This window comes from Anas platyrhynchos, chromosome 16 (assembly GCF_047663525.1).
Source record: "Anas platyrhynchos isolate ZD024472 breed Pekin duck chromosome 16, IASCAAS_PekinDuck_T2T, whole genome shotgun sequence".
NCBI lineage: Eukaryota > Metazoa > Chordata > Aves > Anseriformes > Anatidae > Anas > Anas platyrhynchos.
The window spans coordinates 9,769,801-9,913,979 of record NC_092602.1 but is presented as its reverse complement, the minus strand read 5'-3'; the positions used below and the strand labels follow the sequence as shown (position 1 = coordinate 9,913,979).

Here is a 144,179-nt window from a genome sequence, read left to right as displayed (position 1 = left end):
TCTGCAGACCTCAGCACCTGAGCCTACCAGTCAAACGTTGAATTTGCAAACAATGTTTTTTAGGAATTCCTTTAAAATTCCTTCAGCCTCCTTCCAGTCTCGTTCTCATTCCCGTCTCTTCGCACAGCCACACATCCCTTGCACACTTCCCAGGCCTCATAGGAAAGCTTCTCCCATCACTTCCTTCCAAACAGCTTCTGGAGGCACAGCAGAAGGGAGCACATGTGCAGAGGTGGGGAGAAGAACTGGAGACAGGTTGTACTTGTGGGAAGAGCAAGGAGTCTGAAGAAGGGAACCCAGACTGTGCTGGCTTTGCCATAAAGCAGAGCATAAACCGAAGTCTGTGAAAGCTCTCAGAGGAGAATTTAACACAGAATGGCCAGAAAAGGCCAGGAATGTTTCAGACACCCTCTGGCCTGCCATCAGCAGGTGTTAAATGCCAGGGCATGTGTGACACCTATGGCCATGAGACTGCAGAGTTCCCTTCCCTATTTAAATCAAACCTGCAGTGACCCCTCAGAATCTGCCTTCCACAGAAAATGAGGCTTCTACAGTCTTGTCTGCCTGTTCCTTGTCCCAGTAATGTTTGCAATGGACAACAAGTTTCAAGGAGAGCTATTTCAAAGATAGTAAGTTCCTATATTTCATGAAAGTGAGTGTCTGGACAGAATACATGTATGAAAGTTTTTGCCATAACAAGTTCCTGTGCCTCATAACAAAGATCTGGAGGAAGAAGTGAGGTTGTCCATCCTGCTCTGAGTTTCATTTAAATTTATCTCATTTTCCTCTGTGAAGAGTTTTTGAGTCTGAATCTGTTCTTGAAAACCTCTAGCAAGGGGATGCCTCAGCATCCGCTGGCAAACCCAGAGCTGCCACCCAAGGCTTTGCCTTCCTCCACACACTGCTGCCTCACCAGCTTGCTATGAAAGACAGGTTTAGAAAAAGTGAAATGAAGAAGCTTAAAAGGACATAGAAAAAGGAAAATACTCCTGAGAAACAACATCAGATATCAGCTCTGTATCCTGAGACAACTGCTGCAGACCACAGCAGCAGCCTATAGAGGCAGTCCCTTCCAAAATTTAACAGAATATTTGGAGAAACCAGTCCCAATAGTCCCGTAAGCACAGGCCAAAACACAGCAGTGCCAGATGTTGCCAATTTGTTGCAGACAATGTTTTGTATCACAACTCTCACTTAGGAGCAGGGGATGGTAAATGCAGCCCTACTGCTTCTCTCCGGTAGCCTCCGCTCCTTGTGCCATTTCATTTTTGCTCCAGGACTACTCTACATACCATATGCTCTTGTGAGAGGCAGGGACCTGGAGCTAAATGTATATAAATACCACCAAGACACATCCCTCAGCCTTGAATCCGAGCGAGGATATTACTCCATTTTGAAGTGCAGTGAGATAAGAGCACGCAGCCAAATGCCAGCTCCATTAACAGCTCCGCAGAAAGCACACGGGTGCGCGCAGCACAAAGGCACTCAGCCTGCCATGCAGCCACCTCCCGCACACACAGCACACAAGACCCCAGCCCTGCAGAAGCTCTGCGTGTTGCTGACCCATACATTTGCCTCGAGTCCCAGGCCGGCCCCAGCTCCGTTTGGGAACCCAGCAGAGGGCAGTCCTAAACAAGAGCCAGGAGATGTCTTGGGCGGCTGCGGCAAACCTGCGTTGGGATCCTGCTCTTGTGATGCGAGGACCAGCCAGCTTGCTTTCCATTCATGCAGGGGCATTCAGCAAGGGAGGAAATCCTGACAGAAAACGAGCTTTCTGGGAAAAAAAGCAGAGACATTCGTTGGCACGTTGCTCCTCTGCTGTGTGTTTGGTTTGCCAGGGGAAAAAGTGACAGCTTTCCGTGTCCTCCAGCTCACGGCCGTGGCTCCAGCCGCAGTATTTCTGCCAGGTTTGCTGGCAGTGCCTGAGAGATGGGGATTATATTTCAGTATTTATTAGAAATAAAGCCAGGATATAGGGAAGGATAAAAAATCTTGTTTTAATGGGGAGAGTGCAAATGAGGCGTCAGCAGTTTTTGCTTTCCTTCACACCTTTGTGCTATCTTGTTGTTGCTGGTCCATCTTCCCTTCTCTCTGCCATCCTGCCAGACCAGCTCCCGTTGCCCTTTCACCCCTGCCACAGCGCAAAGGGGGGTTACAAATCCATCACTGCTCACGGGAAGCATTCAGCAGGGCTGCTCGGTCACCCTCTGCTTGGGTTGCTCTGTCTCTCAGCAATAGCTCGTGCATTTTGATTGCAAGCTCCGTGGGCCATAGCCGCCCATAAATAATTAGGAAATACTGAGGGATTTAGCTCTGGCTTTCCCATTTTCAGAGCTGCCCTTTTCTCTGCTTTCAGTATCATATTTAATTTACTCTATGCTGAATATTCTGTCCCTGGACCTTCCACGTTTCCAGGAAAGTTACTTCAGGGTTTTGCCAAACATGCTGGGGTCTGACAGACAGGGCAGGGAGGCAGCCGGCCATTCACACCTTCTTCCCAGCACCTCTCACGGCTCCGGAGTGTGCCAGCTCACAGTAAATCTTCCTGCTGCTTTCTGGGGAGCTAACTGCTTCTCCGCATGCAGAATTTCAACGAAGATGTAAGGAAGACTTAGTCAAATGTTTTGTGAAATAGGCCACTATTTAGAAGGTAATCGCAAAGAATCAGGGAGGGCAGGAGCTGGCAGATGGCTGTGGGACAGGGCCTGGGAGCACGCAATGACTTCTGAACCGCTTCTGAGCAACGCCACAGCCCGGCCCTGTGCAGGTTGTGCCGCAGGATGGCGAACGCGGGCACAATCTCTCTTCTGCCCTCCCGATTTAATGCCTGCAAGAAGAGATGAAAAACTTCTCTTGCCCTCACTCACAGGAGGGAAGTGATGGGTATGACACAAACCCCTGACTTTGGGAAATAAAGGCACTAAAATCAGCTCTACACGGGCTCCTTTGCTTCAGGTTTCAGCCAAACCCACCTCTGTCTCTCAACAGGCTCAGTTCTCCTGTAAGTGACAGAAATGTCTGTTGGACCAGGAGCTCGGGTCACGGCTCAGCCTCCAACACAAAAGCTTGTCCATCTATTGCTGGGTGTTTAAGTTTTTAGGTTTTGAATTCTTGTGGGCGACTCAAGGAAATAAATCTGATTTAGTGGCATTTAAAAAAATTATTGCTTGTAAGAGACACAGACAGATTGCAAACAAAGGGCTGGTTCCTGCTCCTGGTGCAGGCATGGAGCTGAGGCACCAGAGTTCACTCCTGACTGCTGCAGGACAAAGAACGAAGTAAGAGCCAGCTGGAAGGCCAAAAGCTTGCACCGACTTGCTGTCAGACCCTCGTGATTACCTCTGAGGGGAGAAACACAGCTTGTAAAAAAAATTATAAGAGGATAACTGCACCTTCTCCTTCATGAAAATGAGCGAATTCCAGAGTGTTTCTTCCTCTGCCTGCTATGCGATTTGCTTCAGCTTCATTTCACGTGCTGTCTCACACAATAGCCTCCGGGGATTCTCAGGGAAAAAAAAATTTAGCTGCCTCACCTTCTATGCCCAACTCCTGCCTTCCTGCAAGAAAATTATTTGCTGCTTTCCTAACAAACCAGCTTCGGTTGTCACTGTAGTTAAGGTTATGTCAACACTTCTATTATAAACTCCTCTTGTCAGGAATTTACAAGTCGGCTGTAAAAATTCCCTTTGCACTTAATTCTGGCATAGATGAAAAAGCCCCAGGAGCACATTAAAAAAAAAAATCAACATTTATGTATTAGATTTTAACACTTTCCAAGAAATGAAAATTTCCATGTTAGTGCAGACACCGTATCAGCAGACAAAGATGTACACCAATGGCTCCAGTCAGCGTGTGAATCCTCTGCTGAATTAAGTCACCTTGGAACGCTGCACGCCAGGGTTGCAAATGCAGAAACATCACTTTGAGAGGTACCGCTGGAACAAGAAGACAAGTCCCCCCCCAAAAAAGTCACCTAATTAGACTGCAGTAACTGAAATGCAAGCCGTTCCCTTTGCTGAGGGATACATCCTGTCTCTTGTACTGAGAAGCCGAGTTTAATGTATGAGGGTTTCACAGGAGTTGAGGAAGGCTTATTTTCACCTGTCTAAAATATTTATCTCACCTTCATCCTCATCTGAGTTGCTCATAATCACCAGCACATTTAGTTTTCTGGCGCATTACTGCCGTTTATTTTCATTTCAGAGACTGAACAGCGATACGGAGCGAGGTTAAATGATGTGCCCAAGGTCTCAGAGGACAAGCCTCTGGATTGGGAAAGGAACTTGTACCTGCGACTGGGATCCACCCTGGTAGATTCTCCATCCTCTCGTGGCTTGCAAAGAAGTAACAGCAATTTGTCGTCCTTAATACAGCTCTGAGCCTGCAGGTTCTTCCGTCTTCCCTAGCTACTGCTTGGCGGGGTTTAATAGCAGCTAGCTTCTCCCTCTCCCTCCGCTTCCCCCCTTGCTTTTTAGGGTTTAAAGAAAAGCCTTGAAGAGATCTGGATTTGGCTATAGGGAAGTCTAGAGCTCATGCATGGGCTCTGCAAATCCTTTGTCTATCGGAAGTTTTGCTGTTTACAGGCTGAAAAGGAGACAGGCCAGGATTTGCTGTGTTCACAGAGGTATGTACTTTGGGGTTTTATCCAGCCCCATACAGAAACAGCAGATTACATGGCGCTAAACAAAACTCCGTATGTCCTGAGGAAAAAAACAGGGGAAGGCAAGGAGAAGGAATAAGAAGATATATGTTTTGCCAGGGCAGTCTTTAGTCTATTTTCAAATGTTAGAGGAAATCAACAACCAAAAGGGATCATAAACAATCCAGTCAGAACTAGTACATCTTCAGTAAGACCACATTTTAAAAGTATGATTCCAGCTCTGTAAACTATTTTACATATTTAATTTATGCAAATACCTACACCCATGAATATGATTTACCTTTGCAAAGTTATGCTCACGTTTGCAGCATTGCAAGCCACATTTTAAACAAAGGTTCAGATCTCTATCTTTTACCTTCTTTTAACAGCACTGACACATACAGGGAACACTGCTTACTACAGCGACAACTAAGAAGGACAAGAAGTAACCCTGTGATGATTTAAGTCCAGTTTTGAGCTTGTGATGGTGTAAGTCTGGAGGGAAAATCACTGAATTTTGTGCAACAGAATCAGTCCCAAGAAGCGCAAAAAGCATTTACAAAGCAAGATTTTCTGTAATATGGTCCATTGGCTTTTGATAATAAAAAACACATTGTAAATGGCCAAGAAATTAATCTTTAAAAGGCAGCTGTAGCCCATGTGTATTAACTATTTTTTCAAAGACATTTCCTCTGGATTTTTGTTACCTTCTTTAATACGTGTTTCCAGCCAGCAGAGATGTTATGCTCTGTGGGCGAAATATAATATGCATTTTTAAAACATTTATAAATATGTATACACCCTATGGACTCACATGGCACTGTAGGAGCTGTGTTCTGGTCTGCCTTGAAATGAAGGCAGTCTTTAAAAAATAATTACAAGTATAGTAAGGTGTACGTTCAACACAATGCATGGGGATTTAGCCAAATAAATTTCATTAGCACTAATGAGAGGTGTGCAGCTAAAGCCCTGCATATCAAGACATAATGCATAAAGAAAAGCCTGTCTAATGATGTAGTTACTTATTAAACCAGAACAGCTCTGAAGGGCATGCATGTTTATCTATTTTTATTTATTCCTTTTTGAAAGAAATGAAATGCACACACACACATACACACACACAAGTGCATCAATTTTCTATGCAACAGAGTATTTCTAAATTTTGATATATTATTATACTGAGAAATCATTTAAGTGATTCTTCAGCCATTATTATTTTCTGCAACAGTCATGATTAAAATGTCCCTTGAGGACATAAACTAGAAACATGCAAATAATTTGACTATGTGCTATGGCACTTTTGTACTAGAATAAATAGGTGTGATAATAAAGGCGTTGGTGGGATATTTTAGTTGAGTTGAGACTGTGACATGTACTACTCAAAGCTGGGAAATTCTCAGTTCACCTACCTTGTTTTCTCAGCTATCACTTTTGTCTTTATAAAACTTCTTTCCTTTTCTCAACAGCAGGGCATGCAGAGGGCACACAGTCTGTGTTATGGGAAAGCCGTGTATTTAGTGCATGCATGGAGGTCAGTAACTGTATTTTTCATCAGAGTTTTGTTAATTTCTGGACATGAAAGGATGCATTTTTATTTTGGTTGTGCTATCTGAAGTAATTGTTTATTTTCTTCTGTGGATGGCAGGTAGGTTCCTTTGCTGAATAGATACAACGTGCATTTGCTGCCAAGTTCAGGGTCCGAAGATGCTGCTCCGATGTATCATTTCAACACTTCGATGCCATCTACTAGATCATTGTGTTATGGGGCCAAGTTAGGGCCAGCAGGGTAAAGGCAATTTATAACCCACATAGTGACATCAATCTAACCTAGCAACCTCCCTAGCAACACTGCCAAAGCATCACAATGTGGCCCCTATAGCTCAGATGATATGAAGATAGTAGCATTGTTAGGGTGGGAGGTTGCCACTTTGGCCTAGCAACAAATAACAGCCTGACCTTGGGATCTATTGAAAGCTGAGAAGCCAAGCAGAACAGAGGGAGAACCACCAAATGAAAACCCACGGGTTCCTGCCTGTTTCTTTTATGTAACCTAAACAAATTCTTCAGAGAAAAATATGGCTATGCTTCCAGACATGGTGCATGCATATATATTCAACTTTGCTTTTCCACATGGCTGCTTACGAGCTGTACAGCTTTTATGCTGTGGTTTGGAAATCATAAAATCTGGGTGCAGGCAAATGACAAGTATAGAAATCACTACAGCCAGCTCAGAGTGGTGGCAAATGGGTTGCATGTTGCTGTTAAAGTGCACTGATGTGTGAGGGCTCGATGCACACAGGTATGGCACATGGTAATCCATGGGCTACACGCACGCCAGGCCTTAGGTTCACTCAAGAAACCTAGCTGGAGCCAGCTTATATGCAGTGTTTTGTCACTGAAAATAATGAAATGGATATAAATCACATCCCCCCCCTTCTCTTTCTTCTTGTTACTCATTCAAATGAGCCCCCTATACATGTCATTGTGCCAGTTCACCACAAGCAGCTGCTGAAGCAAGGTAACGTTTCTCTCCCTTATATACATCAAGTGCAGAGCATCCTCTAAACACACTCTGGAGCTATAAGGAGTTGCACCTGACCTTCTTGATATTTCCAGTTCCTAACCATAATCCTGTACTTCTGGTGTTTGTAACTGAATACCACTTACAGCATCTTGACAGTTACAGCGATTCAGAGGCAACTGAGAGAAACAAATGGAAAGTGTGGAAAAAGTAAGTGATGTGTTTGTTTCTGTGCAGGTGGCACTGAATGAGTATATGGTGATGGAGGTTACCTCGTGCTGAGCCTCCAGCCACTGTTTGGTCTTGCTTAAAAAAATCTATAACAATATTAGCCTACCAGTTCCTGTGAATCATAAACCATGTCATTTCAAAGCTATCCTGTACAGTGACCGCTTCTACGACCAACCAGTGGGGATAATTCACCTCCCCCTCCCGGTTTGCTGGCTTTAAGCTACCAGCTGGCCAGTGCAGAGAAGCTCAAATTGCAGCTGCCTTCACCCTGTTTAGCATTCAAGATAAACAGATGACTTTGGTTTTCAGCAACAAAATATTGCAATGGAACTATTTTATTTTCAGAAAAGCTATTTCTTTTGTTAAATTAAATATTTGCACAAATGCATGCATCTGTGTGCATCTGTGTGTGCATTAGACATGCATGTATTTATATATAATTATATATATTTAAATGGGGATTTTTTTAGGTTTTTAATATCTTCTATTTTGTGACTTGTTTCCCCATTGTATAACACTTGGTATCACTTTCAGTTTATAACTTCACTTGAGAGAGTAGCCACAAGCCACAAATAGTCAATTGTACACTAGCAGCAGACTTTAACAAAGGGACTGATAGAGCTGAACTGGAAACGGTATGTCTATAGTGCAGTCACTGCTACAGTAACCACAACCATCATTTTGGTAACACAAAATTGGGTAATTTATCTTACAAAAATGTAGTGTAAGTTTCATAATACAATATAGCATCTATTAAATCCTTTTTGTTTTCTATTGAGACCATGACAAATTCAGACATTGTGCAAAGTGCATGGAAGTTTCTCCTTTTGCACATTTCTTAAACTGAAAGGTCTATATGCATTGAAAAATAGTGGGCACTGGGAGAAACCTCTCATGTTTTAGTGCCACTTTATCCATTCCATACTTCTTCAGACTGAAACTGGCCAGCTGGATTTTTCAAATACCTTGAATTTCCCTTAACAGCCCGTGTTGCAGATGTGTGTACCCAAACGGTAAAGCAGAAAGGGTGCAGTGGTAAACAAAGCAGTGTGCCTACCTCCCTGTGGTGCAGTGCTGCTGGGATTCCCACAGACACAGAGCAACATGAAATTTCAGCTCCCTGAAGGGCTTCCCTGCCCGTCTGCTCTGCCTCCTCCTGCTGCTGTCCCTGTGGCACGGTCTCCTCAGAGGGCAACTTCCAGGCTGTGAGAGAATGGGAGGAGAATGGGAACATGGATGAATTCTTACAGACCGACCATATGACTTTCCCCATGTGTTTCCCACTAAGCTTCTCGGTAAACAGTGGTAATCTCTCCCTAGCCCTAATGCTGGCTTTCCCCATGGGTCTAGAGGCAGCTCCCCAGCAGTAAATGAGCCTTCCCCCCGCCCTTTTCCATCTCATTTCCTTCCCCTCTTTGAACCACACTTCCTGAGGCAGGGCAGGGTCGTGTGTGGAAGTTTCTCCTCCATGCAGGGCTGCCAGAGAAGGAACAGTCGCTCCTGGCTGCGTGTCTTTTCCTTGGCACGGTGTTTTGCCACTTTGTGGATCACCGTGTGAAGTCGACTTGCACAAAATAGCAGAAAAGCAGCTCATTTCCTCCTCCTGCACCCGCTTTAAACCCCCTGCCATGGCAGCCTGACCTCTCGCCAGTCCCAGCCACTGCATTCGAAAGCTCCAGCTCCAAGCATCCTCTGCTCTGCTGTGGCGACTTCAGCCAGAGCAAGAGCCCGGTGTAATGAGGAACCAGGAGGAGATTCAACAGGACCCAATGCCAGGAAAACAGCTTGATCTCTGCTTAAAAAATTCATAGTGATTCATTTTTTTTCCAGTTCTGAAACTGAGTAATTGAGGCGAGTCCAGAGTCAGTCCCAGGTACTTAGAGGATGAGACAAAAGACTCTTCATGAATGTTTCAAGAACAGGCAATGCTTCCACATGACAGAGGTTAGGACTGCCTTGCATGGCTTTGTGGATGCGTGTACACTTAACATTCTTAATAGGCTTGTTATTTAAAAATAAAAGTAATCTTTAAAAATAAATACACCTGACTAAATACTTGCAATTCTTGTCCTTTCTCCTACAATTCATTCATAACTAGCATTGAAGCTGGGCCATTGCAACTGGGAGAAGTGAATGATTCTTCAGACAAGATACAAGCACACTCTGCTAAAAGCAGACAGATCTGAGCATTAATGAGCACGTGGGGGAGATGACAGCAAACTAGGGTTTGGATCTGGGATTTATTCCACCTGTGAAAGGGAAGATGATGGATGCAGAATCTGGGACCCAGTATACATAGAGTTATCTGTGTCTGATGCAAATATAGGGTCCTCTTTGGTGTAAATCACGGTAAACCTCATACACAAGCACTTGGGAAAGCGCAGGCTCACTCAAACCCATTCATTCTTGCACAGGAGGGAAAAAGAAGTGGCCCTGCATTTGTGAGAGGAATGTAGCTATATATAAGGATCTCCAGTGCCTGCGGTTAATGCCAAGGTCAGCTCCAGCTGACACCCGTGCCTCAGGCTGTGGGGGAAGGGGCTGCTGTACTCTGCAGTGGAGCCACAAGATGTCAGGAGACTGCTGCTGTGCTGCTGCTGTGCTGAGCTGAGCTGAGCTGCTGCTGCTTTGCTGCTGCTGCTGTGCTGAGCTGCTGCTCTGCTGCTGCACTACTCTGCTGCTGCTGCTCTGCTGCACCGCTGCTGCGCTGGCACTAGGGTCTGGGAGCTGCCTGGAAGCTCCTACTGTCATTTTTGGGGGCCAGCTTGCCCCTCCAGTGGGCTATCCGGCCTCCTTCCTGCACCAAGGAAATGAAGAACCCCCTACCTTTTGACAGCTTTTCCCAAGTCCCTATTTTACAGCTTGCTAACTCCTTCACTGTGTATCTACATGCAGCTTCCTCTGTTCTATCTGACTTTATCTGGTTGAGTGTGTTCATGTTCTCCACAGGGCTACTGGTGGTTACAGCATGCTATGAGATCACTGATTCACCTCCTTGTTTTCAGAACCCGCCCTACAGCCCCCCAAAGTAAAACTGAAAACCGGTCATATGTGAGAAAAGAGCAGTTTGCAAGTATGCTCGCAATAAAAAGGGTAAACAAGATCTTACTTGGGACTGTGCCTGGGCTTGCATCCAAACACGTTGTGCTCTACCTTTAATATAGAAGGATGCTTATAAAATGCATTTCATACTCACTGCATGCACTCCTCCAGTGAACACCCTGATAACCAGACAGTAAGCTGGGTGCTATGTGCAAATCCTGCAGGAAACTGCTGGAGGAATAAATCCTTTTCCTGCACTTAAAGCACACCCCCGTGCTAGTTCCTGCATGTCAGACAGCCAGACCACAGCTGTGCACGCTTCTAAAGCAGCAATGCTCGTTCCACATGGTTTAGTTCAAGCAGGTGGTATTTAGGGTGTATATGACTGCTGCGAAATTGCACCTACATGTAATTCCTTTAAACATTCCTTCAGATCCAGCCTCGTGCAGAGCCAGCATCTATCTGATGGACTGACAGAGTGCTGTCCAAAGGGGAGCAAGTGATCCCCATTTTGTTGCTTCTGCCAGACCAAAACCGAAATGGTGGCCCAAGGAGAGGAGCAGCATCCCTCTCCCCCTCACAGGCACACTGCCACTTACCTGCCTATACTTGCAGAATTGAAATTCTTTTACGGAGAAGCAATTTTTTTTTCCAAGTGTAAAACTGTTTTAAGTAGAAGATATGTGTCACCAAGATCTGCACAGTGCACAAACTGGACTGGGAATTTCAGGGGCCAGTGCTGTATGTGGTTGTTATTCTCATCCCCTTGCTCTGGCTGTAAGCCATTGCTCGTCTGAATCAGGAACTGTCTGTGAGCGTAACAGAAACACAAGCCACTTACCTGCAGGGAAGAGTCAGTCCCCTCTTCCACGCTAGGAACTTTATCTCCCTGTATGGTAAGTGCTGCAAAAGCTCAATTGCTTTGGACAATCTCCACTGTTAAGATACTTTCTGGTATGTGTTACATCCGATTACCCAAATGACTACAGCAGTATACCTCCAGAGACTCCAAGGAGACCTGAAAGCCTTTGTTATATGGTGGCACTGCTGGTGCCAGGAAAGGATGAAGCAGTGCCAGTGAGGTACCCCATCCTGTTCATGATCTGATCTTGACTGTATCTGAGTCCCGCAGCTTCTGGATACTGGACAGACACAGTGAAGTCTCTCTTTTGACACTAAGCAGCATCTGCTAAGATCTAAGAAAATCAGAAGACGCTAGAGAAAAATGAAGAGTACGAATTTTGTTAGGGTGATAGCACATTTGCCAGAGCAACTTGAAGAAATACAACACAAAGACCAGCTTGTCTTGCTCCACACTGGAGTCATTACCAGGGATGTCGAGGCGGGATGCAGAAATGGATGTTAGATAACTCAAAAGTAAAGCACAGGCACTGGCCTACAAGATATTTTCATGCACTGAACACTGCAACATTCAGCTCGGTTGAGACTGGAAATTTTCATTTCACAGCTTTTGACTTGCTATGTGAAATGACATGAAAAACACCGAGTTTATGTTCACATCAAAAAAAAAAAAAAGAAAGAAAGAAAAAAAAAAGCACCAAAAAACAAGCACAGATGGCACCGTGCCTTTCTGGCAGCGTCAGCAGGTTGTATAAGGATTAAGCAGGTAAGAAGGGTGAAATGCAGGCCCCATGCCTGCCACTCATACAGCTCTGCTGCTAGAACTGATTTCGGCAGCATTGCTATTCTCTCCGTCCTGTCCTGTCTCCCACACGCTCATGCTCTCTGTCAGGCCTGAAGCTCATTAGTGGAGCAGCGCAGGATGCTCGCTTTGTCACTCTGCATTTGGTGCCTTGTAACTAGAAAATTTGTTTTCAGCTCTGTTAAGCAAGCGACTGACTAGCAAGTCAACTAGGAACATGAGTTATTTGGGAAACAGAGAAGTTACAAGCTCCTCCTCCGCTTTCAGCCCCACTGAATGCATCTGGTGCAAGGATGAGAGAAGGCAGGGAGTTAATGAGTGATGAGTGCTGAAGTTAAGTGGGGAAGGAGGATGTTTACAGGTCTGATCCTACTACCCGGCAGGTCAAGTTTTATGTCAACTTACTGCTGTAACTGTGAATTCTGAATTGAGCACTGATGTGTGAGAATGTACAAGTTGTGCAGGACAAGGCTGTAAAATTCACAGTATTTACCAAATTCTGCATTTGTTATCGTAATTGAATACCTGTATTTTATGAGGAAGTAGGGCATGCAGACTAATTCTTACTGCTGCCAATTACCAAAACATCAGGGAAGCAAGCATTACAGCCCTCTGCCTCTTTTAGGGATGGGGAACACTTGTTTCATGTAGAGCTCGACTGTTCTGTCATAGACATTTCTTTTGTGTGATTGCAATGTAGACCAAGCTCTGTTAACAAAAATTGTATGGCATTAGTTTTGTCGCTGTGACACCAGACTGGTGACGAAAATACTAATGTATTTGGCATTTTGAGTTGGCAAGCATTGGGAAATTATGGCACTTTCATTTTATCTTAACAGCTTATTTCCCAGAACGGTAGGGAGAAAGCTGCTAGATATCAAAACTGCTGGTTACTGACACTCTTGTACTTTAAAAGCAATTCTTAAAGAAAGCAAAGATAATACTATCAAGAGCTGGTAGATAAAATTCAGCAGCATAATCTAATGGGATGTTTTTGCTGTTGTTATAAATAAAGTTTTTGATTCTGTAGATCCTGACTCCCTATTCATTAAGTGTACAGTTTATGTTCTGTGATACATGTTAGTTTCTTATAAGAGAAACTGCTTGGAGTTTTGTAAACTTACAGTTTGTTACCAAGTCAAGTAAGAAAGGTTGAACCTTAATAACCCTGACAACTAACTAACTTCCTCTATTTCAAGTAAGACCTTCCTTCCACTGCGCCGAGCCCTCACCTTACCGAGCACATCCCAGGTGTTGCAGTACCTCCTTATCAAGACTGCCTTTTCCATGCAAATGTCTTACAAACCGACTTCCAGCTTGAAGCAAAATTTCTTGTGACTACATGGTGGTGGTATCCTGTCTGAACTGAAAACTGTGGGCTGACTACTTGCACGGTTGTGAGCAGAGAAAAAAATGTATTAGTTTCAGTGAAGCTTGTTTCCATGTTCAGAGTAAGACAAGCAGAAGATGCAACAGATTAGGGCAGCTGAATGAAACTTCCCTATAAATATTTGCAATTATTTTCAGTAAAAATATTCTTATTACCCAGCAATATCTTGCTTCATATATGATACCAAGCATTTTAATAAGTGAACTCTCACACTGGTTAGAATGAGTTAGCACATTTTTACTTTCTGGGAAAGTTTTTTTTTTGCAAAACCACCCGACTCAGGCTGAGCATTAGCATGATGGATCTTTTTAGAAATAAATATTAAAAGAACCTGTGTTCCACGAGCCCAGCCCTTTCGCATGGAAACAAGGACAGCAATGTATTAGGACCGCTGCATGGTGTAGTGTGGTTTTGCACCTCACGTTGGTGGAAAAAACAAGTCAACAGCAGCCCAATTTGTAAACCAATTGCTGCTTCTGGAACTGATGGTCTCACGCTGCTAACTGGGGGTCTAGCAGGATCAGGTGTTTGACTGCAGCCATGACCAGACAAGGACAAATTAAGTGCTATCCTGAGCTGCAAGGGAAACATTGCATTTCTTGCTCTACGTTAGCAACACCAAAGTTTTCATTTAGACTTCAAAGGCTTACACAGAAGTCAGAGCAGCATGTTGCTCTGCGGTGAGTTTACATCAAAAAGCAACAATGCTGGATTGAAAAGAAAACAAAAAGCCACTGAATTTGCTCTTGCATCGAAAAGACCACAAACTCTGTGAGCGTTTGGCAGCAGTCATGTGACGGCCTTCCCCTGCCTCTGTTTGGTGGATTATCGGCAAAACTATTCGGACACGCACACATGACCTCACAAAAATGTGCAGTAGCAAAAATTTACTTTTTCTCAAGCCAGAAAGGGAACTTTTTTTTTTTTTTTTCATAAGAGAGACCTTGCTTTTGCACTAGTGATTGGATTAGGTAATGACTAATTAGATGAAGTCATCACTTTCTATGTCACATATATCCAGTATTTATGGAGAATTTGCTCTTTCTAATTAACAAAGTAGGAATAGTTTCTCGACAAACTTCATTTTCCTGAAACTAAGAGCCTTGAATTTGTTCCACTTTTGATCTTTCTTCGGTGGCTATGTTTGCTTTACATTAAAATAACTTCTAACATTCCCATTAAGGATAATCCCTCCAGCAGCCACAGTATGACATTTCTATATTAATCTTTTAAGCATTTTAGAAAAGCAAGGTTTCATGTTTTAATAATCACAGTGTTTTTCTCCAAGGAGTTGTAAAAATTTATGGGGCCTTTCTATCCTATTTGACTTCTACATCTTTAGAGTTTGGTGCTAATGGCCCATTCAGCCTGCTTACTCTTTGACTCCTTTTTTATTTCTTTTTCATCTTCTTACAAAAGAAAAATTGCTTCCGTGCCTTACGCTGTTGCAGATGCTATTCAAGTGGTAAGTAATTTCAACCAACTAGCTGAAGAAAACCCACAGTTTACCCTCATCTTGGAATCACTTGGGGGTCTCCACTGTAGACATGTGCATTTAAGCACTTCAATTCTTAATTAAGAACAAAATATAGCCATTTGTTTAGAGCAGCAAAAGCGGAAACAGCAATATACATACATACATGTTAGCATGTTACTGAGCCATTAAAAAAGTTATTTTTCTGCTTTAAGATTTTATCCTATTCTTGCTTTTTTTAGCAGAAAAATAAAAGAGGTGAAGTACTTACGCTTATTATAATTTTAAGATGGCCATAAAAGTGGTTATGCAGTGCCCCTAGAAGCACTCTTGTCCCAAACCAGTCACGCTTCGTTCTACGCAGCGCCAGGAAAGCCACTGAGACTACTAAAAATCCAGCCACACAATCACAGTAACAAAACCAGCAAATTCCTTGCTGTGTCACCTACACCTCTCTTACTGCTCACCGTCACATGTTCTGAGAACCAAGTCTCAGCCCTTTAGGACAAAGCAATTTCCAAAGCAGAGAGTAAACAATATGCCCTCTTTAGGTTATGTTTGCCTCTGTTGATTTCTGCTGCTGAAATCCCTGCAGAAGAGATGCAGCGTCTCAGCTCGGCAAGTCTCACTGCACTTGTGGTTACGAAGGACAAAGCCAATACGCTCTGTTCCAATGCAGGTGGAAGGCATTCAGCAGGATCAGTTTCCTGTGAGATGTTTCGTGCAAGAAACAGGTTGATGTGCTTCGCACAAACGGCATCATCATCAGAAGAGTCCCAAACTTGGTTTTAGCACTTATTGAAGCCACAATGAGTCAGTTCTCACCTGCCTACCCCGCAGAGAACCAAGGGGAGCAGGAAGCTTTGCAGCACTTTATGTAGCAACAGTTACCTGTTTCTTGGTGCGGTCCCACTGTGACCAGCAAAGATATTGGGACAGAGCGGATAAGGAACAGAGCAGTCAGCAGCACTTTGGAGTGAGTTTGCTAATGAAGGAGACAGAAGTTTCATGGGCTGGGAACACTCACCGGGTAAGCTGCAGTAACTCTAGAGGACTGGGAAAATGTAGTTTCAGTTGCATATTCAGGACTGTAATCAAAGAGATAAGTGCCAAGAAAATCTGCAGCATCCAGAAACTGTCAGGGTTGTCTTGCCACAGCTTCCTCGGTGATCTTATCCTAAGACAAGTGTTTCATAACAGATTGAACGATAGCTAGACTGCGTGTGTAAGAATATACCAGGAGGATGCAAGTCTTTTTTGCACCAGAAAGCTCCGTGCCATCCTCAAAAAAAGATCCTGTCAATCACCCCTGCCAGAGTCAGCAGTGCCCCAGTGCCCCGCAGCCCAGCAGGCAGAGGGGGCTCCCTGCACCACAGCCTCTGTGCCTTGCTGTGTGCACACAAAGCCAGTCGCAGGAGTGCCTCTGGATGATCCGCAGAGGCGTGGGTTGCTCAGCTAAGCAGGGGAGTGGGATGCAGAAATGCCTGTGCTCCAACCAGTTTCTGACACGGCCTCCTGTGGCCCAAGGCACGTCATGTTGCTTCTCAGCCTCTGGGCAAGTTCCCAATTCCTAAAGCAAACCCGAGCACTTTCAGACGTGCTGTTAGAGGCTCCAGGAGAAGGGGGGGAGCTGGCAGAAGTGCCCAGCTGTTCCGCTCCAGCTCCCCTTCCTTCTGCGTGCCCCTCATCCAGCCCCGGGGGGAGCGCCGAGTCACTTGGTATGCAGCAAGGTGTGAGGATTTCCTTCAGGAGCCATCCTTTGTCTCCTGCCTCTGGGAGAGCCAGTGCAGTGGATCTGTTCTGCTGGATGGAAAGGGCAGCGGCGTTGCTCATGTGTTTCACACCCACAGACTTTTTCTGGTCCTTTGCTACTGCAGAATTTTCTTTGGGCTCATGTTTGCCCAAGCACTTGGAACGAAGATTTGCCACTTCGTTTCTCTAATTGTACAGCTCTGACTGTTAAATTTCCTGCTCCGTATCCTTCTCTAGTGTTTGTAAAGCCATTGAAAAATATAATGTCCGAAATGCTACATTTCCACTGACAATCTAAAGGTATCTTTCGGCAAATAGTGTTGATGATAGATATTGTTTTGCTCTCCACATAAAATTCAATCTTTGGCGGACTTTTGGGATAAGTAGGCTATTACCAGGCAACGTGTTGCACGGTTTGCAAACTTTACATCAAGGAATGGAGCCAGCAGCACAACTTAGAAGCTCAGAATTCGTCACCAGAAGTTAAGCAAAAGATGAAAATATTTTGCTGTTATTCAGCCCAGAGTTCTGCTGGGGATCTCCCTGGCATGTTAATGCTGCATGGGTGGGACTGGGTGGCCACTGCAGTGTCTTTGGTTTTCCCAGTCCATGATATTTATAGTTCCCTGTCCCTGCACCATCCTGTCACCCATCACTGGTTAGGGCAGGCTAAAAGCTGCTGTAAATGACAGGCTGGCCCAGAGGCAATAAAATAGCACCTGCAACTCCCATTTTTATCTGGGTTTCTCGTACGTTGCTTTGTACATGCATTGTCCTTAAGCTCAAATGGTGTGAGAACATTGCCAGAGATAACGTGCCTTCACAGAAACTAAAGGAAAAAACAGTACAAATAGTAAAAAGAGGAGTGAGAAGCACAGTTTGCATTCCCATATATAATCCCTAAACTGGTATTATATCTAGAAATCCACAAGAAACCTCACTCAGCCATGGTGCTGATACAGAAAAGAATGAAACTAAATTGCCCCAAACATTCATAACCACTTTTCTGTCTGCTCTTGAAAAAAAAAAAAAAAAAGAAAGGAAAAACAAAACCCACCACCAATCTCTTGTTCTTTGTCCTCTGAACTGTAGTCACCTTGCATTACACGGCATGAAATGACTAGCCAGGCTCCCCATTGTCGTCGGTGTTAATCAGAGAAGATGAATATGAACTGACCAACAGTGTTTTTAACCTTGTTTAACAATGTCAGGCACTGGGCTGGATTCTTCTCTTCTTTTCTCCTGTATCATTCCAGCGGCTCTAGTGTAGTTATTCCTGATTTACACCAGCACCAGTGAAGTCCAAATCTAACAGAAAGGCATTTTCAAGAAGGAAAAATCCAACAACATGTATGAAATAAAAAAAAAGAATGAGAAATAATACCAAAACACAGTGAATTTCTTATTTTTTTTTCCACTGGGGTGCACACAAAAGCCACTTTCCATGAAAACAACATAGCACATGCTAGAGTAAGACAGGCTGGCCTCTGAAGCAGATCCCCTGCCAGCATAAAGCAAAATATATTTCGCCCATGTCTTTTCAGTAGCATTCATAAACATTTATGCAAAATCATAGCAAATACTGTCCACATTGGTACCGAATGAGAAAATGTTTCTCTGGTGGCAGAGGAACTTTTATCTTCGATCACCAGTGCCCTGCTGGCACTGGAGCATATTTATTTTTTTAGCATTCAGTGACCTTTGGAACCAGTAAGTACAGAGGGCTGCCAAGCTGCCCATGGGCTCTCCCATGCCAGTCTTTATCTGTTTGACAAGAGGTAAATAGGGCAGGTAGCAGCACCCTGCAGGGACCATGCCCCGAGTGCACATGTGCGTGTGTGTAGCATGTGAGTGTGCCTGGGGACACACACACTGATTCTGGGGCCACCGATACTCAGTTTATGCACACCCATGCGTGTGCATGCAATCAAGGGGACTGCACCAACCTATAATGGGCAGGCAGAAGTAACACTTCGTCTCTCATATATAATTGCTGCTGTATAATATAAAAGGAGGTATTTGCATGTCCATTGGCTTTAAGGAACAGTCTTCACCTGGGTACAACATGTCCTAATATTCTGGTCTCCACTTTACATGGAAATGAGCCTTTTTGTTGTCCCTGTCTCTTGTCATTATCTTCTTCACCACATTAATTACAAACACTGCTGTGAACTGACCAAACGTGGAGTTCTTCCTGGCTTTACATTTTACACCAGGGCAGTGCTACTTTTGGGGAGTTTGCATTGCCTGACTGCTCCAAAGCAATTCCATGTTTTCCTGCTAAAATCCCAGCTGGAGAGGCACGTGTTGTCCTGAGCTTGCTACTCCCATGTGAAGTCCCAGCAGTGACAGTTCACCTAGATGTGACTCTGAAAAAATGCCAAGTTGGGGAGGGAGGAAGAGGTGACTTTTGGTTAGACCTCCCCCAACTCAATCAAGCTAAAACTGCCTATGCCCTTTGCTTAAGCACCACTGCTTGAGAAACAATCTCACTACGTGTGGCAAACATGTAACCTCAAAGGCATTCAGCTCAAACCAATCCTTCTGCTGTCCCCTGGTCACCGACTGGCAACAAAGCTCCACTTCGACACCAATCTGGCAACCTGTAGAGTTTGCCCTCTATTACATTTTGCTTCTATAAGCACTGCTATTATTGGAACTGCTTACTTGACCATATTGTGTGCTTTACCTCCATCTGACAATAAGTCATTCTTCCAGCCTGCAGCATTAATTACTTATGCACACTGTACACACTGCCATTCAAAGCACACACACAAAGAAAGCAAAAAGATTTTTTGTACAGACAAGTTTGCTGTTATGTTGTGGGCTTTTTTTTTCTTCTGATTTGTATCAAATGTGAGGACAAGAACAGATTTTATGCTACCTGTAGCTTGAAAATCAATACCACGAATACTTAGAAATACCATTTAACAAACACTGGCTGGCTCTGTGGGTCATTACCAACCATACAAGATACAGTGTAGTATCTCTTTGCTACCCAAAAGAAAGACCATCAAAACATCACTTAAATAGGTAATTATGAATGTGTGTGTACATGTCTATGTACACACTCACATATACACTTATATGTAAACTCAAAAAAATTAAAGTGGGACCAAAATTAGTCAAAATACACACGTACTTTTGGTGATAAACACTCTCCTATCTATTCCTATTCCTATTCCTATTCCTATTCCTATTCCTATTCCTATTCCTATTCCTATTCCTATTCCTATTCCTATTCCTATTCCTATTCCTATTCCCATTCCCATTCCCATTCCCATTCCCATTCCTATTCCCATTCCCATTCCCATTCCCATTCCTATCCCTATCCCTATCCCTATCCTTATCCCTATTCCTATTCCCACACTAGCTTTAGAAAGCTAGCATCTCTTATCATTACTCTGGGCATCCTGATAAATGAATATCTGTCTTAATCCCTGTGATGAGATCCTACACAGCAACAGACACAAAGGTCCAGCAGCGCTTTGTATAATGGCAGTGGTGCCTTTCTATTGCTACTGGAAGAGTTTCATCTGGGATCATCACATTTATCACTTCTGTTACTGCCTCACGTACCCATGGTTCACAGTCATCCACTGACAAACTAATGCATTCAGCTCCTTCTTTTTTTTTTTTTTTCCTTTTCTTTTTCTGTAGTCAGTTTTTTCCTTGAAGAGAATTTATTTTCTTCATCCTTCTGTATAGGATCCTTTAGAGCTAATAGAGAGACTGACACATCCACAAAACAGTTCCTCTTTTCCTAAATTAGGAACCCAGAAGATGTGGGACAGACCTCCATCCCTGAGGTATCTTACTCTCTTTGTTGAGTACAGAAGCCCTGATGACCAGCTTGGTCATGACTAACTTTTGATGGCTAATGGTGAAGCACATCCCAAATGTATGCTTGTTTTTGCATGGAATTGTATCCAATTTTCACTGCTCGTTGCTTTCAGTGTCTTCCAGCTCACTGTCCGTGACATTATGACCCTTTTAATGTCAGTGCCTCTTGATTTCATAGCATCAGATTTTTTTTTAGCACACTCCAGCTTAAATTACAATAGATCATTATAGTAAATATTAAACAAGTTCTGTCTTGAATCACCAGTAATCTCTCTATCCCAATAGTAATCTATTGGCACCTCTCCCTCAGACAATTCCTTATGCATTTTACTGTTCTTGTACTAATCCCCATCTTCACCATCTTAATTAATAACTTCCCATGTGGCATCATATCAAATACTTGACTAAAATCCATACAGATTAGATCTACTACATTTCCTCTTGCTTAGAATATCAGTTATCTCAGCAAAGAAATGGTTCAGGATACTCCAGCAAAATCAGCTTTGTGGTTACATTTTATCCTATTTATCATCTCTTTCGCTCTTCTGTTGTTGGGTTATTTTGTGTGTGTGTGTGTTTTGTTTTGTCTTTGGTTAATTGTATTTTCCTTCAAAACTCTTCTGAAAGCTTGAAATGGTCTCAAAGTCAAGCTAACGAGCTCAGTGGCTACTTAGGTAATTTTTTATTACTTTTAAAAATAAAAGCATTCTATATATGTACTATTTTTAAAACATGCAAGAACCACCTCCATCTCAAAAGTGTATTTTAGAACTTTGCTATCAATCTGTTGTTTCTCTGGAATTCTGGGATGGAAATGACCTGATCTCCCTCCCTTGAATATGTGGAGCTCTTTTATGTTTACTTTCACATTTAGTGGGATAATTTCTATTTTTATTCTCTCATTCCAATTAATCACAGTGGTTTTGCTCCCTTCTTGAAATCCATTCTTTCTCTTAAAAGCTATGGCCAAGCTTTCATTTAGATTGTGTGTGCAAAAGTTATCTTTGCTCCTTTCCTTGTCCACACACTTCATAGTAGCACCTGTTCTTTTATTGTTCCCTGTTTATTTACATGGTTCAGAAATGTTTCCTTTTTCTTTTAATTTCCTTTAGACATCTACGTCAGTGTCATTTTCAACAAATCTCCCTTTATTCTTAAGACCTATAAGTTATTTTATTTTATTTTATTTTCCTTATTTTTTAATGCTCTACCATAGCCTAGTGAAATTGTGCCATTGCACAGACTGCATTAACTAACAGGGCAGACACAGTTAAATACAGATGTTTTGTAGATAGGTACAAAGTGAGCATTCAGCAATGAAATTCATGGGCCAACAGAAATCAAAGATCTTGGTATAATGGAAGCAATGTTTTTATCTGATTAGAGTAGCAAAAAACCTTGCATCAGCCCCGCGTATGCCAGAATGCCTAGTAAAAAGCTTCAGCTTCTAGCAATAAAAATATTGTATGTTCCTTCTCTTCCAAGGAAATTAAAACTTTCTATCACTAAGAACACAACAGAAGCAGAAGGGTACAAAATGGTACTTTGTACAAGCACTAGATGACCCTCATTGTTTTTCAGGATGTTACCTTCAGGGTTTTGTTGGTTTTGTTTTGTTTTGTTTTGTTTTGTTTTGTTTTAGATGGGTTTCTAACCCTATGACTTTTAAAAGAAACCTTAAAATGCAAGCCAGTGCAGAGCTGAGTGAATCTGTGATTAGTTGCAGTATAAAACTAGCTCAGAACTGCGGATCTTTGTAATTATTTTTGATACTACGATTTCAGATTACATTTAGAGATTTCAATTTGCCTTGATTATCTGTAAGTTTCCTAAACGACTGTAGTTTGCTTTTCAGCTGCGTTAGAATAAACCTGTGAAAAAAAATCATCGTCAAATTTGGGTACTAACAAGTTTTAGTTAGTAACAACAGGAACAGATATGAGAAATTAAGGTATCACTATAGAAAGGTCAGAATGAAATATTCTTTGTGTCCATCCACCCGCTGCGGTCAAAAGATCAAAGAAAGCAGTGGGGGAACCAACTCATCCAGTGAACTATATAGGGGCTTTACTGCAGACAGTATATTCATACATAGACGCATCTGCAGCTAAGAAATGAAAGATTTTCACAACACATCTTAGCATAAAAAAATAGTCTCCCCCACGGACACTTCGAAGTCTGTTGGAAAAGACCTTCCAGACCCGTGTGTCATACTGCAGAGAGATATTTCCATTGAGGAGACAGGAAAACACCTTCATTTCATGAGCTATCACCGTCTGTTCTGTTGCCATTCAAGCAGAACTCAAAAACTTCTCCCAGGTCACTGAAATGCCTCCAAGGATGCCTGCTTTTGGTTCCTATCTGACATTCTGGTCCCCAGCATTTTTAGGCATTGCCAGGACTACCCCTCTGCAGAGGCAGTAACTGCAAACCACTGCTCAGAAGCGTTTTTGTTCCTGGAGCTAAATCCTTTTTCATTCTTGAGGAGCAGGCTGGCCAGCCCTCGCCTTCGCTTTGCTCTCAGCCACACCGCTGGGTTGCCATTCTCTGCCCCGTGTGCTTTCCCGAGTTCCTTGAATCGCCGTTTTCTTCCTTTTCACTTCAACTTTTCCACTCAGCCACCGGTTTACTACTGTAAACAACTGTTTTGCCTGCTAGATGGCACTGGCCATCCACTAGCGTCGGGACTGAAGGCAGGTGGCACTGAAGAGCTGTGAGGGCACATGGCCACAGTTCGGTTGCTCCTCTATTGACTTTCTGCAGTGGCATTTTCTTTGCTCAGATTTCTTCATTCCCCATCCACAGCACTGACTCGCCACTGTATCAATTCTACCCACGTCCTCTTCCTGTTTTATGATGAGTATAAACTTGCCATTAGCACCGCTACAAAGGACGGGAGGTGCTCCTGAATCCATCAGTTGGTCGAAAACGATTAAAAACAAACCGAAGCCCTGAATTTCCTCTGGGTTTCTGCCACCACCTTGATTTGAATCCAAGTATTTTGCCAGCAAGAACTTGGGGGTAAGCAATATTAATTACACTTTTATGCCTGAAAGCAGCATTACAAAGCTATTTGTGAATAGATACTGAGGGCTAACACCCAAGGATGGCATGACATTTCCCTGTGCTTTGAATTCTGGTCTGAATTCATTTTATGCTGTTAGGACAAAAATCTCTTCTTCGTAACTACCATAGGCACATAGTATTCAACGCATTCATCAACACATTGGACTGGGAAGTTGAAGCTTTTATTTGTAGCTGCAGAGCACCCAGCACAATCCACTACCGAGTCCTTACTGTGCGCTTTTTAAAATAAATATTAAAAAAAAAAAAATACAGTCAAGCCAATTTTTGGAAACAAAGTTAAGCACAAGTATCTGGCTGGAACCAAAGTGCCTCCTTCTTCAAAGTATCCATGAGCTCAAAACATCCTTCCCGATACACTCATTGTGCCACCACACCTGCAAACAGAAGGCCACCGTTGCCTTTCTATTCTGGTCTTTCACCAGTGAATGCCATTCTCCGTGCCGCAGTAGGCATTTGCTTTTCACGTACATGGGCACGGGTTTCACCCAGTGCTAGGCATGCCCACAGTGGGTGTGATTTCCTGGAACTTGAGGGTGTACCCTCTGTTTGGATGGCAAGTTCCCTGGCTGAGGTTGCTTGGAGACACCGTAGGTATCATGGTATCTCCCTTGCATGCCTGTAGATGTTTTCCAGGTAGGTGTGGTCATACTTCTACTTGGCTCATCAGATTCTCCGCAGATGTCCATGGTTCTAGTGACAGCGCCAGGTCTAGCTTTCTCATTAATTCTTTTTCAACCTTATAATTATCATGTATATATGAAGCTGAATGCAGTGCTGCATCCTACCATATCATTTCCAGGTGCCAGACACCTAATTTCTCTCTCTTTTTTTTTTTTTTTGTCTTCACTGAGACATTTCCTCCATTTCCTTAGGGATGCTCATGAATTGATCGTTCCCAAACCTTGAAAGGATTCAAATAAAATTTTTGCACACCAGCTCCAGCAAATCTTATGATGGGATTTTAGGATGTTTCTCCTCTTCTTCCCAACCTTCTTCGCTCTGTTCACACTCAGAGGTTATCATCTGCATAGCAAAGTTGGCACACAGACTGAAATGCTTATGCCTCAAGCCATTCCTGTGCAAAACCTGGCACCTTTGTTCAGATGTTTGATGAAAGTGGGTTTGAACTAAGACGTGGGTCTGTGAACTGGCAGGGACACACAGACTGTTCTGCTGACTCTGTTTCTGGGGCGGTAAGCTTCTGGGGAAGGAAGGAAGGCTGAGGGCAGGCAGTGGCATTGTTGAGGTCTTGAAATGACACACAGATTCACAAAAGTGAGTCTTTCTAAACCCAACTGCCTAAACCAGCCTGAAATAACTCCAGGATGCATTTTGTTTCCCTGTTTAGGTAACATGGTGCAAGGACTTCTGTTTATTTGCCTACCAATTCCTCTTGCACAGCATGAAGCAAATGGCTACCTACACCTCCCTGGCTATTTGCAAGGCCGCTTAGCTTTAAAATACAGCTAGGAGCAGCACCACCAATCTTAAATTAACTTTCCCGGTGGGGGAAGAGTCTTGAATTGATCCTTATCTACTTCACTGGGTCTTGTGCTGACAGTCAGGTTTGCTGTTCTCACTGCGGTTAAAGTGTTCTGCTCTTTATGGGGTGTACTGTGAACAAACCACCAGTCCAGACCTTTCTGATACGGCTGTTGTGATCTGTCTTATCTTTATTTGCTCCTCGAGCCACTTTGGTAGGGCTGAAGAAACCATCTCCTGCAAAAACACTTTGAACTCTGGATGAGCAACTAAAAAATATCTTTATTATTGGAGAAGGAGAGCTTAGGCTGCAGCTGCGATACAGCTGAGGTGTACGCGAGCTGCAGAGATCTGCACAGGAAGTGGCCGAGAGCCGCTGGTGTTGGAGCTGTTAGGGAATTCTTAGAGCTGTGCTAAATGGTAGGCTCGGCTTCACTAATGAATCACCTTGCTCAGGCTGCAGGGAGTTTTGGTTATGGGTGGCAGGGATGGCACAGAAGGACAAAGAATGTCATTTCACACTTGCAGCTAATACAGTGATTCTCACGTGGGATGGCGGAAGAGCTCTTGTGCATAATTACTATAAAAATGTTTATATGCATTGCTCCTGTATTACAGATTAACTAGCTACTGTCTTTATAACACTGATGGGGAGAAGAGGAACAAAGGTACAATTCAGAATTCTGCACAGTTGTACTTCGTGGCAATGGTCAGTAAGATTAAAATATCAGTTCACTTAACATTTTACAAAATAGCATTTTGAGCTGGCAAGCTGTGCACATGCTTGGTGTAAGCATCTGAGTAGCCTCTGCTTGCTCAGAGTGATTACTGATGTGCTTAAAGTTAAGCTTGCATGAAAGTCTTTGCAGGACCAGGGATGCAAAATACAAATAACTTTTTCCCTCAATATACTTCCAATAAGTAAACTAACCAAAAACGTAAAACTTCAGATTTCTACTGATTCTATAGGTGCAAAGGCCACATCTTCATCTGTGTCACGGATGGTACGAAACGCTCTGTCAGTCCTTAACAAATAGACAGGAGTGATAAAAAGCTAATATGCAAATTGTGTTAACATGAGCATGCTTTCTTAATTTGTGTATAAAGCTCATTTAGGATTCCGATACATGTGCAAGTTATAATCTCTATAATTTCCCTTAAAACACACTTGAGACCTCATCGGTGATGGGGGAAATAATCTTAATAAATGCCCTTTTTTGCTGCTCAAAATCTGGGTGGGAGCTGCAGTATTTGGGCTGCCGGGAGCCAGTGGTTGGGCTCGGGGCTGGGTGTCGGGGTGTGGGTGGCAGGGAAGGGGGGCGGCTCGGGGTGGGGGAAGCCCTGGTCCCTCAGTGGGAATTACCCAGCTCCCGTCCCTCTCCCAGCCCTGCCGCTGCAACATTTATTGCAAAAGCAGGAAATTGCTTATTACTAAACTAGCTGGCAAGGGAGCGGGAGCCGATGCTGTTCCACACTGGCACAGCACTTGCTTAGCTGCTGCTTCCCCTGCCTCTCCTTGTTCCGCTCTTTCTTCTTCTTCTTCCCCCTCTTTCTCTCTCCTCTCTCTCTCTCTCCTCTTCTTTTTTTCATTTTGGCTTCTATTCAAATGTGGGTCAGGGGTGAGCGGCTCCCAACGTCACAAGCTTGCAAGATGGCGCTGGGAGGAAGGCTGTGAGATGAGGAACAGGCTGGTATAAACCGAGAGGACAGGAGAGGGAGAGGAGGAGGAGAGGGGCAGGGGAAGCCAAGCTGCTGCTCCAGATGCAATAAGAAGGTAACGCGGAGCGGGGCGCGGGCGCGGCCGGGGGCGCGGGGCCGCGCGTCCCGTTGGGGCCGGGGGCTGCCGGGCTCCGCGGTGCAGCCCAGCCCCGCTCCCCCGCTCTTTATCCGCCACCCTCTTTCTGTGCCCGGCTGCACCGGGGCCACCCGGCAGAGCCGCCGGGGGGGTGGCCCCTCGGTCCCTTTGCCCTGCGCTAGCCGGGCGGCAGTGCCCCGAAAGCAAAAAGAGGATTTTCCGTGCTCGGTGCCGTGCCCCCTCCCTTCCCTCCCGGTCCCCCCCGGCTCTCCCAACGCGCTGCCCCCGGAGCTTTGGGGTCGGGGCGTGCAGACGGTGCGGTGGCCGCGGCGCCTGGCTGGGGATCGCCGCTGTTGGCTATTTGGTTGGAGCGGCTGGAAACTTTCCCCCTCCTCCCGTGCCATTTGTGTGTGTGTGTGTGTGTGTGTGTGTATGGGTGTGTGTGTGTGTGCACGGGGGTGCGCTGCCCCTTCCCCGGCGGCGGGGGGCTCGGGGCGGGGGGGCCGCAGCTGCCGCCTGCCCGCCGGGGGTGCCCGGCAGCCCCGGAGCTGCCTTTTCCCCATCCCCACTCGTGCCTTGCAAGTGAGCCGGAATTTTTGTGTCTTTATTTATTTATTTTTAACCCCCCCGAAGGGAAGGAACGGAGCCTCGGGGTGCAGGGGTGGGGGGGTGGGGGGTGGGGGGGCGTGTTTGTGTTGGGAATCTGGCCGTATTGTGGAGGAGAGGGCAGGGAAGGGGCTCCCGGGACTCGCATCGCCTCCTTCCCCCTCCCCTGTCCCTCGGCGGGGCTGCAAGGCGACGGAGCCAGGCCGGCATCCCCCAGCCAAACCCCCTGCCCCTGCCCCACCGGGCACCCCCTGGCCCCGCAGGCACCGCGGTGAACTTTTGCCCCGGCTCCCCCCTTTCCCCGCCGCCCCCCTGGGCCGCTCGGGATGGCGGAGGGAAGGAGCCTCCGGCCCCGCTCTCGCTGCCCGGCGCTGCGGGTCTCTGGCTTTTGTTACGGCACCGGCTGGGATGCAATGGACGGAGCGCAGGAGCGCGCACCCTGCCCGCCCGGCTTTGTGCCCCGGAGGAAATGCACGCCCCCCGCCCCGCCAGCCAGGGCGCAGCGCTGCTCCAAAAAAATAAATTACAAAAAAATATTATTGAAAAAATAAATAAAAACGGTCCGTCCGGGCTGGCAGCGCTGTGGCCGGGGCTCGCTCCGCGGTGCCGCCGGAGCCGCGCTGCCCGGTCCCGTGTGAACGCGGCGCGGAGCGGGGCGCAGCCCGGCCGGGTTCCGCATCCCGGGCGTGCCGGTGGCGGGGCGAGCCGGGCTTTTTGGTGGTGGTGGTGGTGTTGGAGGTCTGCTGTTTAAGAGAAAAGCAAAGCCTTGGGCGGGGAGACGGGGGGGTGGGGGGGGGGGGGTGGTGGGCGAGACCGGGGGGTGCGCGGCCCCCTGCGCGGTGCGCGGCCCGGCTGCGAGCCCCGCGGTGCCCGCGGCGCCCTGCTCCCTCCCGGCCCCTTTTGTATGGGGCGAGAGCCGGCGGCGAGAAGTCAATAATTGACCCGGGCTTGGCCGCGGCCCAGGTGGCAGTGGGCACAGCGGCGAGGGGGCGGCTCTCGGCGCGCCCCCCGCGCCCCCCGTTATCGCGGCCGCCAGCTGCGCTCCGCCCGGCCCCGCTGCGCCATCGGGCGCTGGGCTCTGGGTGCCCTGCAAACTTTTCCGCCGCCCAAGCCGCAGCTTTTGGAGAACTCGGCTCGCCCCGGCGGGCCGCCAGGCTTGTAACTTCACGCTCGGTATCCGCGAGTCGGGAGGGTGGACGTCGCTCGGCATCAAATTAATGAATTGGCTGAGGAAGCGAGGGGTTTAGCGGTGGGTGCTGCGACCGCCCTGGATGGTGCTTTGCTGTTAGAGTGGCTCCGAGGGAGCAGCCAGAAGGCAGAGGGAAGAGCATCAAAATTGCATTCTGCTAATAAACTGTCCTTTGACCAAAACTGGTTTAAATTTATTGCGGAATGCTGTTTATATTTGAATGGCTTCCATGTTTTTCCACAAATTAAAGGGGAAAACAATATGCAATAGTCACTTTCGTTGGAAAATGTCAGAACTGCGAGCAGATGTTTGCTATGCTTGATAAATACAGTGTATAAACAACTAGTATTTCAGGATGACTTATTACTATTTTTTATGACTCAGAACTATTGTATATGCTACAGCAGCTCTGGAGAGAACGCTGTAAATGGCTCCTTAGGATTTCACAGCAAATCTACATGGAGAAAATGACATATGGAAAGAAAATTGACTTATTTCCACAACTGCAAGTGGCCTCCTTTTTGCGCCTTTTCATTAGCAATCTAATCCTAAAAGCATTAGGAGCAATTATTTGCAGTGGTGCCTGACATTCTAGGTCTAATTATTTAAATCAGTTTAACTTTTGATGGTTGACCCATCAGGTCAAATCTGTGTGCCCTTTGTTATATTTATTAAAAAAAAAAAAAAGGAGGGGAGGGGGGTCTTCAAACTTGCCACCTGCCACTGACATATCATTTTAGCTCCGGAGGAGATCAGCATTAAGAATAAGCAACCTCTTACATTTGTTACTTTCCATTCTAACACGGGTAAGGAAACCCTACATGAGCGCCGTGCTCTTTTGCATCTAAAATGCATTGCTTAATCACGGCAGACTTGTGTGGCTGGAGGGGTGCAAGCAGGAGGAATGGGAGAATCTGAGGATACAGCAGGTTTTTCTTATGTCACGCTTCCTAATCTATGTGAAATGCAGATGAGGCACAGATACATAAAAGGGATGATTTTTCAGTGTTTGGGGAAAATGCTTCTGCCAAGGAGCTGGGTGAGCTCTAAATCTTTAATGCATAAAGACATAGCTCATGTTAGTATTCACATACGTTGCTGGGCAGAATGACTTATGGATGTATAGATAGTAATAAGTATGGCAAGATGCTTCAAGCACTTGCTATCACGTGGTGCGTCCTAGTGTCAGTGCTGAATTGTTTGGCAGAAGCCAATGTGTGACAAGGGGTGGGGGAGAGAGAAAGAGAAAAAGGAGGTTGGAGGCCTTATTCCGGAAGGGTACGTGCTCAGTGCACTTTGGTTAGCTGTTTAGAATGACTGGAACAGAACCTAATGTCAGTCGGTTTGGCTGTGTTAGTCGGCTTGGCTGTGAATGACTGAAACTCCCTAACACGGCTACTGTAGCCCCAAATTGGTGGTCGCAGTACAAAATTTGAAGTTGTAACCAGCAGATCATGCAACAAGAGTTCTTATTTTCTAGCACCTTTACAGCTCACAGTAACTAAGAACTGTCAAACATAAACTGCATGTTGTGCATTCCTTTGACCTTGTCTAGAAAATAGTGCATGGCTACATGGCTATTTTTTGAGCTCTTGCTACCTTCTTTGATGATAGATGTAGAGAAACAGGAAAATGTTTGAGAGCTGAAGTACATTTCCATTTGTATCAGAACTCCTGTATGTGCTAACTGCAGTGTTTAACCCTCATATCCAGTCTGATGAACACACCGTAGCTTGAAAGACAGAAGGTACTGGCATTAGGAGGTTTTTGTGTTTCTTCCACAGAAAACCAACCTTCCAGCCCCCTAACCAAATCATCCTGATCAGGTGTAAGAACAGAGCTGCCCTCCCTGGCAGTATCAGTGGAAGAATGTTGCCACGAAGTGGCATTGCAGTGTAGCAGCAAATGTGGTCTTGGAATGGAATAAAATAGAAGACATTTGTGACATAGCCACTGTATTGGCTATATGGTGATGGGCAAAGCTCAGTGGGAAGGAGAACCATTTCAGCATCAGTGGACATGCCTACCCTGCTGGGCTTGGAGAAAAATTAACAGGGCTCAGCTGTGGAATTATAACAGAGTCCTGACCCAACCGTAATATCTTTTAAAAATAAAGATGATTTCTCCTTTGGTTTGGTGTGGATTGAACCACTAAGGCTGCTTAAATTGGTTTTAATCTTGCTGTAGTATCAGGGACAAGGACAATGTAATGTAATAGTGATTTCAGTTTGCTGCGCTGCAGCTCACTGGCAAAGCAACTGTATTGGTTTGTTTAGTGTTTTTTTTTTTTTTTTTTTAATCAGCTGTTACAGTGTGCTTACTCCTCTCAAAACCAGTAGAAACAATGTAAAAAAACGTTCCTGAGAGTTGTATTTTCTTGTTCAGTTAGCATCTCCAGCTTCCAACAGAATGCCAATTTTATGCTGGGTTTCTTTCCTTGAAGTGTGTGAGTATTACGCGCTAGCTGTCCAAACATGTAAGTTACTCACACTTCTTGTTTGTAATTCCTGGAAAGAAAATTCACCCTCCAGTGCTGGCTCCCACAAAACAAGGAAGAAATGAAACGGTGAGGTCAATCCTGAATTTTAAGCTGATATAAAAGGGATTGTTACAGTAGCTGTACGAAGGCGGCTACAACACCGCAATAGCTGTACCTGCTGTAAGTGACAGGTGGGAGAAGTTTTGTTCTTTTTCATCTATGCCTGGATGACGGCCCAGTGCTGGCCACAAACTGCAATCCAGGATTAATCCTCACATAGTGTTTTCTTTCTATATATCAGATTTCTCATTTTGTTAATAAGCACAGCCTAGCATGCACTTCAAGTCAGCTGTTCTGGAGTGGAAGCAACAGGGTTGTGCATTATTGAAATGACGGCTCGCAGGCTTTCCTAGAGACCGTTTTGTCTGACCAGGGCAGGGCGGAGGGTGATCCTTGTAATCACAAATCCTAAACAGCGATTCTAGTTACTGATTTTACTTAATGGAAAGGGGTGGGGAATCTAGTTTATCCAGGATTACATACGTACTCTTTCACATTTTCTTATTTGGAGAGGCTAAAGAGTGATCTTTTACACTGAAAACCTCAAGTGGATGTTCAGAAATGGACCTATTGTGGGAAATGGTTGTCAGCAATAGGCTTCCTTCAGTGTGGGCTTATTGCTAATGTAGAGAGGACAAAACTGCTTGGTTCTGCTCCAGAAGACACACTGCAACATGTGCAGACAGCTAAGCTGGGAAATGAAGGGTCCCAGCCTTCAGCAGACAATTAGAAGACTTTATAAAGTGTAGGGAGCTTCCTGCTCAAAACAGTCATCAAGGGCTGCTTTCCTAATAAAAATGGCCCTGAAAATAGGATATACTTGCTCCTTTTGTAAAACTTTCTGAGACTTCTATGTGGGAACTAGGAACAATTTCCTCCTGTCCTTGCAGTTTTAGATACTGGATAGAAAAACTTGCCGGTGGTGTCCTCAGTCAGGTTCTGGATGGGAGGTAGAGAGCATTTTACTTCAGTATGCTGGCCTGAGGCATTAGCTGTCCTTCTGTCTCTTGGGTAAAGGAAGAGGGGATAGCTTTCAATAATATATGTTTGCCCTATCCACTCCCTTCCCCTGCTGAACCAAACAATATGCAAGATAAAATTGTCTTCAGATCAGCCTTGTGCCATGGGTTTAAATGAGACACAACAGACTAACTGGGGAAGAAACCTCAGATGGCAAACAACCTCGCTATGTTCTTTATACTGGGCTAGTCCCATTTATACGTGGGCTGGTTTAAGATGACAGAGGTGTACAGCAGATTTTTTCTGATAAATGTGTGATCATTCCCTATTGTATAAGAAAGGATTCAGTGTGTGGATTCAGTTTTCTGGGCGTCACATAAAGACACTGCCATGTAAGACTCCACTCACAGTGTTTCCATCTGCTGTCAAGATGCCAGCAGTCAGTTTGACAGTTTGGAGGTCTTCTCTTGTCCGATAAAGAACAGAATAGAGTGATTTGCATGGCCAATTTTAACTGTGAATTGACACCAGCCAACAAGAAACCTTATTTTAAAGCTCTCTTGCTTGCCTATATAGTAGATACTCTCCAGTGGAAAGACTGGATCTCACTGGTTTGTATCTATTAAAACATGTGGACATGCAACCAAACATACCATTAAATTTGGCATTGTTTTCTGTTAAGCAGGAAGACAGGGCTTAACACATTCAAGTTATGATTTAACATGCAAATCAGGAGCAAAATTAATTTACTGTGTTATTGTTTATGATAAATATACCAAGCAACTTCTATAGCATTGATTTCAATTAATGCTATAACTGAGTATTTTGAAGTGCTAAATTAAAAATAATACTTGGAAAATGCTTTCTTATCAAAACACTTCTTGATGTCCTCCTAAGATCCCTTCCTATGTGACTTACTCCATGATTCTTATTCAGCTCCATTTTAAATGCAAAGCAAATGAAATGTTCTTTGAGCAAAAGGGGATTCATGATTTTCTAGCAATGCTGTTTTTTTATGAGTTTAGAACTAGCAGATACTAGTCTCTAACACCTAGTTTTAATTTGGAAGGAAGCAAGTTTTCCTGCCCTTCTACCCTTCCCAAATCTCCATTGCTTTCTCCAGTCTGAAAGAACTGGTTGTTGAACTAAAACTAAAACTGGAAGAAAACATCCCCTCTGTCCCTTTACAAGAGGGTACTGATGCAAAAGGTTAGTAAAGTGCCCAGAATTTGATGAAACAATAAAGTAGTGGCTTTCTCTATGTAGGATTTGACTTTCCTCAGATCACATACATTGTTTTTTTAAACAAGAGCTATTTAAAAGTATGCTTGAAATTATGCCAGTGTATAGTGAGACTTGAACTTGTGCTGATTTTATGTAATGTTCTTTCCCCCACCTCTGGAAGGGTGAGTTGCTTTGTTGTTTTTCTTAGTTTCTGTTCATCCTTATAAAGTATATAAAGGATTCAGAATGGTCCTCATGTGGAGCTTTTTGCATCAAACTTCTTGAGTCCTTGAAAAAGGCTCTTTGTTCATTTTCTAGACAGTTCAAATGCTCTTTGATAATGTGATATTAATGACATGATCATGCTTGGTCTTCAAAGAAAAACGTGGATGTCCTCCTAGGCAGGAAAATATCTACCAAAGCTGTATATGGCAGGGAATCCACTGAAAAATACAAATGTGCATGTACATCTATGAAGTGTACACAGCCAGCACTGAAGTACCAAAACACTAAATAAAAGGGATTTGGGGGTGAGAATGATAGCTGTCTTGTACTTCAGATATCACCAGACTGGTATTGGCTGAGAGTGTTTTAAAAGCAAAGGAACTTGAGACTTGGGAAATATTTTACACTGAAAACCTGGTTTTAGGTATTTACTGTTACGAATTGGTGCAGTGCTTGAACATATGCACACATTTAATTCTTCTGGGTGAGCTGTGGTCTAGGGAACTCTGGGTTCAGTTTGTGTCACTGATTTAAATTTTCCATGCTATGGTCATAAAGGAAGTTAAGCAACTTAAGTTTTCTGCATGTTTAAAGTATGGAGAATACAATGTTCTTGGTTTGTCTTGTGTATTTATCTTATAAATACTCATCATATTTAAACGTTTGCACAACGGGACCCTGACCTTAGCAGGGGCTGTAAATGCTGTCATCGTACACATAATTCTAATCAAGCTTCAAAATGGTAAAGTTGCCAAAGGACTAACACTACGGTATTCTGCAAAACTCACACTGGGCAAGGAAGAATAGAAAAGATCACTCTCCTGTCTTTCAGATATGCTGCATTTCTCTTTCTTACTTTGTTTCTGAAACAATATTTCCAAAATTGTTATGAAAATTGAAACGTGCCAGGTATAGCATTCCCCTGCATTGAAAACTATTTTTTTGTATTTTTTTTGGGGGGGGGAGGTCTGTTGTGCACTGCCGGTCTCTTCCTGGAAACAAATAAGTTGCTCTAAATAATCTCTTTCAGGATGCGCTGAGCAGCAGCTTTGATTTTTTTGCCTTTCCTCCTTGGGTTGTGTGGTGCAGTGCCAGCATACAACATGACGCAACAGTCTTGGAAATTCTTGGAAAAGCACTTCCGCTTGCTCTAGGTAAAAATTGTATTGGCAGCAAAACTGACTCTGCTGTTTACAAGTTGGCAGCATTCTTAAGTGAACTCCAAAAAGAGCAGTTAAATGTATGTGGTTCGGCATACCCATCCAAGACGCAGAGGTGTTTGAGACTCTTGGCCTGTTATTATGGGTGGTGCCTCTGGAAAGGGAATGTCTCGAGTATTTCCCCAAGAGTGGACTTCTTTTTAGTAGCTGTAGAAAGCTGGCTTGTCCCAGTTTTGCTGGGTCTTCCAGTTTCTGGCTGTTCATTTTAAGTGATGGGTGTAATTGTCATAGTGATATTACTTAGCTCCTAAGTGAGGGAAAAAGTCACCTGGGCAAGGGGAGAGGACTGTTACCCATTATCTTCATTCTGACAGTCAGTATTACTGGGGCTAAAACAAAGACTTGAGTATGAGAACCTGCTTGCTGCTGATTTACCATTTGATTCTGGAAAAAACATTTCATCTGTCTGTACCTCTCCATTGCTACCTGGGTAAGGGCAGGATAGTCTGAAGATGGGCTGAATTTCCATTAGCATTTAATCATCAGTAAATAACAGTAGTAGCCTCTATTGTCTAATATTTCACCCTGCTAATGGTACACGAGGATATCATGCTGAATGCTGTGCTAATAATTCAGTGGCTTGTAAGAGGAAGCAAATGCCCAGAACACCAGCACACTTAATTGTGCTGCAGTAGTGGAAACCACGCTGTTATTTAAAAGCTGTGTGAAGGTATAACTAACAACAGAGGACAGTCATGGAAGATGTATATTTTAAGGGTCTTGCTGGAAGAGTGATCTTTGGAATATGGAATTAAAGTATTTACCTAACCAGCAAAGAGATTCTGTCTACCCTAGGATCTGAAAATGCTTTCTTAATTGGTAAACTACGCTTTGCAGTTCTACCTCTGGTATCTTCATATAACGATGCTATGCCCAGCATTTTTGAGATGTTTTTTATGACTTTCTGAAAGCTGCACAAGGGTTCTCCCTTAGCAGAACAGAGGGCACGGCCACAGCCAGACAAACCAGCTTCCACTCCCAGCAGATGCAGCAAATGACTGATTAAGCACCCCAGTTTTTCTCATTTGTAACAAACAAACAAAATCTCCCCTTCCCTTCCACATTTTGAGGTTCACGTGAAATGGACCAGGGCTATGTGACACCAGCTGTACCATTTCAGGAGATCTATCAGTCATTTTAAACCTAAGACCCAGAGTATCTAACACCATATGCCAGAGGCTTGGGATGTTCCCCAGCCCTGAACTGGTTGGACTAGAAAGGGGGAAAGGAGTCCAGGTGAGTCCAAGCACATTTCCATGTGCGTCTACTCTGATATTATTCAGAATATTTGCCTATTTGTGCTTGCTTCCTCCATGGTTACACACGGACCTGTGCTACCCCCGTGTTTGTCTGCAGTGCCTTGGGTTGCATCCCCACCAAAAAGCAACCAAGGAACAAAAACAACAGAAAAAGCCAACCAACCAATACCCAACGAAACAACAACAAAAGAACACAACCCGCAAACCAACCAAACCAACCAAACCCCTCAAAGAGCCACCCTGAGCCTAGCTGGAGCACAGGGCCAACGTAGCCCTTCCCGAGGTGGAGGGGAGGCTGCTTCCCTACAATGGCTTTGACCATCAGAAGCGGTGTGTGGGAGGGTATCTGCCAGCGCTGGGGCTGTGCATTGACTGGCTGGGGTCACGTTTTTGTAAGTGAGAAGGTAGCAGCTGTCCTTTGTGGCATGCAGGACGCAGCATTTCAGGGGAAGTTGGGGATTTTTTTCCGCTCGGTGCTGTGCCACGCTGCTGTCCCACCCCCTCCCCCTTGTCTGTTTTCGGGGGGAAGGGGCTGGGTGCCCAGCAGGAACGGCAGCGCTGGCACCGGGAGGGAAGTCGGCCTCTGCTAAGCTTACACACGACCGGAGGCTAACCGGTCACGTTTGTTGCTTTAATTTTGGATTTGGTTCCCAGTTCTTTTAAATCTTCAGGGAGGGAAGGATGGCAGCGTCTGAAGTGGAGTCAGTGTAATGCCAGGGTGCGGGATTTCCCTAATTCAGTGCTCGTCTGGTTACTTTTTAGCAAAATGCTTGAAATTAAAGAAGTGGAGAGGCAATACGGACACGGTGGTTTTGCAATAAAACAAAATAATGAACAGTGCAAACTGGCTGTTGGTCAGAGCGCAGTCTTCAGGGGAAACTGTCTCTAATAGATGTCATTGTAAGGGTAATGCTGCACTTGGCACCAAAAATTAGATTTAATGCCATAAATGGAGATAAAGCACGTTGCAGCTGACAATATACTTCCAGACCATGTCCCTGGCTAAGAAGCTTGCAATGCAAGGCACAAATAGGTGCAGTATAGATAACTGCCTGGGGGGGAGCAGATTCTGCAAATGCTTACTCAGGCACTTCGCTTGAACCCAGTGTGACTGCTGGGGTAAGAGCTTGCACAATCCTGCCCGAGGAGCGGGGCTGGAGCCTTATAGCTGTTGGGTAAAGCAGAACTGCTCGGGGGGGTTATTTATTTTTCAAGTGCCTGGTGAGGCTGGTGTTAAGTAAAAGCCTGCTTCCGACCCTGACTTGTATGCCTGCTTATTTGCTGATATTCTTAATCACCTGTAATCTAGAATTGCAAAACTCCCGTGGATACGCTAGTGATGCCTTTGTAAAGGTTCTCTAGCAGAAAAAAAAATCAACTGGATTTAAAAATCACATGCTTCTTTCAACACGCTTAGCTATAACGTTCAGTCCTGCCAGCCTGGTGGGCTGAGGACATTTCGGAAAAGGTCAGAGGGCCACACTGAGTACTATGGGTCCAATTTCCCAGGCTGATTTGTTGCCTGAACACTTTAAAGGGAGTGGAGCACCTGCAAATCCCCTTCTGGGGATTCCCTTAAAATGTGGGGAAGCCTCCAACAGGTGTGTGGAGCTGGCATGGCCTTGGCCCTAGGTGGGGAGAGGTGTGGCTGGGACACGTCTGAACCCGCGCCTGGGCTGCAGCAGGGAGGCAGAGGCTGCGCTGGTAGCAGCTCCCAGCTCCTCTCACTTCCCCGCGTGTAGGGAAGGGATGCTAACCTCCACAAGGCACTTCTGGGAGCTGTTTCTACTTTCCTGCAGCCCGTGGAGAGGAAGTGGGCAGTAGGGCAGCATTTGTAGGGCAAGGCAATTGCAGCTGCTTGTCCCCCCCTTGGAGAGGCAGCGGCTTGGCTGCAGGGGCAGATGCTAATTGTATCAGGAAAGAAGTGGGAGGCAATAGAGCTGATTCAGATCCCTGGTTTAAAAATCCTTAGCCTGGCTGTGTGAATGCCCGATTAATGTATTTTCTTCTCAGATTCATTTGCTTTGAGGTCACAGTTCAGAGGCTTGAGAGAAATTGGCCAAAACATTACAGGTCTAACGGGAGGCATGGCACATGCTCATTGCTTAGGTGCTCCTCATGTAAAAGGCTCTGACAAAGCTAAGTCCCAGACAAGCTCCGGTACTTCTGTGCCAGAGAAGGCTTTGGCTGGGATGTCTGCTTGGGTAGGGGTTTGAATCTTCCCTTTTATTAGGGAGCAGTTTGTTGGCTGGCACTAAAAAGTTATTCCTTCTGATGGGTCACTGGATCTTGCTCGTAAAGCTTATTTAAAAAACTCTATGTTTAAGGAATAAACAAAACATTTATTTTGCTTTCATAAAAAAAAAAAGCATAAGCACTTATTTTGAGTAGGAAAGAAAAGAATTATTATTCATATGAAGTCAGTCTCTGCAGTGAATGACCAAAAAAAGCCAAATTGCGAGGGTACACCAATTCTACTGAGGGCAGAAGGCATTTAAATTCTGTTCATTCCCAGAAGTCTTAGAGAGGAATAAGTTTTCTCTCTCTTGCTTCTTGTCAGAGGATTTGGCAGAAAGAAATCTACCTCCTTCTCAATCTAGTTTTTAGAACACATTTGCTCTTTAAGAACAAGTCAGCATGGTAATCCTGTTTCATGTTAACTGCTATGAAATATGGTGTTAACTTTTTAGCCCTATAGTGGCAGGAAATGGGATTTAAGATTTTTTTCCTTGAGTATGGAAGAGCTTAGGAGCAGGATTTCAATAATAAAATTCCTTACAATCCTCCCTCTGAGTCTGTTCCCCTAGACTAATCTTCTTTCAATTCGTATCATTTGTCTATTATGCAATTTGGTGTATGACTAACCATGATAGTCTTTAAATGCAAGCTGATGCTTTAGATCCCAGTGCTGGCTTCGACTTAAGAGTCCATCGAGCCATCTTATTTTGATTTGTACTTTGCTTTGCTAACTTGCTGGATTCTTTACTTCCTCCAGAATTCTCAGCTGTGCACATACTTGCTTTGTCCAACCATTTCTACATATTTGCCCTATCACTGTAATCAGTTCATTCTCTGGCATGTGCCCATTCCTATCTGTTTTCTCTGTCTCTTTCCACACAGACTTTGCACCATGTTCTGGGATGTCCTTCATAAACACAGCAGTCATTTCTTCACTTTAAACTACTCCAGAACTTCAGAGAGTCACCAAAATAGTCTCGGACTGCATCCACGCAACTGCTGGTGTGGCATCTGTTTGTGCGTGAAGCCTCTCTTTAGAAGGAGATCTGTGACCCAAACCTCCCTGCAAACATTAGTCCTACTAGAACACGTGAAAAACACTGGGCAGAAATATTTTTGATTTGTGACTTGCATCAAACTGAGATCCCAGTAAATAAGAAGGCATCATGCTTTTAGGGAGATGAAAGTGAGGAATGTCCATTATGACTTGCAGGAAAATCTTCTGGCTGTTCTGTTGGAGAAGATGCCTTTCTGCTTCCCTCAGTTTACCTTTCAACGTTTGATTAATTCTTCTGGAGAAGAAGAGTCATATGATAGAGTTCTAAGGAATATTCCAGAAGAGAGGAACTTTGATGTTTCTCTGCTTTGTCTTGCTAGATACCAGCGGTTACATTGAAGCCTCTGGTTGTACAATTCCCACTTGTTTTGAGGCTCAAACCTCCAGCATGTGTCAAAGTCCTGCTTTCCAGGTCTACATGCCCTTATATCTGAGGGAACTTGTGACTGATGGAGGGTTTGATACCAAGTGCTCTCAAATCCCATTGAAATGAGTTGAGAGTGCTCATTGCTAAGATCAGGCCCAACAGCTGAGATGCAATTTGCAGATCAGATCAGTCATTCCTGCACTTGGGTCACAGTGCTCTGGGGAGAAGCTGTGTGGGCTCATTCCCTGCCAGGGACAGCTTTGAGCCTTCTCATTACATTGATTATTACTTATTAAAGGCAAATATAACACATGCGCTCTTTCTCTCATTTGAATATTGGTATAATACGAAACAAGAGTGTGCCTGTGTGGACTAACTGAACACATTTACGCTTGGTGCTCAGTTACAGCAGGAAAAAGTAGGTATTGGTACTTAGTGCTGAACAGCAGAGGCCAACCCATCAAGTTTTCCAGCTGCAAATATTCTATGTCTGAATTTCTAAAATAGTGTGTGTCTATCACAGGCCCAGAGACATGACAGCACATGTGGAGCACATGAAGGGGAAGACACAGGACATGAATTTTTCTGCAGGTTTTAACAAAGCCAGAATTTTCTGTGCCCTCTGCTCTGCCACACAGAATGGAAGCCCCTGGGGATTTGTTTCTAGAGTCATCTGAGAGCTGCCAGCACAAAATGAAAGCCCCAAGGGTTTCTCCAGTCACTGAAGGGGCACCTGGTGCCTGTAAATGTGAAAATGCAACTAAGCTGCACTTTGAAAGTGAGAGGACAGCAGCCTGGCACAGTCTCTTGGGAGTCACTGAGCAGTAGAGACTGACACAATGTGGAAATCACGAACATGTGCTTAAAGCAGTCATTTGGTTAGCCAGTATGTGACTTCCTACATCTGGGTGGCTGTTGGGCCCCACATCCCACATGGGGCTGTCCCTCTGCCACCTTCCCCATGTCTGTGCATGAGGCAGCTTCCCTTCAGGAGGGGCAGGACACCTGCTGTGACACCAAGTCCTCCTCCATTGCAGAGCTGGGCCCGTGGGATGCCTGGCTCTAACGAGCAACGTGAGCTTTCCTCTGCTGTCCCTTTAGGGGGCCTGCCACCTGTGTGTGTGGAGACAGAGGTCTGCATGGCCTCTGTGGGGAATTTCACCATGAGCCTGCTCCCACTTTTGGCTCCATCAGACAGATACACAGGCCGTGGATGTGAGTGATGTTGCTGCCCTCCCCAGCTGCCTCAGGTGCAGCTCACCTGGGGGGAGTGAGGCAGAGAGCGCTGCAGGAGGGCGCTGGGGGGAGCGTGGGCAGCGCAGGGGGCCTGGCTCCAGCCCCGGGCTGTTGGGACCCCCGGCAGCAGGGCTGCTGCGTGGCTGCGGTCACGGACAGTTGCACCTGACGTGTGGGAGCTACCTGGCACCTTGTGGCTGTAGCTGCCCATTGATTTTTGTGGAATTGATTCATAGAGCTATTTAATGGAATTGATTCTTTTTACAACTTTTTTCCTCTCTTAAAGACCAACTGTTTTTCTTGAGTGATGGCTACAAGTTCGTGTTTATGTATTAATATACTCACGCACCCACGGCCCTCACTGTACTCCTTCTGCTCACACTGCGAAGGAAAGTTTCAATCTCAAATGCAATCTTAAATTTTAATACTACATTTGATGTATGACCTGGAATAAATTAAACGTGCTAGAACTTGTGAGCTGAAATCCTAGTGGTGGGTATAACCACAAAGCAGTGTTCTATTAAGCCAAGGACTGTCGAGAATGTCTGTTGTGGTTGTGTCTGGGTTACGAGTGGCTCCCTTTGGTTTAGTGTAGGTGGATATTTTTATTCTGCCTGGCTTGTGAACAAGGGGATGAAAATTCAAAATTTACCTACGAGAAGTGTAGGACTGTGCCGAGTTTTCCTTTACAAGCCCATAGGTAGGAACCACATTTTTATCCTAAACCCAATATTTTTATTGTACTTAATCTCTTTCATTGATTGTTGCTAACTGGTTTGCATTAAGAAAATCTGTTATTATGTGCCTGGAGGAATACTATGAGAAACACTAAATACTATCATTCTTTGTCACTGTTTTGTACCTTGTAGGTCAGTTCTGCCAGTAAGTTTAACTTGCCATGAATTTCTTTTATGTTTTTAGGATTCATTCTTTTTTCCTTCCTTTCTGTCTTTCTTCTTTTAAGAAGCACCAACATAAATTTGGGCAGGGTCCTAGCTCTGTGTGAGAATCCTGAAGGGATATTGCACCACCCAAACTTCCAGATCAGAGAGACTTAAAAATGTTGCTGAGGGATTAGGATCCTGCTAACAACTGCCTGTCAGGATACACTGAAATACATAATCTCCGAAATAGCCAGCACTCAAGTCATACAAGGTATTAATAATCCAGAAGTATCTCCTTGAATGGCAATGCCAAACCAACAGGACATCAACAATCACAGTTGTTCCGTGTGATCCCTGTATGAAATTTAGCTAAGCAATTTGGCAGCTGTACGTACTACTAACTGCAGCCCTAAGCATAGTACATTTTGGTAATCTAGTTATCACCAGAGAAGTGACAGAGATAGTACAAGCCAACACCCTATTTGAATAGAAGAGCTCTCAGCTTCATGACTGCATATCAAAACTTCCACCCCTGCCCAGCTATCATTTGTAGCCATCTAAAAACTGTTGAGAATCCAGCAGGGCCCCCTACTGTGCATTTAACTTATACTGGGAGTTTAACAGGATGGCCAAGAATAATATCATTAGCATGCTGAATGTGCAACTGCTGTAGAAGTGGGTTGTACATGTGAACAAAGCTTAGTAGGAAAACTGTAGATGGTACGTGCATGATGCAGAGCAGATAATAGCAGTTCATCCGGTTGTCTTATATCTGCAACTCTAAATCCCACATGCCATTAGTTTTGGAAAAGGACTCCAAATGTAAGCAAATTGCCTTGACCCAGATTTTAAACTGGTAAAGGGACTTGAATTCACATGCAAGATGATATGGGCCTTTTTGCAAAACATGATATTTAAATGTGGCTTGCTTAGAGAGGCTTCTAACAACAATCAGCCTTAACCATGTGTCCCAGAAGACAGCTAAGACTTTATTCAACATCTTAGTGATCCTAAATGGCAGTCTTTGAGAAGGAAAACTACATCATTACTTTGTAAATTAAACCTGCAGCAGTTGAATTATACTGTAGTTTTACAGAGGTGTTTTATATACCACAGCCACATTGTAAACTAGATTTTGTTTGCTTGGAATTATACTAGTGATTTGTAGTCTGTCTCTGACAGATGTGTATGTGTTTCTCTCTAACCATCATATGCCCTAAGCAATTATGCGGAGTTAACAAAACCTACAGAGAAGGCAACTGCTCTTATCTGTCTTGCCCCATGCCAAGTCTTTGCCTTCCAGTCTCTGCTGGGAAATAGTAGAAATTCCAGGCATTCTTTGGAAGGGAGAGGGTTAAGTTTAAAGAGAAGGGTATCTTGTCTTTCACCACTACTGGGGTGGAAAGTTTTTAACTGTGCCTGCTCCCTAAAGGTGCTTCATTACAGATGTGATGATACGAGTTTGACATGTCCTTGTAGGATAGCTTGGACATTAAGGATCTGTACTGCTGAGGGTCTTCCTTGTCACATGGACAGATTCTGACATCATGACTCTCAGGGTATGAGAAGAAGCATTTACATGAGTATATGAGATTTCATAGTTGGTGGTACATATACTCCTCTATAGCAAAGACTATAGATAAAAGCATTGTTTATTTTAGGGAATGCAAAGCCCTAAAGCTTTCACTAGGTGTGGTACAAGCACAGTCTGTTCCCTGAAGATGCCACAGTCTAAATGGACAGGATAAGCAAAAGGCGAGAAAGGAAGCAAAGCCATGAAGAGATGCATTTGAAGCCAAGGTAGTATGACAGATACGAAGGACTAGGAGAGGGAAGAGAACCTTGAGTTCCAGTTTACCTTGCTACCAGAACAGACTACTGTTATCATAACACTTTTTTTTTTTCCATCCTTATTCTTCCAACTAAATTAACTTGCCTTGCCTCAACAACTGACCCAATCCCTGCAGTCTTCTGGTATATTTTAGCTGTTCCAGAGAACTGGACCAGCAAGCACACTAAGAGCTTACTGCACACTGACGGATCACTGCTGACACTCAGTATGGGAGTCTTTAGCTCATGGCAGAGGAAGGTAACCAGACAAGACAGCTTTGTGCCCAGGACAAAGGCAGACACACAAATAGAAGTTGCTTTGGGGTTTGCACAGCTACATGTCAGTCTTGCTAGTTCTGGAGATGCTTACCTTCTGTTTTGTTTCCTGGTGCTTCCCACAAGCAGGAGTAAGACAAGACAGTGCTAACGCCACACGCATCTGCCCTAGGTGTGTTCTGGGCATGCACGTGCATCTTACCTGAGCTGTGACTGAGCTGTAGCCAGCTCTCCGATTAAGTCATAATGTTGCAAGTTGTTCTTGACTATTTAACTTATAAAGAGCAACATCATTCCCCAAGACCGAGACCAACCTCTGGGCACCTACCCTCAGAACACAGAGTGGAGGCAGTTTTTATGTGTCTTCTCTGAGACACAGTAACAGGAAGATAAAACAAATACAACTTCTTACCACTCCATACTGCACAAGAGTGGTTTTATCAGAAAGGTCCTGTGGTTGTCTGCTCTAATCTTGCTTGTTTAAATTTCCTTGCCAGACTCCTGTCTTACCAAGCATTTAAGGGATTGCATTTCTGCAGTGCTTGAACTTGGAAAGTTGTGAGACGGAAACAAATATTCCCACTCCAGTATATGGTAAACTGGACCAAACAGTTACTTAGTCTTTGTGAGTTGCCTTGGTAAACTTAAAGACTTCCTTGTATTAAATAATGCAATAGCAAATTCTTCTCGAAAAATAAAAATAAAATGCCTGTAATCAGATAATGGTTGCTCTGGTGCTAGTGGTAACATGGCATTGAATATCTCTTGGTTTGGCTTCCACAGTTCAGGGGTGAGGGGAACTGGAATGGTGTTTACTGAGCCAATAAACTTCTCACTAAACATAATTCATGGGCTCTAGCTGGCTAATAACCAGGACCTCAATGCACTAACAGTTGGCCTCATACATTTTAAAACAAAGCTTTATTTGAAGTGAAAACTTTAAGAAAAATAAACTTTAGGATTTAGTGGCCTCTAATATTATCCGCCTCCATAGGCCATGGGAGATCTCATAACCAAGGAGTGCATTTTTAAATATTTCTATTGCAGATTTTTGACCAATGCTAAAAGACTGCTTGCTCCATAGATTGCCTCAGCATCATTTTTTGTTTATTTGTTTTGAAACTTACAGGAATCCATACAGTTCTTTTAAAACAACACTATGCGGGGATATTTTCACCCTATTTATGTTTAAAAGGAATTTCGGCTGGCCATTTGAGTGCTCCAGGCAATCAGCGTTTCTTCAGTTAAAAGAATAAGGTGAAGCGCTGAAACAAGGCTCTCTTAAGATGGCATTTTTGAAATTATTTCCATGACCTTTCTTGTAGTATTAGATTTCCTCCAGAGAGGAGAGATCTTCATCTGAACAGGTTTATTTAAACACTTGCTAGGTTATGAAGCAGGATTTTCATTCCTCGCCTCATGAATGAAAACCTGTGCTTCTGCAGGTTGAATCAAGGAGTGCTTCTACTTGGAGCACTGCAAAACTTCAGATTTGGATTGGTTTCCAATCCCCATCTTTTGCATTTGTGGAGAAGAGTACTGCATTCCATATTTGTTTAGTTTCTAATGAATGTGATTTAAATTCTTAAATAATCCCTAGCAGTTCCTGGAGGAGCGTGGGTGAGTGGTGGTTCTGCCCTCTGGTGCACGTCTAACTTGTACTGGGAGCAATGTAGTTCCTTTATAAGGACTGGGAATTAGTTAATTTAGATTTCTGCTAATGGTTTTACCTTGTCTGGTAGACATTGCCACTTTGTGCTTCAGCTTCTTCCTTGGATGGATGGAGAAACAACGCCTGCCTGCCTCCTGTCAGATGCTTTGAAGTCTGTAGATGAAAGATATCATATGAATGCAAAGTACTTGCCAGTTAATGTCAGTAAGTCATTTTGCTTGTACCTTGATGGAAAAAGCTTTATTGTAGGCTTACAATGAATAGATTTGCATATGCACCAGCAGTTCTTTCCCTTTTACTTAAGTCTTTTGGAGAATTATATTGACTACCTCTCAGAAAGATAAAGGGAGGTTAAATAACAAACAATAAAAGATTATTAGAGGAAATTCCTTGTCATGTGATACCTTAAAGATAATACTTGTTAATATTTTGAAAAAGAAAGAAAATAACAACTATGCACCTAGTCACAAAGAGTTCCTGCTAAAGAGTATCTCCTGTCTTTCAGGGATTATTTTCTGATGCCGAGCCAAACCTAGTTCCATCAATGCAGAGAGAAGTTCTATTACTGTACGCTGATTTGATAAGATAATATAATTAGTGTCTTGGTCCATTGATGCAGACCTCTACTGTCCAAAAACAACATTAGGTTATTAAATCAATTCTCATATTTGTTACAGTAATAAGCTAAAATAGCATTATTTAGATACCACTTGTCTAAACTTAGATAAGTCATTCAACTGTATCTGTGTTTGCTTATCCACATTCTTCTGCTGCTTTTAAAAACCAACACAAATTCAATAGGTAGGTGTAGGCTTTGGATTTCCTGGTTTTTATTATTCGGTGTGGCAAGGTCTTTGCTGTCGGCTATTTGTATCTTGTCTGTTTAGCTCTGCCTCCCCGTGAGCAGGAGCAGATGGGCAGTAAGGAAACGAGGGCTCCAGTGGATAAATGCATCATCATCAGCTACTTTCAAGAGTACCCATGAAGCAGGCTACAAGTAAGATAGTGCCTGGGCAGCTAATCTGAACAGGTACCTACCAGCAATTTCTGCTAACACACAGACTGGGAGACCTGGGTTTGAAGGTTAAACTGGCAGAGAGCCAAAATCAACAGATCGAAGAATATTCAGGTAGAAAGGCAGGGCTAAGTTTCCTCAGACTACAGTTGGCTTGAAGGACTTGGAAGCCCTCTGGCTCCTAGATATTCGAGGAAGTACGGGCCTTGCAAAATGCCCATTTCAAGTATAAATGGTACCCCCAAGCCCCTAGTTCTTAAGCTGCTACAAGTATTTATGATTCTACGGGAGATGTGCTGGCTTATTCAGAGGTGGCAGAGAATGGGTTTTGTAGGTAAACTTCGATGGGCTCTTTTTAGCTGTACACAGATTATACAGGACAGTCTGATCTAGCCTGATGTTGAGCGACTATTGTGTCTAGTGAGATCTGTTTTTTTTTTTAATATTGCATTCTATATTAACTTGGGCTGCAGTCCACAATTTTGCTGTGGCCCCCTGTTCTGTAACACATTTACTTGCATGGGAACATCCTGCTTTTTGTATGAGTGAGGACTTCCAGGGTGAGAGCTGAACCCTGATCAGCTTTGATCCCGATTCTGCAGTGGAACACAGAATTCTTTGAAAACGTAAAGAGCCAAGCTCTGCTGCTGTGTGCTCCCAGCGTGCTGCTGGCAGGAGAGCGCAGGGCCAGATGGAGAAGGAAGGCTATTTAACGGGCCGTGTGTTATTGGAACTTGCCATCTAACATTCCTCGCTTTCCCCAGTGTGTTCTCCCCCTTCCAGGGTGGAATGCAGTAATTGCCATACCAGAAAGAAGCCATGATCTGTCTGTCTAGTCTGGCATCCTCTCTCCAAGAGAGGCAAACACCAGATGCTTGAGGGAAAGGTACAAGAACTCCTAAAACAAACAACTAAGCAATAACTTGCCTATAGAGGAAGTTAGTGGTTGGCTTATGCCCGAAGGCAAGAGAGTTCCTAGCCTTTCCGTGAGTGTTCTGTGTAGCTGGGTATTCTCCTTCACGTACAACACACTTGCAGTTAATCCATTCTTGCTGACTCCTTGCCTTTTTGGGCTGGGGACCAAGGCACACCGCAGGTCAGCTGCACTGCCGTGCGCTGTGCTCCAGTGGTTCTCAGTCTTCAACTTTCTGTGGGACAGGGAAAGCGAGATGTGATGTTGTTCCTCAGTGCATCACTGACATTGCTGCCTACAGACCAGTGCTCGCTCTGGGCAGCTGCTATTCACACCTCCTTTTGCTTTTCTTTCTTTTGCCAGCTGTGTTTGCTGACCTTTTTAATTCATCTGCCATCAGTAGCCCAGCCTCTTGTGCTAAAGGCATGAACTATGTTTGTGCTTTTTCGTAGGGCTCAGTTTTGCACATCTCTGTCCTCTGCTCTCAGTCCTTTCCACCTCTGTACAGAAATCTTCCCACACTGTGCACGGCCTTATCACAGAATCACAGAATCACAGAATTTCTAGGTTGGAAGAGACCTCAAGATCATCGAGTCCAACCTCTAAGCTAACACTAACAGTCCCCACTAAACCATATCCCTAAGCTCTACATCTAAACGTCTTTTGAAGACTTCCAGGGATGGTGACTCCACCACCTCCCTGGGCAGCCCGTTCCAGTGCCTAACAACCCTTTCAGTAAAGAAATTCTTCCTAACATCCAACCTAAAACTCCCCTGGCGTAACTTTAGCCCATTCCCCCTCGTCCTGTCACCAGGCACATGGGAGAACAGGCCAACCCCCACCTCGCTACAGCCTCCTTTAATGTACTTATACATTATACTTATGCTGTGCCTCATCTCTTCCTGCGTGCTGGGCCTCGTTAACATAGTAAATGTCCCTGGTCTTTCGGTAGATTTTCCTGGAGAGGATCCTGAGAGAGTGTGTTCCAGGTGGCACTACCAAATGATGGGATTTACCCTGTCCAGCAGAGTGGGATCTGAGCTCTCTCCTACTCCTCCCTTCCAAACACAGGAGCAGGAGCCTGGCTCCACTGGTGCAGAATCAAGGCCACCAGTAAAGGGCCACTGAGCCTCTACTGCAAGGCAAGATAAGAACTAGCATCTAGTTCCCTCCCTCCTGGTGTTCTCCAGTGGCTAAATCTTTCATCACAAGCTGCACATACGGACAGCATGTCCTGCTGCACAGGAACATTGCTGGTAACTGGTGTGAAATAGCCTCCAGCAACTGAAAGCAAGAGGGAGAGAGACCTGCCTAGAAATGAGAAAGACCTCAAGCAATATCTTCATTCTCTGGTGCTGATGTGGAAGTCAATATTATGCAGGACCTGTGTTCACCTCAGGGATGAGGAAGGGGAGAGCGCTTTTTTAATTATGTATTGCTAATTCTTTCCCAACCAGCCAGCCTGGGATTTCCTTGCATTCTGAGGCGATGCTTTCATCTGTCTCCTGTTAAACAATCTTTACTTGCTTGAGAAGTTGGTTTTCCCTCCTGTCGAAGCCTGCATCAGAGCCAGAGTGTTGCTTACTTAACATTTATAATAAAAATTCTTTATCCTTTTTTTCTTCTTCTCCTGCTCAAAAAGAGGAGCATGTATTTCTGGGGGGGGGGAGATCTTTGGGGTTCGGCCTATTTAATAACCACAATTACCAGGTGCTCTCACTTCAAGCATTTGATCAGTTTCCCGTTGGCTAGCTGGACTTCTGTAGTTCATTTATATAAATATAAGAGGCGTTATTGTATAGGTATGACTAGCAGGGAAAGAACTGGGTCTTCTGGTTCTGATTTCCTCCAAGATGTCCCAGCAGTTTTAGGTAAACTGAAGTAGAGAAGTTGAGTCTCATTTCCTAAGTGACAGCTAGAAATTTACCATTGCTTGCTATTTCTCATCTGTGAAATGATCTTTGCTGAACACTTGTGATGAAAAAATGTTGTGGCCATGCAGCTCAATTGTGGTGTTGTATGGCCATGCATGAAGCTAGCTCTAAGAGGTTTGGATTGCTTAGGTAAGCTGGAAACATACCAGTTGCTTACAAACAGCACAACAATGTTGCCCTAAAGCTTGAGAACTGTCTGGTAGGTGGTAGATGTAGGTCATGGAAATGGTGGAAGTCAAATCTAGATGTAGGTCCACAAGCAGCCTGTTGTACAGATGTGGCTGGGGTCTGGCGTCTGTCATTTCACTGCATGAAGTAATACCATGAGTGTTTCTCATGCGCTGCTGTCTTTTCCCAATTTTTATGATATCAGTGTCCTTTTTCCTCACTTTTGCCTGCTAATGCTTTTATTCTTAACAACACATGTGCTCTGGTACATTGAAACAGAAGGCAAATGTAGAGCCAGAATTCTGTTTCATTGTTGGTTTTGTTTACTTTTAATGCAGCTTGAGATTTGTAGATATTAATAATTAGTAAAGTTGAATTTATAATTTTAGTTGGCTTGTTTTTAATTGTGGGTGATAATTAACTTCAGCATGGAAGTGGGGGGACTTCCTATGCCACATTCAACTCCAACGTAACGTGTAACTTCATCCTTTGTTCAGCTCATTAATCCTGCATGGGCACTCTTAGAATTAAAATGCTCTTAATTCAGTAAAATGAGATAAACCAAATTAAAGTTCCTTTTCAAACTGAATGAGTGTGCCTGCACAGAGATGTGGTTTAGCTCATTCACTTTAAATTTACAACTTTAGTTAATCTGAATTAAGTTTCCCAAGTCCTGCATGTAAGACCTCTTTATTTAGAAAGAGCTGCTCTTGTGGAAAGAGGGATGGACTCAGCCCTGTCCTGAGGCATTCGGGCGTGCAGCTAGCTTTTTCAGGGAGAGTTTCTGGGCATTAGCAAATTGTCTACCACATCCTTTTCTTCTCCTCCCAGAACGCCTCTGTGCCACCTCCTAATACCAAAGTTTCTGAGCCCTTACCCTGAATACTTGCTCTGTTCTTATTTGCGGTGCAGCTGGAGAAACAATATTTCAGCAACTTACATTATTTAAGAACAGGGAAAGGCAAACGCATTGTAAAACCAGCCACGAACATACCCTTTGATTTGAAAGTCCTGGCTTGTGGACACTTACTGCCCACTCCAGATACAGAGCAAGAAGCAAAATGTGGCATCTCTCCACAGCAGTAAAGGTTTGCATTTCGATGTGAAAGCCAAACAATTACCAGAACTATTTTTTGGGGTTGGACTTGAGCTCAGAGATTTGCTTCTGGACATACATGCTTTTCTGCCTGGAAGTGACCATGTTACACTTTTCTTATGAAAAGACAAACTGGTCACATGGGTCAAGTATGTCTATTTAGGACAAACACTGCTTAATGAAACTTGCTGCTTGCCAGATGCAAGGAGTGTTGGACCATGTGAACTCTGCCTGCAAGTTTCACCCAGTCCTGTTTATTGCACTGTTTTCCAACTCTTGCCCTAATGGGAAGTTGTTCACAGAATCCTTGCATTGTTTCACGGGTTGCTGTTTTTGCCAAAAAATCAACTAGGGAGGATCAGTTGGCTTCCTCTAAATTTTTTTCAGTTGGAATTTCCAGTACATTGATCACGGATGTTATGAATAATGGGGAGGAGATAAAAGAGCAAAAATTTTCTTTCACTCCAAATCTGAGCTGTAATACAGAAGTAGACAAACACCAGGGAGGTGGTTTTCTATGGATCAGTTGAAGAATTCCTGTTCCTTCTAACTGGCAAAGTCATACCTAAAATGCTGAAGTCTCCAGAAGCCCCGAAAGCATCATGCACTGTGCGCGTGTACTATAAATAAACTTTTAAAAACCTAATTTAAAAACACCTCTGGCAAAGCACATGCTTAACTGAAACTCAGTTGGTGGAGGTTGACTCAGGGGTGTAGGAAGGAGATGGGGAAAGAGCAAGTGGGAGGAAATAAATGGAACCTGCTGTCAGAGAAAAGCCACTTGTTTGTAATTTTTAGGCTGTCCAAGCTCTTGGCATCTCAGCTTTGGGAGATCCCTAGTGACTTTTGGATGTTTGCCCTTGGCAGGCATATGTTTGTGTGAACTGAGAATTCGAGTATTAACAAAGCTGTATGAGCAGGTTTATTCAACCTACTAGAAAAGGATCAGATGTCTTGGAATTGCGGTTGATTCTCTGGCTCTAGGAATCCAAATGCCTCTTGCTGACAGTTTCCAATCAATTAGACAAAATAATTTCAACAAGCCCTCTTAATGAATTTTCATACATTCAACCTGCAATTTAGATATCTGCATCCCTTTATTTTAAATGGACAATACTTTTGATCTGCACAGAACCAGAGGCTGTTTGGGAAGATGGAGCTCTCTAAGGGTAAATTTCCCTGATAGTATCTGTGTAGGTATGTAATCCGCATTGCTGCTGACTCAAGGCAGGGCTGGCTTACGTGCTTGCTTGTTTTTCAAGGATGTATGAAACCATGATGCATCTTTGAGGAGGGAAAATAGGTCTTTTATACCTGAGCCTTTTAATGTCAGCCACTAAGGGGTTAAACACGTTGCCCAGTTCTGAGGAAGCCCGTTCCAAGGAAGGCATTGACTGGAATAAGGTTTTGCTGCAGACACAAGCTGATGTGCTTGCAGCAAAGATTGCAGGCTTATCAGTAAAGATAAACACGCAAAGGCTTCTAAAACTGTGTGTCCCTGCCACTTGTTTGGGATCCTTTTTCAGAGACAAAGGGAAAATACAAGATCTTCTTCCAGATAGATGCTACGGCAAAGCGGGCAGCCAGCAGGCTGTAGAAACAGAGACCATGTATTACTGCGTGGTTTGGAACAGGTACAGGAGGTATTAGTTTACCTGATTCAAAATAGTACTTGAGACTTTGCAGTATCATGTGGGGTTGGCTCTTTCCACTCAATCATCAGCCTTTTGCAGAGCGTCCAAGTGCTGGACAATGCTGGGTTTTGTTGTCCTCACTTCGTTTCTTCCCATGGCTAATTTCTGCATGCGGCTTTCTGCTGCTGAGCAATCTCCAGACTTTACTACCCATTTGTTTGCCATTTCCCACAAATACTTTGAATGTTCTTTTATTTTAATCCTGGTGCTGAGAGGAGGGGAATGGAGATAAAGTTTCTTTAACAGAATGGAATAAAAACGTGCAGGATCTGCTACAGAATTTCTGGGCACAGAACAGACCTCTTGAGTTGCCTGCAAAGGTAGTCCCAATGATAATATTAGGCATTATTATGGTGTAGCCTTATATATCATATATTTGTCTTTATTTCCCCCTTTTCCTACTTGTATCATCAACACTGCAAAACAGCAGATGCAGAAATCAAGCAACTTGCCTCTTCAGGTCAAATTCAGGAAGTCTGCATTTTAAATACAGAAATTATTCCAGATGGGTGAGGACTGGCACTTTGTTTCTCTCCAGGAAAGTCTGTGCCATTCTGAAATCTCAGCCTGGGTTCCTCTGTTTTGCCACAGAGTCTGATTGACACCTACATGTGTGTGGCCCTTTTATACAGGGGAGGACTTAAGTTTGAAAATCCGGACATTTTTGGACTGTGACAACAGTTGGTATGGTGTTTCAATCCATATTTTAGTTTTAAAAAATCAGGTTGATTATTTAAAAAGAGATTGTAGCCACTTATTGCAAAAATCAGAGAGGTGAACAGTTTGTAGGTTTTATAATTTAAAAGCTTCTCTCAATAAAGTGATTCTTTGAATTTGAAAAGAGGGATTTGTACTATTTTAAAAAATTCTCTTCAACTTGCAATGTGATAGATAAAGCTAGTTCTGAGAATGTGAAAATGTGGGCTCCATGTGCTAAAGCTATTTGAAAAGAGGTGTGAGTGAAGGGGCCGAGGTTGGTGTGAACGTCAGACTTCCTGCCTTCTGCACTTTCTGTGTCGCAGCTGTAGCACGTTCGTAGTGTGGCACTTTTTTAAAAAGGGACTCTGAACTTACCCAGCCTTTCAGGAAAAGACTAGCTGCAGCCAGAAATTCTGGTCCATTGCAGGATGACAAGAGGAAGAGCTTTGTTACTAGCTTGTGTTTGATCTTAGCTGCTTTTTTTTTTCCTGCTCTCAGTAGCATGCTAATGATACCTGTGGGAGGTGAAAAACGGGTGAATTCCTGCTAGGGTGCGGACAAGTTCGCAGTTTAGTTCTTGTCCTCTTCTTCCCCTCTGGTAAAAATTTTGGGGGCTGTCCCAGATACATAAAAAGGAACTTTTTCATAGAATAGTTTTCTGTCTTACATCTGCTGAGGACTCTGAATCAGAAAGACAGTAAGCAGTTGACTCAGTTTGTTTTGTCTCCTCTCCCCCTTTCTTATGTTTAAAATGATGAGTATTTATGGGAAATGACTGGCTTGAAAGCCTAGGACAAGTCTGAGCTGCCCATAAGCCATTCCTTTGCTACAGTTCAGGTTTGCTGTGTTTATTTTAAACTTTAAAGCTGAAATGCCAAGTGCATCCTGAATTCTCATTCTGCTTCAAATGCCAGTTGCCAGTTTTACATTTCTTATATGTGATTCTCTATGTATTACTCCACTCTTGGTATCAGAGAACCCAGCGAGTGTGGGTAAGCTGCACCCCAGTCAGAAGAACAGGGTAATGGTGAAACAGAAGGGTGCCAAATGTGGAGGCAAATATGCTCCAGTTTCTGCTGCTGCCCAGGAGAGGGTCTGTAAGTCTGTGATAAGGAATGGAAAGAGACCAAAAGGGATGGGTGGGCCCCCAGAGAAGGCGATCTGGATGCCAAAATATCTTGCTCCAGCTTTGCACGGAGCAGTGTGCAACTGCTTCAGAGGGAGGGCTAGCTGTGGTTTGTGGTTTAGGGAGTCGACACAAATAGTCTCTGGACCCTTTTTACGGGCCTGCAAAGCAGTGTTCTGCCCAGTGAAACGGAACTTGCCCTCCTTGGTGTAATCCTTTCTTGCTTAGCAGGTTCGAGGCTCTGTTCGGAGCAAGAAGTCCTGTCTGTCTGTCAGAAAGGCTCCCAGCTTAAGAAGTAGGGTTTAGCATCCTATGTAGTTTATGCTATGCTAGAGTTAGATTATGCTGGACATGTCTGTAATTAAACACTTGGGTTTGGGTTTCTGTTTTTAAACTACTGTTGTAAACCAGCAGTAAGTACCACGGCAGACAACCCATGAAGATGTTTCCGTGCCCAAGAACCACATGGTAGGCTAGGCTATTTTTTTCTTCTCTCAGTAAATGAACTGTGTAACTTTTTTGTGGACAGAAAATACAGAACAGTGTGTTGACCTTCATTGCTGATCAAACTTCAGTTGCACCCAGATATAACTGATAGCAGGCCTTACCTGGATTTACTTTCTCTCAATGCACGTAGCTGGTCACAGGGAGGGGAAGTGAAATACTTCAGTAATACACACAGCATAAATGCCTGGATGGAATAAAGACAAACAAAGCACATCAGAAGGGAAAAGGCACTACAAATATTTCAAATTCAATGACAGAAAATTTCAATAGTTCAAATATTTCATTTTGTACGTGAGGCTGATGCTGTACCCCGTAAAACTCATCCAGACAGGGGGAGATCGCTGCTACCTGATACTAAAATACCAGCATGCCCATTGCCCAGTACCATGCTCCTCATACCTGGCAAAGCATTGGTTATGCTAATCTCTCAGTCTGCTTCCCTTCCAATTGAGTGTTCTTCTATAGGGATGACCAGAGGGAATCTTAGTGATACTACAAAGAAGCCTGTTTGCTTAAGAGGGCATATGTATATCTTTTAACAGTTCGGCTGTGTACCTCCTTTGTGGGAGGATCCCTGATCTTATACAGAGGGGGACAAGTGCTAATTAACTTAATTCTGGGAACAGGAGGTGGTATGACCTTTTCCAAAGTGATTCTTTTGGGCTAGAGTTTATGGAGAGGTATTTGCTAGATCAGTGCCTGAATTTCTTATAAAAACACTGTTTGTTCCCTGGTGTGGCTGAGGGAAGAAATTAACCTCCTGTCCTGCTGGTTTGGGTTCACAGTTCCTTGCCTAAAGATTGTTGGCAAGATTTATCCATCTTATCTTTTAGCACTGAACACAGCAAGTAGATCCAAGTTTTTAAACTTAGTTTGGCCTCCACTCACCATATGTTGTGAACATCCAGTCTTTTACTGGTACCCCAGGAGGAAATTCATTTCTGGGGCTTTTTTTTTTTTCCTTTGTAACTATCAAGATGTTGTCTGTCCTGCACATCTTAAAAAATTCTCCCCCTTTCACCAAAGAAGTGTTAAGGATCCTTAATGCCATCTCTTTGCTGCACCCCCTCTGAGCTGCTCAGGGACACAATTACAAACGCCCTGAGGGTGCCAATGCTGTTTGATTTTTATTCTTCCTACCAGCACTAAGCAATCAGTTCCAGTGGCCCCAGTGTAGACAAAACCAGAGGCAGCTACAGCACTGCCTTAGCACTAACTGAAAAAAGCAGAAGTTACGAGACGTGGCTGAGATCAGCTGGACCGAGGGCCTTTGGTCTGAGTGCTGAGGAACCGAAACGCAGCCCCCACAAAGCAGGCCAGACCCTCTGGGTCACCACATCCCTGGCTCACAAAGCACCTAGGAAGCCCTGGCTGCTGAGCAGCGCGCAGAAAGCTGGCCACGGGGTCTTACTACCTTGAGAGAGGTAAGGAGGCAGCCGATGAGACTGAATTTTCCTCACAGAAAGAAAGATCTTTGGTTCCTGCCCCCTGTTGTCTTCTAATGTTTCAAAAAAAAAAAAAAAAAAGTAACTCTTCCTCATTCCCCACCACCACCCCCACCACCAAAAAAACACCCACAGGTTTGCCGGACCCTAAGAGAAACAAACGTAAGCACCTCTTTGGAAAACACTCCTGAGGCCTGCGGCCATCCGGCATTCCTGAGGAGGCCGCGAGCCTCCCGAGCCTCCCGGCGCCCAGCGGGCAGGGCAGCGCTCTGGGGGCTCGGGGCTGCCCCCGTCACAGCCAGAAAACCCACTCAGCACCGTGATTAAAGGCTCCGGCCTCTCCTAAGTCTTTGGGCTACTCGTGCTCAGGAGATGACGGCTTAGTTTTCTGTCTCGGTCTGTCCCATGCCTGAAGTGTGGGGGACTTGTCCCTGTCCTACTGACACCGTGAAGCAGATGCCGTGTCCTCATCTCACTTTGTGCCACGGCACGGCCACTGCAGAGAGAAGTCATTTGGTAACACAGCTAGGTAGGGGGGAATTATTTTGATCAAAATGAAGTGAAAATCTCCATTTCCCACTTGGTTTGACCCCTATTTACAGAGATCTATGGGTATGTGTAAGTACAATGAAGATCTACATGAGTGGAAATGTGCCCTGCTAATATTAAAAGGTACACTGTGGAATTTTGCCTAAGGATAAGATGTAATTTTAATTGAAAGCTGCTGTAACTTGATAGGGAATATCCACAACAGTCTTGAGGATCTACTTTAAAAAATAGTTAAACACAGAGCCAACTCCCATCACTCTGTCTCTCAGAGCTCTGTGCCCTCTTTGATCCATCCATGGTGCTTACGATTCCTCAGAGACACGCACACTGCCAGTAGTCAGAGCTCATTAATATTTATATGATTCCTTCCATCTTAAGATGTGCGCTTTGCGATTATTAATTAAAACAATTTCACCGAACCCTAGAATTTAGCTCCGTTTTTATAGCTTACAAAACTGAGACCCAGAAAGTTTGTGTCCTCACATGAAGACAGAATGAGATCAAGAATGAGGAAGCTCTAAAGCGTGGACTCCTATTAGGCTGCATTTATTTATCTTCTCCAGTAATTGAGGAGGCAGCACAGGGCTCCTCTGGCACTAAGGCGCTATGTGTCTGTATAGCCTGGGCAGTGCTGAGAGGGTGAGTGAAGGGAACCCACTCTTTTATTTTGGTTCTTCACACGGCACTTGGTTGCTTTTTAAAAGCCTCTTTAGGAACACAACCTGGGAAGGACTTGCCAGCCTTGCAGAAAAGCGAATGCATTACAGCTTTCCCCAGCACGCTGTGTTTTAGTTCCAGGGTGGGAGCAGACAGAAGGGATGGTGGTTATAATCCAAGCCAGACGTGGGCTCTTTCCTTGCTGTCCTTCCTGGTGCATATGGAATGAAAGAGCTGGGCTGAGCGTGAGACTGATAACGGGAGGGAGGGAGGGCTTGCCACGCGATTAGACCAGTTCACTGTAAACACCTAAGTTGCACAAGTAGCTCAAACTTTGATCTTTTTTGTTGTGGAAAAGAAATCTGAGACTGTGAAGCCTGCCTTCAGTCACAAACAAGGAGGTGGACATTACTCAGACCCAACTTTGGAAATGTAAATACAGGTAAATGTGATCAAAATGGGAAAAGCACTATTTTTTTTCCCCATCCATGGCTCCCTGGCATAGTCTGCTTTCAGCAGGGGCTCCTACTCTGACTTGTCTAGCTCTGTTTGTGAATGCAGGCCCCAGTCCCACACCTGAAACGCCCAAATCCAAATGCTCCCAAATACTGTCTGGGATAAGGTTTAAGCCACAGGTGCAATTAAGCTTTTAAGTGGTAAGCCTATTTGGTTAGGGGCACACCTAGAGCCTACAACAAGCTGAGAGAAAAACGATCAGTCTTTCAAACTGACAGGCGGTTCCCGAAATACTGCTGGAAGGGTTAAGAAGAAGCTACAACATTCGTAATTCTCCTGGTATTTATTGTAACGAGTCTCTGAACAAGTTCTCTGTGGATGCATCTGGCTGCCCTAGTGAGGTGGGACTTGCTTTTAATTACAAATCTGGTAATGGATTGTCAAAATGATGGTGTTGCTAAGGCCCTGGGCACACTTTTGTTCGCCCTCTCTTCTTTTCCCCCACCCCCTCCTTCCCAAATCTGCCTGAGCAAACACTGGAGCAAAAGGAGAAGTTTCACAAGAGTGTAGGCTGTTAGCCTGTGGCCTCTTTTCCTATTGGCATTTGGAGCTCTGATTAGATTTTTAGAGGAAAAATGTCACAGCAGGTTGAACAGTAAGATACTGACGAATATTTTAGACAGAAATATTCAGAGACACTCAACGAGCTTATGAAAAATACTGGGTGTAACACTCGGGCTGATCCTCGCCATTCTGATTTCTCTGCACCATGTCGTAGTGCTGCCCTTACAATCACTGGGACAACATCAGAGACCTTTGCTTTGCATAGCCTTGAGTTCTTGGGCAAGGATTGAAGCGTGGAACATCAGGACGTGTTAGTGAACACGTCCTAATTAGCCTCTGCCTTGGCTACCACAACCTTAAAGGCCGTGTGCCTTGCCTCCACGATGCCTCCCAAGCATGTTCTACAATATTGCATTTTATCCAAGTCTAGACAAAGTCTTAAGGGTTACGTTGTCAACTAATCACTTGTTTTAGTGGGAAAACTGCTTTCCTTCAGGTTTGTTTCTGTGCCTGCTTTTTCCCCATTGCTGTCTCTTTTCTCCTCCTTCCCTCTGCATACCTTCCCTGCAGCAACTCCCGTTCCATCTGCTGTAATGTAAGCGTTAACTGTTTAATTGCTGATTAGGGAAATCTCATCACGTGGCCTTTGGAACCACACTGGAGTGGGAAGAGTGGGGTGGGGGGCAGAGGAAGGAGACGTGCGAGTTCCCACTTCTCTCTCACAGGCTGACCTGCGAGGGCATTAGTCATTTTTGACACATGAGGGTGTTTAACGTCTCCTCGATCTGATGGGTAGAACTGGTGAATGGGATTTGGATGTAACCGAGTCCTCGTCATCTTCTGCTGCTGAACTTGCTATTTGACCTTGAGAGAGTTCGGCCTGGCCTTTCATCCTTTAAGTGGATAAAGGGCAAGTACTGCAGCTTCATTCTGGGATTCTTGAATGCAGAAGACATACTCATGCAAAGGACTAGTGCTCTTCCTGTATAACAAAATGCTGAGTTTTCTCCATTTTTTTTCATGGTTTTGCATCAAGTTGCAGAGAGTGAGATGATAAGCTGGAGGAGATCTGCAGTTCTCAAAACAGTGAAAGCCCTTTTAGCTCTATGTTCCCAAGCAACCATATGGGGGCTTTTACCCAACTAACTCACTGCATTGTGCGATGCGCGTTCAGCTGGTGTGCCCCTTCTCTCCCTCTGGCACCAGCTATTCTAAGCCTTCTCATGTTATCAGCATTTGGGCTCCTCTTGCACTTGCAGCACCTAGCTGCCACAGCAGCTGTGGCGTGCAGAATAATACTTCAGAAAATTTGGCAGAGTCCTGGGGGACCGTGGGCGACGGAGGAGAGGAGGTGTGCAGGTGGACTCTGCTACCCGCGTAGTCAGTCTCTGCTCTGAAAACTTTTTGTGACTAGACGTAACAGCCAGTTTCGCATTTGGTTTTGCAGGACTGTAGGAATTGCTTGGAGATACGAGCTGGACATTTTCCTTTCTGTCATGAAAGGAAATATTTTGATAATTGGCAAACTAATGAATTTGCCATTATAGCAGAGAAGAAAGAGGTATTTTTAGCAATTAGCAAAGAAAAGCATTTTAGTCAAACTGAAACTATCTTCTCATTTGTATGGGGATTTTATTGCTAGCAGATGTTTAATTTCCGTAAGCAATTAATGTTTTGGAAAGCTGAAAAATTATTTATACACATGTAAAAAAAACCTTGTATTTCACTTCAGTCAGAGAGTAAGCACTCACACGGTGCAAGCTCAAAGACCCCACAAAGACTACAACTGGCATTCTTCATACTTTCAAGGAGCAGATGGGTCTACGTATAGGAGAGCATAAAGGAGAGAGTAAGTGTATATATGGCAGGGAATGGAAATAAAGGGAAATATACCTTTGAGGAGAGGGACAATAAAATGCCAATATACTTATCATGCTGTCTGCCTTCATCACAAAAAAATCCACTCCTCTTTTTCCCCATCCCCACCCCAAAAAAAGTCCAAGTCCATTTAGAAAACACCCTTACAGATCACGTGGCAGCTGGCAGAGGCTGCCTGCCCTTCTGCTGAAGCCAGCTTAAACTCCTGAAACAAAGCAAACTGGGCTGAAATTCTAGGCATTAAAAACCCAAAGCAGCTGCCTCCCTGACATCCTGGGTCAGACTCTCATTTCAGTTTCGCTTCTGCTAGATCTTAGGTAATATCATCGCCACGGTGTAGCTGAAATCAGGGTCTGCTCATCGTGACATCGGTCACCCGTTGGTAATCCATTTGTTATCTCTGCTGCGTTTGTGGGAGCACGCCCACCCACTCCCTGTAGGCTGTGGTAATTTATTTGGCCTATTTTACGTCTGATGGTCACTTGAAACTGTACCTCTTGCCTGTCAGCAGCTGTAGTTGTTTTGCTAAGTGACTATCTAAAGCGAGGCTTCCTTGTGCAAATGTGGATTTTAGCCACTGTCACCAGAAATCCAGTGGTCCTCTTCTCTCCCGACCCCTCCCGTCCCCCTCAGCTGTCTTAAGTTTCAGGACACATGGCTGCCATGAACGTGTGCTCGGGGTTTGCAAAAGGGCTTGGATGACAGGAGAAATCGGATCACACAATGCGCGTTCAGAGCCCAGCCACCAATTGGTACGGCAGGAGCCTGCAGCTCCCTCACGCTCCTTATTGTCTCGGCGTAACATCGAGCAGCCTGCCTTTCTCACGTCCCCCCCTCAAAAATGGTAACACAACGGAAAGGAGCAGGCGGAGGAATGTCAGCACCTCCCGCTGAGCGGCCGGGCTGTCAGCCTGCGCTCGCTGTGGTACCCCCAAGGGCTGTGGGTATCGGGGTGGGGAAGGGCCTGCACACCTCATTGTGCCTTCTTGCTTACGCTGGAGAATCTCCAGCTTATCCTGCCAGTGCAGTGACTGCATGTGGAGGAGGGGGAGAGGTTGTGTTGCAACCTCTGAGAAAATTAGTTGTCTCTATTTTATCTTTTGCAGCTGCAGCACTTTTTTTTCCCCTCATCACCCCCCCCCCCCATGTGAGTGGTATGTCTGAACCATATCCTTCAAAACCAGTTTTCTAAGCAGATTAGATGGGTAGCAGAGACAGCTATGCAATCAGGCAAAAATGTGCACTCAAGCCTCCACTTTTTGCAGTGGCCGGAGCAGTAAGTGTCTACCACCTGGATTTTTTTTTTCCTTATTCTCTCCCTTTCCTGTTGCTGCAGTGCTGTGCTCTGTTGCTGTTGCAGGCTCAAGCAAAATGCTCATTTGGGATCTGAATTATATCGCAAATAGGGAGAGGAAGGAAGCTGGGTTCCATGCTAATGTTCATTAACGTGCAATTAAAGCAGACTCCCTGGCTGGCATGCTGCACCATGCAAAGTGACATTTGCTCCCTGTGACTGCGCTGAGGGGTAAGCTGGGGATTACCTCGGGTCTTCCAACACCAGCCCTCCCCTGACTGGTCTGGAAAAGCAGCGTCTAAGTTTACTGCCCCTCTGAATTCATTCTGCTCTCATGGACTGCAGCTGCAAGTGAATTTGGTTTCTTGCTGCCCCGTATCTTTCGGTGCTCCGTGTCGGTCTCGTTGCATGCTAGGAATCTGACAATAATGGTCGTCACCTGCTTGGAGATATCATGAGAACTCTTAAGCATTGGTATTGGTTTCACGTCTGGTCTCTTACAGGACAACGAGCTGAATTTAGGGCTAAGCTCTTCAGACGAGTTTGGAAACCTTGCAGCTTGTTCAGTGTGGGTGGAAAATGGGGATAGGTTAGTGGGCTGAGCGGCAGACCTGAGGAAAAGAGTTGAGTAAGCTTTGGCTTTCTTCCATGAGAGGAAACAGAGCAAAGTGTCCCAGGAGGCATTTGTTGCTTCTCTGGAGGACAGGAAGGAACCCAAAGCAAAGTGATCCAGAAATGGTTTTCACGGCGAGTCTGGGGAAACAACAATGCTTAAGGGAAGGAGGGAGAGAACTCAAAATATTAAGCCAGAGAAGTTTAGGATTGAGATTTGGGAGAAGAAGGGGGAAGAGAAAATAAACCCTTTATTTACCATATAAGGCACAGGAAAGAAAGAAAAGAGAAACTATCTTGAAGACTTTAGTGTGCTTGATGAGGTAAGAAAGAAACTACCAGAAGCCTAGGCAATTGAAGTTGTATTTGAAATATTGATAGAAAAATGAGCTTTAACGTGTTGGCACAATGCACTTGTTTATCTTCTGCTGATTCCCCAAAAGTGAAGAATTAATTTGAGAAGATGTAGAAATTACACGCAGAAGGAAGATCCAATCTTACTGGTAGAAAGGGGGTGAAAAAGTGGGTGGAAAGCTGGTTGGATGTGTCAACCACAAAAGCAGTGAGATACGATCATAAAGAATTCGGGTTTTAAAACACAAGGAAATCATGCAGATACCTTTCGCACTGACTAAAGCAGCGTCTTTGGGTGCGCAGTGCTGCCAAATGCCCCCCTGTCACAGGGGCAATGTTCGGTACGTTCCCACCAAAGCCATGCACCATCTGTTTGTGTTGCTCAGAGAAAAGGTTCGTCTCCTTATTCCCTTTCTATTAGATGTGACAGATTAATGTCTTTGAGGGCAGATCACTGTTAGGCTAAATCTTTCTCTGGTTATGATTCCTTATAACTATAAAACAGTCACAAGGTTATGGGGTTTAAAAAGAGAGGTTTATTACAGTTTCCAACACTAAAACTACAGGCTAAGTGTCTCTCTCTCTTTTTTTTTTTTAAAGTAAATCAAAACCATGCATCCACAAGCACTCTCTCTACCTTCTCTCGGATGCACAGACCTAGGGGTAAAAACACGCATTATGAGACAACCGTTACAGATTCTGCAGGAAAAGAGCTAAATTAACTTTCTGTGAACGTACACTAGACCTCATTGAAACCTCTCGCCTTGTTTTAAGAGCAGTTTGGTGAGCACGAGCTGGTGGCAGCCCTTAGCTTTGGGGCAGAACTCAAAGCCTGCAGCAGCTCCACCAGCACTCGCCTCTTCCTCACCAATGCAAAAGCCACGGCTGTGCCTCGGCCAGAAGCGAGGTTCAGGCATCTGCTGCTAAACCTCAGCCTCCATCCTCGTCAGACCCTCTCTAAACCAGACGTTATACTTGGTCGATGAACTCAGTCCTGCAGTCCTTGGGTCACACCAGGAGCTGTGTAGGAGGTGGAGGGGCGCTGATATTGCTGCGATTTAAGTTCCCTGCTGGGGAATTTCTGTAAGAGTGAGCTTCGTTCACTGCATTGCTTTTAAGACAGCGTGTTCGAGTGCCCGAATGAAGGTGCTGCTGTGGTCGGTCTGAGCCTGATCTGAGCTTTCCTTTGGAGTGGCTTTTCTGGGAAAAATAGTTTCTTTGAATTAGAAACTTTTTTTTTTTCCCCCTTAGAAAAGCCCAATTCTAGGTGTCTGTTCACCTGTACAACTAAGAAACTTGCTCCTTACCAGAACTGTTACATTGACGGGTCTATGCTGTGACAATGGGAATACTTCTTTCCTTTGCTTTTCTTCAACTGGTCTGAAAGGTTTCACCCAGATTAGTTCAAAACTTTGTGCCACACTCCTCACCGTGCACGGCTGCTCAGAGAGCAGCACTGTGATGTACTTGTCCTCCTCTGGACTCCCAGGGACCTGGATTTCCCATACAGCTCTCCCTGGGACCACGCTGTGCCACGGGGCCTTCCAGCCATGGAGACAGACCCAGCAGTGCAAGCAGGGTTATCAGGCTGCCAAACTGCAGGGCCTCTGAGGCTGTGTGCCAGTGTGAGAATAAAGGCAGTTCAATAGTGTACTGACTCAAAGCAAAATTTCTTGGGTCAGGTCACCAAAACAAAATGAACCAACCTTGGTTTCAGAAATGTCAAAATATTCCGTTTCAAAATGCACTGATGTTCATGAATAGGTTTCTCTTCTTTTTTCTTCTTTTTTTTTTTTTTTTTTAACTTGTGAATTTCCATCTACGAAGAGTCTTTAATTTCATTTTTTCTCCCCAGTTTGGGATGAGAGCAAATGTTGAAATACTGGAATTTCTTCCTTCCTGGGCAGGAGGCAGCTGATGAATATGAGCAGCCAGTCTGAGGGTTAGGACAGCTGCCTGAAGCCTTGCACACTGGAGCGGTGAAGGTGATGGGGGGGCAGATACAGAGAGGTGATGGAGGGGGGCGGGCAGGCAGAAGGCAGGCAGTAGGAGACAGGAACGAGAAGTAGCAATGAGGGCAAGAACAGAAGAGAAAGGAGAGAGCAGAAATTTCTATGTAGGTCCCTGGGCCCTAGGAGCGGCTGCATTTTTGTACTGTTGTGCTGCTGGCCGTGCCTAGCACAGCACCTTCTGTTTTGCTGGGCGACCAGCAGAAACGCAAGCTGGTGCTGCACCGAGGGCTCCATCCGAGAGAGCTTGAGGCTTATCTGAGAGAGGGCAGAGCGGGGTGAGGTGGAGACCTGAGGTTCACCCCAGCGCACAACCAGGCTGCGCTGTGCAGTTTCACTTCTGCTCACTGCGCGGTTGAGCTCTTCCACATTAATCGAACAGGGGTGAAAGCAGGGCTAGAAGTTGAACATTTCTCACGGCACGGAAGCCCTCGTGAGCTACAGAATCTCTGTGCCACTAATTTTTATTTTTATTTTTCCAAAGAGAAAGAACAGGAATATTCCTCTGTGGTGTGACTGGGAAGGAGCACCAGTTACTGTTCCTAACCTACTGCACAGTGTTTATAGTGTTTATTATGCTGATGCTTTTATTATTTAACAAGTTTCTTAACTTTTTTTTTTTTTTAAGTATACCAAATTGATACACTCCATCCATCAGCAATGCCCTCCAGGAATGAGTAGCTAATTAGAGAGCAGGACTTGTGAAAAGACAAACCTGGGTTATGCACAGAACAGGTTTCTCCAGTATTTATTGCCTACATTACTGGCCAAGCTTCCTTGTAAGTAATAGTCAAATAATCGGCCTGGGTCCTTTTGTGAATGGCTTGAGTCTGTGTGGTCTTCCTTTGTTAGAACAGCTCATGGGTTCTGAAAGCTCCTGCACCCCCTGTTCTGAACAGCAGAGCCTGGTGGCACCAGCTGCTTCTGCCTGGAACAAACATTTGCATGTGACATTAAAAAAAAAAGAGCCAATTTAAAAAATGTATTTGCTTTTCCTTATCCCCTCATTTTTCAGGCCTCCTTAGAACTCTGGAAATATTTAAAAGATGAATATATTTAGCTTTTGCTACAAGCATCTTTTAAACAAGTAAAGCTTGAAGAGGAAAGAGAAATCTTCCCTTCAGAAATAAAGCAGCAGCCAGTGTTTGGAAATATTTTAACAATAGACCATATGGGAGTCCCAAACTATTAAGCTTTATTATTCAGAAGGCGGAAAATGTGGTTTGATATTCAATTGATATACAGCATAAATGAGAGCCACAAACTCGGCTCCCTTGAGCTGGGATTCAGATGTTCTCTTGAATATAATAACTAACGCTTTGGCCTAGTTCCACAGAATGCATCCAGCCTGCTGATCACAAGCCAAGAAACTGGAGGCTTTTTTTTTTTCCTTCCTCTCTCTTCTCCAAAGTACTTTCCTCTCCTGCCAGCGTGAGCTTTTGGCCTGAATATAAATCTCCTGATATTAGATGTGTATAGAAAATGGGGAGGATGCTAGTAGTGCACAGCAGTGGAGCTGCGTGTGTGTGCGTGTGTGTTTGTTTTTCCTCTGCTTTAATGATAATAAGGTTTTCCTTCTGTGATATACTGTCAGGGGATTATGTCGGTCATCCTAGGTGGGAGCTTCTTTGTTCCTGTTTCACTGTTTGTTTCTTATTGCTGTGGGAGCAGGTGAACATCTTTTGGGGTTACTGTGAAGTAGTGCCAGAGACCATGAGAGTGTGGAATTTGTTGGATAGAGAGACTGGAAGTGGTTTCAGTTTCTCTCTTTTTTTTTCTTTCCTGATCTGACTTGCATATATTTATAATTGCCCTTTCCCATTTGTATCAGGTCTCTCTTAAATTTCTGTCCTATAGGGAAAAGAGACCATAAAAGTTGCCTATAAAACAATACATATGTGGACTAAGATTGCCGGTGTGCAAAGGGAGACTGCAAGTTACGCAGATCCCGCGACCAAGTAATTGCAGGCTGGGTCACCTGCTATTTTTTGACATAGGATCCCTGATTCACCCAGTGTACGGGATGGACCAGCTCTGTCAGTGTGGATGTGGGAGGTGTGGGATAAACAAGGAATTGCAGGGATACAAAAAAATTGGTCTGGTGGATCTGGCAGTTGAACGCTGCCCTGAAATACTGAGTGCCGTGCCCGTCTTTGTCAGAGTTCCTTGAGATGCCAGCGTTGTCCTTGCAAATGGCTGAACTCTGGCCACTGACACTTTCTGCCTGGGCATGGGCTTCTGGCATAGGAAATTGTGCAGAGGGTCAAAGTGGGAAGTGCTGTTTATCCCCGGAGTTGGTGGGTAAAGTGACAACAGCATGAGGGTGGACCCGAGAGCAGGGACTTCTTGGGCAATAAGGCAGCAGAGCTTCCTCCTGAGGCCACAGTTCCCAGGAGAGGTGCCAATGTGCTGGGGCCCCACTTACAGAACAATACCTAGCACCAGCTGAAGAACTGGCTGTGATGCTTGACAGCTGGGTAAACCAAGTCATACCCTGACAGCCTAGATGCAGCCTTAACAGAGTAGTGTTTTGTTTCTGTTCCTTCCCTGTACATGTAATGGATCTGAATATGTTTCAAGTGGTAGATGTTCTCATGGTTTGTGCTGTAGGACTTGATGAGTATTTCTGAGTACCGCTCTACCCAATTTTGTAGCTGTTGTCCTCGCTATGTTGGGTCCTCTCTTTTCCAGCCTCTCAGAATCTGTTATCAAGCAGAGTTCTCTATGGATCTGCGATTTCCCCTGAGCTGGCTGGAAGGCTCCAGCATTAAGCTATTTGGCACTTTTCTCTATAAATGTGATGAGCCCAAGGAAAAGTCTTTCACTTTACGTTTAAGTCCAGGAATGCCTGTAATACAGAACACTAGAGAGAATATAAATTATGCAGTCTGAATGTGAAGTTCAGTTTTGGCTTCTGTCTTTCTTCCATTTCTCCTCTCAGTTGTTCATGATAGCTGAAATTTTCCATGTTTTTGTCTCAACCCACACACAAATTTTTTCCTTTGGGGAAAACTGGAGCAAAATCAATTTTAGTGCAATTTTTCAAGCCTCTTTGACTTGCACCTACATCTGTTTGGTGTGGGGGAGTGGAATTTTATCATAAAACGTTTGATTTATTTAATGTATTCAATAAGCATCCAAGATGTGCCAGGTACTTTCTCAGCCCTTTTTGGATGAGAAATCTTGCAAGCTAAGAACTTAATAAACAAAGAAGCTACAGAACTCAGAATTTCCCTGCTGTTAAAGTGTCCATATATCTAAGGAATAAACCAAGTTTGAACAAGGCAGTCGCAAAGACTTCTAAGTTACAAAATATCACACGCAGTACCGATGAGATCTAACATTAAAGGAACAACTATTTTTAAACCTATTTCTTGATCCTGTAAACTGCCCAAGGTACAACAAACTCAGCTGAGATGGGTCCACGCAGCAGCTCTACTCTCATTGCAGCTAGGAGTCTGTTTTTATTGACGAACCCATCACACTGACTGTATGATAATGTACTAACTAAGGGCACATTTACACAGGGTCACTGATTCAGACCAAGGTAAGTTACAAATCTGAGTAGAAGAGCTGTTCCCAGTTAACTTCATAATCCTACCGAAGAGGTGATTGGGAATAAGGAATAGCTATTCTGGAATAATCCCTTTTTAAGACAAACCCTTACTCTTTCTATAATTGTATTCTAGGAAGCTATTCTGTACTGAATCAGCATGGGATAGAGTGCCTAGAAGACGTTCAGACCAAGCACAGCTAGCGGTGAGTGGGGCAATGTGCACTGGGATGCCCTATAGCAACTATTATGAGTGAGCAGAAGAATAGCAAAATAGGTTGCCTGTGCATCTTTCTAGAAGGCAACTGGGAGTATTGTAACAAAGTCACTGTGCAAAGGCCTCTCACTTAGCAGGGATGAAATATTAGCTACCTGTCACTGTCTCAGCATTAACCCCATGTTATGGACAGAAAACATGTTTCAGCTCGTAACTGTCACAAGTGCATTAAATGCTGGGGTGTGGAAAGGACTTGTATGCTTTTTTCCTTGTGTATATTTACAGTGATATGTGGGGAGCAATCAATTTATCAAACCTGTCTGATTATTCAATAGTGGGGAAAGACAGTTGTTCAGAAGAAAACTATTGTTTCTAAGAGGGCCAGAAAGTAATATTAGATTTTAAAAATGCCTTTTTTTTTTTTTTCTTTTTTTTGTGGAGAACCTATGCCAACAAACTAATTAAAAAAAAAAAAAAAGAAGAAAAAAAAAGAAAACCCAATAACTTATAATGCCAAAGAAAATTTTCTTTTAACATGAAATTTTGTTCTTGACCTTGCTAAGAAGGATGGGCTGGAATATGGTGCTCTTGTACATTAATGCATTGTAGTTGTGATATAGTTGCTGTTAATTCATAATTCTCTTTTGGACTCCTGGAACTTGTCCCTCCCCATAAAATGGAAGGTGGCAGGCTGGAGTGGAGAAGCTCCAACTGCAGCCCTTTGGATGTTAATCCACCCTGACTTTCTTAAGCCTCCTACTTAAACCATTATCTTAATGAATCACCACTGCTGCTATCTTCAGTGCTACATAGGAACATGCAAATTTTAAACAGCCTGGGGGAAAGACCTTTTTGTCTGTAAAGTGCTCTGATACTTGCATTTAGATGTTGCCATGATAGGTACCTTGGATACTACTTTCTGCCTAACCCCATGGATAGATCATGGGCTCTGTGTATCCCGGGTGCGTGCTGCTAGGCAGCTCTCAGGGCTTGCCTCTGAGAGGAGATGGATGGGATTCTGCTGCTGACTGTAAGAAGCAGCTTTGCTCAGGCAGATGAAGCCAGATCACTGTGCAGGTTTGTCATTTATTTAACTGCCCGTTGGCTATCCTTTTATTTAGTTACAAGATGATGAATAGTTAAGGGACCAGGGATGGGGGTCCTTCATCAGCTCTGCAGCTGCCATTGTAACTTTGAGGCAAGTTTCTCCACCCCATACTTGATTTTTTTTCCCAGCACAAATAAATATGCCATGCAAATGTTCATATACCAACTAAATTTTCTCCCAGATAGATGAAGAAGGGAAGGAAATTTGATACAGCAGAAAAATTACCAGCTTGCAAGAAAATCTTAAGAGCATTTCTTTGAAGAAAAAATGAACATAGTAAAGCCACTGCAAAATGCCTCCAAAACTTTCATCGTTGTGTTGTCCAAATGTTTTACTTGCAGAGTCAGCTTGGCTAGGCATTGAGCTTTCCCTCTGCCAGCTCCTCTAGATGACCACTCGAGAAATGTTTCCTTATAGACAGTGGGTATGGAAAGGGAGCAATGTACAGATGGCAAATCCTTATGGCTATTTTCAATATACATTGAAAGGCTTGATTCGCTTATCCATTAAACCAAGAACAGGGGAAGCCATTTTATGCAAATGTTCTGGATGATAAGAAGGACTCATCTCAAATTGCACACTAAATTCACCCACAGTCCTCTTTTTGTGGCTTAGAAAAGCCCATTCCCTTCCAGCAGTAATAGTTCTGCTTCTGGAACAATGACACCGGGTGAACAGAGATTCTAGAGTCTCTCCTGGAAGAGGACCCTATTAACAGAACTCACATGCATTTTCTGCAATAACATGATGAATTGTCAAGTCCTGCTGGGAGAGTCACACCCACAAGAGGCCAGAACATCTATCTCCAGGAGGGCATCCTCATTCTTCTCAGCCAAATCTTCTCCAAAACCAGTTGAGCTGGAACTAGATGTTTTTCAGCTATGAAGAAATGTGTTTTCTTGGCTCATGCTAAAGCTAAATAACATGTCCTTAATCAGTTACCAAAGAATGGGGATGTGAGCAAACTGCACATACTGACTTTTTGCAGCTGAAAGCCTGGACAGAAGTCCAAAGTGAGGCAGGAGATGTTTCCTTACCGGTTTGTGCACACCTTCCTAGATAGCAGCAAGTAACTAATCCCGTGACTCAAACTTCAGAAAATCCTTACAAAGAGTAGAAATTTCAGAAGAAATACCAGAAGTGATGTGTGTGTCTGCGTGTGTATAAACACATGTATGTCTTTCAAAAGAGAGAGAAAGGAAACGGCTAACATTTGAGCCTGAGTGCAAAACTTAAATGCAACTTTATCTCATTCCAGCCTTGGAAAGCACTGGTGATGGGTGTGGGCAGGTCTCTGGCTGACTTTCTGAATTGCCTCTGTCAGAGTTCCAGCAAGGGATTTGCTGGAATTTCTCATCCCATTGAGTAAAAGTGATGTTCTGTCCCACGTTGGTTTCCTTCAGGCGCAGAAGGAAAGGGATTCTTCTCCCCAGTACTTAACACGTCCGATGTTATTTTTGCAGGCACTGTATGCAAAACATTCAGAAAATGAGATACCCAGAAGGAAAGTTTAGATCACAATTTGTTCAGCTGGCTGACAATATTCACCTAGCTTCTGGATGCTATCTGACGCTTCTGGGCACTGGTAGAATTCTGTCCATGTGCAAAGGTTGTCGTTTCAACCATTTATTCATTCAGATTGAGAGGTTTCTAACTGTGGAAGTAAAATGTGTTTCTGCTATTATTTTGTTCAGGTGTCTTGAGCTATCTTTGTTAACTACGTGTTCACAGCCGTCTGTTTGCTCAAATTACCTGCTCAGTTTTCTGCTCAGCTATGCTGAGATGCAGTGTTCCAGCTCGTAACTTTGTTTCGTGTTACCTTTCTCATGGTCCGTTACAATGCTTCCCAGAAATTCTGAAGCTGGGGTCAAACAAACTGTTCTGATGTTTCTCCCAGCATTCACGAATTTGGCAGGATTTGAGCTGCTACTAAGAAGCACGGAGAAATGGCAGCTGAGCACAGTGGCTGACAGAGCTGTCACGAACAAGTGATGCACGTGGCATTAGACAAGATTTTGATCTGCAAGCATATCTATCATTAATTTTAAGGGCTTTAGGAACCATGTAGAAGAGAGGGGAGATAAGCCAAGCAATTAAATGGAGCAGCTATATTTGGTGAAGCATGCCCCTCGGGATTAGCGGCGACTCATGAGGCAGCGTAGTGAACTGAGTGTGTTACAGTGCCAAGTCTGACTGATCCTTGCAGGACACTCATTAATATGGGAACACTTGGGAAACTTCTTAAAACTGAGGTATTTGCTGGGATGAGCTTATGGAAGTTTTGCCTGGGTTGGTCAGTATAGATTTTAATGCACCCGTGCTTCTTCCTGCCTGCTGGGGAGAACCACGTCCTTTCTGCTTCTCTGGCTTGTGGGACTTCCTCCTGGGTGTGCAGGTGAAAGAAGAAACTGAGCTTTGAGGAGCTGCAAACCGATGTGCTCATGGGAAAAGGGGAGAGCGGCAGGGATTTGAAAGCTGTGAGTGTCATAAGAGACAATCATCCTGGGAGAAACGGCTCTTTCTTGGGAGCAAGGAAAGGAACAGAGGAGTGGGAGATGGAAGAGAAGGGACCGCAGGTACTGCTCTGACCAGCGCGAGGCTGTCTGGGGCTTGTGCTGCAGCTGTGCTTTGGCTCAGAGCTCACTGCTCTGCTCCAGCTCTAAGCCCGGGGTAGCTGCAGTACCCGGCACACTGCAGGCCAGGAAATGGGGGGGGGAGGGAGTGTCATTTTGGTGTTTCAGTAGATATTTGGCAGTACGGGAGGAAATTACATTGTGAGTTAAGTATACACCAATGAAACAACCTGCAAATTTGCACCAAAGGTGAGCTTAAATTAGGAAGAAAAAAAAAAGTAAGTTTTAGCATTTTTGTTACTATTTGTTTTTAAGCAAGGTAAAGACGGCAAGGTTTGTTGGAAGGTCTTACATAAAACCAATTACCACAGCGGCAAAATCAGTTAAGGACTTGGGCTCAAAAGGTTTTTCTGGGTCTAAATGGGGGAAAAAATAACACACGTGTAGGTCATGTTTCATGTTTTAGCCTGTGGTGACAGAACGAGCTCAGTTTTGTGCTGTCCTTTCCTGGGGTCCTGGGACTGCCTGATGGCCACCTGGAGAGTGCCAAGCAAGCACCCTGTGAGCAGCCTCGGGCTCCTGCGGGGAGGAATCTAGCAGTATGCAGGTAGCCAGAACACCAGCATGGGTGGAGGGGCGGTGGTGGCAATTGTAAAAATCCACCTCTGCATAATAATCTAATTCTTTCAGACAAAGAAGGAAGAGAGCTTAACGTGAGCTGAGGGAAGTTAGTAAGCACCTCAGCTGTGGTGTCTCTGCAGATGATGACAGGGCTCTTCCCTCATGGTTCCGGAATGCCATTCTCCTCTCTCTTCATGCTGGAGCAGTGCTTTACAAATTACTTCTGCCTACTTTAATCCCCGTGTATTAAAAATAAGAAACAAAACAAAACCTAACCACAAACAAATCCCTATTTTTACTAGCTTGAATTGGGTAAAAAGTTTACAGATCTGCAGTGGCACTTGTTTGGAGATGAAAATGCTCATTCGCCATCCCAACAGGCTGCTTTAGAGCACTGGCTGAAGTGAGTCCCCAAAATCTTCTTACAGAGAGGCCATGGGCCAGCTGGGAGGAAATGCTACACTCCCTGAGTGATCAACAAGCTCTCTGGATGTTTACCCAAGCTGGTAAACCAAACAGAAACCATCAGTATGCTGCTGCGTAAATTCGTGGTGTGTCAGTGCCCTACACACTGTGCAGTTCTGACTGCCACCTCTCCAAGGCAGTGGTGGACTAGGGACGGTCCGGAGACCATCAAAGACGGGTCTCAAGTCAGTCAACAGGATTCCTCTCCTCACCATAGAAAGGAGATGACTTATTACAGAAATTGCAGCTGTTCTGTGCTGTCATGAACAGGGAGGGGAAGGGGAGGAGGGAGGGATTCTTCACAGTTCTTGTGTTGTCTTAACTAAACTGAATCAAATCAGGCAAAGACAGCACACACTGTCAAGCAGCAGTTACCACGTGAAACACATTGCCAAAGGGTGTTATGGATAGCAAAAGTCTAAACAGATGCAAAAATCGATGAAGGGCAGATAAGTTCTTATTAAAAGCGATGGCCTGGATGCAACCTCGGGATCAGAAAATCTTTAACAATTGCAGAGGGTATTAGAAGGGAAAAGACTGTCTGTGCTCTACCCTATTTCACTGCCTCTTTTTTTCCCACTTTTCTGGCTACTCCTGAAGAACAGATAGAAAGCTAGACCTTTGCTCTATTGTGATATGGCTATTTTTATAGTTCAAAAGTAGAAGGGAAACTAACTACACTGCAGTGCAGGGAACTAGTTTTGTCTTGCAGCCTGCAAGTACTGCATAGCACACCGAAATAAAGAGAATTAGGAGCCAAATGCCTCCTAATACCTTAAAAATCTGTTATGAAATGCTTCTGTAGCCTGCTTACTTCATTAAAACTCTGACTTAGCAAAAAGCTGACCGTCTTAATGAAGCAGTGAGTCACTACAATGTTTCTGGTTATTTTTCCCACCTCTGTGTTTCCTGCTAGGCAGTCAGCTTGCCTGATAATGCACCTAACGAGCTGGCTTAGGCATTTGAGCTCAAGTAGTAGTGACACCTTGGGCTGGAAGCTGAGGATGCTTTGGGAGCACAGCAGGGAGAGCAGCAGCAGCGAGCTGAGCAGGAGAAGCTAAAATCCCTTGCACATGTAGAAAAGCAGGAGAGTCTAATACAGAGCAGGGCGTCTCGTTGCGACTGCAGTGGCAACAGTCAGTTGGTATTTGGGAGGTGAAAAAATCAGTTTTACATTTTGCTAGACGACCGTACTGTAATACAGCAGTGCCTCCTGGCAGGGAAAGCAATGTAATGTAAAGCAATACAGCGTGGTAGAGCAGTTGGAGCGCTGTCAGGAGCTGAGTAGCTTGGAATGCTTCCACGTGAACTTGGGAGCAGGCGAGCTCACTGCAGCATGGCATTCCCCGGCTGAGGAGCACGGACTGCAGCGCGGGCATCAGCAGCGCATCTTACACACAGCGCAGGCCAGCTCTGTGGAGGAGGGCACCGGGAGGCTTTTCAAGGCAAAATAGCGAGTTGCTCTCTTCTCTCGGACTTTGTCTCTTCTTGGATGTTTGGTGGTTTCTTTTCCATGTTATGGAGCCCTTCGGAGTTTGCATGCCAGGCACCCCTGGGGCAAATGAGTTTGTACCTGTCAGCTGTCACTGCCTGCCACACCCGGGTACTCAAGGGCACAAGGTTGCCAAAGGTTTAGCAAAAAGCCAGGACTCCACAACACAGGCTGCAGGAAAGCTGCTGTGTCTGACCTGACTGGACAAACAAGGAAGTAATGACTTTTTTCAAAAACAGTTTATATTTCCAGAGGGCTTTGGAGCATGGCTTTTATTCCAATTTTTAGTTGTTGGACAAACTTAGCAAACTGACTTGTGGTTTTTAAGCCTCCCCCCTTTCCCTGTCCCCAGCATTCTCTTCCCCTTCAAATCCTCTGCCCGACTCCGTGTATTGCTACTATAAACTGCTCTGGACGATGGGTCCGGCTTCTTACTTGGAGCCTCTGGATGCTATTAACAAGTAATTGCTGGGGAAGCTTGTTTAAACATCAAAACAGAACATTATTTTTTAAATTGCCCTTTGAGGTGGCTAAAATGCTACTGAAAGATTACTTTCCTTTAATACCGAATAAGGGACTTTATTAAGAAAGGGAAATGGCATTCTCACTAGGGTATGTTGAAGAAGGGACGTGCAGCTGTACTCCCTCTGCTTGCCCCTAGCTCCATACCAGCAAACCACCCGATGTTTAGACAGAGGAGCAAGGAAGTTTTATGGCTCTACCTCTTCAACACATCAGGATTTTTTCAAAACTCTGTAAGAACTCAACACTTCATTCTCCGTGCTTGCTCCCTAGCCACCACTGAAATCCAGCAAAAAATGGATCAGTTACCCCGAGAGATTCTCTCAGTGGCCCAGCTCCACACAGGAGGGCTGTCCAGCAAGATGCAGACCAGGGCACTCTGTCTAATACCTGCTTCTCCTGCTATAATCACACCAGTCAGATTACTGCACGGCTAACCTGTGGTCACGGATGAGCTGCATCATTCTGAAACAGGGCTCACTACAGGCATGCTGCACCTCTTGTGGTTAGGAGTGCTGTCAGATCGCTGAAGCACCGGAGGTCTCGTTCAAGCTGTGACTGAGGTGTGCTCCGTCCATGCACTGAGTCACTGGGAGCCCACCAGCAGCCCCTGGCTGGTCAGGTGAAGCCTGCATTTCTTTCACATACTGATAGCTGTTAGCAAAGACTTCCTCACGAGATCAGTGTCTTCTGACTCCAGGAACAAGTGGTTCACTTTGCTTTGACATTTATGCAGTTGCAGGGACACAGTAAATGTATTGACTTTTTAATCTGGTTTTGCCGAGGCGTTTCTTTTCATTTCAGTCTACTTAATGCAGTAAAGGATTTCATTCAAAGCTGAGAAACCAATGAAAGCTTAAGAAAATTGGGATGTTTGTTTTCCTTTTCTAAGTTGGTGAATAAGGACTAGGTATAATGGGAGGCAAATATCAGCTAGCTCTACATTTTGAAGGACGAGGAAATGGGAATTCAGTTTTACATCATCAGCTACAGCTCACTTCTCCTTAATAAATCAGTTTGTTTTAAATGTTAAACATGTTCTGACTTAAATGCCTGATAAGGAAATGAGGTCAGAAAATTCTCAATGATTGGTTATTTTTTTGAGTATTCAGGCAGCATAATTCAAATGAAAAAAAAATAAAATGTCTAACAAATGTCATTGGCTATTTATTAAAATAATAAAAAAGAGGGAAAATGTCAGTTGGATAAATACCTGTAAAATAAAATAAATGTTTGAACTGGAGATTGTGCATCCCTCCAGTTAGCAAAAAAAATAATACCAAATTGAGAGCAGGCTACATTTAGATGTAAATTAAAATGGCTTAGCAGTTACCAGCCACTGATCATCCTTTACAGAAACAACATGAGCATAAATGTAAAACAAGATTAAAATTGGTAGCTTTAGATGACTTTGTTTTCAATCTACCCTTCCCTCACCATAGGACACTATTTGAAAAAAGGAGTAAGTAAAAGCACCTTAACTGCTGGCATGGCATTGCCACGGCTTTTCCTGTATGGGCTGTGATGTGACAGATAAAGGAACTCCCTCTGTGTGTGCATGGAGTAAGTCAATAACCTCACTCTCTCGTCCCCTTCTTCTCCCCTTCCTCTTCCTCTCATCTCCACTACCACGCCCAAATATCAAAATGGGCCACTGGATTGTAAATTTGTCATGTACATACTTCTCAAGGTGTGTGAGCTGCCTCTGGAGATAAGTGCATCTGGCCTCCTGTTCTCCTGTCTTCTCTATGTTTGATACAAACTTCAAGGCAGCCCCAGAGAGGTTTTCCTTATTTTACTACTGGTCACATGTTTGGTACTGTAACTTCTGAAAATTAAAATTAATTATGACCTTAGAGGCAGACAGTCCAACGGTGAAATAGCTTGTAATTTATTTGAACTCTGAAATTCTGCTGGTTAAAACTGTGTAAAACTTTCCAATAATTTGTTTATATATTTCAAGAAAAAAACACCTTAATTATTACTCTGGTTCCTCAATAAAAAAGGATAGCTATCTGGTTAATCATGGCTATGCACTAGATCACTAATTTTCTTCTTAATGAGTGGGATTTTTGCCATTTTCCCCTGTAAAACTTCTTCAATTATATAATGCCAGCATTTGGTTTAAAGGGACGCTGTCTAGGATTTTCTGCCCCAAGACAGGCATGTCATGAAATAGCTGTAGGTTGGTGAAGAGCCTCTCTTGGATTAAACGCTTGCAAGTACTGACAAGAGTGAGAGTTGAGCATTTGGATGGAGGCCTGTACAGAGGCTCATGGACAGCTCTGTTCTCAGCTACTCCTACTTGAAGTGAGCTATTTTGTTGCTCTCTTACCAAGAAATTCAAACTTCCCGAGCCTTCAGAGAAAATGAGTGCTGCTGCCTCCCCACGGGAACACAGCTTTACCTGGCTGTATGTAGAGCTTGCTGAGAAGGCCTGGTTTTCTCAAAGTCTGAATTTTTATCTGTAGAAAAATGACATGAATGATTGCACTCCTGTACTACATGTGGGGAATTTCTTTAATGGTTTCTTAATTATTTGCTTCTGCATTAGATGCATCATTAAAAATGAATGTTTCTCAATATGCACATCCCATATACTGCACAGATATAAAATACAGCTGGGCCTCCATTTGTCTGCTGGGGACACAGACCTGCCCTTGTGATTTGGTTTCAAGTTGCTTGAGAAAGACATGGCAGCGTATATTCTAAGATGACAGATGTGAAGAGTTAAGTGCTCTTACCAGGCTGGCTGCTAACTGGCCAGGAAGTCACTAACACTGCGATCACCAAAGTAGAAATAAAAATGTAAAGATATTAAATCTTGGCTATGGGAAACTGCTCAACATTCGAACTCCTCTTGTCTGAGAACATGGGGTGGCATTTGTAACAGATGCTTGTCTGGTAATCAAAGCCCCGGTGTAATAAATAGTTGGTTTAAGAGTAAGAGTTCACCTGGCGGTTAATGCTGATTTTTATGGTTATGGACTTGAGACCTCCTGAAAATGAGAAATGACAGCAGTAAGAACTGTACATGTTTCTAGGGTTAGATAGATTTGGCGGTTTGGGGTTTCTGCTTATTTGTCTAAGAATGAAGTATCATGGCATGACCTCATTCTGGGATTCATTTGACCAGGGGCGGCCAGTGGGCTGAAGGTATGACTGGGACGTAGGGTATGTGAGAATTTCTCTTTGCTTCCAACCTGTGCTGGACTGATGAGTTAGGCACACTGAACCCTCTGTGTCACCCAGCCCTCGAGGCATTCTGGTGGCCTGAAAAAGTTCTACCTACGCCACTTCTGAGGAACGTTTAGTTTGGCACTGCCTCCACCGCTGCCAGCTGCTCACACGGCCCGGGGCCATTTATCGTAGGGATGAGCAGACAAACCTGATGTGTGCTCAAACCTGGAAATCTGAATTAATTAACCAGTGGAATAATTTATGGATGTGGTAGATTCCTCATAAATTAGACTTTTCTTTAAGATCGGTGCGTGCACTCTCACTCGTGCACTCTCTCCTATAAGGTGCTGCCTGAATATAAGAATTCCCTGCTGGAAATGAAGGGAATGAAGGAAGAATAAGGCAGGAGGGCCCTGCAGGGCTCTGCAGTCCTCCACCTCTGAGCCCATGACGCTGGTCAGCAGCTTCTTGCCTCCATCAGTGCTCAGTCTCCTTGTCATGTACTGCACGATGCCCTTCATGAGATGGGTGGCATGGGAGCAGTTCTTTATGCTCAATACTTCTGTGCTGCGATGCAGAGCTGTAGCAAAACCAAGCAGCTCTTCTCTTTTTATTATCTGTGCCAAGCACAAAGACGTGATACAAAAAGTGCCATTAATGCATTTTCTGCCCCCAGAATTTTCTTGCTGGCTTTTGCAGCCACTTAGGCCAGCAAGGCCTAGTGATGAATTAGGCTGAAATTGCCACGGGGTGTCTGTTCCTGCACTGACTTGAAGAGATGTGTGAGGCTCGCTCTCCTTTGTCCTTCCTTCATCCTGTGCTAGCCATATCTGTCTTGTGCCCTGTCAGCATTTTCTGCTTAGGAATGGCTGAGTGGACTTTGCTTTGTTAGCCATGCATCTTTTTTTAGTTAAAGGAGATCTCCAGAGTGTCTGTTTGGCATAAATCAGTTGAGAATTTGCTGGTAGTAAGGGCAGAGGAGGGAAAAAAGAGAATTCTTGGAGCCCTCTGCTCACCGTCACTTGGCAGCGCCTCGTCATTGCTCTTGGAGGAGTCTCTCGCCCGTCCCTGGATTGATCCAGCCCCTCGAGCACAAATGCTGTGAAGCTGCAGGCCCGGGGTCGCTGTCTGTCTCCGAAAAGTCACGTGGAGAGGGCCCCGCGTGGTATGGAGAGCGGCTCCCCCCGTGCGAGGAGTTACAGGATACCGCTGGGGGTAGCTCCAGCTGGTATGCACTGGTACTAATATAATCCCCCAGGACTGTGTCCATGAGACACAAGTGTGACATGTGAGGTATTTAAGGAGACACACCTGTTCTAGGCACAGGCCCGGGCACTGCATGCTTTGGAAATGGGAGGTTTTGGTGGAGCAGGAAAGACTCCTATTTCATCCACAGGAGGGCTTTCCTTTCTTCTTTCTCCCCAGCCTCACAGTATTTTATAATTTCCTAATATCACGCAGTTTTGTGGCCTTGTAGCACTGGGCTGTTTCAAAGGCCAGGCTAGCGTTTTGCATTTGAACTTTTTTTACCTTTGTGTGATTCCAGAGTGATTAGCACGCGAGAACAGCTTCTGGACTGAGTGATGGTTTGGGTGTAACTGCTCCCAAGAAAGGGCAGAGAATTTGGAGAATGCCATCTATGTGTGGGGCTGGGTTTTTGAGTCCTTTAGATGATTTAGATTTTATGCTGTGTTTACCTGTATTTTTATTATAAGACCTCTCTCTTGCAATTTGGAGCAGTACAACACATAAGTGATATCAATTTACCAAATTTTGTACAAAAATATGTCATCCCTTTGCTTTGAAACCTTTGAGTGTCTTTCTCTCTTCTGCCCTACTGCCCCCATCCCCAAAACTGTGAATGGCTACTTTCCACGGAGAGAAAAAAAAGCCAGCAAATGCGAAATAAATCTCATGGTTGTGTATTATAAAGAAATTAAATGGCTTAGATTTTTATCTCTCTTTTTAAAGTTAATTTGACATTTATTTGGCAGAAGTTTTTCATCATTGAAAAAGGGATGTATTAAGGTGGAGAAAAAAAAGTTGCAGTTTGCTGTATGACTTGATTTTATCTGTTGTTTTGGTGGGTTTTTTTCAGTCTTTCAAGTAGAATGGAATTTTTTATCAAATTTCTTTTCATGTGCTTTTTTGGATGTCAGTGTGGAATCTCCTAGTTTGCCTTGGTCCCACTCTGTATGACACTTCTCTTCATGGATTCCTGCTCTTGTTGGTGTGGGACAGCTTCTAGGAATGGGGCCAAGATTTCTCTTGTACCTGATTGTTATGTGAAAATAGTAGCAACTGTCTTTCCCTCCCATACTTTTTAATAGAATTTCCCAATAAATATCCAATATTTAGTTGTTTTTAGAACTAATAATGGCTGGCAGAAATACAGGAGAGAAGGTGAGAGGTACGTTTTATTTCAGGACTTGGTTAGTTTGGGCTGTTAGGTATTGAGGTGGGAGGTGGTTATTATCCCCTTCCATAAAAGCTTTGAATTCTGAGCACGGTGGTAGAATAACCAGACCCTGAGGGGACAACAAATTCTCCTTTTCATATATGAAATGTTGTTGGCAAGGGAGAAGACCCCGGGACTGGAGATTCCTCAGCTCCAGCCTCACCTGGCCCATGGGGCAGTCCCAGAGTGAGCAGGTCACTGACCCTTATGGCACAGGGACATCTGGAATCTTGTTGATCCTCTTCTGAAAGGTGGCTGCAGTGTGGCTAGAGCCTCCCTAGCTGCATGGGTGAGCAGAGCTGCTGACCAAAACCCACGGCACTCTTCAGTCCCTGCACGCTGGTATTCCCCGTTTGGCCAGCCCCAAAGCCTCAAGTCCGTTTTCTTCCTTGTGGGCAGATACTGGTTTCAGTCTTGTGCAGACACATTTTTGTATGGATTAATGTGAAAATACCTTTGATCATGACACTAAGAAGCAAAATATCTCGTTGTAAGGGAAGCATTATCCTCGGCTGGGTGTGGTGCCCCCCAGACCTGGCTGAGCTCTGTATCTCTGCACATCACTACATTTTGTGGCATGGACACAGCCTACTGTAGACACGGCCCCACTGTCCCTGCTGGCTGGTAATGGTGGGCTCTCTCCCACCCCTGTCCCCACTGAATTCCCACAGTTAATCAACTTCCAACCAAAAACTGGGGAGACTTACTCTGTTTTCTCTCTTTTTTCTGTTTTTTGTTTTTTGGTTCCTTAACTGCACCCCACTGCAAAATGTCCCTGCTCGGTTGTTTCCAAATGCTAGCATCTCTAGGGAAGGGGTTATAAATTGCTAATTTAAAGCCTGCAACAGGATAATTAACTAACCAGTTTGATGTAAATGGCTTAATGGGGCTTTACTAGCCCCTTTGAACTTAAAGTAGCACTAAAAAGTAAACTGTAAATACCTTCAAGGAAAGTACTGGCATGCTTGAATGTGGGGCTGCTTCGTTTTAAGGAGCAAGCCTGTTCGACTTGCCAGGAATCTGGTGTCCTGTGTGACAGCAGACATGTCAAGGGGGTGAGGGGACCGACCAGGCACCCCTTTGGGAAGGCTCTGCAACTGCTCTAGTTCTTCAGGAAGTGCATAAACTCTGATATATCAGGCTTTCAAACCTGCCCTGCCTGCTTTGGAAAATGTAAATCACAACCTCTGTTTAAATGCAACTGTAATGAATTTCATCAGGATTGAAGAAAAAAAAAAAACCCTGAGGGGGAGGCAGCTACTAGAGTCCACCCTAATTTTCCTGGAGTTGTATTTGCATTAAGGTCTTTTGGCAAGTCCAGGCAGAAACGCGCATTACATTTTGTTTCAGAAGCCCTTGTTACCCACTAAATCTGCTGAGACAACGTACTGCAGCCCTGCAGCAGCTTTCAGTTTCTGATGCATCTTGGGGACTTTTGGGAGAACCTCTAAATGTTCATCCTTGCCGGGCTGCTACAAAATTCCAAGGGAGGAAGGCAGCAATTATTAAGCATCTAGAAATGAAGCTTATTTTAAAGGAGGAGCATCTCTCATTGCTAGGCATTGATCTTCTCACTGGAGTGTCAGAGAGGAGAACTTCAGGCCCAAAGGCAGGCAGGAGTATTCGCCTCTGTCCTTCTCTTTGATGGGAGAGAAGCTTCTCCTGGTCCAGGGTGCTGCTCGGATCCATCTTTTCATTGCACATGCACCATGCAGTGCCAGAAAAATTGTCACCACCTTCCTCGTCTTCATTGTTCCTCTGTCTCCCCACCATATTCCACCTATTGCCAGCAGCTTTCCTGGATAGGGGAGGATGCTTTGGAGTTTGAAGCACGATCCTCAATTACTTTTGTGACCTCTGACATATGGGATTTGGCTTTACAGCCAGTTTTGCTGATGAGTGTTCCTGGTCCTTGGCTGTGCTTTCCTGCCTGCTCAGCTGCACTACAGTGGAAGACCGTGGGGTGTATGGCTGAGCCAGACCAGGCTCGACGTGGCAGGAGGGTAAGACCTAACCTTTACAGTGGCCTCCTTGATTTGGATGGCCTAAAACAGATCATGATGCCTCATCATTTACAGTAATAGGTTTTATTTTTTTTTTCCTGAGCTGCAAAATGAGGAAATAATGTACCTGTCTTTCCCACTGGCAATGTTAATGCTGGCTTTAAAAAAAACAAAGGTGAAAGTAGGGTGGGCAATGATATAGGAGTGTTACATCTTATCCTACAAAGCATGCCTGACGCAGGATTCAGCTCTGCACTCTGATCCTGCAGGTGTTGATGGGCCCGTTACGTGCAAAGACCAACATGCTCTGCTGTCCTTTGGAGGAAGAGCTGTGCCATGGCACGTCTTTGCCCCTGCACGCTGCCTGAAGCCGTGGCACTACCTGCGTGCTGCGTGTGGGTGGGAGCAGTGCGGGATTCACGCGGGGTTGGTTGTGTGAGCAGGGATCTGACAGCAGAGCGTGCCCAGCTGCCTGTGCGAGGCTGTAGCTGTTAATCCTTTGCTTTTATGAGCACTAACCTAGATCACATATTTAAAAATAAATAAATTAAAAATGCATGTGCTACCGGAGAGAGAGACTTGCAAGCAGGAGAGCCCTGTACACACGCAGTGCTGACGGCTGGAGACTCCCTAAAGAAACGCCAGAACACCTTAGCATGCCAGCATTGATATCTTGGCATCTGACTGGGAAATGCAAATCCTCAATCTTAATCCATCATTCCCACACGCTGACTTGTATCCAAGGGGAGCTTCTGTGAAGCTTGTTATTCCCATATAACTTCAGCTATTTCTTTGCTTCCCAGCACCACCCCACCATGTGTCCAACTGAGCGTGGTGTCTTCCAGGCCTTTTATGGCAGATCTTTTGGATTTGTTTCTCTCATGGGAAGGCAAAAGGGCATTGAGTGAGCATGTGTGGCAGGAGGAGCAAACCCTGTGTTTGGAGGGGGGGTGTTATCAAGAAGCTTTTCTAATTTTTACCTCCCTGACGATCTATTTAGAATTTTTGTATTCCTTGGTCAGTCCTTTAGATATTATGATCAATTAAAAAATAAATGAACAAAAAAGCTTTTTCAGATGAGGAAAACAAAAATGCAGATAAAGAAAAAAGTGTCTTGTAATAATCACCCTCTTTCAAATGAGAGACAGTCTGAGTTGGGGATTCTTTCTGAAGCTCTGGTGTGCTTTACACAACTTCTAATAACCATATTTTTGTCTCTTTACAATGGAAGTTTTATACAAATAGTGAAAGAATACATATAGGGAGAAAAAAATCTAGGAAGCCTAACAATTTTTACTGCACCTTTTCTACATTCATCCCAGTGCAACACCCAAACTCATCAGTTATTTGGGGGCAACTCAGTCAATTTTAGCACATTTTTTAGGCTTTTCTGGAGCTCTGCTTATGTCTCAGTGACCCGGTCTCTTCTGAAGGGGAAGTAGTATTTTCAAGATGGCAAAGCAGAATTTATTTTCTCAGCCATTTCACTATTTGTTATGAACAATTGTCTTCAAAAATACAACAAAACCAAACACAATCAACTCCCTTCCAATACACCTTTTGTTTCAAAACCCACCAAACCCGACACCCCTACTTGATTTGTTGGTTCAAGAGTAGCAGGGAAAATGTGAGCAGTAAACCCTGGCCCAGCACTTTCAGTGACTGCTGCTAGAGAGAGAACAAATCATGTGTAACAGTGCTTTCTTGACCTTTCCTCTGTTTTTAGAAACACAAAAAATTTCATCAGCACTTTCTGGCTACTACAAATAATAGAAAGTTGTGTGAAAATTAGAACATAATGAAGACAAATTTTAGAGTGGTGTCTGCTGCAGGGTCTTGGGTGTGTTCACTGAATTGCCTCCTACTTAGAGAGGCGTTGGAAAATCCAAGTCCTTTCCCAACATGTCAAAACCAACTTTTTCAAAGGATGCAGTAGTAGTGCCAAAGCACCTTGCCTGTTTGAAAGCAAATTCATAGCATTGGAACCCTCTCTGCTTGGGCCAGCATTCTCACACGCAGCTGGGCTGTATTAAATCAATTTGATGAATTACCATGTAACTTTTTTCTTCAGGCAGGTCCCTGCTATTTTTCCCCTGCAGAAGATGAAAAGGATTTTTATATTACATACCTTGTTTTAAGACTTTGATTGGAGTGGGTCTGTGTATGCAATGACTGGTCCTGGAAGGATCTGGGGATTTGGGATTATTGTCAGGCTTCTTACGTTGAGGTACCTGAGAGAGAAAGAACGTAAAAGCCATGTTAGCATCACAGTGGCCTTCCTACAAACGAACACAGTCTCTCTTAGACAACAGATGTTTTCCATGATGGAGGATCCTTATGGTAAGAAGGATGCCACCTATGCCACAAATTCAAGTTCTTTACAGGAGATGATTGTTGTTTGGGGATTTTGGAGTGCTTTCCCTGCTGCTAGAAAAGGTTTCTGCCAAGAAAAGGTTTGGAGAAGGGATCAGATTAACCCCAGATGGATTGACCTGATGGGTCAGAGAAAGTTGGATGGCATCAGAACACCCCTGTGTCTTACAAGGAAGATGAAGCACACCTCTTCTCAAATTCATGAGCTTTAGGACATGTGTGTTTTGGAGCACCTGCAGTGTGGCATAACAGTGCTACAATTTATTTAGCCCTCCTCCGGGACAGAACTGCATGTGGCTGAATAATGTGCAGCCAAGGGCCTGGGACTGAATGCAGCTAGATACTAGATACAGGTGTTTGGGAATGCACAATGCCAAAAGAGAGGTTTTAGTCCAAATATACCCTCATTAAACATACTTTCTGCATCACCTGGAAGTCTCTTGATGCTGTTATATTAGCAAGCTCTGCTGGAAGTGGTAAGGATATAAGAATTTTATTTTTTCCTTCCAGTCCAAGGTGTAGCACTGGTGTTTGTTGTGGCTGTTAGCAGTAGTTTGTACATATATTACTCCTTTGGCCAGATTCTGATCATACTTATGGAGCTGTAAAACTGCTGAGTTGTTTCATCTGTGTAACGGAGGTTTCAGTCCCTCTGGCTGTTTTGGTTTTTCTGTTTTGGTTCTGGGTTTTTTGTTTTTTGCTTTTTTTTTTTTTCTTTAACCACTTTTCTTGCTGAGAGGGTAGAGCTCTGTGGGAAGAGATCCAGCAAACTTTTAAAATAGCCTTTTAGCGTGTGTTGTTTTTTTTTTTTTTTTTTAACTCTTGCTCAAGGTTTTAAATATGTGAATTCTCCCTGTGAATTCTCATCTGAGTGCCTATGAAACCTGCCAGTCAAGCCTGAATCTTGCAGGAGGTGCGGCCACGTTTATGTTCTCAGAGCTCTCTGGCACAGACACCTGGTACACCTGCGTCTCCTGCTAGTTTCAGTACTGTCACAACTTCACCCCTCGTGCCTGTTTCTCTCGTACCTCCTGTTTTTCCCAAGGTTATCTGCTATAAATAGAATCTGCTCCAGCTTTTCACTCCCCCACACCCATCTTGAGGAGAATAATTACCAAATGAGATGGTTTTAATAGTGCTGAAAGAAGGAGGGCGATCCATTCTGCTGTGCTCTTTGAGGCTTGTTTCTGACAGGAAATAAATGCACAAATGGCTTAGCAATTTCCTTAGGTGACAACTGCAAAGTGAGTAGCTTTCGAAATACTTAAGCCTGAGTATTTAAACATTTGATAAACCATGGGTTATCTGAAGAATAAAATTCTTTTAACTGTTTTGGAACTGACAAGATTCTGAGCCAAGGTCTCAGTCTGAGTATAAAGTGTAGTTGTTTCCTTAATTGTTGCTAGGCGGGTGGAGATAATTGTGGTATCTGTTGTTCACCTGTCCAGAAACCAAAGCCGTGCTCAACCCAGGCGAGCAGAGATGCTTTGGGTGATGCAGCTTGCTTTCAGCAAGTGATGCAGCAGCCAGAGGGTGCAAACATGTAGAGCGTTCAGAAACCATAAACCTTCTTAAAACGAATGCGAGTAAGGGTTTAAGGTGATGATGCCAACTTTGCTGTGCTTTAAACTATGCTCACAGCAGCCCAGACGGTAACGTGGTTACAACAAGAGAAACGAAAGAGAAGCTGTCTGTAGGCTCTATGAAGCAACTGGTGAGCAATCGCTGAGGTGCTGGGGTGCTCTGCGCAGAACAAGTGCCTACAGATACAAATGCTGTGCGAAGGAACCATTAGTGGCACGCAGATACACGCTGGCAAATTAGGCTGGAGGACGATAAGACGCTCCTACAGCTTTTAAAGTCATCCTTGTCGTGATCACTTCACCATAAAATATTAATTTCTCCAGCGCAAATAAAAGCACAGCGCATCTCCCAAATAATCTCTTAAAACCCAAACAGACCGGTAAGAGTAAACCAAGTCTGACCGCCCAGAGCTCTGAATGAAATGGGACTGGCAGTACTTGTTCAGGCTTTACAGCCACCTCTCTGCTCTACTCTGACAATTATTTATTACCACTAATACTGTGCTTTGTAAACTTATCCAGTGCTTTATGAAGTAAGACATGTTTCCCATTTTAAATATGTTATAATCTTGTGTGCTGATAAGGGGTGCAGGTTATGCCTTGGATGTTCATAAACAGCATTAGCACTAAGAGTTTTATTAGTGCTGGGTCCTTTCAAGCCTGTGGCTCTTTCTTTTTCTTAATGACCCTTTCCCGGTCAAGTGCTGGAATAAGGATTTTGACACCTTTATCTTCCAGGCTGGAACAGTGTGGGCATGCTTTTGTTTTGTTGGTAGTGAAAGAGCAAAACCCAAGCAGAGCTCCAGTGGAGTGACTGTTGCTCTGCATGGGTTTAATCCACTGCCTTTTGATGCTTCTCTGAGACAAATCTCGAGTTTGGATGATGGCAGCAGAGAGCCAGCTTGTGAGATCGGAGCGTGTGTGTGTGTGTGTTCGCGCGCGTGTTTTAAATAAACAAACAATGGAACAGCAACTTCAACAAATTGTGAGTGGTGCTAATTTGTTGTAGCGCTGTCTTGCCTTCTGGCAGTGTTGATTTAGGAGAAGCTGAGCAGGCTGGAAGGGCTGAGGGAGATGCTGGTTCTTTTGCTGCAGGGCGTGCATATGGTTCAGCATAAAGCACTTCGGGGGTCCTGTCCTGAGGATGCAGAGGCTACCGATTCCCCTCAAACAAAATCTTGGGCAAAACTACCTCATCCTCTGCCTTGCCCCTCCCCTTTCACTTTTTTTTTTTTTTAAATGGAGGCATGTTTTGAGTCTTGATTCATGACAAGAGCCTATAATTTGTGTGTTTTGAGAACTGCCAGAAAATCCTTGACCTTGACAAGAATAGAGTGTAGGGAAGGTAAGTAGTAAGATACTTTGCTTTGGATTGTAGCAAAGCTTTCAACATCCCATGACCTTGCTGGGCAGCTTTTCATAACCCTCCTGGGGTTGTAATCACTGAAGCTGAGAAGCCTTCTGACAGAAGGCTGGCCAAATGTGCCTGAGATCTCTGCAGCCCTGGCCCACAGTCGTGCAGTGCTGCAGGGTAAGGATGGCAGGATGTGAGCCTCGCTGGGAAGAGATGGGTTTGGAAGCATACGTGGAGTGACCTCCCTGTAGCCAGTGAGCCAAATGTAAAGGAAGTTTGAAGTCTCAAGTGGAGATAAGAGAGGAATAAAACAGTTGAAATGAGAATTTGGGGTACCAGTAGCATTTGAAGACAGTCAGAGAAGGAAATGTGAATTTTTAAAATGAGTAAAATCACAGAAACCATTCCTGCAATGCCCTAAGCTCTGCTGTCCCCTTAGGATATCTTCAGCTTGGACAGATTTGACTGCAATACAAATAGTTTGCAAGACCTTGAGTCTGTGTAAGGCTGCCTTTTTTTACAAGTGATAGTGGCTTTCTGGCATCTTCTCATTTCCAGGCTCAGAGTTGCAGAAACACTGTGGTGGTTACACAGCACCCAGCACCTGAGTGTTCAGGATGCTCAGTTAAGCGTAGGATTTGGAGGGGTGTTTGATGGGCAGTGCAGCACAGGGTCTGGATTCCACCAGGACTAATTCTTCAACAGTGCTGTGCTCAAAAGACTGCACAGGAGTGGAGCATACAGGAAGAATTTGAGGCCAGGTTGGTGCTTGGAGGCAAAGATTTTTCTCTAGAAGTACAGGCCAGTTCTTGGCAAAAAATAAAAATGAAAAATGATGGATACAATGCAAAGGGTGCCATATTTAAAGCATTGCTTATTTGTGTTAAGGAGAACTGCTGCTGCAACCACAGGTACGGCTGAGATAAGGTTATGAGATTTGATCTCGTAGAAAAAAATGGGACGGCAGTTTGTTTCTCTACTCACTGGCACCTGGCATATGGTGAGAGAGATGACATTTTGGTCCAAGACTGTGACTGCCCACGTCCTCCCCGCACCCCTCAACATGGAGCTTGGTGGAAATGTAAACTACTGCAACACGTTCACAGCATTAGCGGTGTTCTGTATGCAGATGCTCCTGCGCAGACTGCTGCTCTCTGCAGAAAAGTTTGCTGAGTCCACAACAAGAAATAAAAATAAGCAGGCCAATTGAGAGGATCTTTATCAAACCCTCTCCCATTTCTTCTAGTACTCCGAAGCCTTGTTTGCTCTAACAAACCCTGTAACTAAGGGGTCTGAGTCACAACAGCTCGTGGATTTAACACTCCCAGCTGTCTGCCTCATCCCTGTCCTGGAGATCCCTCCCCAGTCGCAGGGACAGCTGAAAGCCATGCATTTGCTCCAGAATTGCTGCATTTCACAACCCAGCTATCAGCTTGTACCTGCGGTGACTCAGAGCCCTAAAGCTGTGCTGCAACGGGGGAGGCTGCTGTAAGACAGCCTCAGCTGGAAAAGGGTCACAGCGTTCCTTCCCCACCGTGCCCCCGGAGCAATGTCCGGCACGAAGCTGCCGCCCCGAGCACCCCCTGCCAACTGTAGCTCACCACAGCGAGGAGCAGGCCCTGTGATTTTAGGACCAGAAGCATCTTCTCACTCCATGCAATTCATAGGGTTGTTGATTCTGCCTAACACTCTCTAGGATTAGCTGGGAGGTAGCAGCAGTCCTTTAGTCATGTCCTAAATTCTTGCATTGTAAAGGGAGAATTCTGTATGCCAAGGCTCAAAGGTAGCTGGGAAACAGGAGTTTTGCATACCAAAGGGCCCCTACCTGGTGGGTGGGTAGGGGCTCCCTTCCTCCTCTGAGGACTGAGCTACTCCACTGGCTGTGTGGGTATTTTAGTGCAATAAGGAGTCCTTAGATTAGTGTGGGGCATCAAAGCTACCTGTACCACTTGCAATGCAGTACCGAGCTGGAGCTGAGCCTGCTCAGTTGCTGCAGAGCTGCAGGAGGACCCGACATCTATTGCTGCTCACTGGCTTCTGAGCCTTTATTTGTGCCACTGCTGTGCTGAGATCAACCGTGCTCTGCAGATCTGCAAGGGTCTGTGGTGCCTGGCTCTGCCTGACAAGATCTCCGATGTCCATGCCTCTGCTTTTCTCCTCCCATCTGAAGGATCTGGGCAGTCTTCATGTCAATGCTGAGAATAGATGTATAGTATACAAAAGCTCTGTTTAGGAATTGGCAGGAAGCTTTATTTCTGACTGCAGCGTGATGTTCTAGCAGTAGGAAACACCTTTGTGTTAAGCAGTTCTCTGCTAATCTCTGCCCTAGAGGGGAAACACAACTATGGAGAAGAGCTTCTTGCTTCACAGTAGCAAGAAGTAAATTGCTGTAATCTGGGTGTAAATCTGCTCTTGAGCTACTGTCTCGAAACCAGTCCAAAAATACCTCAATGCAGCATTCAGCCTTCCTTAAGCTGAGTATTGCTGAGGGTTTTGCAGAGTCCCGATGCTGGCAGGCGAGGTGCCTTGCTTTTAGGCAGTCTGGAGGGTGTGATCTGCTGGAGAGGGGAGCTCCAGCTCCCCAGGGCTCAGGCCCTTTGTGCCTAAAGCTGAAGGCCGTTTCAGTGTGGGTTGGCCTGTTTGTGCTGGCAGTGGCCCGATGTCTGTAGTTCAGCAAATGCTCTTGGATCAGCGTAGCCCAGGTCAGTAAGCAAACACTTGCTTACATTTCACTTCTTCATTGTATTGACAAGATTTAAAAATTGACAGCCCATAGCAGTCAAAACAGGACAATCTGAATACAAAAGCCCTGTTAGCTCATTGTGGAAGGGATTTAGTTACAGAACTGTGGGGTAAGAACGCAGGTGGGAATAATGGGAACATGCTGTCCTGGGCCTGAGCCCAGCAGATGTCCGGGAAGAATGAAGATCTCCTTACATCCGGTGTCCTTTGCGTGAAGACACTTCCTAGCTGCCAGGCCACTGTCCCCCCTTCCATTCCCTGTCCTCCAGATAGATTCCTTATTGTAAGCCTTTTTCATTCGGCCTTTTATCTTTTAAGGTTGAACTGATAATCGATATTCTTCTAACTTTTCACATGTAAGATTTCTATCTCCAACAGCACAGCTGGAGACACGCAGCCATCAAGAGCTCTGCAAAAGCTCCATTTTGCCAGGAGGGTCTAAAACCTATTTTAAATCCCTGAACAGCCACAGGCTTATTTCTGGTGGGTTGTTTCTTTTTCCCACTGGGGGAGCAGCATCAGTTGTAGAGAGAGACCCGTACTTAGCCATCTACCCTGCAAGTATCCTCTTTGATAACTGCCAGAGCTGATTACAGGAACTGCTGGAGGAGGATATGCACTGCAGAGGATATCCTAGGTTTGACAAGCTGAGTGTCTGTGGGACGTGCCTTTTCTTGGCATGCAAAGGATGTTGTTGTTTTTACCTTTGGGCAGGGAAGGGTGGAATTACACCTCAAGTTTTGTGACTCTCGTATGAGCTGCAGTTCACCATGAATCAGCTTCATCTGCAGTCTCCAAGAATGGAGACTCAAATTGTTAGTGAAGCATTATTATAAACAGGAGTGGGTACACAAGATTCCCTTTTTCCTCCTCCTTGCTCCACAGCTGTAACAAAAGCCAAAGGACTTGGCTCAATTATGACCACAGGCTACCAGGGGCTTGGGAAGAGGGACAGGGAAAAGGCCCCACGGCAGAGGATCAGCATTCATGTGTTTCTTTCATTGCCTGTATGCAGGGAACAAGACCATGAAGCTCTGGCACCGTGCTCTTCTTGTTGTAGAAGCATTTCTCAATGACGATATTTAGGTGCCTGAGTTTGTGGGCAGAAGGAAGCTGGTGCAGACACCCTGGGATCTGCTGTTCCTGGATCCGTGTCGCCTGCTCCCCCCCCAGCTCAGTGCCGTTGGAGTCGTGAATGGAGATGGCCCGAGCAAGTCAGCAAGAAACTTGCAGAGGCCTTCTGCCGTGTTCACTGCAGCTCAGCAGCTCTGGGGAGATGGGTGGAGGGGAGGTTGTTCTAGCACTTACATTTTTAAGGCAGGTGGCCATTTTAAAATGTACGTTTCAATTTTGATTGCAGTTTTTTAATTGCATTTAACAGCGCCTGGTTCTCCATTCTGCATCCGTGCAGCCACGTTCTATTGATGGCCTGTTGTGATTTCAATGGAACATCATGGGATGTACCTGGCACGTCGGGCAGCACTGGATGGAGGTGCCTTTAGCCCAATGTACCTGGCATGGTAAGCGGCAACCAAGCGGTTAATCTGCATTCTACTGCTCGTAGTCTCAGCTTGTATAGCAAGGTGTTCCTGCTTTGCTGCAGCCTTGCAATGACTGGAAATCACTTTGCTCTCCTGATGTTAGTGCTTTCACGCACAAAGGGCCCCTACCCCTTTCACTCATGGCGATTCCCCTTCCCTGTACAGTTTGCCATGCAGTAGGGAAGGGACTAGCCATGTCAGGCTCTGCTTGCTCTTCTAGGACAGGAAAGAGAAGGGACTGGGGACATCATCTGACTCTTTATCTTCTCTCCTTTTTGGGGCAGGAGCAGTTGAGCATGTATTGCCCACGTACCAAATGTCCAAACGTTGCCGCACGAGGGTACCAAACAGGTGCTTGTGTCCATAAGCAAAACAATTTCTGTGGGAGTCCTGCAAGAGCTGCTTCAGGGAGCCGGGAGGGCAGTTCTGCCTGGCACTAATTGGAATGTAACAAACTAAATAAGGGCCACTTTAAGTTTGCTGATGTGGTATCCTCTGTGAAATAATCCTCCATTCTCCTCCTTTCCATGTCCACAATTGCAACAACAGCTGCGCATCCTGCTCTGCCTTGCATGTCGCTTTCTCTCCCTTGCCCAGCTCGCAGACCTCTTTCCGAGTAACTCAACATGTTGTTCTTACCTATTTTGAAGTGTGAGATACTCCTGTGTGAAAACAAGGGTGCTGCATCCTGTTTTCTGCTTGAGATCACCCCAAAGAGCTTTTGCTGCTTCACTGCCAGTGATGAACAAAGTGCATGTTCTTGCCTCTGCTTCCACATTCTGCTGTCTGCCTGCTCGCAGGGGCTGGGGATAGGGAACCGTGTGGGCTAACACAGTTCGTGCATTCCTCTGTCTGCCTCTGCTGCTCTGGAATGTGAATACATTTACAAGGCATGGGCTAATGACCTGCCAACTGCAGCTCCTAGGGGGAAGGTTAGCAGCCATGAAAGACCACCTCACTGATACCTCAGGAGAGCCATGGAAATAAGTTCTGTTGGGATGTGGGGAGAGAAAGATCAGATGAGCCAGTGAGCAACAGGAAAGCTCTTCCCACTGGGGTCTTCCAGTGTTCTAAAAGAGTTAGTTCCTCTGAAACTGAAGGGTGGAAAAGCGATCTGTTTCAGTTTCACCCAGATCCAGTAGTAGATGGACAAAGTATTTTTAATGTTAGAAGTAAATTGGTGGAAAGAGCAACATAGGAAACGAGTGATTCTGTTTTGTCTTGTTCTTCCCCATGCTCACTACTGCAGCGTGTGCTCAGTGCAGCAGAACTGCTTGGGAAGGCAGAGATATAACCCAGCAGGCCACTATCTTGTCCTAAGTATATTATAACATGCACAGTAGGCTAGCGCTTTGATGGCATCTAATTTGATACATCACATCTAATCTGTTTGTTGGTTTTTATCTGCAGTACGGTTAGTGCACTGCTCAGGTGCTCGGTGTCTAGCCTTCTCATCCATCCACAAATCCTCTACGTGAAATGAGTGATTCCTTAGATCTGTTTTTGATTGATTCTTTGCTTCACTGGTGTTGCTTCTTAAAAGGTAAACAATATTCATATGCTGCAATCTATAACACAGAGGTGAAATCAAATAGCATCTCCTGCCAGAGGTTGCTAGGATAACCCATTTAGCATTCATTCAGGAATTACTTTTATGAAGAGATGTAGCACTATTAAAGAGAATCAAACCTGTAATGAATATGTAGATTTTATACTACTTAACGGGGTGAAGGCATTCCTCTTCTCCTGTATTTGGCAATTTAATTTTAGTGATTTCCAGAGTCCTTATGGAAACTGAGAGCAAATTATGTTTTTCCTGCTTTGTAGTGAGAGCAGCAAAGCTCCTGGAGCAGCTGGTACGTTCTGCACCATCTTCATACCCACTGGATCACTGTGTGCTCCAGGCTGGGCACAGCAGCTCAGTTACCCAGCTCCCTGGGCACAATTGCTTGTGAAAATGCTATCAGCTCTTAGCTTGCGTAGCTTTGTTTGATGTGTGGCATCTGCTTGCAGCATTACTGCATTCTGTGATTTGTGCCCTGTATTTCCCACACCTTTGCATGTGCTGTGTCTCAGTGCCATGGATATGGTGGAGGTAGTGGAGAGCCTCAGCCTTGCTTCCTTCCTCCCTTGCACAAGAATATCTGGCAGGTTCACTGCTCTGAGAACTGTGTGCCTTGAATGACTAGAAAGCAACCTAAATCTGAAAAAAAAACATCTCGAATGCTAATTGAACAAAGCCTTTTGTGATTGTTTTAAATGCAAAGGAATGAAATTTTGCACACCAACTTCAATGCTAATAGACTGTGGCCCCAGTGAGATATTTACATATTCTTTAGTTTTATTTTGTTGTTGTTTTTGTTTTTGCTTTTTTTTTTTTTTTTTTTTTTTAACCTGAAATGCAGCTGAGCCTCTCCCTAGCCAGGGCTCCTCTGAATGGGGAGTTTATTTTTTGTATTTATGTGCAGAAGAAAGAAAAGGAAGGGGTCTTAAAAATTGTACTGAAATACATGAAATATAAACCACTGTAATTTTTCAGGGACTTTTGGGGCTTTTGTTGTTGTTATTGGTGGTGGTAGCCAAATGTTCAGGGTTTGTTAAGAGCCATTCTCTGCAAACTAATGGATAGCAAGGCTTTTGTAAGGCTGCACCTGCCATTTGTTTGGGAAGATCTGCTAACTTTTATGCTGGACTTAACCTTGTAGTTATCTTTGGTCCCATGCTTTCAGCTAGAAGTGAGATCTCAGGAATGCCACAGATTAAGGAATAATGCCTGCTTCTCTCTTTGCTAACAAGATTTCCAACACACCCCCTCTTTCCCTACACCAAAAATGCATCATTGCTAAGAAGTGTTTATAACTGGTCAGCTCTGGAAGACATCTCAGAAGGGATTTCTTTGTGTTCAGGACTACACAAGATACCAAAGCCAGGCTGATGCTATAAAGCTTTTGCCAACAAAGGTACACAGTCAAAGGGTGTGTGCTCTGACCCACCTGGCTGTCCTGGGAAAAGCGCTCAGTGGGCAATACCTGGCAAACCTTTAAACACGGGGCTCTGAACTAGGCTGAAGGTTTTCCTACCTTGTTCTTTACATTCATTTTGTTGGGGCTGCTAAATCCATGTTAGACTTCAGCTAACAAATTCAAATGGGATAGGCAGCGTTGTAGTACTTAAAAGCTGACCACTGCTTTTAAAACCTCCTAAAGGTAATAACCGACCCCATACTTACATCCTACTGAACATGAGTACTTTTGTAAAATTTGACAGGTGAGATAAATAGAAGTAATTTAAACAACTTGTACTATGCTAATTTTTCTGCTGCAGAATGTCCTGAGATTTAATAATAACATTATCTTCCTCATAAAGGTCAGTAAAAAGCAAAACTATAATTCTACGTCAGCTTCCCGGGCTTTCCCTGCAGGCTCATTACCTGGCTTCAAGATCATTTAAAGCAGAAAGAAAAAACAGAAGTAAAAATCCCAAAACATTTCCTGCCAGTAGCAGCAGCAATCCTTGACTTTTTGCAAAGGCTTAGACAAACACGTACACAGAGATTTCTAGGCCACTGCTTCAGGTGCCACATGAATGGGAAATAAGCTCACTTTTAGTTCAGTAACATACTTTTTTTTCAGTGTGTTTAGGAAAAAAAATACTGGCTATGCTGTTTCCTTTCCCTTCCTGCATTTCTTTTTTTGATGGAACACTTACAAATCCTATTGAGGGATTTTGTGTGTTATATGCGTGGAGAAGCACCATTCTATCTGCAGTGAAAACAGTGTAGTAATGGGCTGTCTCCTGAGCATGATGCATTTATATAGAGAGATGCTGTGTTACGTTGCAAGCCATGTTTTTGTCCTTCCCTATCGATATATCTTGGTGACCCAGAAGTAAGTGCTTTTACTGGCCTGGTTAGATAAAAGTGGGTATTTGGTGCCTCTCTTGTTGCTTCCTCCTTTTAATCAGCAATTCTGGAAGCAAGCCACTAAAGCCAGACACATCGCCTGCGTGCTGCAACTCTGATGTAGCTAATTACAGCAAAACTTGTTTTTAAAGTGCTCAACACTGCTCAGCGCTGGTAATCCCTGTCTCTGTCGTGTTTTTGTGATGCTGCAGAATGAATTTCTATGGCAGAAACACTACAGAGAGAGAAGAACTAACTGGCTAATACCACAGCAAGCCTGCATTTCCTTCTTTGGCTGCAACCCTTTTTAAAGGCAGCCACCTCAGGGAACAGTATTCATGTGCCAAAGGCTCAGTGGTGGATGCCCCATCTACTGGGTTCTCATCCACTGCTGGAACGGATGGGAACAGAAGAGAAAAGCAGAGCAGGCATTTTAGCTGTGGGTCAAGGTGAAAAGCCCCTGAGATCCGTGTGGGTGCAGAACTAAGTGCCAGGGCACTGAGCAGGGGCCACAAAATTGTACCAAATGCCTAACCGAGTTTCAGGCTAGCCAAGTGGAGACATGTGTCCCGTGGAAGAAGGGAGGCACATCCTCGGCATTTCTTTTGGTAACCACAAAAGTACCATGCTAGCGAGTCAGCAGTATGGGAGGAAAAAATGCATTAGTTTACTTTTCTGTAGCTTTTTTCATAAAGAAAAATCTTTTTGTTGTACAGAAATGGATGAGGTAAATTTACCACCTTTCTGCCAACTGAAATCTTTCTATTAATCACCAGTCAGTAAGAATCACGTTTGAAAAAGGCTTATTTTTACTAATGAGAGTCTCACTCATATTTCTTTTCCTCGAGTACACATACTTGACCCCGAGAGAAGATAATTCAGTCTAATGCTTCATCATTTGAAGTCTGATGGGACAGAATGTGGTAATGGGGCTCACAAGCAATAAAAACATTAACTCAAGATGATTTTAAGACAAAACTTAAGCTCTTCATTTCTATGGATGTATGGCCCACTCCTCCTTCAAAAGCAGAAATCTATTTCAATAATAACATGAAGTGGGAAAGGAATGAAGAAGGGGAAGGCTAAAGGTAGCTGGTTTATGTCTGGTATTTAATTCCTATGTTTGAAATTCAGCAATTGCTTTAAACCAACTTTAAACTAACAGATAAATGCCTATTACAAATAGTAGCTGGCACTTTCAAACAAAAGTCTCAACAACAAAGTAAAAAAGAAAAAGATCTTGGATTTCTGAAAGCAGCCCCAACTTTAAATTCTAGTTATTATGTGCTTTACTAGCTACCAAATTTGCAGTTGCAGTTAGTTAATTCTGATCCTCCTCAAAGTAGACGTTTCCTAATTGTAATAGTACTGGGAAAGTAAATATAAATATCTAAACTAAAACACATCATAAATAGTGTTTGTGAAACACATGAACTATGCAGAGGGAACCACTATCTTCCTCTCTTCTCAGTATTTCAGGGTAGAGACACTGTGACTTGAGACAGGTTATTTGACTCTATCAGTTTAAACAAAATTCCTTCAAGCTAAGGGAGGGGAATTGACTTAAGAAAACAGTTTCAGATTGCTGAAGACTTTTGGTGGCATTTGGCTCGCTCAACACCCTGAATTTCAGCCAGTTTGGGGTTGATTCTAGCCCCTGAGGTTAGTGGATTGGGCTATGGACGTTGCCAGGGGGCTGGTTTTTAAAGCAGCCTTTCATACTCTTAAGGAGATTTCCCATTCGCACCTCAGTGTGATTAATTCCATCTCCTACAGATTTAGTTGCTACATGTCATTTTCACAACCCCAGAGCCACCGGGTTTTGTAAGACTTCAACATGTAAAAGCCAGGAAACAAACTACACGGTAAAGCAGGGAAGCTGCAGCTTATGCCGATTCTTTTACATGCTCAGATACGCAAACGGCAGAGAGGTAGATGCTTCTTTTTTCTTCCCTTTTTCTATCTCTCCCATTCACCCTTCAGATTTGCACCAGGGAAGGGAAACAGCTTTCCTCTGTACCTAACTATTGTTTTCTCGCTGGTAGCTTTTGAACACTAATTCCAGCCAATGCTGATTTCTTTTGTAAAAAGATACTCGCAAATTTGAGTTTTGAGAGGACCAAAAATGAGAGCCACTGATGAGAACCACTCCTGTCTGTACTCCGAGCAGGATCACAGCTTGCAAGGCTGGATCATTCCCAGGCCTCCTTAGTCAGTGTCAAGCCGAAGGCAGCCTGCACCGTGTTAAGCCAGTCTATTAAATGTCGACTTGCTCAAGTGGAAACAGCAGGTTCACACTTCTCGTCCTCCTGTTTTGCAGGTGGTAAAGTGAAGGTGAAAGGAAGAGAAGGTGGAGATGGAACTGCCAAATCATGCCAAACAACTGCTACTGCAGCTGAACCAGCAACGAGCCAAAGGTTTCCTCTGTGATGTGATCATTGTGGTAGAAAATGCCCTGTTTCGTGCCCATAAGAACATCCTGGCAGCCAGCAGCATGTATTTCAAATCCCTTGTCCTGCATGACAACCTGATTAACTTAGACACGGACATGGTGAACCCCACCGTGTTCCGGCAGATCTTGGACTTTATTTATACTGGTAAGCTCTTAACGACTGACCAGCCCGGTGAACAGAACTTTAATGCTCTCCTCACCGCAGCAAGCTACCTCCAACTGCACGACCTGGCAGCTCTCTGCAGAAAGAAGCTGAAGCGGAGCAGCAAGTCCTTTGCTGGCAAGGCCGGCGGCCTCGGGGTCGGGAGATCCGCCAGGAGTCAGAGACTTTCCACCGCTTCGGTCATCCAAGCTCGCTATTCAGGGTCAAATGAGGGGATGAAGGGCTCGCACTCAAAGGAGCTGTCAAAGGGAAAGCTCTCCGATGACGAGGTCTTCATCAGCAGCTCCAACCAAGAGAACTGTCACTCCTTAAACAGGGGAGCCAGTAAGAACGGCGGTGGGGGCGGCAGCGCGAACGGGAGCACCGGCGACCAGGAGCTAGGCCTCGACCTGTCCAAAAAAAGCCCGTCGCTCCCTGTTGCAGCCTCCCACGATGACACGCAGCACAGCGAAAGCCAGCACGGCTCTCCCCAATCTGCCTCAGCCCCCGCAGCCAACAGTGCCTCATCGTTCGACGAGTCTGGAGTCGGAGCCCCTCACAGCATGGCGGACAGCAGCGACCCCATGGAGATGGATCTGAGCGAGGAGTGCCACCACGCGCTGACGGAGAGCAGCCAGCGCAAGGGCCTCCGGCACTCGTCCCGCAAGAAGGAATGGATCAAGAAAGACAGCGCCTTTGACCGAAAGGAGGGGAGCAAAGACAGGGACGAGGGCGAAGGGCTGCCCAATGGCATCCTGCTGGGGCCCTTGTCCAAATCTGTGGAGCGGAGCTTGGCCGGAGCCTACGGCGCAGACCTGCCCTACCCGTGCAAGGAGGAGGTGGAAAACGGGAAGGAGAACAGCGACGACAGCGGCCAGAGTGAGAGCGAGAGCGGCGGGCACACCAGCGCCAACTACGTCTACCGGCAGGAGGGGTTTGAGCCAGTGGCCTACGGCGACAACCTGTACGTCTGCATCCCCTGCGGCAAAGGCTTCCCCAGCTCCGAGCAGCTGAACGCCCACGTGGAGACGCACACCGAGGAAGACCTTTACATCAAGGAGGAAGGCACGTACGGCAGCAAGGATGAAGCTGAGGATTTGTCCAACCCCAACCAGGCCTACGCCGCCGAGTCCCGGCCCTTCAAGTGTTCGGTGTGTGAGAAGAGCTACAAGGATCCAGCGACGCTGCGGCAGCATGAGAAGACTCACTGGCTGACACGGCCCTTCCCTTGCAACATCTGCGGCAAGATGTTCACGCAGCGGGGCACCATGACACGGCACATGCGCAGCCACTTGGGGCTCAAGCCCTTTGCTTGCGAGGAATGCGGGATGCGCTTTACCCGGCAGTACCGACTGACAGAGCATATGCGTGTCCACTCAGGAGAAAAACCTTACGAATGTCAACTGTGTGGTGGGAAATTCACCCAGCAGCGCAATCTGATCAGCCACCTGCGAATGCATACCTCTCCCACATAAGCCAAAGACTCCAGAATGAGCTTCGAGCCCATCCGCAGTGATTTACCTTTCTGTAGACTTGCTGCTTAAAAAAAAAAAAAAAAGAAAAAAAGAAAAAAAAAACAAACAAAAAAGGGGGCAGCTCCCCACACTCTGTTCAGTCATGGGAGGCCTAAACAAATGTAGCTTTAACATTTAAAAAAAAAATAAAGTTCCTTTTTTCCCTTTTTTTAAAAAAAAGAAAGGTCCACAGCCAAGCTGATGCATTTAGTCCAACTCTCCCTCCAAATCTTGGTGATCTGGCAAGAAATGCCGCTTCTCTTTTGAGCACGTTGACTTCTTTGCCATATTGATTACCTGCAGCGGGAAGCAGGACTGTGGGGGAACTTTTGACCTCCGCTGGCTGCCTCCTCCCTGCCTCGTTCCTTTGTGTTGCTGTTCCCCTACTCACGTCCTCTTTTAACATCCAACTCAGTAGGGGCATTTCTTGCCATTAAAGAAAAAAGTACATCTTTTCAGCAGCCTGAGCAGCTGTGAAATAACACAGCATTGCCCTCACGAGCGTGGCAGCTGTGTCTGTGGACCATCTCACAGGGTCGGCAGCCCCTTCGGATCCGGTGGGAAAGCCACAGCAGTGGTGGGACCCCCCAGCCGTGCCCATGGGCTGCCCAGGGTGGGGAGAGCAGCCTCCCGAGGCATGCACCACCAGAGTGCTTCACTTCAAGAAGTGGTGATGCTTCCCTCGCTGTCCCTCCCTCTTTTTGTTTTGATCTTTCTCCCTGGCACGCATAACCACATGCCACCCGTCCCCACAAAACACGCAAACCTCTTCTGCCTTACCCATGACTGAACAGGGCCTGGATGCCCTGGGAATTTCCTTCAGTGAGCAGGGGGTCGTCTTTACTTTTCTAGTAGTTTCGTATGAATATTCTTTGCTTAGAGGTACTTGTTTTATTAAAGGAAAAACCATTGTAACGTTTATGTGAATGTTTGAACTGGAAGGTCTGAGGTTAATTCTAGGGTGGGTGGGTGGGGAGGGGGTTTGATGTAGGCTGGACTTGCTACAAGTTCCTTAGGTACTTTTTTATTATTTTTTATTTTATTTTTTGTGTGTGTGTATGTTTTTAGCTTTCCTCCCTCACTAAAGAGCGAGTCTGTGTGGACAGACTTGTTACCTTTGCTACCTCTTGAATTCATGAGAACAATAAGATGGTTAGTGAAAGATTAGGCATTTTTTTCTCTTATTGTAAGTAATTAAATGTATAAAAGTAGAAGCTAAATTAAAGTTAAGGGATTTTTACCACCCTGTCCTTCCATCGAAAGTCAGCTAGAGAAATGTTAACGCAAAGCTTGGCCAAAGACAAAGCAAAAAATACGCAGCGCCAGAAGCTGTGCTGGCTGCTTGGATTGGCTTGCTGGCAGTCTCTTGGCTGGTTGTAGTAACTTTTAGATAAAAGAAGAAAACTTCTCTGAGCTTTCTGGGCCCTTTCCAGCTTTGTTTATTGACTCTGGATACTTTGGGGAGAGGAAAATGTCCCCCTCATCTTCCGCTCCCCCAGCACATCTGGGTCAGTCTGCAAACACCTGGCAGGACAGAGGGTGAGGGCATAGCAGCCTATAATTTACTAGAATCCAGAGTGCAATAAGGTGGGGGAGAGGAGGAGAAAGCAAACCAAAGTGTTTCATATCCTCCCTTTTAGACAATTTAACACACGCACACAAAAAGAAAGAAAAATGAAAAGAAAAAGAAACAAAATGTTCTTGCAACATCTGCATAAGACATCACAGCCAACAGCTGCTATTGGTTTAGGAGAGAAGACAGAGAACGTAGCCCACCGATTCTTGGCCCCCTTGACTTTGTTGGCGTGACCTTGTGGAAAGCTATGGCTTATTTCAAGCCTCCCGTGACTGTGGTGGTAAAAATTCACAGCCAGTAGAATCATCCCTTCTGAATTGAGTAAGGTTTACACTTGCGTTTTTTCATATTTTTTTTTTCTGCTCAAACCAGTATAGTCTCTATGCGTAGAGTTTACCAAACCTCACATTTTGTCTTTTTTTAAAAAACAAAAAACAAAACCATTTTTTTTAAGTTTTGACCAAAAAAGAAAAAAGAAAAAAAAAGGAAAAAGTGAGCATGTTTAACTAAAACAAAGAAATATAAGCTTCATTTTCTTTTGTTTTGTTTTGTTTTGTTTTTTTTAAGGTAGACTAGTCCAAAAGAAGTTTTTGGGTCAATTGAATGAACCGAGGAAACTGGAATCCAGGCTCCAAGCAATAGAGAACCCAACTGCGCCTTGGCCTGGTGTCACGTTACAGGGAACACGCTCGCCCCTCTCCTGCCCGCTCCACTCTGCTTCTGCTCGTGCCATTGTCTGCCTGCTCCGGCCCCGCTGCGAGCTGGGGGCATGAGGGGAGCCTGGCCTTCTTTTTTCTCATTGTGCCGCGATGCACTGTTTTCTTTTGCGGGGTTAGGTGGGTTTTTAGTGTCTTTAGCACTTCCACGTTTTGAATATATATTGAATTCTTCTCCCCTCGATTCCCTGCCAAGCCCTGAGAACGTCCCCGGAGTCGTCTCGGGGTGAGACGGGGAAGGCCTTGCCATCTACCTTTTTCTCGGAGCAAGTCTCAGCAGGGCCCAGGGACAGCTGTGCGAGACGAGTTCCTAGGCACTTTGACCCTGCCTTTCCCTTCCCTCCAGCAGCCCGCAGGCTGAGCTGGACCCCGGGCTGCCTGCCGAGCATGGCTCCCCTTGCCTGGCTCCGGACCTGTGGAGCCCAGCTTGCCCGAACAATTTTTAGCTCTTTTGGTGAGCGGCACGCGGCTGGCGCTGAGCTCTGCTCCCACTGCCACTGCCCCCCTTGGCTGTGCCCTGCGGTGGCTCTGGCCCTGGGGACAGCAGGAGCCTGAGCAGAGTCCCCCGGGGAGCAGCCGGAGCTGCTGCCCTTGGTTAGTGCCATTTTTACAACACGTGTGTGGGTGGTGCAGCCTCTCCTAACCCCTCCGCCCCTCCAGGCCCCCGCTTCACTTTTTTTTAAGCCTTGAGAATCATTGTGACGATTCAGGACCCAATGCTATTTGATTTTTTTTTTTTTTCCGGAGCGTTTTTTTAAACTTTACCCCCCTCCCCCAGCACTTAAACAATACGACATAAAGTCTGTGTACAGCGAGAGTATTGTACAAAAGGAAATTTTGTTCTTTTTTTTTCAAGTAGCTGTGTAAAGTTGTGTTCCATAGATTGAGTATAAACAACATTTTCCAAATTGTGACAGTAATAATGAATAACTAATAATACTCAAAACTTCAGGGACTGTTTAAGGCCTGCTTTGGGCCTGAACACTCAACTGCATTTGTACGACATAGTATTGTATCAAACATTTTTCTGTATTTTAATGAGAAAGCAAAACACTAGTTTCATATTTAAGATTTTAAGAGTTTTAGGGTGGGGGGGAGGGAGTTGCATTTTTTTTTAATTTTATTTTAATTTTTTTTTGAAATACACAAAGAGCCTCAAGAGGAATAAAACAATTTAAAAACAACAAAAAAGAAAAAAAAAAAAGAAAAAAAAGAGGCCTGGCAGCTTAAGTATATGCTTTAGTCACTTAGTTCCAGAATGTTTTCGGAATAACAGGAAAAAAAAAAAAAGATAAAATAGCAAAAGTTGTATAAAAATAAAGAAGCTCATACCCAAATTCACAAAACTATTTTTTAAACCAAAGCACATTTGAATGAGTATGGAACCTCACTTGGCTCAGAAAAGTACTAATATATTTATCTCATTGTTTACATAAACTTTTACAGTTTCAGACCTCAACAGATCTAGGGGCCAGTCAAAATTAATCTTTGCTTTTTCCATTGGTTTGTCTTCTGAAGGCTACTGCAGCGTTCCCCAAACCGAGAGGGGAAACCTGCGACCCAGCCTGCATTCCAGCACTGCTCGGGGAGGGCGATCAGAAATACGGCACGGAGATTTAGGGGTTTTTGACGAGGGGCATCGCAGAAGAGACCCAGGCAGGACTTTGGAGGCACTCCTGGGAGTGTCTCCATCTGGGCAAGCAGGAGGTGCTTTGGGCTAGGGCCACCACAGCCGGGGCTGCCCAGGCCCTCGCTCTGCAGGTGCGGCAGGGAGGCGAATATTGGTATTTGGCCTAAGCCAGCCGAGCTCTTCCTCAGAGGAGTAGGAGTGGGTAAAGAAAGGGTAGGGAGAGACGTGAGAAGCTCTGGAGATCAGAGAAGGGTGTTGGCAGAGGATGGTGGGAGCAGCTGTACCCAGCACATCTCCTTACCGCTAGCCATGGGTGAGCTGGGCTGAACTGTTTTCCAGTCCTTACTGCAGAACATCCAAAACCAAATTCCTGGCAAAAAAAAAAAAAAAAAAGCCCAGCTCTGTGCATCTGGGGGAGTTAGCAGGAGCCACAGAGACCACAGAAGACACCAAAGAGCTATTGGCACGCAGCTTCTGTGAGGCTCTGTGGCTGCTGACGTGGCAGAGTACGCACAACTCTGAGCCGCCCCGCCGCGCCGGGCAGGGGCTGCGCAGAGGCGGCCAACGTCCCCGCGAGGACGAGGCGGTGACTTGGGTAGCTTTAAGGGTCTGGGGTGAGGCAGAGAGCGCAGGTACGTGGCCTCCTGTTTCTGTCCAGAGCTGTGCTGGGGCCTGAGCTTCCCCGTTCGGACTGTCTGAGCCACCTTTTAGTTGAACAGCTGGATGGATTCACTCCAGACCTTACAGTCACGCGCAAAGAGACCGACCAAAACCTGCAAGGCTTTCTAGGTGAAACCTAAGCTTGATTTGCATGTTAGAACAGTCGAAAGATGACCAATGAAGATGGTTTGCTAAACTACCGCTGAAGCCAAAAAAAAAAGGATTTTTTTTTTTTAAAATTCCCCATCATTAGTCTTGACCCTTTGTAGCTTTTACCTTCTACACCAAAGCCACCTCAAACATTTGAGGGGGGGGGCTGATGGAAAATGAAATATTAATTTTGCCTGGTCTTAATATCTAACAAAGATGGTGCAAACACTATTTGACAGTGTTGTTTTTGTATCAATATGTATGTGCAGTAATGAATGTATTTATTTCTCAGATTCTGTATGCACAGTTTTGCAATGTAATTCAGAAAGTTGCAAACACAAAGATGTGTCCGCAGGGTCTTCTCTACAGGATTTCAAAAAAATGAAAAAAATATATTAAAAAAAAAAAAAAGAATCTCAGAGACTCTCAGCATAGCCATAAACCATAACCTGTGAAGACAATACAAAGACTGGACTTTTGTAGCTTTGCATAGAAGAGGAATTTATGTTTTGCTGTATTTAAATGTTTCCAGTTACAGTGTCACTCTTTTAAGATTCCTGTTTTGTTTTTTTTTTCCTCTCTCTCGTGTGTGTGGAAAGCATTGTTTTCAAGCAGTGCAGGTTCAAAGTCTGGGTTAGCAGTATTTTACCGTGTCGCTTCAGTTCCGAAAAGCAGGAATATGGGTCTTGACCAGGGAAACATCCAGCGCACTCAGTCAAATAAAATTAATTCTGGGGTAAATGCTGGCAAAATTCAGAGAATGTAAAAGTTATCAGAGGAATGGTTGTGTGCTTCCGATTGCAACTTGTGACTGAGAGGAGTCTACGTCCTGCCCGAAGGTCAGGACAGAGCTCCTTTACCGACCCCCCTCTCTTCCTCCTTTCACTGTTTACTGTAGAAGCAATAAGGTCTCAAAGGTGGGGAGGTGATGCCCAAGGTAGCTGGAGGAAGCTTCGTGCCAAACTCAACAGCATTTGTGCCATTTTGTGATGGGCCTCGCAAACGACGTTGAAGCGTCAGATTCCCTGCCAAGTGAGGTGGTAAGAGTCCCTGGGAAAAGCTGTACTTCACAAAGCCTCTTGTGCCAGTACTGGTAGAGTTAGCAGTTATGGTCCTGCAATAACCTTAAAAATCAGCACGACGAAAGGGATGTTTGTTGGTTTGAGGGTACGTGCCAAATTCAGAAACCTTCCCAATCAGCTGTACTGGAGTTAAGGGAAAAGTAAATCAAAAACAAAGCAAAAAATCCTCCCCACAGTTTAAATGGGTTTGAGGTGCTAAATGGTAAACATCTAGCTCTCTCTAGCCAGCAGAAATGCTTACCACTGAGATGGCATGTTTGATTAAACTCTTATTTAAGCAGGAGTTTAAATTCTAAATGAGCTCTGACCTGTGATCCTGCAGTATTTAATTGGTCTTCTAGCATTTTTTCTTGTTGTTGTTGTTGTTTTTGTTTAAACTTAATGATTTTCTCAACTTCAACAAAGTCTCTTCATTTACTATAACCCCCCCTTTTTTTCCATAGTTACTCTTTCACTCCAGAACTGGTCACATTCTTGAAAACAAAATTTGCAGGTTGCTTTCAGCAGCTGCTTTTGCAATATTTTAAGTCCCATGGTACCTTATTGTCTTTTTTTTAGTGTAGGAGATAAGGAGGCAAGCAGTCGATGATTTTCAGCCCCTTTCCACTCCTTGTATTTGCATTTTTTCAGGGTAGGGGAAGAAAGCAATTTCACCTTTGACAATTTCCCAAGACACTCACTATATTTGCTACTTTCCTTGTAAAAGCAAAAGCTCTAGGATCCTCTGTGAGGCAGTTCCAGCTCTGCCACAGAGTTACCAGCTGGGCCTCTTAGGAAGGCTTCTTCATTTCAGCCCTAGTTCATCTCTGTGCCGTTGTTTATTCTGCTTTCCTTTTTTGAACTAACATGACTCAAAAATACTGAAACAGAAGTTTAGAGAGAGAAATTAATTTGTCATTCAGTCATTCCTGCTGTCTCTTCTCCTGGAAGCCCAGTGGCTTCAAAATATAAACGGATTGGTGTTTTCTGAACAGAGGGGACCCTGTGGGATGCTGTAGGGAAGGTTTAAAACAGTATTTTGTGCTGCAGTATTTGCTGGCAGTTAGGGGACACACCTCATAGTGCTTGCTTTTCCTGAAGAGTGGGATGTTTTTTAAACTTTCTCATTCACAAGTTATCAAGCGAAGCACCTGGACAACTGTTGCTCTAAATGCCACGAGAATTGAGGATAACTGGCTGAGGATAACTTTTCTAATGAGGACAGGACCTTGTTTTGGCTGGCTGGATATTTTCCCCCACTTTATTTTAATACTTTAAATACAACTAAAAAGGGGATGCTCCATCTCTCTCTCTCTCTCTCTCTCTCTCTCTTTTTAATTTTAAGCCTTAATTGTCAGTCAGTCTAGGTGCCCTGGATGTTTCCTGGGGAGGGGGAGAAGAGGGCAGGGCAAGGTAAAGGCCGACATTCCTGCTGCAATGTTCTGTTCATTTCCTTCAAGAGCTTGAATTCAGGTCAGAGCCACACAGAGTTGTGGCTTCAACTCAAGTGTCATATAAAAAGATACAGAAATTATAATATGATCTCAGCATTCAGAAATTTGCAGTCTTAATGTACAGTGATGAGAAACTGTTATTTTATGATCTTTTCATTAAAAGCTTGATTGAAAAATTACCTCTTTTGCTCTAGAGTTCACCTTGTTCCTCCAGCTGACTGTGTCCATGTTTTCTCCTCCCTCATTTGTTCTTGCCCAGGCATTTGAACCAGCTGCTTCACAAAGAAGAACCACTGCCCCACACAAACGCAGCCGAAACAGCCACACACAGCATTTTTATGCACTTACTGCTCGTAAGCCAGAATGTGGTGCTTGTTAGAATACAAGAAATGATAAATAACACGGGCCAGGCTGGCATACAGGAAACGTGCAGGCGAAGGACAGTGGTGGTACCCTAATTTTACCTTTCTTGTCGTGACCCTGAGCAACCTGAGGCTGTTTCTGAACAGTCACTCGTGCTTTGCTCTGCTAATGTCCTAATGACAGTTTGAAAGCAGCCTGTGTCAGAGACAGAAGGAGGCAGATGCACCTCCTGATCTGCAGATCCCTGCAGTCTGTTTGGGCTGCACGTCTAACTCTGTAGGCCCATCTCCGAGGAGCAGAGAAGCATCTGAAGCAGAAAAGTTTCCTAAAAGAAATTAAGGTTCTCTATCCACATGTGGTGCACATAAACCAGGGAAATGCTTCCAGGGAAGATGACTGTAAGTAATGACAAAAGCACTGGCTGCAGATTTCGCCCTCTCAAATGCTAAAAACCAGATATTTTTCCTTGGACAGGTGAAGTGTGAACCTAGTGAAATTAATTAACATTTCTTTGGTCCATGTTTTAACAGCATTTTCTAGTTCCCAGGCCACCTTTCTGGATCTAAACATGCTTTAATATATATTTAATGAAGACAAATTAAGTATCTGCACCATAATGCAAGAGCCAAGCCTGATATTCTGCACCATTTCCCTTTGTCACACTGCACATCACAGCAGTTGTGCTGTTTCTCCCAGAGCCCATTGGAACGTCTTAATATTCAGCAGAGTAATCCTGGTGTTGAATTCCTGTATTTTGTTCTTCCTCTTCTTTTTAAGCGCAGTGCTGACTATATTTTAAAGTGACTGACTGAAGGAGCTTCAAGTTTAGTCAGTTTTCTGACAGGTTGCAAAGTCAGCAGCACTGGTAAGAATATCATTTTTATTTGTCCTTGGAGATGTGTTTTACCCGGCAAGGTTAAATAGAAGGACAAAAAGGAACAGAAAAACAGATGAAGAGCTACAGAAAACCAGCGGCTATTTTTCAACAGCTCAGATGTGGTAACGAGCCTGTACTCTTCTCCCAGCTACCGGTGACTTTTTTTCCTTTTTTTTTTTTATTAATATTTTTCTTTTTCCTTTTTTCTTCCCTTTTTTTTCCCCCCTTAATTTCTTCTGGAAGTTTTTGCTTCCTGGCACCCACTTCTTTGTGGCATAAGTGGTTTCCAGCATAGTTAATAGATTGCATGTTCTATTTTACTTTCTTTGCCGCGGTCAGCTCCTTTTCATCTCATAAGATCCTGCGACAACTATACAAAACTCTTCATATAATAACTCACGACTGAAATGCAGCTGCTTCTGTGGTGGAACACTGAAATATGTACAAGTGAAGTGCCCAGCGCAGGATGTAAAGGATACCAGATATGTCTGGAATGCCTGGGAATTTGTACTTTTCATCCCTCTGCTTTCATTGCTTCCATTTATTGGTTGGTAGGACTTTTCTCCCAAACCCACACTTGCTTTCTCTCCACTGCCTTTCTGCTTCTTGAGGAGTACACAGACGTTGGGTAAAACCTTCGAACGATAGCTTTGGTTTTGCTCTTTTGCAGGGAATACAATTTCATCAAAATTGGAACTCTTCCTTGGGAACAAAACTTCCAATTTTTTGTTAAATGAAATTTTGTTTCAGCCACTGCTGAAATCCAATTTTGACCCTGCTGAGTAGATACAGATGCAGAATGTTTGTTTCATAAGAATTCTGATGACAGATATCATACTAAGAAGTTAAAAGGGAAGGACAGTTGTTTTTTTTTAATAAAGAATAACTTCAGGTCAGTAGAAGCCAAAAGACTAACACCTCATTTTGCAAATTGTTTCTAAAAAACGCCTTCATCCTGTTTCGTATTGAAAATAAAATCTGAAACACTGTTTTTTTTTTATCTGCAAGCAACGCCAAATTTTCAACAGCTCTTAGAATGCTGAAGCTATTACCACCTATTAATTCTGTGTATCTGCCTGGGTTTTGTTTGTTTGGATGTACTACAAACTTGCCCAGGTTTAAACAAATTGATTTTGCGTGCACTTGTGCAAAGCCTGCTATGTACCAAGTGTAGTGTGACCTGGCTTAAGTCTGCAATAGCTAAAATTATGCATTTGCCTTAGCAAAACCCATTGTTCTTTGTCTACAAAGAATTTGTTATAGGAACAAAACCCTAAGCATGTCATTTTTCTAATTTTCTTCTCTTCTGAGAGAGGAATTCTTCTCAAAATCTATTACATATACCCTCTCAGACCATGAAATGTGAGAAGTATCTAAGAAAAGGCTTTCTTCTGCTGGGGTAAGAGTCATGGGCTGGGCCTCTTGCACAGTGGGAGCTGCACCCCTTAAGCTGCACCTTGAGAATCCAACTGAGAAAGGGCTCCCACTAGTACCAGCAGAGCTGGAAGGTCCCTCACTCCTTTCATCTGGTGGATATATACTCTTCAGCTCCCCATGCTGGACCACAGGATACTTTCCATCAGGATGAAAACTGCCTAGAACTCCCATAGTCCAATGGTTGCATCCATCTGGAAGCCTAGCCCCTAGCCTGCAAATGTAATGTAGTTTTCATCCTTCTCTGCACAATGGTTTGTGTCCCGTCACAGCCTGCTTCTGGTCACAACGCTGTTTCTTGGTGTTGGTTTCCATAAGATTGTGTTCTTCCAGTAATTGAAGCCAACACCCATCCCACCCCACACCTTGAGGTACCTGTATGCCAAAACTTGGCACAGAGAGCCGGAAATGCTCCCAAGTTTGCTATTTGGGACAAAACCACTTCCCTCTGCACTCCTCTGGGCGCTGCTCTTGCCTCAGTTCTAGTTTCCTGCCTCCTCCAGGTCATCACAACACATCTTCATTCTTTCCCTTCATGGGCTCTGTAGCAGGTTTTTTTTTTTTTTTTTTTTTTTTTCCCCCTCTGCAGCTGTGCTGTGTCTTATTGATGAACACGATTGAAAACTGCTGCAGAGCAAGGTCTGAATCCATATGTTTCAGCTTGGTCGGTTGAGCCAGTTCTAAGAAAGCACGATCTCCCTGCAATTACAGCGCGTCCATGGCTCCGATACTATATAGCAAAAAACATTCATCATACTGTCTTCTGTTCCAGGTGCTAAGAAGAGAGGCCAATGTAGCTGGTATGTATCAACCGAGGAGGTGATTGATGGTCCTGCCCACATCCTTTGCTTTCTGCTTCTCACCACTTTGTCCCTTCCCTTAGTTTCTTGCTCGGTTACAGAGAGGAGCACTAGGAGAAAAGGGATGTTGCAGGGCTCTCTCAGCAGGAGACTGTAGTGATTTTTTTGTGGATAATTTGGCTCTGAAGCAAAGGCCTAACTCTCTATCTCTGTTCTTGTCCATCCCCTCCTTCTTGAATTCAATAATTAGATTTTAAAACGAAAAAAATGGTCCCACACCCTTCTTCCCTGTCTTCAAAATCAGCTGCCACATTAAAGCTACAGGCTCCTTTACTTCTAGTTAGAAAATTTGAATTTAACACAAATCAAGAACTTGTCCAGAAGCCTGACCTGAAGCAACCAGCAGTTAAGGCTAGGGAAAACATGGCAAGGCCCTCCCTTGATTTCAGGGGATGGTGATGGTTGTCAGCTCTGCGTTTTTGTTTTTTTTTGCTCAGCCTCCCTGCAGAACATGTGTGTGTTGTTTTGTTGCTTGGCGTGCGCCCACTCACCAGGATGGGCACGGAGGATTCAGCTGCAGGAACCTGACCAGAGCACAGAACCACAGCCCTTGCTGTGGCCACCTAGTGAGCACTTTATGAGCTCCAGGAATCAAGCTCCACACCAGTCAGGTCGCTTTTCTGTAGCCTTACAGCTCTGGCTGCCTTTACTGTAACTGGTTTGGCCACTCAAATGCCATCTGGGCTAGCTGGACAGATGTGACTGCAGCGCAGTGGAGAGGGCAACATCACCACGTGTCACTTGTCTCCTCTCACTCAAGTCTAAAACATGCAGAACTAAGAGCTGAGTTTCTAGCCCTCTTGTCACCAGAGGCTCTCACTACCCTACTGCCTGGCACCAGCCTCCTGCCAGCTCCAGCTGGTCCCCTTGCCACAATAGCAGCCAAAGGCCAGCCAGGGAAGATTGCACAACCAGGCCTTGATCTGTATTTTCCACTGCTCAGCCAGCAAACCCCTCCTTTTTTCCAGCCCAGCTGTTTTCCATCTCTGCTCAGGAAGCATGCCCTGTTTTTGATTCCTGGGTCTTGCTTTATGAAGCAATCATGGGCAGGCTGTCTGGGTGGAACGGGTCACAAAGTGGCTGCGGGATAACTCTGGATTCTGAAGCCAACACAGAACAAAGGGGAGCTTTGCCAAGGCTCAGGTGAGCCTGGGGTCAGCACACAGACAGGCTACTGACGCAAGCATGAAGGCAGGGTTTTCTTTCTCTGGGCCACAGGGTTTGAACTCCCCCCTCCCTTTTCCTCTCCTGCCTGCCTGCCACAGCCTTTTCCCTGCTAGATCCACGTTTCGGTAACAACAGCGGGTGCATGGGTGATGGTGTCACTTTTTTCTGCATCTTACTCACGCAGAACTAGACCGAGGTAGCTGTGTCTTCTTAGGCCGCCAGCCTCGTGTCACTCGGTTAACAAGCTGCCAGCCTGTCCCCCTCCAGGCATCCTGGTTGACTGTATCACAACACACAGCTGCAGCTTGTAGCCCTGCTGTTACAGACACCTAGCCCACGGCGCAAGCAGGGGACGATGGGGTGGCAGGCCATGGGTGGAGGCCTGGGATGAAGCACAGACCCGTTTGTGCTCCATTCGGGAACACCAGCAACCAAAACCACCCTGGCATTGCTCATCTTGGCACCCTCCCCAAAACACTAGAAATTAGCCAGCTCCCTGCTCATATCAAGCTGGAAATTAACTGGCTTCCTTAAGGGTTAAGGCATTAGTGTTAACACCATCTACATTAACTAAAAATAATGTGTGCAAAAAGGTCCGAGTTACAGCTGTTACAGGAGTCACACCTTCACTTTGCTGAGCCCTTCACGTGTGAAGTGTGGTCCTTTGCTGTAAAGCCCTGTGAAGTGTCAGTTCTCACATGTCTTTAGGCTGGAATTGGTTGAAGGGGCAGTTACAAAGAACAGCCTTGGAGCACACAAGAATCTGCTCTACAACAGGCTTTGAGATCACCAAGGGCAGAACAACCTTTTTCTTCCCAGAAAGAGCTAACAGCAACTTCTAAGGCAAAGCAGCTGAGCACTGCAACCAAACTGCCTGGCTCTGCATCTAGGTAGAGGCAACAGACAGAAAAAGAGAAGGAGAGCAGTGTTCCACCTCCTTTTCTTTAACAGATTTACGCTCGATCAGTTCCTGGCCACTCTAACTGGTTTAAGTGTCCACACAAGTGACTTACTGCCCTACGAGGAAGGATTCAAAAATCAGCTAATTGAATCAGGGCTGTCATCACACAAGCCACAGCCTGCAGCAGCAGTCGACATTTGGGCAGCAACTAGGGAATCTGCTGCTACAGCTCCTGCCTTGCTTTTAGTGGGAGTCTTTGTTTCAGGGCTGGGGGCATGGGTGGGAACTGGAAGGAGGCAAGGAAAGCAAGCAGGCTGGGATGTCTCTAGCAGCGCTCTGCAGTCCTGCCCAACAGACGGATGCAGCCTGCTCTTCCAGTCTCTGCTTCTGAGCAGAGCGTGCCACTCACGCCAGGTTGTGCAATAGCAGTTTAGGATGTGTACAAATACTGGCAGCGGGAGAGATGTCAATTCTTGGTGTAAACTCTGACCTAGCCTGGCTTCGAGCCACAGATCGCCGTGGATAGGTCTATATGTGCCAGAGCTTGTCACACGCTCCCTGTGCACTCTACCCTTCCTGACAAGGTCCGTCAGGCTCCTCCTGTGCTTTGCTTTATGTGTGTACACAGAACGCTGTTTATGAGCACTCTTGTCCTCTTCATTTCCTTTGAAGGCAGCAGAAGTGAGGGGGATCTCCATTATTTTAGAGAGCATTTAGGTTAATCTCCTGAACTCCTAACAAGATGGATATTTTCCAAACCTCTTGAACACTGTGAACACTTTCTACTGAGGCATATTAATTTCCCTTGATTGAGTTCGAGTGCCTACCTACTCTCATTACACTTTTGCCCTGCATGGTACTGTTCTTCAAACTACTGCAGTGCAGAGGGCCTCTGATCAAGAAGTCCTCATCAGTTCCTGACCCACAGCACAACTGCAGTGTCAGTTAAAAAAACAGTTTTCAGAAGGATCACCCTTCTGTCAGCATCAGCCCAACAGTGCCTGATGCGTGGTCTATGGGGCACATCTTCCCAGCAACATGGCCCTTTCACACCCTAGGAACCAGTGAGACAACATTCTTGAGCAACAAAGGGAAGCCTGACACAGTGGCACATAAAATGAACTTGTTAAACTTCTCCCCTGCCATCTTCTTTCTGCTGGGCTCTGATTTCGCCTATCTCCAATGGCAGTACCTTGCTTTTACCTTCACCCATATTTTCTTAACTCAGTGTTACAGTTTCACTTTGTTTTGTGTGAAGCACAGTTAAAAAAAGATTACAGAAAAGGAAGACCCGCTTTGTTTTGATTCCAAAGGTCAATTTTTTTCATTTCTTTTTTTTTTCTTTCTCTTTCTTTTGAATTTTTTTTAGTCTAAACAAGAGATGACATACCTTTTGAAAAGCAGCTTTCAGGTGGTTGCTTGTGCCCTGAGAACGTATGCACCTGGAAATTCCAGTGCTTGAGAGAAGCTGAAGATCAGTCCACAAATGTTCTTGCTGCACTTGGGGAGGTAGAAGATGGACTGGATTCCATGCCTCAGTCTTCCCTAGAAATGACAACAGAGAGCATCAACACTGGAATATAAGAGCAGACTAAAAGACCAGGATTCTTTTTCTTTAATAACATATCTGAAAGAGCCTTCCACCACCTCTCAGTAGAGTTGACTCTTCTGAGACATTCAGGAAGACAATGCTTTGACAACCTCTCAAATTATGCAGTATGCTAGCGTACCTAAGAGATCTTTTAATACTGCAGTGATGTTACCTGGCCAGAAGCACAAGACAAAGTTTTTCCAAGTCTTCGTAGCAAATAGACCTAGTCCTAAACGCATCGTTATTGGCTTCTTCCACCTGTCTCATTAAGCTTGGAAAAAGGACAGAATTAAAGTGCATTTTTTTAATATGAAGCAAAGCCTGACCCTGTCTGCTGCTGGAGAGCACTAAGTTCTTCAGACAGCACAGGAGTGCTTGAAGGAAGGATCTGCAAACACATACGAAAAGATTTGCAAGCAATCTCTGAAGTCTGTTACAAAAGCCAGAAAAGTTTAAACTGTGCTGCCCTACAAAGGAGGCCTGTTTTGGGCAAAACTCGGTAAAATCCCATCTGAACCAGGACTGTGTCACTTATGCTGATGGAGTTGAACATGTATGAACCATGGAGTGAGGGAGAAAAATTCAGCCTTTTACATCTTACATGATCATTACCTTGGTGCCTGCTCTAGCCAAAGCACTCCCCAGGGCAGCTGAGGGGCTGGCTGGTTTTGAAGTGTGCAGAGCAGTAAGGAGAGTTAGCAAAGCTACGTCAGGTTGCTCTATGCCTTATCCAGTCACATTCAGAAAATCTCCAAGGATGGAGCTTTCACAGCCTTGCTGGGTGACCTGTTACAGTACTCAATGCACTCTAACTGCAAAAGCTTTTTCCTTATATCCAATTTAATAGGTAATTCGGTGGGCTGAGGGGGTTGTCTAAAATACCAGCCTTACGCTTTCCTCCCTAACTTGACACGTTGGGGCTCCAGACCATAGGGAAAGTCCCACGGTGCCACCAACACAGAGGGAGCCTGCAGTGTAATTCTGTGTGGGTGCACAGGCTGCAGAGGCCCAAGGGTCTGGAGGTGAGGACAGACACAAGAACTGCTAACTGGCTGGGCCTTGTCTTTGTTCCCAAGGCCTGTACAAGCCATGCTGCCAACCATGCGTGGTGTGCACATTAGATAATAGTTGGAAATGTTTTTCCTCCAGAGGCATGTTCTGTGCTCATGGTCTCTGCTGCTATGCAGAGAGCCAGCTCTCCTTCTTCTTCCTGAACTTTGTGAGCCCGGGACTGAGCAGAAGTCAGCCCACGTAAAGGCTTCAATGGGCTTCAGATGTGAGGCTGCTTCTGCAGGGCACAATCCTGAGCAACAAGCGTGATAGAGCCCACAGAAGGAGAGACATGAGAAGCTCTGTAATACTGAAAGCAACATATTATCCTCTTCTGATCTGGGACAGCTGAACCTCAGTGGCTTTATTTCCTTCTACACTTTAAGTTACAGGGAAATCCACATTCAGAAAGTAGCAGTTGGAAGAATTCAGCTAGTGCCACCATATCTGCATCTACTATGCTTTTATGGGTACGCAGGGCCTTACTTCCTTCTGATAAATGGGTGAAGGGAAAGGCCAGGCATTGGACGTGTATTCAGATGCTGCAATTTATTCTCCTGGCTTTAAAAGGCTCAGTTATAGTAGGGCTGAGAGCCAAATACAACTCTGTCTTGAGCTATTCCTTCTCCTCCCCCCCGAAGAATGATCTTTAAGGTCTATACCCTCACCTCCACCCAAAATGACTGCCCTGATTTATTTTATGCTTTTTGTTGTTGTTGTTGTTTCCTTTTAAATAACTTCTAAGCTTAGCCTTTGTTTGCCAAGCTTTCAGCCTGGAGCAAGATTTTACAGTTGAATTATAACCTTCTCTCCTTCCCCTTGAAAAGAGGTGTTTTTCTGGATATGCTGCTGTCCCACCCATACTCACCTAGCTGCGGGGAGGCAGGGGAGATGACAAGCTTTTTACAGATCGGCAGCTCAGAGTTCAGTGTCGCAGGCATGGGCACACATCTGGTTAAACCATTTCCCTTATATCTTGGCTCAAAATCCTTGGCTGAGACATCTCATGGCAGCAGCCGTGTCCAGGGAGCTGAGAGGGAGGGAATAAAGGAGACAAAGTGGTTAGGTTTCTCAGAAAGGGAATGGCTGTGGGCTGGAATATAACGAAATGCCAGGACTGCAGAGTCTGCTCTCTCAGCATGTTACAGGGTTTTTGACTCACGGCAGCATGATGCCAACCCACACTTGAAAAGCCCCCTCTGAAGCGCGGGGAGCAAAAGACAGAAGGCTGCTGAGGCCAGCGCCTTCCACAGAAGGAAGGAATGGGTGATGGTCTGAAAAGGTACTATAAGCTGGAGCCTCAGACAGTTTTGGATACTTCTCAGGGGTTTCAGTTTCCCCACTCAGACCCCAGTAAAACCTGAAAATCCCTACTCAGCTGCCAATGCATTCCCAACACTGAGCTGAAGCCAGGCAGGCTCTGGAGAAGACATTTCAAAGCACGCAGCGTCACCTCCCCAGCTGCCTGCTTTACCAGTAGGATCCAGTCCCCTGTGCTTACTCACAGCATGCCTAAAAGTGTTATCTGTGGTCCAGGATGGGGTGTAGGAGCACGAAGAGGAGTGAAGTAAGGCATATTTGGTGGGGAATTCCCTGTGGATGTGTCAGACCGGGACGGTAAGTCCTTCACTGGATTAGGGATGTTTCTTGTACGTGAACTGGTGCCCAAATTTCTCTGGGTTAAGATCTTTTATTATTTTTATCAGCACTCTCCTCCTCCCACACGATCAGTTGACAAGAAAGGTTGCCTCTCCTCGCTCCAGGCAGGCTGCCTGCCTGTCTGCCACACTCCCTCTCCTCCAGCATTGCTCCATGTCAAGGAGCCACCCTAATGTGTAACCTGACATTTTCAAACACGCTGATATTGGCAGCGAGTTACGTGATATGCTAGGCTTTATCCACCCTGCACAGGTCTTCTAGAAAGGCTACTGACTTGGAAGGAGAATGCCCAGCATTCAGCATAACAAAAAGGCCACTCCTGGTGCTGAGCACCTCTGCAAGGACAGAGCTGGACCCAGGACTAACTCTGAATTTGAAATGTGAACTCTGCGAACTTCAGGTGTGAACAGCCATGGCAAGGCTCAGAGGTAAGAAAACCACAGGGCAAAATGCATCTCTGTTGCTTTCCCCTGTGAGTTCGAATCCAAGTGAGGGACAGCAAGAGGAGCTCCTTCCTACATGCAAGCTCTCAGCTGCATGCTAACCCCCACTGGTGCAGGGAGTCGCAGAAACCAGGGACAGAAAGGGAGCTTCTGCTCTGTCCATCTGCTTGCTTCAAGGCAGGACAGTTCAGTCTGCAATCTGAGACTGAAATTTTTATACCCTGCTTTCAGAACTGCCTTTGTAGACCCTGCAGCCACTGTTGCACTTTATTCCAGGGCTTCATTAGCCTTAGCGCTAGGAAGATTTTTCCTAATGTCTTGCTGTAGTCAAAAACCTTGACATTTTGTCCTATATGCCCTGGGTATGGAGAACAAATTATACCCATCCTCCTTGTGTTACTTGTATTGTCCCTCCAGCCCTTTACTACTTCATGATGTTATCGCATTGCTCCTTCATTCTCCTTGGCTCAGAGCCTCAGGCTCTCTCCGTTCTGCTCATCGAGACCTCCTCCATCCTCTTCTCATACCTGCAGGCAAATGCCAAGCTTGCTACCTCAGCAGAGAATGGCACAGGCCCACACTTTGGGGGCAGGGACTGAAGTGCAGTTGCATGATGGATTGCCTTAAATAATAGAGCTGGCTTAGAAATTTCCCCTTTCCATTGTCTCTGCCGTGCTGCAGCTCATCCCTTTCCTCACTTGTGATTATCAATTAGTCTGCAGGCTGTGTTCCAGCACAGCCTGGACAAATATACCTTAAAAAAGACGCGTGGAGAGTTGTTGTTAACTGGGATATTTTCAGAGACCTACTGAGAACATTTGAAGCTGGTTTCACCTCCCAAGCAGCTTACCAAACTACCCTTTAACAAGTATTTTGCAAATGTAGTTACTGAATCACGGAGTTTGGAAGCATCCATGGAGACTGCTTGTCCAACCCCCCTGCTCAAGCCAGGCTCAACTACAGCAGGCTGCCCAGGAGCTCTCCAGTTGGGCTTTGAGGATCTCCAAGGATGGAGATTCTGCAACCTCTCCGGACAACCCCTTCCTGTGTTCAGTCACCCTTACAGCAGAAATCACTGAGAAGACTGTGGCCTCATCCCCTTTATCCCTACCCATCAAGTGTTTGCATAGATTGGCTAATCAGGTCCACACGGAAGAACCTGCTCTTTTCTTGCCTCCACACTTCCTTTTCCCACTAATCCGTGCTTCAGTGGGTGAAGCAGATTCCAGGTTTCGGGAGCTGCCGGGGTGAAACATGCAGCTAACAACCCTGGGGGAGCCCAAGTGTTTGGTGGCTCCTGCTCTGGTTGAGCCTACATGACCAAGGCTGTGGTGCTAACGCTTACTGTACTTCGCAGTGACAGAGGAACACGGATGCAGCACCACAGACGTCAAAGCCAGCATCAGAAGACGAGGGTGAAGCAGCGCTCTACCGATCTTCTGTATTACAATCTTGACAGTCATTAAAAAAGGCAAAAATAAGCCACCATCACGTCCATGAGCCTGCAGGGTGATAAATGCATAAAAGACCGTGCGTGAGGAATCTCATGATATCTGCCTGAATCTGCAGACAGCCTGAGAAGCACAAACAGCCTCCACTTATCTCAACATAAGATAACTCAGGACCACAGATCTGGAAGGGGTAGGAATGGGTAAGGCTGCCTGGTATCCTTCCCGAAACACAGGGCTTCTCACCCAGCCTCCACACCGCCACCCCAGCTTTTCCAGGGAAGGAGGACGTGGTAGCATGGAGACAGAGATAAGGAAACTGCTCCTCCCTGCACCCTCAATGCCTCCGTGGTGTGCCAAGATCCCAAATTGCACTAATTTGACCTTGCCAGACTTGTCAAGGAAACAATTACCTGGGTCTTTGCCCTTGGGCCTTTACATTTACTCCAACCCTTCCAAGATGTATGCACTTGTGTGGCTCCTGCACACCCCGACATGATAGGAATGAGTTACAGGCAAAGAAGAAAGGCTGGGACATGCAAATTCTTGGGAGGTTTGCTGGAGAGCAGAAGACAATCCCAGACCTTTTTTCTGCATCAGGTGAAAACTGTTACAAACCATGGAAACTCGTAGCCTTCCCCCTCATCTGGGAGTCTGCTTCTTCCCTGCAATATTTATGTTTTCCTACATTTCCCCTCAGTAATGATCTAATCAAGCAGAATTCTTTTGGTATTAATCAGAAGAGCAGGGAGACACTTCTGTGGTTACTATTATCAATTGGGGATGTCAGGAAGACTTTGACAGGATTACCCTTGGAATTTGCCATTTATTAACCAGGCTGTGAGCTAACATGGCAGGGCTGGGGTGCGGCTGCTTTTGCTTTGCACATGGGAGATGGCTTGTTTGAGGGTGGGGAAGCTGAGGGTGGTGGAGCTCTGTCTCCATCTGATTCAGAGATCTCAAACAGCTGCCCTGGCAGCCCTGAGATATCTCTCCCCATCTGTACGTCTTTCTTTGCTTTCATCATCTCTTCCCATTATTGGGAAACCGTCACAAATCAGGCTGCACGCGGAGCTCGGAGAGCTTGCACCACCAAGAGTAGGCTTGCGGTCCTGACCCAGGGAGGATGGGAGTGACACCCTGCTCACAGGGTATGCTGCTACGGGAGGCCAGAGATAAGTGCTCCAAGCCCTCAGGCCAGAGCTCCAGGAAAGAGAAACTGGGTTTAGAGGCATTAGACTTGCAGAAGCAGCTGGGATGCAAAGTAGGCACACGCGAAAATCTAGCCAAGTCAGGAAACAAAACGAAAAATTGCTTCTCTCTCCTTGAAATGTAGGGCTGCTGTTCACCCAGCACAGACAGAAGGTTAAACGTGGTAGGTAAGGGACAAATCCAATCAAACATAAAAAGGGAAACACAGGTCAAAATACAGCTGCAATATGCCCACACCCCTCCAAAAAAGCAGGTTTTGCTCCCATATTCCAGTGGCACCAGACATTGTTTACTGTGCTTCACACTATTAGATGGCCCTGGCCCACGGCTCTGACCCTGCAGGGCAATTTTTGTGCTGTTTCAAACCCCCAAATCACAAAGGCATTGACTGAGAGCTTTCAGCAGCTCCCAAAGTTTGTGCACCACAGTACCTGTCACTGCATCCACATATCCCACAGCACGCATTTGTCATGAGTGACTCAGTGGAGTAATGGGACACACTGGGTCCTTGCAGAGTGTTCAGACACTCTGGAAAAGAAGCATTGCTCTTCTAGGCCTGAACATTGAATATTGAAAGGCAAAAATGTTGGCATTCATCTCTAAATCCTGTCCTGCCTGGTCAGCTAAAGAAAGAATTAATGCTAGAATCTAAAATGCTGCAGGAACAAAAGCAGATCCAATCCATAGTTTCCTCTGCTTCGATACACACAGAGAACTTATTTATATAACTCCAGCCACTTCAAACATTGCACTGATGCATAGATAGGGCCTTGAAATCTCAGTAGAATTTGTAAAACGGAGTTCCTAGATCATAAACCAAGGTCTTGCATCAGCCCTTTACCATTTATTCAGCAGGAATAGAATGAACTGAAAATTCAACTGCTAGTCCATAATTTCTCATGTTGCGTATGGAAAAACCCATCAACTCATGTCTCAAAATCCAGGTGTGAAATTCCTTCTTCCCAATTTGTTCCAGCAATTGCTCAGACGAGGGAACATCCCAGAAGAGGTACTTCTTCACTAGGTACTTTCACAAGCCTGGCTTCCAAACCCAAATTCCCTATGTCGTCTTCCCAACGCCGCCTTCTTCACCTTAAGCAGAGCACTTAGTCCTTGGTTTAGAGAGAGGGCTATGGGTTCTCCTTGAGGCAGCTGGCTTCGTCAGAGATGTCCACCCAAAAGATAACTGAAAAGCCAAAAAAACGTCAACATAAAATAGAGACTCAACCTAACAAAACTGCTGCTGATATTTGGGAGCACAAACCACATGCCTCTTGCCTGAACAATTTCCAAACCATAAATGGTGTTTAATGTGGAAAAAGTCATAAATGTACAAAAGTTACTTCTAAAACCAAAAACACAGAGTTTTTTACTTATGGCTTTGATGAATGAAGTGTTTTCTATTCTGGCGTCACGCTTGGCGCTCTGAAGAACCTTTCTGCTAGGTGGAAATTACCGGCACTGCGTGTCAGTGTGACCACTGGCTTTGCAGCAGACTGGAGAGCGCCCTTCCAGGTCCTAACATGGGCTACTTGTGTTGACTACTCAGCAAAATGGAGTACGTTCTCCTTCCATCAAAGGTATATTGCAAGAAAGAGTTGTGAAACAATACTAAAAGGACTTAAAATGGTGCTGTCCGTTACGTTCTTCCGTGCTCTCCATTCGGAATTGTCTTTCAGCTACACGTTCTTTACTGTCTGTGCAACCCAGCAAGAGATAATGCATGAATAAATCACACATCAATCACAAGCAGCTCTCATAAAGCAAAGCGGATTAAGTTATTTCTAAAGGACACAGGAGTAAAAGAAAGGATGCTCTGCTGTCCTCTCCATTGCTGTTGATCTGCAGACATTTCCAAGTACGTTTCCAAAACTATAGTTAAAATTAAGTTTTTAAAGTAAACAGCTTGCACCGGGTGCCAAGATTGCTTTAAGGCCAAAACAGACAACACTGCTTGTCTGGCACACGCGTCACTTTCCAAGCAGGAAATCCAACAAAGCTATAACACAACAGACATCATTTGATAGTCTCAACTCAGACGCCCACTTGGCACTGGCAGTAACCAGTCTTCCATCAACAGGATCCAAAAATGATGCTTGCCTAACTTGTTATCATGCAAAACATTAATGGGAGTATCTTCCTCTTTTGAAGTCCATTGGAACTGGAAATGTGGGCTGAAAATGCCTGGTACACAACCACGCAGAACAGCTGAGAACCAGCCTTCCAGGAGAGCAGCGCGCAGAGGAGCAGCAGCAAGCAGAGCTTCGCAGCCGTCTGTGCTGTGAGTCACATCTACACACGGTGCTGGGAAAACCTTACGGGAGGTCCAGCCACTGGGAATACAGGGAAGCAAAGCTAATAAATACTTGATATATTTGTTTGAGTAGCTGGAAGAGGTCAACGAGCCTGGAGCTGCCCTGTCAGCTCTCTGAAGGCAACTAGTGGCCAGTCAGCAGGCCGCAGGTTTGAGCACTGCTATCGAAGCCCTTTTCTTTTTTTCTCACTGCCATTTATTTTGCACATTATGTAATCCCAAACTTTGTCTTTTCAAAGGATCTTTTCCTCTTTATGCATCAGCATGAGGCATGGGGTCACATCTTGACCTGAGGTGAAAGAGATCTATATTAACACCTTCACTTACCAACAGCAGTGACTTCAAAAAGCTGAGAGGGGTAGTATAAAAGCTGCTACAAGACTGCACGTATTGCTGCTCATAAACATATATATGAACCCCAACACCAGATTCTCAAGACGAACAGCCTTGCTATCAACACCTGAAGATTCATAGTTTTCCTAGGCAAACAGGGGCTGTTGAAAGAAACACACAGCTGAAAAGGATACATCAGCACCACCACCATTTGTTTAAGCATATTCCTCTGTGACATCCTAAAGCCTTGCCCCTACTCAGAGAAAAAGCATGCTACCTACCACTGGATCTTTTCGAGCAGGTCCTGATAGCTGTTTTCATCATTTCTAATAGCCAGTGACTCAGTTTTCCTTTCTTCCTCTTGCACCTCACTCGCTGCATTAAACTGGCTGTCAGTGGCTCAAGGCCAAGTCTGGCCCTTTCTGACAACTCGCTTCAGTTTTGCTGTTCAAGCACTGCTCCTGGGACAGGTGCCCAATAAGTGCTTTAGAAACCAGTGTTTACTATTACTGATCGGAAGAATTTCTGGAAAAATACTGTAACATCCATGACTTCTTTTTTTTTTAATCGCTGTTATTACAGACGTGCAGTTTTGGCATGCCAGCATTTTCAATTCACCTCTCCTAGGGCCCAGCACGCTCCAGGTTGCCATTCTCTGCACTCGCACAATGGAGTGTGCATTGCCTTGGGTCTAGTCCTGCCCACATCCACGGCAGTGTTATTCCTGGGACAATCACATTGGGAAAGAGTTAGTAACGTGCTCCTTAAAGCCAAGTGGTGAGAACTGAAGTATTTCAGAGGAAATGTGTTCCTTAACATACCCACTGTAGCATAGATGGTCTCTCCTTATGGCTGGAACTGGGAACCCCACATCCTTTGTGTCTCAGCAGACACCTAAATCCTGAACAGGCAACAGAGCTGACTGAGTGCCCTACCGGCTCATGAAGCTCTCTCACTCTTTTTCACTGTCAGTTTATTTCACTATTGACTTGTAACAAGCTTTCTCCCCAGCCTAAACAACTCGTACATCCTATCAGTGACTGCTGCAGGTAGGGCAGGGTCCATACACATGGTGAGGTGTCAAACACCAGAAGCAGCAGGAATTAGCTCAAGCTCCACGTGAACGATGTGGCGTTCTTCATCAGTGACAGTTTTGTTTTACTCTCTTGCTCATTATTGAATGCTGCTCCTGCTTCTCATCCTCTCACAATGGGTCTATGTCTTCAGACCTTGTGCATGCCCCCCAGTAATCCAGGCATGGCTCCCATGCTCATACCTGGTGCTTGCTTCTCATCACCTTTCCTGTTTTTCCTATCCTCTTCGCAAAAGGCTCAGACACTTTTTTCTTTGCTTTTTGTTAGCTATAATACTTGTCTTCCTCCCACTTATTCGAAACTCACCACCATAACAACCCAACGTGCCACCACTGTCCGCCTCACAGCAACAACCTCTGAGCACTCACTCCTGGATCTGCTACGGAAACAAGTATTGCTGAAAGAGTTTTCTGGGCATCTCACAGCTCCTCACCTGCAGCCCAGGGGCTAGCGATGACGAATTCAGTGGTCAGTTGTTCAAATGGATGAAGATCCTCACCACTGTAATGCCACACACTTTTTCCCACTTAAATTTACTGAGCCTCAGCTTTAAGCCACTGAATATAACACACCAATTTTGTCCTGATTGGGCAATTTCATTATCAAAGCTGCACTCTAAGCAAGTACTAACAGATTAGTGTAACATCCGTATTCTTTTCTGTAAACCAAATGTATTGGTAAAGGATTGATTAAGATTGATTCTGGGTTATCAAGTGCAGAAATCTCCAGCTCAAAACACTTAGAGCAGGGACAACAAGCACTGATAGACCTTTGAGTCAATGGAAATGTGGGGATTATTTCCACCAGCACTGGTGAGAGCACTGCCAGGTTTTAGAGCAATAAAGAGACACTCCTGAACCCCAAATTCCTGTAAAGAAGGAAATGATCCTTAGACTGGGCTTGAAGCTTTCTAGTGAAGAGGCAGAAAACTTTGTCCTGTTGCCCTGCAGACTTTGTTTGGTGACTAAGTATTCCTGAGTATCTTGTTAACATGCCCAACGATCTTGAAAGCTGACCCTTTGCAATACGAAGTGCGACAAAGAAACAAGCTCTTGAACAGGAAAAAAAAAAAAAAAAGGCTGCGTGCCCCAAGCACTGTAACCCGAATAAAGGTGCTTTCTGCAGGAACAAAGATGCTTGTACACAGGTGCCTGCTACAATTGCTGCTCCTTGAGGCAGTGGGGAAAGTGCAAGACGGCAACACTGCTGGGAATTGGGCAGCACGGGAGTTTGAAGCAGGGAGGCTCTCGCTGCTTAGCCTCGATTTCACAACAGTTCCTGAAAATTTCTGAGTTCCAGGAGAGCTGCCCGACTTCCTCTGAGCCGCTGCCTCCGAGCTGCGTTCGCAACACTGGCGGCCTGTGTATTTCAGGAATGCGAAAAACTGGCACAGTGAGGTCTGTGATTCAGCCAAGATGATGTGTTGGGACATGACTGAAGTTAATTAAAAGGAGCTTAAGACAGACAGACAAAAAAAAGAGTTTGCAAGACTTCTTAAAGAGCCAATTAATTATTATTTGTGGCTGCACACGCCAGCTGGGCCACAACATGGAATCTCCCCAGCCCTTACCACTCACCTCAGCGCCTTCATACAAAGCCAAAAAAAGCCCAAATGCAGGTCAGCTTTCGGGAGCTCTGGGCCAGTGTCTTCACACTGTAGCCAGGTAAAACTTTACTGAAATCAGCAGAACGGCATCGTTTACACCCACAGATTTAGGGTAGGTCTTACTGGTGAACACAGAAGCAAGAAATGAGCAGCATCTCCACTGACATGTAAAAAAGCATGGGCTGCTCTGGAGCCAGGTCACCTCGTGCCATCCATTGTCTTTGTGCATGCGGACCGGAAAAAGGAAGGACGGTGTCTGCCTGGAGAGAGGGTGGGGGCAGAGGACAAATGTGAATTTCATCCTCTCTCGACTGCATGATAGTGATCGTTTTCAGAGCTGCATGAGGCACCCACATGAAAAGAAGCACAGTTTCACACAACACACTTCCAGAGCAGTTTCCCATAAGGAATTCAATGCATCCTTAGCAATTTCCTACGACCCCGAATTCCTCTGACTTTCCAGAGACTCCACATCAGTAACTCCAAATCCTGACTCTATGGCCCTGCATCCTTCATCACCTCCCCAAGACAGCAAAGCAACGGTGACACAGCCCAGCGCGTAGCAACCTCCTCGCTTCCAGCTGTGCTCACTGAGCACCGTCCCAGAGGCAGCAAGCAACAGCAGGAGCGAGCCTGGCCACAGAGCTGCCTGGCTGGGCACGTGGCTCCAGCTGCCCTGCACAAAGGCAGAGCCATGCAGCGCGAGCGGGCTGCCTGACCAAAATTTGCACTTCTCATCCTCCCGAGGAACAGACCCCCCTACGCCCTGCCAGTAACCACCGAGTATGTCTAACAGGAGGCTGCAAATTTTAACAGAGGGGACTTTTGGCTTCGGCTCGCTGTTGTGTCACTGGTTGTGGCAATTAGAGCTCGCGAGGCTGCAGCGTGCGTGTGACTGGCACGGCTGCTCCCCTGCTCCCCCCGGTCGGGGCGAGGAGCCTCCTACCGCTGCAGGCCCCACACCTGCTGCTGCAGCCCTACCTGCACGTCTGCCTTGGCAGCCCCTGTGGCATTTGCTGGGGTGGGGGTGGGAAGCCCATGGTGTCATTTACACACAGGTTGAGCAAACCAGGTGCAATCAGCTTGGGTTTGGCTGAAGAATCCTCCACCCTGTGCAAGCTGCTTAACCCCTGCAGTGCCGAAGCTTTCTGCACGCCCACGGCAATGGGAGCGTGAGCCTGCAGAGAAGGAAGCACCAAGTCGGTCGCCATTCCCAGGATCCTGAAGGCACCACAGGAGGGGCTGGTCATATTAAAGACCTGCTGCCTAAAGACAATAGCCAAAGCTCCATCTGCTGTACTCGGGAAATTATTTTAACCTAAGCAATGAAAGCACACAGTACGTACTGTGAAACCAACTGGCACTCAGGTCTGGTTCCATTGCCTTGTGCTACCTGCCCTGGGACACGTTCAAACAGTGCCTGGAAACCCTCTGAGGAGCTCAGCACGGGCACCAACGTGTTCCAGGTGTGAGGGGCAAGCAGACTGCAACTTGCCCGCTCCAGGAGGCTGCAGTAGTGCTTCTGGTGCTGTCCTGGTGTGATGCTGAGAGCACAGGGAGTCTTGGGGGTGGCTTCAAGACCCAGTGCTCGGTCACGCTCCATGCAGGTTGTGTGCAGAAAGCGACCTGAAAAGCATCTCCTTCACACGGCTTTGCAAATGAGCCACCTACTGCAGGCAGGAACACAGACACTGGAGCATCAGTAGATAAGCTGTGGCACTTCTGAGCTGCGTGTACCCCAAAAGCACTTCACATGTAGCTAATGACTTACAGTGAGGGGTGGATGGGGCCTGCTGGGCAGCCCAAGCCCTCAGCACGGGGAGCAGGGCGGCAGTGCCACTGGACCAGTCTTGGGCATGGCTGTGTGTTCAGCCCAGCTCCATCCTGCATCGAGGCAAAACCACTGGGACCCATGGTCACCTCTGCCCTGCAGCTCACTCCCTGGAACACCAACCTTTTGCCTTCCCACCCACTGAGCCCTCTGGCTGCTGGGGTATACATCCCGCTGCTCCCCGACAGGGAGGTTTTGGTACGTGGTCTGTAGGGGCTGGACAGTGATCCAGCCCTGAGCTCGGTGTCCATAAAGCCCACTAAGGGCTGCTTACTCCCGGTCTGTTACGCTGCTCAAAATGAATACCACCATGACAAAAGCTTACGGTGGAAACCCCTATGGGAAATTGCTGACTGCAGATCACTCAGGCTGAGAGGAACGTGTTTGCAGAAAGCCCTGAAACGGTGGATTTTATTTGAGTTTCTATCTCCAGTTGTTCTTCTAACCCTTTCACAAAGGCTTGACGAAGCAGGGGAGGGACTTGGGGGGAACTCCTGATTGAAAGTAGCTTAACACCTTGCTGGATCCTCGCCAAGCACGGTTTTACGTTAAGAACTCCAAACGAGCAGGGAAAACGCTTCTCTCGACCCCTGGGGGGTCAGCGAGAGACCCAAGCAAGGCAGAGCTGGGATCTGACACAAAAAGACAGGGCTGCTCACCTCATTCAGGGACTGAAGCCCCAAGAAAGGGGCACAGCTTCCAGGAGGGGACAAAGCCTGCAAACCCCACAACAAAGGCTACTTTTCAGCAGCACATAAAAGAAGGAGGGCCTGGCTCTGCCCCTCCAGCCAGACCCCACCCCTCGCAGCGTGGAGGCCTTCGCCAGAGCGCCAGCCAAATCTAATCAAGTCTGACAGACAAGACAAGGCGGACAGCCGCTCGCCTTCGGCACCCCCAGCCTCTCCTCGCCCACAGGCCTCTCCCCCTGCCCACGGGGGTGCTGCCTCGCTGGGAGAGCCCACGCCAGCCCCATGGCACCTCAGCCCATGGGGCCGCCTGCCCCGAGCCACCTCCAGGCCCTCACCCTCTGGAGCGAGGCATGTGCCCAGCCATGGCCCTGCCAGCCCCGGGGAGGACGCAGCAGGAGTCTGGGAGCAGAAGCCTGGGACCGTCGCTGCCCCCAGCGTGCCCGATGCTGGGCACCCACCGGTGGGTGGCACGTAGCCGGGGGATTCTTGGCCCCCCAGGTCCTTAGGGTTTCATGCAAAGCCTGGCGTTGATTCAAGTAAACAGGAACTGGGCCAGATCCTCAACAATACGAGTTTTCCTTCAGACAGAAAAAAAATAAATAAATGCAAAGCTTTAAAAGAGTTTGTTTAAGCGTTGTTGGGACAAACAAGCCGGTGTAGATGGTGAAGAACAGCTTAAAGCAGTCAGACCTGTCCTGTAATAGCAGGGAAGGCCGAATATTTCCTAAAATTGCCCCTCCTGCATTACCTACTCCGCTCCTCAGGTCAGGGCTCAGTCTGCTCCGGAGCAGGGAGGAGGTGGGGGGGAGAATCTACAAAGGAAAGCTGAATAAGCATTGCTTGAAAGGGAGGAGGCAGGAATTCACCAAAGAGAAGAGGAGGAGGAGGGGGAGACGGCACAGGCTGTTTTTAGTACTGGCACCACCTTAGTCTGCAGCGGCCAGGAAACTGGTTGGAAGCCCCATGACTTGAGCAAGACACCCGGACCCAGGAGCCAGAAGAGGAAGGGACTTGGCAGAAATTCCCCTGCAAAGCAAGGAATCATTTCTGCAGCACAATATTCAGCTTGGCCTCTCCGCAAGCAAACCCTGCCAGATACCTGATCATGCCACCAGAATATTAGTGCTCTGCTCCCCTGCTGTAATACAGCCATGAATCTTCCTCACCCACTTCTATCTTCCAGTTGGTCTCTTTTAGTCAGCTCCCTCAGTCCTGATCTTCCTGCACTGCCCTGGGGCCATCACAGTGCTCAGGGACCCAGAGCAGCCCAGCTCCCACCCCCTGGCTTCCAGCTGCCCACCCTCATTCCTCCCACACTTGCCCTTTGGGCACCGTTGTCACTTCCCTGTCTCCCCCCCTCCATCAGGAGGCCACAGCTCACAGCACATGGAAAAATACTGCCCTGGACTTGCTAGGGTTAAAGGCAGAGAGGCCAAGCATCAAAGAGCCAACTCAGGGAAGCTTTGGCACCAGCAGGAAGCTGAGATAACCTGGCTGCTGCACTGCTAAACTGCTGCAGTTTATCTTTACCCTTCCTCTCTGGGACCAGCTGCGTACAGCACACACCACGGCGCAGTGGTATAAAGCCCCGGGCAGCTGGAACGTCTGCAGAGAAACACAGCAGATACGGCACTAATATAGCAGCACATTAATTCTCTGACTTGCCATACAGAAGGAGGCTCCATAGCAGGCAGCTGGAGTGCCTGGCACCCATACCATCACGGTGGCGTTGCACTTCTCCTATCCATCCTGCAGAAACGTTTGTGTCAGGGGCTGGTGGTGCCAGCAAACACCATAAAGGCAGTCTGAGAGGTTTATACACGTGCCAGCTACAACTTCAAGAAGAGAATACCACTTCAGATACAGATAAAGCACCTAAAAGCTTCACTGTACAGAAGACAGCCGTGTCCCGTTTTCTGAATGTGGCTCTTTCAAATTCATAAGAAATGAAGCAGGACAATTTTAACCTTTTAAGACATTTCCCAGGGCAAAACAACACACTGAATAATTTCCCTTCACTATAACCCATAGAAATAAAAATATCCCTTTTAGAAAAAGCTGTAATCAGCTGCATAGTGCATGTGTATACTTCTCCCCAGCAGACACAGAAAAGATAAATCTACACTGGAGTCATAGTCCTGTTTTAACATGCATCTAACAAGGCTGTCGATTCTAGTCCAGCTATGAATATCTGTTGGTAGAGGAATAAAATCCTAGCTAAAAGTTTAGAGCTAAAACATAACTGCCCTGGAAACTTCTTGTTAATGAACAAATGACTGTGTAAAATGTACACTAGCATTTACAATTGTATTTTAATTATCCTCTCTGTTGAAAAGAAGCATAAACATACCCAAATCCACTTGGAAGAGCTCTACGGGGAATTCTAAAAAATGAGACAGAAGAAAGCAAAGTTCACTTTGGACCTGATGCTTGCCACACTGTTTGAAGTTACGCAGAAACAGCCCCTCCAGCAACAGTTCTGGTTCCAGACCTTCTGTCCAATAACTCCTGCTGCAGACCAGACCCTGCATTCTTCCCCTTTTAAAAGAAATGCTTGCACAGGGAAGGCCTTGTGCCCACACCACAGGCTGGGTAACACCAGCAGGCACAGAGGATCTACATTAAATGGGTTTGATCGTGGCTGAAGGGAAAGACTGATAAGCAGGAAAGTAAGTTCAAATTTGTGTTGTTGGCTACTTTAAATGAGAACAGGTCCCTGTCTTTGGGTCTATGCCTAGTTTTTGCAAGCTAGCTGGGTTCTCATCCTGTCTTTCCACATGCTCACGCTGGCTATGAGTATAAGGCTCCTGAAAGGTACCAGATGTTTGGGGGATTGTTTGTTTGTTTGAACTCCCCTTGCAAAAACAACAATTAAAGAAGGGAAGAAGATTGGATGACTTAAGATTTACTTTCCAGCAGGGTGTGACTGAAGCAGGGAGGTAGCTTAGTAAATGCACTCAGGGAGGACTATAGGAAGGAACAGAAAAGTATGGAGAAACTCAACAAAAAAGGAGCAAGAAGGATAGATGTTTCCAGACATTAGTGGGGTGAAAAAAGGCCTGGAAGGGAAGAGACAGGAGTTTAATCCCTAGGCACAGTCTAAAAAGGACCCAGCAGACTGACAGCGGAAGCAATAGGTGAGAAAAGTGAGGGCAGGAGACAGCTCAGGAAGCTGGGCTCACTTTGTGATGAGCAGTCCAAATGTTGTGCTGGAACCTGGTTGGGTTAGTCTCTGCTGTGTTACTGAGGATTCCTCTCTGTCCTTCTAGAAGTTTGTAGCATTCAAGAGCTGTCTTTTACAGCGAACTTGTTACGCCTGCATGGAAGATCACAGTAACCAAGGTGAGCCACAGAGCTGTTGTTGGGGGTAAACCAGAAAAGGTGTGAAGGTAAATATGAATAAGTGTCAAAGGAATCCAAATTGATCCTGGGCTGTGGGACAGAGACAATCCAAGGAGGAAAGGATAATGTAGACAAAAGGAAAGCCCTGGAAGGAGAAAACAGAAGTTCTTTGAACTGAAATTCTGCTTTCCTTTAAAACACACACATTGCAACAGAGATGCGCACACGCACGCACACACACAAACAAGTCAAGTATCCACATGTACACAGTTGGTTCTGGATATTCCTTCTTTCTTTAATTGGTCCCAGGTGAGGCATCAACAATCACATCTGGAAATTTTTATACAAATGGCAGGAAAGCCAATGACTCGGGTCACAAATATTTCACGCTCTCTCTTTGCCAGAAACACAGGACAAATGTGGTTTAAATCTGCCTCCCTATAAATACACACACTCACACTTGCAGGATTCTCTGCTACGGCTAATACTTCTGTATGCAAAAGCAGAGCTGGTCAGCATGCCTCCCATCTCACCCAGCCTGGACGTGGTCAGAACTGAGAACCTGGATGCTGGGTGACAACCGTGGCCCAGGTCAGCTTCTCATTAGGATAAGGCTCATGAGATGGCAAAGACAACCAAACTGACTGTAGATACCAAGCACAGAATCAAATTACATGGATGAGCACTTTTAAAGGCTGCTGCAGCCTCAGCCTTCCAGACCCAGATTCTCCAAGAGACCACAGGAGAGGCACACCCAGCTTCTGCCTGATGTGCAAGCTCGGCATAGCTTTCAAAAGCTCACCTTTCAAGGAAAAATGTTGCCAGTCATCCTTCAGTGCCCACCCTTTCTTGCCTCAGCTGCTAACAAGCTTGCTGCAGAATGGTGGTGGCAGTAGCTATGCTGTCTATCCAGTCATATTCAAGAAGAGATTGCTCTGGTTCTTGCCGATGATACACCAGTTCATCTAACTAGTTTGACCTGGTGTGCACTGGTGCTGCAAAATGTTACATCAGTTCAACACATCTCGGTAGCACGGACATCACTCTCAGGCATCAAAGTCAGGACTCAGATCAAGCCTTAACATCAGCACTGGTTCCTACCAGTAACAGTGCATTCAGCTTCATTTTGGGATGAAGCCTCAGAGAATGCTCAATATCCTCAGCGCTGTCCGTGTATGAGCATTACAGCTGCAAAGGATGCTCACAGCTTCCTTACTGTCTGTGACATCAGTGCTCCCAGGACTGAAGAGATGTTCTTCTCTTTTCTTTGGTATTAGCCAATTCTTACAAGAACCACAACTTCTTTGGTTCTTTGCTCTTCTGAGACGTCCTGCTAGCGCAGATGCTTCTGTTGGTCCTTCGCAATAAATGCTGATTTAGAAGTCTCCTGGGTGCGATGGAGCGTGCAAGGAAGGCAGAACTGGGCAGGAGCAGTTTACACACTTCTAATGAGGCAACTCAGATCCTATCTATGGTAACTTTGTGTCGCTCCAGGGATAAAGAGACTGCCGAAGTGACTTAACTATATGCCAGAGGGAATCTCCTACTACTCCAAGCAATCCATTTGGCAGTTTTTCATTCCTTCTGCCCTCGGCATAGTGGATATGACAGTAGCTATTTACAGAGCTCTGCCAGCCCCTGGGTAGGAAGATATAAGTGCACTGCACTGAGCTGCAAACCTACAGCAGCCTAGTGCCTGCAGCTCCAGGATGATGAAGCTGCTTAGTAGACTTAGAGCAAAACATTCTCCCTCACCAAGGAGACTGCCCACAGCTAAAGACACCTTTGAATATGCTTTACCTACTTCTGAATGCCCACTGTTATGCTTCATGCCATCAGAATCTCTAATGGACAAGAGTTAACAGCACCCAGTTACTGCATCTCTTGTTTTTTTGTGCTTGAACCATGGCATTTAGCTAGAGCACCTGGCCATGTTTTCCTTCATCTAAAGCTTTAAACCAAGTTGGCAGGTTCCACGTATGTTCAAGCAAGAGTTGGCCATGCAAGCAGAAGAGCAGAGCAAGATGTACATTCCCTTGAAGTCAGTGGAATTCTAAAGGAAAAGCATTTAAAATTGACAATTTAAAATTGACACATACAATTTACCTCTAGTCTCACTTGCTATTTTTTAGGTTTTTTTAGCAGCCAGGCTAGAACATGTGATACCGCTAGTACCTGTCCTAGTCACTCTAGTCCAGACCATGTACTGCCTTAACTGTTACCTTGTTAGCCTCATTGTTTTGGAGTTTTCCTTGGGATTTCCTACAACGTTCATTACTGGAAACAGATCAGTGAACTGACTGACAAATTCATCGTGGATGGTTCCCACTGCTCTCTTCTGCAACTTTGGGAGTTCCCCCGAAGCCCGGACCAGGCCAGCCATTACCCCTGCAAGGGGTAATGCAAAGAACTGAAAGAAACTGAACCAAGTAGGAGCAGAAATGTTTGGAATCCTCATTCAGAGTGCTGACAGACACTGCCGCGCTCTGATTTATTCTCTGTAGCCTTTTTAAGGGCACACATTAAAATGACCTCCCCACGTGTCTCTACCAGTGCTCATCTGGTATGCCACAGGTGTGAGGCTGTTGCTGCTCTTAACATCTTTTAAATGTTCCACCAGATGAAGAGATGAATTCCCTTTGTTCCTCAGAGATGCAGTTTCTTTCATTTCCTGCATAAGGATGCAGTCCACACTTCCAGTGGAGGGAACAGATGATGTAGGCCTAGAGGGTAAGGGTGTATTTGCATGGGATGGGTTATCAGGTGATTTTGCACAATTAATCATATATGCCCAGTGGGCTATATGAGGCTGGTAAAAGCAATACATTGCTGAGGCTGTGCTCTGTTTTGCAAGAGCTCAAGAGAAGAAACCATCCTTTCAAATCCCTTTGCTCTCAAGCCCATGGACACAGTCCCCTTAAAACCAAAGCTGAAAGAAAGGACCCTGATTTGACCTATTTGCATATGTGATTATGCAAATCAACCTACTGCATCTTATCCCATGGCAGCAGACCTGCCACACTATGCTGCAGAAGAGCCTCCAGGTCTGTGCCACAGTGGAGAAGAAGATTGGATTATAGAAAGGGACATATGTGTGAAAACAGGTCCTAGCTGCATATTCACAGCTCATCAGCAGGCACATGGGAAAAGTCAGCTTTAACCCTTCACGGTCAGAGAAGTGGGGGAGAGGAAGGTGGTGCAGCAACCACAGAGAACGCTTAGATGTAACACAGCAACCTTCGCTAGAATGTGTTTAAGGAGAAGCATCCTGCGACCATGTAGGCATGCAGCAGCCTGCTGTGTGCAAGAGCATCAATGCCCTTAAGCCACCAACTAGAGCAGGAAGTCACCAGAAATCCAGATGGTGCAAGGCGTCCAACCCCGGGATCACCACAGGACGAAATGCCTCACTCACACGCCTGTCACTTTGTGCCGTGGGTGCACCACCTGCTTGTGCCTCACCAACGTGCACGCTGCGCTACCCACTGCTGCCATCTGCCTCCAGGCCTCCACCCGTCCAGCTGCCATCCCATAGAAAGCATCCAAACCACTGCTGGCTGCACTGCCTAGGTGTCCGGGACATGCCACAGCCCAACACCTCCTTGTTTTTTATTACAGATCTGCCCACCCAGTGCCCCACTACCTCCTGGGGCGGCTGGGCATCGGCCCCGTGGGGTGCTTCCAGAAGGCAGCTCCTTACCAGTGGTAGGCTCAGGTCAGTGCAGCAGCACTGCTAGGGTTAACGCATCCCCTGGGCCACGTATCTCAGCATCTGTAGGAAGTGGAACATTTGTAATGCTGTGAGGAAACTGCTGCGTGGACTGGACGACAGAGGCAAAGAGACCGGGCCCCATCTCCATCAAGAGGAAATAGAAGCAGTGTTCAGGGATGCATGGAAAGTGCTGAGTAGTCACAAGACATATTTTGCAAGCTCTAAATAATCTCTTACTAGGGCTAATAAGGCACCTCCCACAAAAGTATGAGAAATAACAGAAGGAAAAAGAATTGCCACTTCTGGAGACCACGGGCCATATGCACCAGCCATCTCCCAGGAACGGATTTCAAACTGACAGTAACTTCAGGGCTCCAAGAAACGTCCCAAAGCAGAAGTTAGAAAGTATCTGGATTTCTCTTTGTTTTGAGTTTTAAACTCAGGCTGGTTTTGGCCAGGAGTCACTCAACCTTTAAAGCCAACCTGGCCCAACCTAAAGTTTCCAAAGCAGGGCAAATGAAGTGGATCTGGCTGAGTTTCCTTTGGAGGGAGGGATTTTGCACGTGTGACACAAATTCAAAGCAAAAAGTTTTTCTGGGGGGAGTTGGTTTTGTTTCATTAATTTTGCCAGGGCTAGGCACACAAGGAGTGGGTTTAGCAATACTACAGGTTGACCAAAGCCACTAACATCTCTTCAAACACTGCTGGTTTTACCTGCCCTGGCTCGGTTACCCTCACCCACCCTTTGTACACACGCAGAAAAGCACGCTGCCGTGCAGAAGCTGGTACTGGCTGACTCTACCTCATCTTCCTAGGGCATGCAGAACCCAGGTGAGAACAAACAACGCTGAGTCAAAACCAAACTTAGCAAAGCAGCAGTGCTACACGCAGCCCTAGCAGTCCCAGAGGGCCTCACTTCAAATATCCACGGTTTGAAATGTAAAAAATAAAATTTCTTCGCTTACAGGATTCCACATCCTTCTAACCCAATCTTACAGCTTTGATGCCCCTCAAAGGCAAGAACAAATGTACAAAACGAGGGCATCTGTGCTGCAACTGTGCTCTAATCCTGCAGTTTAGATGCCAGTTTCCTCTTCTGTGGTAGAAGGCCCTGTGCAGAGTCATTCTCTGAAACCATCAAGCAACCATGAGTTTCTCTTCATTATTTCAGAGTTAAACCAGGGGTTAGCCGCGGAGTTCCTTGCACCCCAGCTGCACTGCTCTAGCCACGGCACTGTATTGATTCTGTAGTTAGAAGGATGACACCATAAGAACAACATCCGTATAGCTCCAGCACAAAATATTCTGGCAACTTGCAAGACAATTACTAAGCTTCCATTCATTTGTGTTTGTTTCCTCACAGTGGAATCCAGGGTATGTGGTGGTGGAGTCCAAAGCCCTAGAGGCTTGCACATGACTGCCAGCCATGGCCACTCCAGAGAAGAGCGATAAAGCAATGAGAAAGAAGGAATCCAGCTGTGGGAAGGAACATCCGTATGGACAAACCCATCCTGCTGAGCACTGCAAGGAGGAGCAGGGTGCTGAGTTCAATGCATCCTTAGGGACGGAGTCCGGAAGCAATGGGAAGGACTCTTGGATGTGCTCAACAACAGCAGGACGAGCTAGCTATTGGCAAGGACCCTCACTGGCAGCATTCACATATTATGTTTCTCTTTCCCCTTTCCTGAACACCCACAGCAGGCCTCTGCCACTTGAAGGTATCAAGCCTGTATATGCATGGACCTACCGTGTTACCTGTACGTGAATCCCGCTGTTTTTGTGCAGTCAGGAACCGACAGACAGGTGGGAATGCTGCAGTACCCTGCAGAGACAGCTGCACCAGCTGGGAAGGTAGCTGCTGGATGCTGGAGGCCACTTTTTCCAGGGGTGAGACTAAGGCAGTCTAACAAGACCGAGTACTTCTTGCCCCTAATAGCTGGGCGCTCCTCTACCCTCTGTTCCTCCATGTGTCCTTCCCCTGCAGTCCTGTGGCACCAGATAAACCAGCCCAAGGTCGAAGCACGTTTGAAAGGCAGCTGCTGTAACACCCATAGTGCCCTGGCCCTGGCCCGAGTGAGAGCATCGCCGACACGAGGCATCCGGCACCAGCCAGCCCAGAGGTTAGGCTCCAGCAACGTCTTCCCATCCCCGGCTGGCTGTCTCCCATGTGGCGACGCACAGCACTATTCACCCGGCCATTGGCCCAGCCCAAAACTGTTTTTATTAGAAAACACTAAGGCAAGCCTTTCCAAGCCTCAGAAGAATCATCTTGTAAAGATCTGGGCTTGAGATGCCAAATGATTGCTGCTTTGGCGGAGTCTGCACATTCATTTTTTATTGGTCACAAACGCTTTCCAGATGCTGGCATGCTGGCTGCAGATTGCAACTCTGGGGACTTGGCTCCCAGCCCCAGTCACTTTGTTAAACTCTTGACCTGCTGTGGGTTAAAAGAAGCGGGGAATGGGACTGAGTCACCACGAGGGCATTGCTAAGAGAGAGTGCGCTGCACAGCAGAGACCCATTTCAGCAGCTTTCTGTGCTCAGCTGGCATGGAAAACATTTAAGGTGGTCCACAGCAATCCAGCCCCGCTGCCAAAGCTGGTGAGAACTGCAGCACGACACCAGCCCAGGGCTTAGCAGCGGGGACGGAGAGGCTGTCCCGCAGCTGGATTTTCCACACTACAGCCCATACACTTTCCATCTTTTTTTCCTCTGCACAAGTGGATTTCCCATCCCTCCTCCAAGACTAAAGCGATCCTCTGAGCCAGAGCCATGTGCAACATCAGACTGAAAGCTGAAGCCAGGAAACCTTCCTTGGACTCAGGTTTCATGACAAGCCTGAAGCTTGTTCATCGAGGAGGTTTGCAAATCTTTGGGGAAAAAAAGACTTTCTGGATTCTGAGTTGTTACAGGATGTCCCAAATAAGGGAAAAATGCGAACAAGGAGGAGGAAACACCATTTTGATAGAGCCGTTTGATATTTTTCTGATTGGAAAAAATTCCCTTTGAAAAACACAGCTGTTAAAAGGAATTGTTGTCACCCCCCACACATCATAGGGGATTTTTTTTAAATTAACATTTTGCATTTTTGATATATTTCTCAACAGAAATACTTTTGCAGTTGATGCCTTTCTTTAATCTCAGCTTTCAAGAGGAAAAGGTTCGCTTAAAACCTCAGTTCAAAGAGAACTCCATGAATGGAAACAAAGTTTTTCATTCAGCCCTGAAACATCACATCCAGGCAGAAGAAGTGTTTCAGAGAAAATACTGCCATTTGGAGCTTCTGGACAGAAAGGAAAACGGTTCTTGTCTACTGCTGGCCCGAGCTGTGGCTCACAGCTCTGCCCTCTGCTGTGTGGGCACCCAGCCATAGGGCTCCGAGGAGCAGGTTCCTCGGCAAGGCCTCTGCCCAGGACATCCCCTCAAAGCTCTTGTTCCCAGTTCTGTAACCAAACGCTGCCTAAAGCACAGCCCTGACGAGCTCCTGGTGTCTCTGCGAGGGGCAGGCAATGAACAACGCTGCGCTGGATGCCGGGCAGGACAGCAGACAGACACTGGTGCAAGGCTGCAGACTCCCAGCAATGAATCAGCTCCTCTGGCCCTCCCAAAACGCGGTGGTGACAGCTGCTCTTGATGCCTGGGCAGGTGTCTGCTGCTGCTTCACCTGCAGGGGAACTGTGAGCAGAGGTCAGACTTCCTCCCATCTGCCCTCGTAGCTGGGGCTGGAGAGTTGCAGGACAGACAGAGGCTGCTCGGGGATGGCGAGGTGCCTCGCTGCTCTTTTACTTGTTGGCCTTTAACCTTTCTTCAAACCTGCGTGGGAGCTTGGTGTCCTCCACGGGCAGTTTGTTACCCTGGGGCTGGCAGGGCTTCAGGGTCTTGACCCAACCAGGGAGGAGACAGCGGGCCAGTGCTCCTCAAGCCTCCAGTAGTCGCTCAAGAGACAGAAACCACAGGCAGAGGGTTCAGCAAGTGAGCTGCGACCTGCCTCTTTGTACTCCTTCTCCTCAGCAGAGCCTGCTCACAGCTCTCCTGCCCACGTTTGCAGGCAATGCACAATCCTTTCAGCGTACAGAAAGCACAGCGCTCCTGAGGGAGCACAGGGAGAAGGTTTTATCCCATGGAGCTGGTCCAGTGATGCTAATTAAATCATCACATTAGAGCTGGGGGCTTTCTTGAGTAAGTGTTGCCACTTGAGCTGAATCGCACCTCAGAGCACGGCCAGGTGTGCTGCCTAGCCTCCAGAGAGCCCTGCCAAACTCATTTCACTTGTGATGCTGAGGCCAATTCCAGCAGAGTCTCCAGAGATTAATAAAATAGTGGAGCAATCCAGAGTAAACCCAAAGCCTTTTAGGTTCAGCCAAGTGGAAATCCAGCCTGACTCCCCACCCAAAAACAAACAACTGAGAAAAAGAAAGAAAGTTTTACATAATAATCTATCCAATGTTGCAGCAGACAGGGTTTCTCCGAGGACATTATGTAATGTCTCGTAAGGGCTTTTAGCTGAATTATCAGGTGACTTTCACAATTACTAAAGCAAAAAACAGAAAACCAGGTGAGCAGTGGGTGTGAGAATACACATCTGCCTGTTGTGCATTAGCAGCAGGAGAAGTAATTCAGAATCAATGAGATCTCATTGGAGATAAGCTCATGCTACAGACCTCAGATATGGAGCTGACGAGCTGCAAAAGCAATAGCTGCTCAGGGCTATGTTCTGCTCCAGGTCTGTCTTCTCCAGCGCTGAGGAGGGCCCTTGTAGAGGGGCAGGCTCCCCAGGGTGAGCTTTGCTGCCTCCTTGTATCTTTAGGCCTTTGCACCAGAAGCTCTGCTCTGGGACTGATCCTCTGTGCCACAGAGGCACAAAGGAGAGCTCTCGGCTATTTCCTCTCTCGTCCGCCAGGATGGGAATGATGCAAACCCTCTCGGTGAACTCACACTGCATATATGCTGAGGTTTACTCGCATGCTATTCTCTCCTCCACCCCTTCTGCTGAGGACTGTGGGGACCCAGGACGGAGGGAGGACACACGCAGACACCACCAGTACATCAGACACAACCCCTGTGACAGCTGACCGAGGTCTATCTTAACCTCATTTCCAAGCAAGAAGGGTGAAAAAAAGCAAAACACACAACAAAAAGCATCACTTCTTGGGAGTTTGTTCCAGAATCTCTCTCCTCTGATGGTTGGGAACCTTCTAATTACCAGCCTAAAGTTACCAGTGGCTAGATGACACCCATCTGTTCCCGTGCCAGTGTTGCCTTTAGTTGAAGCAGTTGCTCTCCCTCCTTGGCATTTGCTTCCCGTTTTCCTCCCGTCCTGGTGTATTTATAGAATTTCTCTCAGCCTTGCACTTTGCCAGACTAAACTTTTTATGGAGGGGAGATTTATCTAATGGGTTTCACATTTGCTTTTGCTATGGATTGGTCAGTTATTTGTCCAGTCTCGATGTCTGAGCGGGGAGCTTTGCTTTTGCATTAGCACTGTCCTTTTAGCGTGGCACTGAAGAGGCACCTCATACATTCATCAAATGAGTGAATGCTCTATTACTATGCAGAGTGCTTTGCAACAGAATAAACACTCTCAGGAAGATAAATCTATGAAGTGCTATCAAAACAGTAGTGATTACTGAAGCAACAGGTAGATATTAGCACACAGAAGGCAACAGAAGAACCAGGTGGATGATATTGAGAGCCGTTTGAAAGAGAAAAGAAAAGGCACTTGGCAGAATGAAGAAGAATTAACTTCCAGACATGTGGAGAGACCTTGCACTGCTCTTCAGCAAGCCCCTCGGCAACACACCAATGGTGGATGGCAGCAGAACAAACTTTTCCTAAATAAGAGGAAAAAGCAAATGTTGCCAAAATTGTTATACTAAAATTTATCTTCAGTAGATGATTCTGGTAATATCAGAGTAATTCTGCACATGGAATCATAAAATTACACCACAGCAAACTTAAATCCTTAATATCCTCTCACTTGCACCATAACCAAATTGCTAGTATCATAACCCTGGTGCGGCAAAACCAGCCAGACCAGCAGAGGGGAATGCCTCTTGGGTGAGTACATGCAAGTCTCACATGATGGTGGGATGAGATAGGAAGGCTTTGTCCTGTCTGCCTTTAGGTTCCCTACTGCTTTTCAGTATAGCACAATAGCCTGGATGCACACTGTCCTCTCTGCTGTGAGTGCAACCCAGAGCTACACGTGTGAACCCAAGCCAGTGTATGCAGCTGGCTTAAATACATCTCTGCGAACAGCATTCCCAGCAAAGATTGCCTTAGACTGTATTTTCTGGCTAAATTACTGCTCACATTTTGAAGTAGTTTCAACTGGAGACATTTTTAAGCCTAGATTTTGTACATGGGTATAAATCAAACAATTCCTCTGACAGATGAGGGAATTGTTCCACATTTCACCAGGGCAGCTGATACAAAAATCTCGTATTTTGTGTCCCTCCCAAACTCGGCTGCAAAGTCCTGTTGGTTAACTAACTTTTGTGTTGCATCCCAGAGCAGCTGCATCAGGCCAGAGAGCGAGCAGCTCTGGGAGTTAATCTGTTACTCCGTGATGCTTCCTACTGAGAGAACAGTGCCCAACAAGACCTTAGCCCATTGCAATTTAAGATAAGTGCAACTGATTAACTATAACTCTGGGAATCACCCAGAAAGCTTTAAAAACACATTCATATTTCTCTTAAATGCATTTAGCACCTTTCTGCAGATTTAAAGACTTTTCCTACCCCCTGCAACAAGCCACCAGCAGCACCTACTGTTTAACTGATGGGTGACCTACCGACAGCTCTTCTGCTCCCCCTAGCACTTGTTCCTACTACTGCACATTATTTACTGCATTGCCAGTTACTGCTAATTTGACAATGTTCTGATTGCAAAGCAGGGTTTCACCCTCCCACATGAAACCTGTGGGAAGGGAGGATGGGTAAAAGGAGAGCCATGAGAAGATTCCCCCGAATCGACCTGAGAACAGCTGGTTTCAGCTCACCCCACGCGTACTGGTCCTCACTACTGCACTTACCAGGAGCTGCAAGAGCTCACTCATCCCAGGGCCCACCACAGGCCAGAAAGGCTCCTTGGCTTTGCCTCCATTCCGGGACCTCATTCTCATTGCACCCTTTTTGCATGTACCCAACACGCAACGAGAATAATAAAATAATAATAATAAATCCTAGCAGTCCTTCCATGAAATTTGTCTGATTTTAATTCTGTTATGTGTAATTACTACTACCTTAACATGTTTGCAGGACATGCTGATGCTAACGCACAGATCCAGTAGATGTCAAACCTCACCTCTCACGGCTCTGTGCAAACAGATCAGTTCCTTTCTGAACAGGCACTCGGCCACAGCTCTAGCCCGAGCTGTAGGTACAGCAGCGAGCTGCTGTGTGCATGCAGCATGCTACCTTCCGCTTCAGGGCATTTCCAGCACCAACATCAGCACCTGGCATCAGCAGTCTCATTCCTTGCTGCCGTCCTCTGTGACTCACCAACTATTCTCACATTCTCACCTGGCTCTTTGTAAGCCTCTCTCCAGTAATGAATCAATAAACATACACATCCACATCCACGTCCACATCCACACTCCAATACCCCAAACCTCCACCTGACTTTGTCAAGAACAGAAGGGTGGGTTTGAGGTCTCTTAGGAAGGGACAAAGATTGATGTTGATGCCCAGAGCCTCATCCTCAGCTATAGTAAGTCTAGGCTCTAAGAAGGACAAGTGAAAGACAAGAGTTCTAGGGAGCAATCCTTGGAAAGAAAACTCCCAAACTGCAATGGACAGACCATTTAGGTTCCCTGAGGTTAAGACAGGAAAAGGTTCCCCAGAACACACCCTGGGGTAAGGGAGATAGGAGTATGACTAATTCAAGCACATCTTACCTCCTTCCCTCTGGAAATTAAGGAATAAACACTGACTGGCAGGGAGCTGCCAGCAGTTTGGGACTGGGACTCGGTCTCCAGGTATTCCTGGCTCTCACCTCTTTGCTGACTGGCAGATCAATTTCTGTCTTAAACACTTCCCCATTTCTTTCTCTATAACTCATGTCTTCCCTTAAGAGTAAAATGAGTCAACTGGTTAGCAGAACAAGAAAAAGAAGATATGTTTATTAGAAGCTGGATAGAGTATCTTCTATTGCAGGGATTGGCACAGATTCCTACCCATGAAGATAAGCCTCCACAGCCTTAGCTCTAGGAGGTTAGATCTTCCTCCAAGCCTGATAGGCCTCAATCCAGTGGATAGTACAAAGAGATCAGGGATTTCCCCAATATTGGTTCATATTATGGTAAGTTCCACCTTCAGGCAATATATAATGGATGAATTATAAACCCTTGAAACCTTGTTTTCTAGTACAAACATTGGTAGATCCCTGAAACAGTCATATTGATATAACAATTAGACTGGATAGCATTGTTTGCTAGCTGCAGTAATATACCACAATAAACTATAATCTACCATGATATTATAATAGTGTACTGTGATTACAGCTAAAACAAATATTATGCTGAACTGTGTGCATGACACT

At 45.4% G+C, this 144,179-nt stretch overlaps 1 protein-coding gene and 1 long non-coding RNA gene across 11 annotated transcripts; both read left to right on the top strand.

Annotated features, from left to right (window-relative positions):
* The first annotated feature begins 26,468 nt into the window (after positions 1-26,468).
* Positions 26,469-107,891, top strand: HIC2 (HIC ZBTB transcriptional repressor 2). Of its 10 annotated transcripts, XM_072024261.1 has the most exons (5): positions 26,469-26,898; positions 68,361-68,430; positions 92,297-92,435; positions 93,867-93,999; positions 98,678-107,891. In XM_072024261.1, exon 5 carries the CDS (start codon positions 98,714-98,716, stop codon positions 100,424-100,426), a length of 1,713 nt encoding a protein of 570 aa, XP_071880362.1. In that variant the 5' UTR covers positions 26,469-26,898; positions 68,361-68,430; positions 92,297-92,435; positions 93,867-93,999; positions 98,678-98,713; the 3' UTR covers positions 100,427-107,891. The 10 variants fall into 10 exon arrangements, with proteins under 10 accessions (XP_071880362.1, XP_005021225.2, XP_027326074.1 ...); XM_005021168.6 differs by lacking the exon at positions 68,361-68,430; XM_027470272.3 differs by lacking the exon at positions 93,867-93,999 and having other exon boundaries at positions 26,470-26,898.
* Positions 107,892-110,927: 3,036 nt separating this feature from the next.
* On the top strand, positions 110,928-130,400 carry LOC119718629 (uncharacterized). Its single transcript, XR_011803738.1, has 4 exons — positions 110,928-111,186; positions 114,684-117,572; positions 117,867-118,042; positions 119,415-130,400. It is a non-coding gene; the product is annotated as an uncharacterized lncRNA (long non-coding RNA).
* Positions 130,401-144,179: the final 13,779 nt, after the last annotated feature.

Excerpts from the sequence above, each read along its gene's own strand:
- HIC2 (XM_021273496.4), top strand. The coding sequence starts at position 98,714 with ATGGAACTGCCAAATCATGCCAAACAACTGCTACTGCAGCTGAACCAG.